The 101,543-nt window shown below is 39.9% G+C and overlaps 3 protein-coding genes across 7 annotated transcripts; all 3 read right to left on the reverse strand.

The window, feature by feature from the left end:
- Positions 1-1,525: 1,525 nt before the first annotated feature.
- On the reverse strand, positions 1,526-78,626 carry frmd3 (FERM domain containing 3). Of its 4 annotated transcripts, none has more exons than XR_013823937.1 (15): positions 78,266-78,626; positions 59,271-59,375; positions 58,188-58,230; positions 57,460-57,538; positions 52,053-52,150; positions 51,611-51,734; positions 51,200-51,287; positions 50,967-51,055; positions 47,654-47,717; positions 32,137-32,222; positions 29,986-30,060; positions 29,784-29,852; positions 28,560-28,684; positions 6,894-7,605; positions 1,526-2,118 (listed from the first exon to the last, which is right to left on the reverse strand). XR_013823937.1 is itself a non-coding variant. In XM_079897720.1 (14 exons), exons 1-14 carry the CDS (start codon positions 78,368-78,370, stop codon positions 6,953-6,955), a joined length of 1,803 nt encoding a protein of 600 aa, XP_079753846.1. In that variant the 5' UTR covers positions 78,371-78,626; the 3' UTR covers positions 4,741-6,952. The 4 variants fall into 4 exon arrangements, 2 of the variants coding, with proteins under 2 accessions (XP_079753846.1, XP_079753845.1); XR_013823938.1 differs by having other exon boundaries at positions 32,137-32,225; XM_079897720.1 differs by lacking the exon at positions 1,526-2,118 and having other exon boundaries at positions 4,741-7,605.
- Positions 78,627-80,659: 2,033 nt separating this feature from the next.
- On the reverse strand, positions 80,660-93,548 carry gkap1 (G kinase anchoring protein 1). The gene is made up of 12 exons (XM_079897907.1): positions 93,452-93,548; positions 92,492-92,726; positions 91,155-91,313; positions 90,981-91,058; positions 85,976-86,099; positions 85,844-85,872; positions 84,150-84,293; positions 83,943-84,029; positions 82,072-82,135; positions 81,918-81,988; positions 81,754-81,831; positions 80,660-81,365 (listed from the first exon to the last, which is right to left on the reverse strand). The coding sequence occupies exons 2-12, from the start codon at positions 92,717-92,719 to the stop codon at positions 81,324-81,326; spliced, it is 1,104 nt and encodes a 367-aa protein (XP_079754033.1). The 5' UTR covers positions 92,720-92,726; positions 93,452-93,548; the 3' UTR covers positions 80,660-81,323.
- A 399-nt stretch (positions 93,549-93,947) lies between these two features.
- qng1 (Q-nucleotide N-glycosylase 1) lies at positions 93,948-101,136 on the reverse strand. 2 transcript variants are annotated; one of them, XM_079898175.1, is made up of 6 exons: positions 100,945-101,136; positions 100,639-100,729; positions 98,880-99,222; positions 97,413-97,669; positions 95,180-95,375; positions 93,948-94,937 (listed from the first exon to the last, which is right to left on the reverse strand). In XM_079898175.1, exons 3-6 carry the CDS (start codon positions 99,214-99,216, stop codon positions 94,708-94,710), a joined length of 1,020 nt encoding a protein of 339 aa, XP_079754301.1. In that variant the 5' UTR covers positions 99,217-99,222; positions 100,639-100,729; positions 100,945-101,136; the 3' UTR covers positions 93,948-94,707. The 2 variants fall into 2 exon arrangements, with proteins under 2 accessions (XP_079754301.1, XP_079754302.1); XM_079898176.1 differs by having other exon boundaries at positions 100,639-100,726; positions 100,945-101,015.
- Positions 101,137-101,543: the final 407 nt, after the last annotated feature.

Below are 101,543 nucleotides of genomic sequence, written 5' to 3' on the forward strand. Positions count from 1 at the left end.
CAAAATAGAAGTCACAACAACAAGCGTGGCTTAAGTCACTTCAGAGTTCCTACTGGCGGTGCGAATGCAACCAGGAAAATTTTCCTAGGGGAACCATTAGTTCTCGGGGAACCACGCTGGTGGCTAATTCCTATAGCTAAGTTCCTAGGACTACCCGGTGCGAAAGCCCCTCTTGTGTTTGTACCAGCTGCGCCACGGCTCGTTTCTGCCTCGCTAAAGATAGGCGCCTTGTCTATTTTTGACGGATGCCGCGTTCAAGCCGTGTCCAAATGCCAGTCCTGCTCACAGGCACTGTGTGAAATATAGATACAAGATAATTAAGGATGTATTTTAAAGACTAAAACGCAGCTACAAATCTTTTATCCTTGTCGTTCGTAACTGGACTTTTAAGTGTATTAACTTTGTAGGCTACAGCACACAAAAGTAGGACATAGCAATAAACACCATTTAACGGGAAAAAGCCATTTAGCCAACTTAGCCAGGGAAGAACCCCCAAAAATCAAGATAAAAAAACACGAAAAATCAAGAAAAACAACATCATGGTAAATCTCATGGTCTCGCGAATACAGTCGCTTCGTTTCTGAATTACTCCTGGTGTGAGTTGGCACCACGTGGAGGGCAGAACAAAACCTTGTCGGAGCCGTAATGCGCCGCAGATGTGTGCTGTGTAAATAAGGGGTTATAATCAAACTATTATAACAGTGTCATTTTAATACCTCATGATGGTATTAATACCACAACATGATGCCAGTGAATTGCAGTGCTGGTGCAAACATATCCACATCGCTAGGATAAGATGCTTTCTTAACTGCTGCTTTCTCACCGCTGTCATTTTTGTTGTGTGTTTATTTTGTTCTTGAGAGTAAAGCGTGTAGCGCATATTAACATATTCATCTAAACATCGCTCTCAGCAGCGTGGACGGCGTATGGATGTTCACTAACAGTGTATCGCTGCAAAGGTATTTCCAACTTCTTTTTACTTCTAATCAAAAATAAAAAAAATTGTATATCGGGGCCTTGATTCACGTTCAGTCTCTTGTACGTTATGTGTGAATGAGTACGAGCAATAAGCTGCTGGCTGCAGTTCACTGAACGGCCACCGGTGTCGCTAATAACAAGGGTTTCTGAATTTTACATATAGCCCCTTTAAAATGAATAAAATACTAGGTCCCACTTTATATTAGGTGTCTTTAACTACTGTGTAAAAAATATTGTTACTTATTGTGTTCATGTTTTTTTTTAAAACACTTTTTCTGCTATTGAGGTGTAATTAGATGTAATTACAGAAGTAATCATGTGCAGGTATTTTTAAAAACAAAAAGTGCCTTGGACCAAATTATTTGTTTAAATATTAGTGCATAGTTGTCAAAGACACTTAATATAAAGTGGGTCCAAATATTTTATTTTATTTTAATATTAATATTTATGAAATATCAGAATTAATGTTAATAAATTATATTAATTCATATTAATTACGATTAACTAATGATATTAATATTATGAAAAATTCTGTCAAGTGTGTGTCCAAGATTTGACTTGTAGTGTATGCAGTATGTCATTTTTAAAAAAGAAATATTAATTTACATTGATGAATAATGACTAAATCACAACCTTATGCAATATGTAGGTGTTGCGTTATTCTGATTTTGATTTGATGATGCACATATTGTAATGGTTATATATTGATTAAATATGAGCCTGTAGGAATATCAACCACACAATGAGCCACAAATAACATACAATAGCAATCAAATATTTTCTCTGCGATAGCGTATCCATATAAATGCCTGTCTGCTAATATGCATATTTGTTTTCTTTACTTTTCTTTTCTTTTTTATCAGAAAATAAACCGCTTTTTAAAGATCCTTCAGTATTTGACATACGTTCCTGAGAGAGCCACCTGCTGTTAGACAGTAAATATCAGCGATCAGGGTTTTTATATAGAACTCAATATAGTTGACAGAAATGTGTCATTAGCCCTTTTGCTATCACCTCAGCAACAGATGTGACATCACATCAGATTTGCATCACAAGTAGCCGTGTTAATTTGATTTGGTTGATGTGGATGTGGTCAAAGCCCTGTGTCGGGAAGATCAACGTCAGTCTGATTCTGGACCGCTGAAGGAAACACAAACGTAATCATGCGACTGTATTATCATCTACTTAAAGGGATAGTTCACCCAAAAATGAAAATTCTCTCATCAATTATTACTCACCCTCATGCCATCTCTGATGTATATGACTTTCTGTCCTCAGATAAACACACTCATTTTTTAGGAAAATAATCCATCTCTGTGAGTGCATATGATGCAAGTGAATGGGTGCCACTCGTTTGTTTGTTTGATGGCGGTAATCCATATGACCTCATTGAATGAATCGATGTCTTCTGAAGCTAAGCGATAGGTGTAAGAAAAATACATATATTTTAAACTCTTTTAACTATCAATCATTGCTTCTGGTCTACTTTCATACGAGCGATCATGAGAGGGACGTTGACACACTTACAGTCATGGTTGGAATTATTAGCACCCTTGGTATATGAACAAAGAAGCCTGTGAAAATAAATCTTCATTGTTAATCCTTTTGATATTTAATTGAAAAAAGTATTCTCAAAAATATACCTTTCATTGAAGTAAAATAATTAAAAATGAAATGAAATAAACGTTCTTTTGGCAACCTCCTTTTTCCAAGATAACAGCTCTGAGTCTTCTCCTATAATGCCTGATGAGTTTGGAGATCAGAGACTATTCCTCCATCCAGAATCTCTCCATGCTCCACGTTGGTGCATCTCCTCTTCAGTTCAGCACACTCATTTTCTATAGGGTTCAGGTCAAGGGATTTGAATGGTCATGCTCAATGACCCATTTTTGTGTTGATTTTGATGTTTGTTCTGAATCATTGTCCTGATGGAAGATCTAAACACTGCCCGTTATAAGATTTCCACCAGAGGCCGTCAGGTTTTGATTTTTTATTTGTTGGTATTTGATAGAATCCTTAATGCCATGTCTCTTAACAAGAAGTCCAGGACCTTCAGCAAAAAAATAGGCCCACAACATTAAAGATCCAGCGGTATATTTAACCGTACACATTGGGGTACTTTTTATCCTTGATTGCATCAAACCCATCTCATGTGTTTGCTGCCAAAAAGCTCTTTTTCTTTCCATCTGACCACAGATCCCTGTGCCGTTCGGAGTTTTAGTGGTGTCTAACAACTGAATGTGCTGGAGTTTGTTTTAGATGAGAACAGAGAATTTTTCTTGAAACCCTTCCAAACAACATGTGGTGATGGTTGGATAATTTATTAGGCTTTCTGACCAAAGACTCAACTAATCTCTGCAATTCTCCATCTGTGATCATTGGAGAGTCTTTGGCCACTCAAACTTTCCTCCTCACTGTTCATCAAGACAATATAGACACACGTCCTCTTCCTGGCAGATTTGTAACATCTTTATTAATTGCCCTGATGGTTTAGCTTTAGTTATTTTCTTACAGCCACTTTCTATTTTGTGATGCTCAACAATCTTTGGATTTACTCATTGCAATGGATGATTAAGGGAATTTGGCCTTTGTGCTTCCTCATATTTATAAGAAGTCATGGCTGGATACTTTCATGCTTCTAGTCACCCTGGTGTGCTAATTTTTATTTTTTTTAAATATGAATGGGTTGAACTTCAGAGATATTTTCCTTATAATAATTTCTAGGGGTGCCAACGTGTTTTTGAGAAAAAAATAAAATAATTCCCCCCCACTTTTCAATTGTTTTACTTCAATGAAAGGTTCGATTTTTTGCAAATATTTTGATAAAATAAGGATAAACAATGCAGATTTATTTTTACAGCCATCTTTCATCATATTTACCAAGAATACCAATAATTCTGACCATGATTGTATGTCATGTGTCTCGACCTCATTTGAACGATTGACTGGAAGCAATAATTTATATTTTAAAAAGATCGTTTCACTTCAGAAAACATTTATTAATCCGTAAAAAACTTTATTTCCATGGTCTGCTTTAGACATTCTATTAGCTATAAGTAACATTGCAACTACATGTCAACTTATTCTAACCCAAACCTAAAAGTGAACTCTAATGAAAGTTATCTGACATGTAGTTGCAAAGTTACTTATAGTTAGTAGAATGTCTGAAGTGGAGCATCGATATAAAGTGTAACCGATTCATCCACTGGAGTCATATGGATTATCGTCACGATTGCTGTGTGTGTGGTTTTTCAAGCGTCAACTGAGTGGCACCCATTCACAGAGATGAATTATTTTTTTAAAAATCTTCTTTTAAGTTTATCTGAAGAAAGAAAGTCATGTACATTGGGGATGGCATGAGGGCAAGAAATTGGTGAGAGAATTTTCATTTTTGGGTGAACTTTAATTACATATAAAAAGTGTCAATGGAAAAAGCCATCACAGGGTTTTTTTCTGGTTTGGCATGCATGGGGATATAACAATAAATAAATAGAAAAACAAACTTCAAATCTATTTGCCAAACAAGTTATCCAAAGGGAACTTAATCAGGGACAAAAACACATTTCATGATTCGATCAATTCCCAAGGAATAAAATCAAGTTGTGTGCTGCATGAGTGACTGAAACCCTTCACTGATACAATTTACACAATCAATACGGAACTACATTAAAAAGAAATATATATATTAATATATATATAAAGATAACTATAAAGAAGAGCCAACTGTGCAAATGAAATGTAGATTTCACAACTTTTTTGGGCCAAATGGACCACTTGTAAAGTAAATTTTATTAGCTGCACTTTCATTGTTTCAATACGTTCAATCTTTGGAGTTCCCCATAATGATATTGACACAACACATGTTCTTTAATAGGTGAATTTATGGCATTTTATGCAATTTGGTTATGTATTTTGTGTGATTACAGTGATCCGTTTCATAAGAGCCTCTCAAATGTACTAGCAACCTGCTGTTACATCTGCTCATGACATCTGAAAATCTGAAAAAACAAAATCAAAATCTGTTTTATAGTTTGTGCTATTCTATATAAAAAACACAGCACAGCATTTTAAGGTAAACTATTGTGATAATAAAAAATATTTCACCTCTATACCACCTACTTTTTAGTGTAAATCAGTTTAAATAAGATAACTTAGGTTTTTTTTTTTTGCTGAAAAATATAACTAACTGTAAGCGTCACATAAAAATGTATAAAATTTTAAAAACAGATATTAAGTTTTAGCATGTATAGCTTGCCCTCGCTCTCATACCAGTGTGTGTTTTGCTCTGTGAGAGGCTGAGAACGTTTAATCCAATACAGTGTTATGAGGTCAAAATCTGCTTGTCTTAATAGCTGATTTGATTTTCAAGAAAAATAAGTCGATTTAGGGAAGCGGGTCCGAGCTCATTTCCTGCCTGTGCCTCTTCTACATTTTGACTTGCATTATTTGTGTTGTTATGGAGGTTGATTGAGTCAAAGACATCAAATCATTTGATATGGACTCTTCATATGAGTGTACAGGATTTCACTTGGAAACTGCTATAAGGGTCCAAAATTAACTTAAGCGTCAAATGTGAATTAGAAAAATTGTCTTTGATGAAGGAGTGTTTAACTGGCCAGTTTGGCTAGTTACATAACCTTATGCGTCGTTTAACAGTGACCTTATGAAAGCTTGTTTCCGCCACGGAATAAAAAAATTTAAAAGGTGATTTCGACTTTTTATCTCACAATTCTGACTTTTTTCTCGCAGTTGCGAGTTTATATCTCACAATTTAAACTTTAGAACACAATTGCAAGAAAAAAGCCAGAATTGTGACTTTATTCAAGACTTCAGACATTTTTATTCTCAGAATTGTGAGATATAAACTTAGAATTGCATGAAAAAAAGTGTAAGATAAAAATGAGGAATTACCTTTTTTATTTTTTTATTACGTGGCGGAAACAAGCTTCCATACTCTCCGACCCCCACTGATACAAGTGAATCAAAGATATACAAGCTGACTACAGAAAAGAAAAGATTTAGCCTCTTCTAACAAATTTACCATCAGAAATTAAACTAGGATGCCATGATGCGTCACATTTCTGCCGATAAGCCAGCAAAACAGAAATATGAGGGACAAAATCGTAATGGGTCTAGATTTTGTTTGTGAGAGCTGGTGTTTTACAAAGAGATTCACTAGTATGTGATGCTTGAGCTGATGGGGAGTCAACTCAAAATCGTTGATTCATATGGCTGAAGTCAGAGCTGACTTGTAAAAAAAATAATAAAAAAACATGTTTTCCGCAAATATATAAAAAATATATATAAATCTGATTTACTGTGCAAAACTTGGGGTCGGAAAGATTTCGAACGTTTTTGAAAGAAGTCTCTTATGCTCACCAAGCCTGCATTTATTTGATCCAAAATGCAGTAAAACAGCATTACTGTGAAATATTAAAATTTAAAATAACTGTTTTCTAATTTCATATTTTTTTTTTTTAAATGTAAATTCCTCCAGTCTTTAGTGTCAAGAAACATTTCTTGTTATTACCAATGTTGAAAACAGTTGTGCTGCTTATTCTTTTCCATTGAAGATTTCAGAATCCCACCATTGACAGCTAAGGCAAAAAGTTAATTTTGGACCCTGATTGATACGTTTTTTAATGACAACAGGCATGTGAAATGAATGGAAAATATTGAAAAGGCATACATATCCACTATCAATGTTGAAATGTAAGATGCATTTCTATCCGAGCTGTGCTTTTCATACACCCTTCATGAAGTTGACTGAACTATCTGAGAGTAGGCACATGCTGTTCTCTATGCTACTTATAAAACTACAGCCGGGACACTGCCTCAGTTACCGCTATGAAAACGTATTGGCATGATTTGCAAAAGATGTGAATGAATAAATCATGTAATGTAGGAGAGCAAACCTGCCCATTCCATTTCATTCCCGCCCCCGTTCCCTGTAGTTCCTGTAGGACGGTGAGCCTCAGTCGCCCCATAGCTGCTCCGTTATGAGTTCGAGTTTGCAGAGGAACCAGCGGCGCATGGGGCAGTAGTACTCGTAGTGGAACTGCTCGAACTCGGGCGTCTGGCGGATGTCATGCAAGAAGGAGATGTCCAGGTCCGACTCCAGCAGGACGAGGAGGAGGGGAAGTAGAATCACGAGGAGACCGATGGCCATCACCACCAAACGTGCGGCACTGCTCAGACAGGCCTGGATCTGGTGCCGCCCGCTCGACGGGTTACACAGCGACTGCCGAAACGCCTCTCTGGCGAGTTCCCTCTCCCTCTCCGCCTGGAGCTCCACCTGCATCTCTGGATCCGCGTGCAGCTCCTTCAGCAAGCGCGCGGGACTCTGGAACAGCAGGTCTAGGCCGCCCTGACCCTCCTCCACTGGCGTCGGGACCATGCTGGCACACGGGCTGTACGCCGTGTCGGATATGGTGAGGGTGCTGCACTCATCGTCTTCATTGTCTACACGGATCTCTCTCCTTTCCTCATCTGCTCTCGTCCTATTGGCTGCCTCGTCTTCTCGTCTGCCCTGACCGTGGTTTTCCCTCTCCTCTATCTCTGTTTCCTCAGGAGTGACCGACGGCTTCAGTGGGGACAGATGGACGGATTCCTTCAAAGCCGAGAGTCCTGCGGAGTGAACAATTGGTTGTGTTAGGTCACAAAAAATTCACAGGATTTCAACATTTCCTGAAGGACATACGGGTCATTGTCAGGATAGCTAATATTATAGATTACATTTATAGAGTGCTTTTCTCAGCACTCAAAGGGTTTTACATGGAAGGGGGGAATCTCCTTAACCACCACCAATGTGCAGCATCCACCTGGATGATGATGCGACGGCAGCCATATTGCGCCAGAAGGCCCACCACACAGCAGCTTATTGGTGGAGAGGAGACGGAGTAATGAGGACAATCAGTATATTAGGAGGCCATGAGGATGGACAGAGGCCAACGGGCAAATTTTTTCCAGGATGCCGGGGTTACAACCTTACTCTTTTTTCAAAGGGCATCCTGGGATTTTTAATGAACACAGAGAGTCAGGACCTTGGATTTAAGTTTATTTAACTGCACACCTCAGTTTATAAGTAAGTAACATGTCATTATGTTTCCATTCTGTTATAGGGAAAAAAAAACTCTACAATTTTTTAATACCGAAAGTATTGTACTTGGCAAAAAGCAGAAGAATATTTGTGTGGGGAAATGCGATGATATTCGATAAGGTAATTAACTATAAGACTTTTTTTTTTTTTTTTGCATTAGAATCCTATTAACATTCAAGACCAAAACATTTGACACAAAACATGTTTTCAAAGACAAATGTAGGTTATTAATGGGTTATAATTACAAGTCACAATGAAACTGGGTGATACGAGAATTCTATATCTATATGTAAATACATTCTATACTTATCTTAAGTTTTTTTTGTTTGTTTGTTTTGTTTTGTTTGCAAGGCATTTACCGCATAGTAATATGGATAATAGCTAGAATCTGACACTGGAAAACCTGTATATATATATATATATATCCAGTTTGTAAGGGAGGGGGAAAAGCCACCAACCACGGCAACAACAAGAACCAGTCTGCTACAAAAGGCCCAATCATGGGAAATGAAGGTCGATCTGAGAGGAAGGCTGCAATTCCCCCAGTTTGTCCAGACAACCCTGAGGCCGGATGTGGTACTGTGGTCTGAAGAGGGGAAAAAAGATCATCCTCATAGAACTTACAGTCCCATGGGAAGAGGGATGTGAACAGGCCTTTGAAAGAAAGAACGCCAAATACCAAGACCTGCTGCACGACTGCAGGGGGAAAGGATGGCAGGCTTGGCTGTTCCCGGTCGAGGTTGGCTGTAGAGGATTCCCTGCTCAGTCAGTGTGGAGAATGCTAACAGCCATTGGAATAACAGGGAAGGAGAGAAAGGCAGCAGCTCGCAGGATGGGGGAGGCAGCGGAAAGAGCCTCTTGCTGGTTATGGAGCAAGAGGGAGGAGTTGAGCTGGAAGCCAGGAGGGGAAGATGGGCAGTGACTTGGCCACCACTGCCGACCCACCATCGGGAGGGTGTTGCGGATAAGGGTCGAAACACCCAATGAACGATGGGTACCGTCTGATGACATCAACCCCTCCTGGCCAAGGCTACATTCACTTAAGGTGAATGAAGGGGAGAAGCATTTACGAATGTATTTGTAGCTTAGAAAATCTGGGCAACCAGTGACTTCCAGGAAAGTCTGGGTGGCAACCGAGGAAGTTCGGTGACGCTGGAAAGACAGCTGACCTCCAGGAAAGACTGGCGTGGGTGCGTGAGGTTAGCAACCTCATCCACAGCACTCGCAAGAGGGCACCAACTCAAGCTACAGAAAGTAATACAGAGCAATACCCCCAGAGTCACCCGAGAGGGGGGGAGGATGAGAGACTCGTCAGGACAGACACAACGGTAACGGCCAGGAATGAAATACGGACACAGAGACGGCTCACCCAAACAACTTTAACCGGGAGGGCATTGGAAGTTAAGTGTCATTGCGGAAAGACCTGCAAGAACAAAAGAGGGCTTAAGATACACCAAAGCCGAACCCACTGTGGAAAAGAGGGATCACAGGAGCAGCGCACAGCGGTAGCACCTGGTGAGACGCAGGAGAGCTCCAGGCAGGAAGCACCCCACAGTACTGGAGATCTCTTAGCACCTGTGTCACCTCAAGACCTCAGGAGGGACCCACCTGATGCCACCCCAGGGAGCCAACCCCACCCTGCGAGGGAACAGATCAATTGGCCCAAGATGAGCGATAACAAAGAGTGGTACCAACTAGACCAAGACCTTGACAAAGTGCTAGAAGCCACACTAGCAGGAACGGCTGAGCAGAAAGTCAATACTCTCACAACAATAACCTATAACCTGGCAAGGGAGCGTTTTGGAATTCAGGAGAAGAAAATCAACATCAAGTCTGCACATCAGCCAAACAGAAGAGAGAGGGAAATTCATCGACTAAGAGGAGAAATCAAGACTCTTACCAAGCAGTTCAAAAGAGCCCTTGCTGATGAAAGGGAAGGCATCAAGGACCTAACGAGTCAACTCCGGGAGCGCCTCTGCAGACTCCGAAAAGCAGAAAGCACTCAGAAGAAGAGGAAGGATAGGGAGAACAAAAGATCCCAGTTCACCAAAGACCCTTTCAGATTCACCAGAACACTGTTGGGTGAAGCAAAATCTGGAAGGCTGACCAGCCCCAAAGGAGATGTGGAGGCGTTCTTGAGGGAGACCCACAATGACACCTCCAGAAACCAGGCCCTGGACGCCAACCCAAGCATCAGCAGTATAAAGATCCCAGAAAAAGAGCTCAACGTCAGAGAACCATCCTGGAGGGAAGTCCAAGAGGTGGTGAAGAAGGCCAGAACAGGGTCTGCCCCCGGCCCAAGCTGTATACCCTACAAGGTATATAAGAAATGTCCAATGCTTCTCCGGAGGCTGTGGAAGCTGTTCCGGAGGATCTGGAGAAAAGGCACCATTCCATCAGGCTGGAAGAAGGCAGAGGGCTGTTTTGTGCCAAAGGAAGAGAACTCCTCAACCATTGACCAATTCAGAACAATCTCACTGCTAAGTGTAGAAGGCAAGATCTTCTTTTCTGTACTGGCCAAGAGGATGACCTCGTACATAACAGAGAATGGATATATCAACACTGCCATCCAGAAAGGTGGAATTCCAGGCTTCTCTGGATGCCTGGAACACACCGGAGTTCTCAGTCAGATGATCCGTGAGGCTAAAGCCTGCAAGGGCAACCTGACTGTTGTCTGGTTGGATTTGGCCAATGCCTATGGATCAATCCCGCACGCCCTCATCCATGCAGCATTAGACCACTACCATATCCCGCAGCACATCAAAAGAATGATCACCAGCTACTTTGGTGGAATCCAGCTACGATTCAAGGCGGCCAATTTTACAACTCAGTGGCAAAGCCTGGAAAAAGGTATCGTAACTGGCTGTACAATCTCCCCTATCCTCTTCATCATGGGAATGAACCTCCTAATAACAGCTGCGGAGAAGGAAGCACGGGGGCCAAAAATGGAGTCAGGAATCCGACAACTCCCAATAAGAGGTTACATGGACGACCTTACCGTGACAACCACAACCCATGTGGAGGCGAGGTGGGTGCTAACTGTTCTGGGCCACATGGCAACGTGGGCCAGAATGAAGTTTAAGCCAAAGAAATCCAGGAGTTTGGTGATCAGGAACGGGAAGTTGACCAACAGGTTCAAGATGCATGTGCAAGGGGAAGTGATTCCATCAATAGAGGAGAATCCAATCAAGTGCCTCGGAAAGTGGTTCGATGACTCACTTACTGACAGGAATAACATAGCCAGTACGGAAAAGCAGATGGAGGAATGGCTGAGGAGGATCGAAAAATCAGGGCTCCCTGGGAAGTTTAAAGCTTGGCTCTATCAACACGGACTGTTGCCAAGACTCATGTGGTTGCTGACTGTGTATGAGGTCCCGATGACATGCGTTGAAGGAGTGGAGAGGAAGATCAATAAGTACCTCCGAAAGTGGTTGGGAATCCCTCCAAGCTTCACTTCAGTAGGCCTCTACATAAGATCAGGGCAGCTCCAACTTCCTCTGTCATCTGTAGTTGAGGAATTTAAAGTCGCAAAGTGCAGAGTCGTAATGACATATAGAGACTCACAGGATGAACAAGTCAGACATGCAGGCGTCATCACAAGATCAGGTCGCAAGTGGGCAGCTGATTCGTCTGTTGCACAAGCTGAGAGTATGCTGAAGCTACGTGATGTCATTGGAGCACCATGCTCTGGAAGACAGGGTCTTGGAACCTCACATTTCCAACAGTGGAGGAAGGCAGGAACCAGTGAAAGAAGAGCCATGATTCAAGAGGAGGTAAGGAACCTGGAAGAGGAAGGACGAAGATCAAGGGCAGTGGACCTAGCTTCTCAAGGGGCCTGGACCAGATGGGATCTTCCCAAGAGGAAGATTACCTGGGCGGACCTATGGAGACTGGAACCGTTCCGAATCTCCTTCCTGCTGAGGTCAGTGTATGATACACTCCCAACCCCAACAAACTTGCACAAGTGGGGCATGAGAGAGGACCCATTGTGCAAGCTTTGTGGGGAGAGGGGCACCATGGCACACATCCTGGCCGGGTGTAAAAAAGCACTCACCCAGGGAAGGTACAGGTGGCGCCACGATAGGGTGCTCACGACACTCGCCCACACCTTAGAGCAGGAGAGGAAAAAGAAACGCCAGCCCCTTCGGAAAACAACTTCAATCCAGTTTGTAAGGGAGGGGGAAAAGCCACCAACCACAGCAACAACAAGAACCAGTCTGCTACAAAAGGCCCAATCATGGGAAATGAAGGTCGATCTGAGAGGAAGGCTGCAATTCCCCCAGTTTGTCCAGACAACCCTGAGGCCGGATGTGGTACTGTGGTCTGAAGAGGGAAAAAAGATCATCCTCATAGAACTTACAGTCCCATGGGAAGAGGGATGTGAACAGGCCTTTGAAAGAAAGAACGCCAAATACCAAGACCTGCTGCACGACTGCAGGGGGAAAGGATGGCAGGCTTGGCTGTTCCCGGTCGAGGTTGGCTGTAGAGGATTCCCTGCTCAGTCAGTGTGGAGAATGCTAACAGCCATTGGAATAACAGGGAAGGAGAGAAAGGCAGCAGCTCGCAGGATGGGGGAGGCAGCGGAAAGAGCCTCTTGCTGGTTATGGAGCAAGAGGGAGGAGTTGAGCTGGAAGCCAGGAGGGGAAGATGGGCAGTGACTTGGCCACCACTGCCGACCCACCATCGGGAGGGTGTTGCGGATAAGGGTCGAAACACCCAGTGAACGATGGGTACCGTCTGATGACATCAACCCCTCCTGGCCAAGGCTACATTCACTTAAGGTGAATGAAGGGGAGAAGCATTTACGAATGTATTTGTAGCTTATATATGTATATATATATATATACACACATATATATAAACAGAAATGACCCAAGAATGACCCACATTCATAATATTCACTGTACACAACATCCTTGAGCTAACTAAAATATTTTTTTATGTCATTGTGGCCTGCAAACTATTCCACAGTTTAAAGCTTTTGCTCATGTAGTGTGCATGTCGTATGTGTTTATACAGCAGTTTAAAGGCACGGCTGCAGCCTGTGTTCTTTAGACAAGTCCCGTCTAAATATAGACCCAGCTGCCTGGGTAGTGTGGATTAAGACAAGTCTCCCGGCTAAGTTGCCATTGACGTCGATGCTTCTCCATGCAACTGTTCTCTAACACACACAGACCTCTGTAATGTCATCTAACATAACCATCTTCTCATTTCCCAATGATATTTTAACATAGCTGCTATTGAAAAATAATGCATGTCTCTTCACATAGAAACTAGATTGATGGATTGAAAGCATTAATTCCAAAATTAGTAATTAAATGATCTATAACTGACAGGGCGTACTAGATTTCAGGGCATCAGCATTGACAGCCACTTAACAGTGCCTGAAATGTAATATTTGTCAAACTAATTGGATAATCATGAGTTATCTATTGAACACCTTATACAGAGGCACACTTAAACAAGTAGATGCAGGCATGGGCAAAAAGAAGATGTCACCATGGCGACATAGAGAGACATTTAGCCCAGGAGGATGTAACAGTCATCACTAGCAAGACCATCATGGCTACCATGGCAACAGTTAGATGCAACAATAACTTAATATGAGGGTGATTTTTGTAAAGAATGTGAAAGATGTTAAAAAAAGAAAAGAAAACAATGTCATTTTGCACAAAATTAAACATCCCCTGCCCTCCACTCAAATGACAAAGAACTAGATTTTTCCATTTTCTGAAGAAAATTGTTAATTGCCTGTGCAAAATGATTGCAACTTAAATGCTTTTATTTGAAAAAAACAACAACAACTGTTAATTCATTAATCACTTCTGTTTAGTAAGCCAGAGTTTAATTTTAATCACAACGCTTAATCATTTAATTTGGACCCAATCCCTCAGGTTTACATCAAAAATTTTCCCTAGCAGTGTCATAGATTTTGTCTTTAGATAAAATATCATTTAAATGCAGTCAGTTTATATTTTAGTCAATTATACACTAATATAAATCTAAAATAATATCCTAAAATAACATATTAGTTTATGAGAAATGAAAAATGAAACAAAATATTTGTATATACATTTAACCAAAATCCTGACATTTAACAAAAGCTCCTGAAATAACATTATAATGACCACACTATTGTACTACAATGTTGTGAGTTCCTTTGGTTTAGTTATTAATTTTCTATGTTTTAGTGTTGGCTTAATCAGGCTTAATACGTGCATTTTTGTCGGCCATTTGGTCATTATTTTATTATATTACATTATTGACAAGTTAAACCAAAGTAGGATCAAGACTTTTCAGCTGCCATTAAACAATAATTTTCAAAAATGTTTCACTTATCCATGTCGTTCCAAACCTGTATAAATGTCTTTCTTCTGCGGATTACAAAAGATATTTTGAAGAACTTTGGTCACCAAACAGTTCTTGTGCCCATTGATTTCCATTGAATGGACAATATATATATATATATATATATATATATATATATATATATATATATATATATATATATACACAGAAAATTCTCAAAATATCTTCTATGTTATGTTTATTTTGGGGTGACCGATCCCTTTAATTTTTCAGAATGATGCAATGTTGCTAGTCAATGAAGAAATCAAGTAGGAATCATCATTTTAACAGTATTTTGGAAGCTTCCGTACCAGTTCCTGAGATGCGGTTTCCATGGCCAAGCAACCGCACATATACGTCTCGTGCCGTGTAGTTGGCCATGCGGAGCTGCAGGTTGTGATGTGTGGTGATCTTCACCTGACAGCGAATGGCATCCGCCCGCTCTTCCAAACCTTCATCCAAGACCACATTCAAAACCTCATCTGCATCCTCTTGTAGACATTCCTCAGCAACAACTTCACAACCCACCACACTGTGAACACCGCTTCCACGCTCCCCCTGCTCTCCGAGAACCTCCATATCTGACCCCCTCCACACCTCCCTCTCAATCCCAACCTCACTGCACAATGACTTTCTCACAGCTTCTGTCTGGTTGAATGATGCCAAACACTCTCCCTAACTCTTCTGGCTGGGTTAATGCTGTAATAAATCACACACACCCATAGGATGGGGTCCTGCCGGCCCCTTTCCTTCACCGGATAGCGGGCATGTCGGCAGTGTTAACAAAGTCAGGGCATTAGGGGTTGGATCAGCCCAAATGCAGGATGAGCTATTTATACAGCATCAGTCATAGCACAAGGCTTTGCTAATCACAGGGGCTGATTATGGTGAAAAGATCCACTCCGGAGTACAGTACAGCTAGCAGACCTGATCATCCTGATCTGAGGTGTCATGCTGTTGTCAAGTCAAGTCACCTTCATTTATATAGCGATTTTAACAATATAGATTGTTTCAAAGCAGCTTTACAGTGATAATAGGAAATTAAAGTAACAGAGATTGTTTTGGCTTTACAGCAGCTCTAGAATAAAGTTATTGTCCAGCTAAAGTTATGATTGTTTTGATTGATTCACTTCCATCGCAACGATCATTAGTTATTAACTTAGGGGCCGCTAACACGACACCGTTCTAACAGAAAACCCTTAAGTTCTATCTGCGGAAACTTTAAAACCGCAAACCTGTGAGAACGCTGATTGCATGCACATGCGTATTACGTGTTTAGTCTATACTGTAGGTATGCGCGTTTGAATATATATGTGCGCAGGCGTGTAGTCCTTCTTTATAAACCAACCCTCAACAAACTACTTGTCCGGGCCTGAACAATCTCTTTTTATTACTTTATTAAAGAGTCAAGAACCCCCCTGTTTCAGCACCAGTTAAGGCTGATTTATACTTCTGCGTCGGACCTACGCCGGAGCCTCTATGCTGTAGGCAACATGTTGGTTTTCATTTATACTTCTGCGTCGCTGTCCGCGTTGACGCACAATTACACATGCAGAGGGAGCATGTAAAACCCAAGGGAGGGATTCTAGCAGACCAATCACAGCGCTTGCGTCCACGTAGAATTGACGCGATGTTACATTTTTGGAGAGGTGCACGTCAGGGTACGCCGAAGGGTACATGTGTTACACACAGCCTACGACGTAGCTACGGCGTAAATTCAACGCAGAAGTATAAATTGGGCTTTAGTTCTCACCACCGTTTTGAAAATGCTACAAAAGTGGGCGTGGCAAACTGCAGAGTCGAGAGGGAAGAGGGGAGACTGACAACACAACAATAACTTCTGATTCAGACATAGGACTGGATTATCACAATATTTTTTTCATATAATCCGATAGCGAGATTTATTACGATAATCATTTACCATTAAAGGGAAAGGAAATGCTTTCCACATATTTATTAGAGCTTGAAAATGAATGTAAACATGTAAACTTGTTTGTTCACAATTAAACTCCATGGAGTAGCAACCTGTCACGGGTGGCTGTAGTCACAACTTGCACAACGAAGGAGATTAAGGAATTAATAGTCTTTAATAATGAATGCAACTCAGGAGAACACAACCAAGGAACAAAGGATAACTCAGGGCTTATAAACACAAGAGGTAATCAGACTAGAAACAGAACAGCTGTGGGAAACTAATTAACAACCAATAAGACTAATTAGTGAACTAAGGAAAACAGAATCACAGAAACTGAGCAGACAGAACATACATGTTACAGTAGCTCTCCCTCCCGGAAGGCGCGTCCTCACTCCATAAAGAGCCCATCTGTGGAGGGAGGGAGGGGGCTCTGGAGGTGGGTGTGGAGCTGGTGATAGACAGGAGTCGGTGGAGACAGAGAAGTTGGTGGAGAGAGACAGCATGGTGGAGCCAACAATGGGAGGAGCTTTGCCTGAAGGGCTGGCTGGAACCCAGGGACTGACTGACTAAGATGGAACCAGGGTGCATGGAGTATGGAGAGGCCAAGGATCACGGTGACATCCACGGCCCAGAAGCCCAAGGTGGAGCTGCTGGCTCATGGGACCGAGGTGGAGACAGGGGCTCAGCAGAACGTGGCGACGACAGCGGGAGTGAGGATGACAGGGAAGCCGGAGAAGCGGCTACACCAGGCTACTCCAGGTCTCCTGCAGCTGGAGACCCGGAAGTCTGTGGTGGATGCAGAGTGACGACTGACTGAGCCAGAACCATGAGGGAGCCTGGATGAGACCACAGACCACGGTGGAGTCAAAGGAGCGCAGAGCCAATGGGCTGACAGACCGAGGCGGAGACAACGGCCAAGAGCCTTGAGGTGAAGCCGGGGAATCCTCATACTAATGCCGAGCTGTTGATCGGGAACCCCGAGGCAAATCCGATGGGCCGCACAGAGTTAGGGTGCAGGCAGAGCCGAGGAGAAGGGCGACACCAGTGGAGCCGACAGAACCAGCGAAGAAGATGGGACCAGGAATTCGGGTGGAAACATTGGTGGAGGAAGATTTCCAGACAGGACCAGAGCATGCGGCCAGGACCGGCTTGGAAGATGAAGACTTGAGGGTGGGGACTCGGGAGGAAACTGGATCTGGTCCTCTTCTGGCTCTGAGATGGACTTAACACAGCAAACTTTGACTCCAAGGAGACCCAGGTGGCAGGCTCTAGCACTTGTTCTGTGGTAGGCGTGGATTTTTCTGCCACACAGATGGTGAACGGGGAGTCGTCCAGCTGGAGCACCCAGCACCAATATTCCTCCAGCGCCCTCTGCTCACAGTTCATGAGGCGATGTAATACTAGTAAGTCCATATTTTTCTTATATTACTCACTTGGAGGGTTCCTGTATTCTGTCAAGGGTGGTTGCAGTGACAACTCGCATGATAGAGAAGATATATTATAGTATATAGATAGATACAGTATATAGATATATAAAGATATAAATAGATATATTATAAGGAAATTATAGTCTTTAATAATAAATGCAACTCAGGAGAACACAAGCACATCAAACATAGACGATAAAGGACAAGGAACTAAGGATAACTCAGGGCTTATAAACAGAGGTAAAAAGAGGCAATTAGAGTATAAACAGAACAGGTGTGGGGAACTATTTAACAACCAACTAGACTAATTAGTGAACTAAGGCAAATAATTTATTAGTGACATGCACTGACTGTGTCACGATACAGAAGGAGACAACACAAGTAACTCAAGTTCCCTTTCGTGGTCACTACGAGTTACGTTGTGACGACGAATGGGGTTTCGCTTAGAAAGCCTCTCATCTTCGAGAAATAAAATGAGCCAATGGCAAGCAAATGCCATGGGTCTGCGGAATTTGCATAACGTAACTCCGCCCCACCTCGTGGGTATATAAGGAAGTACGCTGGCAACATGCAGATATGTGTTCGCCAAGTGTTTCACTTCACTCCACAAGCCATCCTGAGATTGACAATTCATCTCTACTCTCTTCGAGACGAGATTCTCTCTAGGTGTTGGTGTGACGGCGAGTTTCAGCGAGTGCACATTCCCTGCTGATCTGTGCAGTGATCTGCCAGTGTTTGTGTGTTCATCTCCCTGGTCGCTTAAACACTCTGCGGACACTTTTCCTCTCACAAAAGAGCTTGCGCGTGGCACGTCTTTTTAAAGATGTCTCGTCCGTGCACTTGTGGTTGCGGTCGACTAATCTCTCATTCTGATGGGCACAATCATATGGGCGTATATCATGTTAAGGCAGCGTTTGTGGATGACTCATGTTCTCACTGCGGGAACATGACCATCGCAACGCTTCGGTCGAGACTCAATGACCTTGTCAGAGGGAGAGTCCCCTCATCCACACCCCGATCTACCGTGAGAGGTCATACTTCGGCTGGTGGCCAGGGTGACCTGAGGGTGACGATGTGGACTAATACGGCCCACATCCCCCTCTCCAGAGTTGCAACCCGCGAGTGTTCCGATTGAGAGCACAGGACAGTCTTTGGAGGGTTTCGACTCTTTTGGCCCTCCAGATGACGAGACGATGTCAATCGCTGCATCACAAGGTGGGCAGGAGTCCTCAGCACAGAAAAATGAAGATTCGGCTGTGCTGCCGCCTTCAAGTGTGCCAGTCTGATCCCGAGCTGACGGCCATGCTTTCCCGGGCAGCCGCGGCCATTGGGTTAGAGTGGAGTCCTCCACCCTGCCCTGTGCGTTCGCGGCTGGATGATTAGTTTTTGGGTGCGGTCGCTGATCCCCATGCCTTTCTTCCCGGACGTGCATGAGGAGGTCACTAGGTCCTGGAAGACACCCTTGACACCCGATGCAATTGTGTCCGCAGAGCGCTTCCTCCCGTGGCAACCCAAAGCACCCCTCCAAAGCCTGTAGGTTTTCGTCTACTCTGGTGGCGAAATCCTATAGAGCCGTGGGGTAGGCAGCAGCCTCTCTGCATGCCATGGCCACTCTGCAGGTCTACCAGGCCCAGATGCTCAGGGACATACAGGACTAACCAGGGCTCTTTGATGAGCTGCGTGCCGCCACTGACCTCGCTCTCCGGGCGACAAAAATGACCGCACGCTCCCTGGGTCAGGTGATGTCCACATGTGTGGTCCAGGAGAGACACCTGTGGCTGTAGACACAGGCTGACACCTGTAGCAGGGCCACTCCTTCCCCCGGTGGAGGGCCAGGGTAGAATCTTTTGTTCTACACTCCCCGCTGCTCACCAAGCAGGATAATTCGGCGAGTGTTCATAAAATAGATGAATAAGCAGACTTAGATTAACTGGTAATAGTCTCTGTCCTTTGCAGGTGCTGTGAGGGTTACGGCGGATCAAACCGGTGGATCAGAAGACAAGAAGACGAAGGACGATGACGGACAGGAATCTCAACAGGTAGTTCAGGTAAGCTGTACCGGTGGAGACAACACTGTCTTTCCATAAGGATTGACGAGACCAGACATCGGTACTGTGTGGAGTGCAGGCTTTTGTAGAGAGGTGCTAATGAGAGTAATAGATGGCAGGTGCAGGTGATTGTGGAGTGTGTGCAGTTGGAGAGCAGGAAGGATTCTGGGAAGTGTAGTGCTGAGAGTAACTGAGCTGGTGATTGTGACAGTACATTCCCCACCTGGAAAACATGAACTTGCACAAAATGGATTCCAGCTGGGGTGGGAGGGTGTTTGTCCTGGAGCTGTGTCAGGTGACAGCCAGGTAACTATGGATATCTCCAGGATGGCACTGGCAACCCAGGGAGGCGCTGGCAGCTCAAGGCATGGCGGTGGAGATACTGTAGCTCAGGGGCCCATGGCGGTGCAGGTAGTTTAGGAAGCCATGGCGGTGCAGATAGCTCAGGGGCCCATGAGTATGAAACAGGTGTCAAATAAATCAACTAAAGGTGTTTTCATCGGCCGCCGTGGCCATGACGAGGAGACTGGTGAAGGTCACCGTGACCGTGACGAAGGAGCAGGGAGAACAGAAGGTCAGATAATTTGTTTTATCAGTGCTATCCGGGCTGAGTTCTGGTGCGTGAGCGGGCTCCTAGGTGTGCTCTGGGATGAGTCCAAGCTCAGGGCTGAACTCTTGAGCGAGCACTGCGCTTGAGCTCTGGGACTGAGACAAACACTGGGCTGAGCTCTGAGGAAGGTGCGGGCTCTGAGGCGGAAGCAGGGATAGCGCTGAGTTCAGGGACTGGGCCGAACTCAGGGATTGGAGCCATCACTGGACGACAGTCAGGGGCTGGAGCCATCACTGGACAACAGTCAGAGGCTGGACGCTTTCACTGGACGACAGTGAGGGACTGGAGCCTTCACTGGACGACAGTCAGGGACTTGAGCCTTCACTGGATGACAGTCAGAGACTGGAGCATTTACTGAACGACAGTCAGGGACTCGAACCATCCCTGGTCTTTGGGCAGGGACTGGAGCTATCCCCGGAGTCTGGACAGCAACTGGAGCCATCACCGGACTCTGGACAGAGAATGGAACCATCACCGGACTCTGGACAATGACTGGAGCCACCACCGGACTCTGGACAGGGACTGCTTGCATGACAGGTGTGAGGTGGAGCTGGACGATGGTTATTGTGTCTTCCTCCACTCTGCCAACGAGGAACGAGGACCCATCTATCCATAGCACGAAGTTGATGTAATTCTCCAGCCTCCAGGATAGGTCTCCTTTGTGGCATCACAAAGCGAGTCTCTTCGTCCAGCCTACACCAAAATCCTCCATCAGGGTGAGGTCACTGCAGGTGGCTCGGTGGCTGATGTCAACAAACTCCTTTACATATTCCTCCAGGCGTCTGCCACTGGTGGATCAGAAGACAAGAAGACAAAGGACAATGATGGGCAGGAATCTCAACATGTGAGTAGTTCAGGTAATAGACAGGTGATTGTGGGGTGTATGCAGTTGGTGACCAGGAAGGATTCTGGGAAGTGTAGTGCTGAGAGTAACTGAGTTGGTGTTTGTGACAGACTAGTCTCGCGTAGCCAGACCTTCAGACTGACGGCAGACGGTCTGGACTCTATAGTAGTTTTTCTTGGCCAAGGACCGCCCAAGTGTAACGCAACCAATCACAGTTTGTTTTGTTCCGCGTCATGTTTAGGGGCGTGCCAATATAATCTCCATGTCCCTACAATAACAGACCGGCGTGCATCTAATAAATGACTCATTCAAGAACGTTGTACAAGTTTACTGCAACAATGGAGCCGCGAACTTCACATACTTTTGAAACTCCAGCATTTAGTTGATCCTGGTAAGCCCTTATTGTCACAGTTGTAAACACAATGGCTTTCTTCTTCCACGAGGGGTTTTGGCATCATGGCATTTGTTTCCAGGAGGACCGATAAAGAATGCGACACGCTCGTCTCCCGGACATCCTGTAAAATTCAACCAATCAGATCGCGACTTCGAAACTCCTGAAGTGTTTTTAGAAAAGTGTGCCATATGCAGGCCCGTCGCGACAAGGCAAGCAAACCAAGCAATTGCTTGGGGCCCCGAGCTGGCCTGGGGCCCCAAGACAACGACTGGTTAAGAATAAAATGCAACGACAAACTGTGTGAGCGCCCCTTTGATAGTCAATGCAGTAAAGTGCAATGACACTGTTATCGGAATCCCCCTCAAGGGGGCCCCTCTCAGTAGTCGCTGACAGTAGCCAGCCAACCACGTGATCTCTGCTGCCGGCAAAATACAAAAACTCCTCGGCAGTCATCATGAAGCGGAATTATGCTTCAGGAAGCCAGAAAAGAATGAAGAGAAAGGAAGAGGAGGATAAGAAAAAACAAGATAGTGGTAAGTAGGGGTGTAACGATACACGTATTCGTATTGAACCGTTCGGTACGAGGCTTTCGGTTCGGTTTTCGGTACGCATTTTCAAATCGAACGGTTCGTTGGACCATTTTTCCTGCCGACCAAAATTTCGTCATTTCAAATGTAGGCGCGTTGCGCGTGGCAAGCGCGCTCATAATGTAGAGACGCCGGCACGACCACAACATTGCCCAACATCATGGCAAACGTTATGCAAGCGGAACGAAACTGCTCGTTATTGTGTGGTTGACGGACCGTTTATCAGTTTGGACCAAAGCAGCGCGAGCCGATCTTGATCAAGCGACACTGTTACACAGAGCTAATAAGAGATCCAGTAAAGAAAGCATTTGAATTCGCCACAGAAGTAATAACATCGCTGCGAGATCTAGTGAGAAACATTCACATAGTTTGGCAGGAATAGTAGGCTATAATGCCTTCAAGTAACATTACGTCGGTTTTATTTTGACATTATGAATACAATGCCCTCAAATGTTAATCTGAACTAAAATAAACATTTGTTTATAACTAGGCTACTACAATATTACATTTCATTTTTTCCAAGGAGCTGTTTTGTTTTATATGCTCCTAAGAAGAGTCAATTATAGCTCCAGAATTGCTCAATATCATATTTTATGATGTTAGTTTTAATTAAAAAAAGAAGAAAAATAAATAAATCAAGGAAATTTCTCTGGCATTTCTTTCTTTTTGCTGTATCGAAAACGTACCAAACCGTAACACAAGTGTATCGTATTGAACCGAACCGTGAATTTTGTTACACCGCTAGTGGTAAGTGATAAATTACTCTGGATAAAATAGCTCCACTTGTCTTGTAGCCTACAAATAGTGTAATTTTGCAGCAGGTAGGCTAGAAAAAATATGTTTATGTTAGCTACCTGCCTGACGGCAAATGCTGCTTGTAACAAACAGTAACAAACAGTTAGTGCAACTTTTTTTTCGAACGGACGGAATATGGTTACATATATGTTTTTTATTGGGGGGGCCTCCATGTCCATTTTGCTTGGGGACCCCAAATTCCTTCAAACAGCCCTGGCCATATGCATCTGACGTTCACCCAACGGTCCATGGGCGTGACGTCTGAAGCTGAGACTAGTGACAGACTGGCTGTTGTCATGTTTATTTTTACGGAAATTTTATCGAGATTTCGATATGATATTGTTTATCACCCAGCCCTATTCAGACAATTTTATTTCACTCTCAAAATAATCAAAGATTCCCATAAATTCAAACTGCAGAACACACAACAAAACGAACATATATTATACATGGTTTTGTAAGCTCACCGTAAATTACACAAGTACTGTAGCCTACATTTCCTGTGACAGCTATAATTTAATGCACAGATAAATGCACAGCTGTTCACATTTGTACTCTGCATCGAAAATATATATCAACGCACTGTCGCAGCATTAATAACTTTTGGTTGCAAAATAAAATTTTGCTGCGTTTTTATAAGCCATTTGATCGGTAATATTGGTAAAACAATGTTGATGATTCTCGTTTGTGTCAAAGACTCAAAATGTATTTATGAGAGCTTACTGTATGTGATGCAGAAACTCTTATCAAGCAAAAACAAACACTCATTTCTAATCCATAAATGCATTTCTGTCAGGGTTCTGTCACCTCTGTTTGGTTTATATCTGGTTTGGTGACAGAGCTCTGACATTCCCGGTTTGTCATGTGTTTGTGTTTAGTCTGGTTTGTTGTGAGCACATGGCTTGTCTTGTATTCCTTGTGCCACGTGCTCTCTTGTCAATTGTCTGGCCCCTCCCATCTTGTTACCTGATTATTGATTCATTTGCCCCACCTGCCTTGTTCGTTACCTTCTTTTGTTTGCTTCCTATTTAGTCTCCCTGTGTTTGCAGTCCTGTGCTGCGTTCCAGTCCACTTTTAGACACGCACTTGCGAACTTCCCTAAGCACTTCCCCTCGGGGGAATCCCTGCCGCCATTTTGAAGTGCGTTCCACTTCGTTAAGTGGATGAGGGAAGTTTATATGGACAGACCCTCGTTCCCTCGATTTTGACCGAGGGAGCGAGTCTACTTCAAATGTACACTTCAGGCACCTATATGTCCCACAATGCAGTACGATTGTGACGTCACCACATATCTTGTCAAATCACCAGCACAACAAACAACTCTATGATATATTAATTATATCTTTTTTTAATTTAAAACAACCCAAACACACATATATACATTTGGATGCTGCATTAAACAAATTCTTAAAGGGAATTTTTTTAAAAATATTAAATCAACTCCATAGCTGATTCCAAGTGATCTAGGGCTTAGGACGTTCCAGTTCAGCCCATTGCAGTTTCCGGCAGTAGTGGGCACTCGTGCAACGTAAGCAATGACGTACATCCGAGTGAACGAGACGGAGGGAAGTTAGCGAGTGAAGGGCATGACAATTTTGGACTGGAACGCAGCACAGTGCTGGTTCGTTGTCTAAGTTCCCCTGTGTTTCCTGTTCCTGCCGATGCCTGTCCTGTTTTCCCCCATGGGGAGTTTTTGTTTGTAGTGTTGTTTTATTTCTTATGTTAATAAACACCCATTTGTTTCTGCACTTGAGTCCTCGCTCCTTTCACCAACCCAGTCCGTGACAATTTCTCACTTAATGTATGCGATCTTACAGTTTGAAGGACGTCATAGGAAATCATGCTGTCGTGAATAATTAAGTGAAGAATCTTCTCATAGGATAAGGACACAAAGTCTCATGAATAATTATGAGTCATCAATGTACTATGGTACAAGAAAACCAATGTAGACATGAAGACGAATTAAACTCGGATGATAAAAATAGTGCCCAAAAAAAAAAAAAGCTTAAAATAGACTAGTTTTCTCCTGCAATTAAAATTAATGAATGGTAACAGTGTCTTATATGATGCTCAACACGCATACAACTTAGTTTAATTTAGTTTAGGGTTTCATGACCCTTTGATATTTCATGAACAGATATTAAAAGAATAAAACATTTAGGTTAAGGAAGTTAAGATCAATTGTTAACATTTGTGGCATTATGTTGATTACCACAAAAACATTTTTAATCATCCTTCCTTTTCTACAAAAAATTTTTTGTCATTTAAATATGGTTATAGTGTATTTTAATTGTATGTTATTTATAGCATATTTGTAATTACACATTTGTAATAAAGTTGTAATTAAGTTGCAAATTTGGACATTTAAAATATAAAGTAAAACGTTTAATTTAACATTATTAAAAAGTGCACTGAAGTGCATTCATGTCATGAAAGTGGACTCTAAGTACATTTTTGGGTCCGATATTCCTTTAAGGCTTCTAGCAGTACTGTTGTGTGGTGCAAAGCAACAAAAAACACAAGTGTGTAAGACTCAAAGACAATTTAAATATTTCTCACCCAAAGCAGTTGACACTGTCTAATCTAACAAATCAACTCCTTGCAGTAATCACAGCATTCCTTGATTGCTGCATAATGAAAGATTAAAAAGCCTTTGAACGGGATGAAGCTGCTATATCTAATAGACAGTGCAATTTGGAAACCCACTGTAATATCTAAGATCCGAGTCAACAAATGGTCTACTTTAATCAAAAGCTATGTTGTTGTCTTGATTGAGTTGTAAATTTCCCCCTTAAATAGCTAAAAGCTACTTCAGCATTATGCTGACAGATTCATCGTACCAAAGAGAAGCCAGATTTTCATGTATGGGTCACTGTTCTCTAAGGTGGAAAACTGAAACAGTTTGACATTAGAACACAATCCCCAATGACACTGCACAAAAACACAAAAAAAAATGTTTTTCAAGGGGTCCTATTAAGCTTTTTTACATTTTCAACTTTCTATAGAGTGTAATGTTGTTATTCTCTATATCAGTGCGCACCGTTTCTGAACTCCCTGAAACGCCTCCATTGTAGTCTTGATTTTTCTTCACGTCATAATATTCCTCATTTAAATAATTTCCACCCAAGGCAAACGCAAAAAAGCGGCAAGGCCGCTTTATTTAAGTTAGTAGTGTGTTGAAACTCGCATTTGTAAGTGGTGTGACATTTTCCAAACACGCTCAAAGCAGATGACCAATCACAACACACTGGTCCAGCGGACCAATCAGAGCACATTGTGCTTTTCGGAAGGATGGGCTTCATAGAGACAGGAACTAAACAGAACTTTTCTGACAGACTGGGAAGAGAGCAGCTGCAACAATATGTGAAAAATAAGGTGTTTTTTTTTAACATTCAAGCATGAAAACCTGTTCTAGAAGAGCCCAAAAAGAAAATCAGTAAAAAAATAAAAGTAGGTAAATAGGTTTATAATGCATTTCGTTTTAGCATGTTAAAGTTTAGTAAAATAAACTAGTTTGTTCAAATCTCTATATCTGTCTTAGCAAGCACATTATTTTAATACAGGATGTACAGGGAACTTCTGAGAAGGGCCAGTGTGACATTCATTTGTTAAAACCTTGTCCTCTCCTCCGGTAACTTGATCTTTAAGGGGCTTTGTATTGAATTAACCAGCTTCAGGACTCCTCACATGGACTACACGGCTTTATCTCCCCAGACTCACGTGACTAAACCCTTACATGAAACACTCTGATCATGCTCCTCCTTCACTCTGTTCCGAATGATCTTGAGTTTAAACAGCTAAGTGATTCAATTCAAGGACATCATTAAACCAGCAGCTTCTAACTCCGTAAGCATGTGCACTTGAGTGTCATTGCTTTAATGCACACCTCTAACAGCACAAGCCCGAGCAGGCCTCTCATCTAATCACTGCTAACATGCTGTCTGCTGGGATATTCACAAGTATTTTTAAAGCTCTGATTGGAGTCTCCACAGATACCAGCACCTCATCGGCTCACTTTAAACATTTCCCTTGAGAATGGGGGGTGTCATACCTGGCAACAACGTCTATTATAAAGTTGCACTAGGTCAGTTTTTCATTCAAAATATACAATTGGCGATACAAAAGTGGTCTTGGACTTTATTATAATACTCATTGGTGTGAAAAAAGCATCACGTGAAATTACATGTATTTACTTAGGCCGTGAGTCTACCAAAGCATTTTTTCTTAAGGCCAGCATTTGTTTTCAATGGGAGTGCTGCGTATTTAAAAACACCAGTAGCGTGACAAGGCGCTGAAAGTCTATTTCACGCTTTGCGCTGCACGTTTGGTGTTTTTTTCTGGTCGCTGAGAGTTAAACGATGTTCAACTTTGGGTTAAACACAGCGCTCATCACTGTAACTTTTTACCCAGTCGTCCAATCACAGTGTTGGAGGGGTGGGATAAATATACATACTGCTTGTACAAAAACAACTGACAGCAAAAAGACAGAACAAAATCATTTAAAACAGAGGCCAGAGCTAGTATTTTACATTGTTTCCACATTTTTATATTCAGAAACAAACTATGAAATCAAATACTACAACTACTTGCATGAATATTTCATATCATAGCAACCAAATGCTATGAAATGGAATACTATACTAGTCATGTTAACTGGAGAAAAAAAGAAAAAAAACCCTGCTTGGCTGCCTGGCGTTTTCAGCTGGAAAAAAAATGCTTTGGTGGACACACAGCATTTCTAAAATAAGACTAAATTAAGTCATTTTTTTCAAAGGTCAGTGAAAAGCAGTGCTTAAACCTTCAGATGTTGTTCATCCACACCTGATTCAGCTATTTCTCACAAAAGTGATGATCTATCCATTCGGTCGTATCTGACTCTCAGGGACCTTATGGACAAGCATTCTCTATGCTGTTTTGATGGTTTAATTTCCATCTGATTTGATGGTGTCGAGCCAGCGTGTTTGTTGCCATCCCCTTCTTCTGATACTACTGACCATTCCCAACATTACTGGCTTTTCTAGCGAGTTTGCTCACATAATGTGGCCAAAGTCAGTCAGTTGCAGTGATTTCAGCTTCTAGTGACGTCCTTGGTTTTATTTGATCCAATACTTCAATATTTGTTTTCCTGGCTATCCATGGTATTTGTAACAATTTCCACCAGCTCCACATTTCGAATGCATCGATTTTCCTTCTATCTGCCTTTCTTAATGTCCAACTCTCACACCCAAAGACGAAGGTTCTGACTGATCTGCTTTTGGTACGTCATATCTTTGCTCTTCGCAATACCAGATCAATCAATCACCCTCTTGTAGAATAAAAACATCTGTATCTAGTATATTAATATGACCAGCTCATGTGGATGAACAACATTTTAATCATAAATCATAATCATAAATGATCATAATCATTTGTTAGTTTTTTTGTCATTTTCATTTCAGGGGTCAAAGTTTTTTACAGTTGGAAAAGGTTCACCTTTAAGGTGTGTATGGATGCAGGTGTGTTTGTGTGTGTTACCAATGTCTGCTGAGGAGTCTCTGTTTTCCCTGCTGGAGCTCAGTGCTGGTAGGAGGGGCTCCATGTTCATTATGAGCTGTTTATGACTGAGTGAAGTAAAGCTTCTGCTTTGCCCAAACTGAGATCTGAAACACCCACAGAAGCAGACACAGAAAGACAACATTTCATAAAACATAGTTTTCTAAATAAAAGAGTTTGATACTATACATGTCATATTCACAATACAAGGCATCATAACCAGACCAGGACTGCGTTTCCCAAGAGCATTGTAAGCCTAAGTAGATTGCCACCAATAGTCTCTACGATCAACTTAGCTCACGATGCTTTTGAGAAATGCAGGCAAGATCAATCAGAAATCAACATAGCCAACTAACAAATATTTTTTTTTTATTATTGCTCTTTTGCCATCACTTATTTCAAATATGACACTTTTGTGAGAAGTGTACTTAATTGTTTTAAATTTACACTTGTATGTATTTAAAATCTTAAAAGTATATTTTTAAAACTGTACTTGCAGATAGTATAATAGTATAATACTACTGAAATAAAAGACTACTTAAGTGTACTTAAAGAGAGAGTTCACTTTCACCACTGTTTTTAACACACTTGAGTACACTTTTAAAAGGTGCACTTTGTAATAATGTCAATTTAACAGTTTTAGTTTCAAATCATAAAAAATGTTTACATTTTAATTTACAATTAAAGTTAATATTTTAAATATACTAAATTGCAAGTTTATCATTACAAATGTATAATTACAAGTTTATTTAAAATTACTTATTAATTATTAAACACATGTTAATACAATTTCATTTAATTGCAAATAACATGCAATTAAATGTCCAAAAACATAACATTTAGTTTGAACACAAGTAATATTATTTCCATATTAAGTGCTAAATGTAAAAATAGGGGAAAAGAGTTCATTACATACATAAGTCTCAAAAACACAGTATCCAAAATATAATTTGTTTAATTGTGAGGGTCAGTGTGAGGATGGAAAATGGTCAAAGAATGCTTAAATGGATTATACAGTAAGTGAACCCCCCCCCCCCCCCCCCCCCAAAAAAAAAAAAAACCTAAGTGTATATTATGACCCTTTAAAACCATATAAAGAGCCCGATCCCCACAACCTTCTAACCCACAAGCAGTATGTCTGAGTGAAGTGCCATCTAGATACAGTAAGAAAAGTGGTGGTAAGATATATTGAAAATTGATGCTGACCTGTGTACAACAGGAGGTTCTCTCTGAATCTTCGAACTGGCTTCAATCACTTCTTTAGCCACCCGACCACTGGAATCAAACCAGAAACAATCATTTGATCCACTTAAATAATGTGAAATAAAATGACACATAAGTAAAATGAAAATAGTCATATTAGCATGCCTGACATATGATTTACTCTTATCAGGCCAAATCATCTCACCTGTAGCGAAATCGGCTTCCCTTGAAAAATATACTGCTGCTGGACACAGTCTTTATCTGACTTGACTTTGCACATCTAAATCACATAAATCAGAGAAATGCAATAACATTTAGTTATGACTGAAATTGCGTTGCTTATACTGTATAAACTCGAAATTGTGAGAAAAAAAAGTCAGAATTGTGAGATAAAAAGTCACAAAGTATGTGTTTATTATCTTCTACTTCACATCAGGTGTTCTCCTTAAGCTGAGACCTTTATACTGTCTTAAAACCTATTTTTGTAGTTTGGCCTTTGCGTTAGAGCAATGAAAATGGTGTTAATGCATCTTATTGAATGTATGAATGTGGTGTGAAAGTATGTATTATGTTTGGTAACACTTTATTTGATAGTCCACTTTAGACATTCTACTAGCTATAAATAACTTTGCAACATGTCAACTAACTCTCATTAGAGTATTAGTAGACTGTCTGCTTAATTTCTGCTAACACTTTATTTTGATGCTCCTCAACAGACGTTCTACTGACTATAAGTAACATTGCAACTACATGTTAACATATTGTTCTAACCAAAACCTAACAGTCTACTAATACTCTAATGAAAGTTAGTTGAAATGTTGTAGCAAATTAACGAGAGTTAGCGGACATGTTGTTGCAGTTACTATAGTTAGCAGAATGTCTAAAGTGGACTATTGATATAAAATGTAACCTTATTTTTAAATTGTAAAGCACTTTATTTTTAAATAAACACTGTTTTTAAATGTAGGCCTACTTTAGAAATAAATGTGTATTGCATTTTATTGTAATGTGTGTATCTTTGTAACCAGCTTTGTATCTTACATTGCATGTCCTGTAAGCAGGACCATATGGAGTCTGTGCCTGCTGTTTCTTCCAGCTAACAGACTGCAGTATTCTCATTTCCATTTAACAGTTTTTGCTATATATAAATCCATTCAGCATAATTCAGCAGATTTTCATATTTAATCAGTGTAGAAAGTGTACTGATACTGTGTGGCCTGCTCAGGAGAGCAGTTTGTCATTGATTGACTGATGTGTGTGTTGTTAATATGAAGACAGGGATAACTGCCAGTGTCCTGGTTTGATATGTGCAGGCCTGCTGTCATTAAAGCTCTTAATTAAAGGGCTTTCTACAGTAATGTGACACCACTCACACATAGTAACCAGAGACAGAGAAAGAGACAGAGGCACTTATATCAGGGTCATTCTCAGGAAGCGGCGCCATTCGTGTGCTGTGTTTGTCCTCATGACCTCATACTGATATAATCACCAGGATCTAGAACTTAGTCACATTATATGCAAAATCTATTTTCAAAAATGTATATTTATAGGTTTCATTGAATTGTAACTCATGATTTCACAATGTATTTTTTTTCTAAAATGCTTTATGCACTTTCTGTTCAACACTGTTATCTTGTGACATTCTTTAAAAAAGTGAAAAAGTGAAATAATGAAAAACAAACCAAGGTAAGTTTAAATTACATTCCACATTTCATTAAGTAACTTACATTGTCACAGTAGTCCATCAAAGTGAAAAGATTTTTTTCTAAAAATATCACTATAATAATAACTGTAAATTATGTGGTGTACTATATCAGACATTTCTTTCACTGATCAAAAAACTCCCAAAGATTTTGTATTTTAACAGGGTTGGCACAAAAAAAGAGAAAAGTCATGGGTTAATACACACATACATACATTTAATTATTTTAGCATTACATTAGTAATATTTTCTGAAATTGAACCATACACCACTGTTCCAAAGTTTGTACGATTTTTAAATGTTTTTAAAAGTCTCTTATGCTACAGTAAAACCAGTAATATTGTAAAAAAAAAAAAGAAAAAAAAATGCTATTTAAAATAACTGTTTTAATTATCAATTTTATATTATCAGTTTTGAAATTGAAAGTTATGCTGCTTAATATTTTAATCGAAACCATTTTTTTCCAGGATTGTTTATTGAACAGAAAGTAAAAAATAAAATAAAAAACCTTTGAATGGTGCTGTATAAAAACACCAAACCACAAGCAAATGCTAGAGAGACACACATACGAAGTGTGAAGAAGAGAGAGAGAGTGAGTAAGAGAGAGAGAGAGAGAAAGAGTGAGAGAGAGAGAGATAAAAGGATGGCTCTCACTTGTAAAATGCCTGATTTTCCACAGCACATTTCCACAGATGTTTACAGGCTGCTGGTGTGGAGGTGTGGAATGTCAGAACCAGTTTCTTCTGCAGAGAGATGAAAGGACAGAATGAATAACTGAAGCGTGGAATCTTAGCAAAGGTGACAACAATCAACTTAAGTGAACAGGGGGGTAAAAGGACATAAAAAGATCTATAAATTACAGGAGATGGAATCTGAGCACAATGTCATAAATAATGAGAGCTGAACAAAATGCTGACCCAAATCTGTGTGCATATTAGAGAGAGTGATGGCCGTTGAGTGCAGGACGGCTTTACCGGGAAGAGTGCAGGGAACATGAGAGTGTGGATCAATAGAACACGTCATAACGGCACAGTCGGTTAACTGGTTAGCAGTACATTGACTGGAACGAACACAATGTACATTACAATTATTAACCTTCATTTACATTGCAGATACTGCAATATGTTTTACAAGGACATATATTAGTGTAATAAAGGAGTAAATCACAAGGAGCTGTGCATCACCATGATTTTACAAAGATTGTGCGTTAGTCACAACAAATAATGAAAGTCTCCAATGACCAATAAATAATTATATTTATTATGATTAATAATCACAATAAACAATTCTCATAAGTAATATAGCTGCGAGCAGCAATTATCGGGGTTCAAGCACTTTAAGGCCTTAAACCATTGTTCTAACGAACATTCGCAAACAGCATCGCACAGTTGTGTAATTGGAACGACAGATCTCGACCTGTGGTTAGAAGCATAGTTTCTAATTTGCATGACATGTGGACTTAATAAATCCTTCTCTTGAGCAAAATAAGCAAGCTGACATTCAGTACAACCTGTGTCTTTTATTTAGAATACATACAAATGTCATTTACATCTTTTAGTTTGTCAAGAGATTTAAAGCACTGTTTTTGAAGAGTGCGCATGTGCGAACGTACTCTACTATGTAAGAACGAGCCTATGATTGAATCTGGAAATAAAACAAAATAACTGAGAAAAATGAGAAATAGCCCTCAAATGCCATGTCTGTAATTTATAGCAAAACATCTAGCGTTAATTCGATCTCAAACAGATTCATTAAAAGAAGTTATTACTCCATCACGTGCGTGACGTCATAAACCAACGTGGCTGAACGACCACTTTGCGACAATACGGTTTCGGGAAACAGTCGTGACTAGCTAGTTGATTTCTTCAACGATGCATCATTCTATGGTAGTTAAGCAGCGAGTTAGGTCGTTGTTCGGGAAACGCACCCCAGTTCCATTGACAGCGGTGGTCCTAGAGTCAAAGTTGCTCTGAATGAGTTCTACCATATGGTATGAATGTCAAGGGTATGTGTGAAAAACCGTATGATATGTAATCCTTTACGCATGTCAAAAAAGCGAAATGAATGTCCTTGAAGACAATGGTGGCACCTTAGACAAAGACACCGCATGCCGGTTTTCAAGTCAATTGGACTGACTGTTGCATATAGACGTTTTTGTGTTTTTTTCCCCACTTTATAGCGCCACCAAGTGGCCAATCGCCGTGATTTTTTTCACGTGACAAACTTTTTTGCCCATAAACATGAGTACAGAGTCTTAAGAAATGATCTCATTCTGTTCAAGAGGGATAGACGTTTTAGTAAAAGAGGCCAAGGCTACTTCAAAATTTTGGCGTCCCGTCGCTGACGTCAATTGAAATTTTCACTTTTTTTTTTTCATAATTATTGACAATCAGACTCCAGAGAATATTTCTGCACTGGTTTGGTTCTGATCTGGGGAAAAACCTATGACTAGTTCGCAAAAATATGTTTTTCTGTAAAATCCAAAATACCCAAACATTTTACCAAGGTGACAATCGAATCAGAGACATTGTTTGTTAAGGATTCCAACGATACAAGACACTTGAGTTTGCGACAAATGGTGTAGGAGTTATGAGCCATTACATACTTTTGATCGTACGTCTTTGTTCCCTCCTCAGGGAACGAGGGTTTCCATACGTAACCGAGACGTTCCCCTTCGTCAGTTCACTATGACATACGTCATAACTGATGAACCAGCGATATCTACCAACACGCCACTGCTGCTGGCCCTTCCAGTGCTCCGCTTGAGACTCCTGGCCTGACCGCAGTGTTGGGCAGAAAGTAGGAGCTCTAAGCAGAGAAGGTCAGTCACTGCTGTTCTGCAAGACCCACTCAGTGTGACTTATTGGATAACGCTGGGAAAGCGTGCCCTTGGGGAAGGGGACGATGCGGACGCCACATCCTACCCCGGAGGGAGGCACAGTGACGGTACACATATGGACTTGCCAAGCAGGGTCTTATAACATATGGCAGTCTCTGGGGTGGTTCCAGCCTAGTTCTAGCGGGGAAAGAACACTAGCAGAGACGACAGAGCATCCGCAGAGGAGCTGATTGTGGAGGAATATATATATGGGGTCGTCGCAGGGACCGCTACATATGGACACCGAGCCTAGCACAGGTTCCACAATGCATACGCAATGCTCTGCAACGTCTGACTGCCGCAGAGGTGACGAAAGAACTCAACAGGGTTAGCCATTTTTGGGGAACACTACTGGAGCAATAGACGCACGGATCCGGCCCAGCGGGGCGGGAGTGGCGTTGCAAGCCAACACTAAGAACGGGTCCTTCGCGCTACTGGCCACTGGGGCAAGACAATAGCATCCATTATTCAGTGGGCTAACCTCTGGTTGCCTTTCCCTTCTGCTGGTCTCTGTAACATACAAGAGCTGGTCTGAGGTCCTAAAGTTTAGCGTTCTGTCCACGTATAACCGCAAGGAGCAGATGGGTCAGAGAAAAGCCAGGGCTGGGTCTGTCTCCTCCGAAGGCAGCGCTTGCAGGTTCACTACCTGGTTCCTGAAGGAAGTGGTAGGAACATTGGGTACGTATCCAGGCCGGGGTCTCAGGACAACGTGAGAGTTGGCTGGCCCGAATTCTAGGCACGATTCGTCAACTGAAAATGTTTGCAGGTCCTCTACCCTCTTGATGGAAGCCAGAGCAGTCAGGAGCACTGTCTTCAGTGACAGGATCTTTAACTGAGCTGACAGCAGTGGTTCAAAGGGAGGTCTCTGCCACCAGAGACAGGTCCCAAGAGGGTATAGAAGGGGGGCGAGGCGGATTCAGTCTCTTCGCTCGCCTCAGGAACCTGACGATCAGGTCATGCTTTCCCCAATGACTTACCTTCAACTGCATCGTGATGTGCGATGATAGCGGCAACATACACTTTGAGGGTGGAGGGAGACAGCCTTCACTCCAACCCATCTTGCAGGAAAGAAAGCACGACTCTGATCGACTTCCCACGACCCGGTGGGAAGAACACCATCCAATGAACAGGTTCCACTTCAGTGCATAGAGGCGCCTCAATGAGGGGGCTCTAGTGGAAGTGATGGTGTCTACCACCACCTGAGGTAGGTCACCTAGAACCTGCGCATCCCATCCAGGGACCAGGCATGGAGTTTCCAGAGGTCTGGACACGGGTGCCATAGAGTGCCCCTTTCTCCCGAAAGCAGGTCCTTCCTCAGAGGAATGGGCCAAGGAGGGGCTGTCGCGAGGAGCATGAGTTCTGGGAACCAGGTCCGGTTGGGCCAATACGGCGCAACTAACAAGACCTGCTCCTCGTCCTCCCTGACTTTGCACAGTGTCTGTGTGAGAGCCAGTGCCGAGGGCCCCCTCAGACACGGAGTAAAACAACTGGAAATGGGTCGAGTCCGGAGAGGCAACAGATCTTTCTGTGCGGCTCCGAAGAAGTCCCATATAGTCCCTCGTCGGCTGCACGATTGAGCGCGCCAGGGATGTGAATGGCACGAAGCAACCTCAGATGGCGGGTGAGTTGTGACATGCGGTGGGAGCGTAGGCCATCTTGACGGTTGATGTACACAATGGTCGCAGTGCTGTCCGTATGGACCAGTATGTGCTTGCCATGTAGCGGCCCAGCACAAGGCGTACTGTGGCTGCGGATGCCCCAGGTGCCTCTGAAAAAGCTTCAGTGGGACCACTGTCTTGCTCTTGATCTCACTCAGCAGTTCAACACCGACTGGACGCACTCCTCTGTGAGTCACGCTGTCTGGTTGACCGAGTCCAACTTCATTCCGAGAAAATAGATCCTCTGCATGGTGGGAGAGTTTGCTCTTTTCCCAGTTGACCTGAGTCAACAGGGCTGGGCAACAGGCTGAGCACCATGTCCCTGTGTTCGCACAACTGATCTCGAGACTGAGCCAGGATCAGCCAATCGTAGAGATAGTTGAGAATACGAACGGCGCATTCTCTGAGTGGAACAATGGCTGCCTCCACGACCTTCATAAAGACGCGGGGCGACAGGGACAGCCTGAAGGGTAGGACTTTGTACTGATATGCCTGTCCCTCGAACGCAAAGCGTAGGAACGGTCTGTGTCGATCGCTGCAAACCAATCTTGGGGACGGATGCATTCGAAAATGCGTTTCTGCATTAGCATCTTGAACGGGAGCTTGTGCAGGGCCCGATTCAAGGTTTGCAGGTCCCAGATTGGCCGTAACCCACCGCCTTTCTTGGGTACAATGAAGTAGGGACTGTAGAACCCTGTCTTCATATCGGCTGGAGCGACTGGCTTGATCGCATCCTTCGCCAGTAGAACATCGATCTCTGCCCGCAAGACAAGGGCATTGCAACTCCCCACAGAGGTGAAGTGGATGTCCCTGAACTTGGGTGGGTGCCGGGCGAACTGAATCGCATAGCCGAGTCTGATGGTATGGACGAGCCAGTGAGACGGGCTGGGAAGTGCTAGCCAGACTCCCAGACACCCTGCAAGTGGGACCAACGGGACCACAGATGTACCCGGGGTGGGGCAGCGAGGTGGAACACAGGGACTCGGCTCGGGAAGCACTGAGGTGGCCCGAAGCGGAGTCTGAGTGTGTCATGCAACACTTACCAGGTTCCAGGGTGGGGCAGAGGCACCCTCCGGCCGGGTGGCATCCCCGAACCATACACTGCTGCCCGCCGGCGATAGAGGGGGACGGGAGTGGCAAGGCATGGAAGCGTCGCTCAGTGCCATCCGCGCCCTCTTGAGACCCAGAGATAGAGAAGCTGCTCTTACTGAGAATTTGGGTACCGCTGACTGAGATGCCAGCGGCGGAACACACTTTGGCGATGTCTCGCACCTCTGCAAGGTTTAGCCCTGGGGCGCTTCTGGACCACCAGCGCTGACCGAGGGCCAGCGCTGTGACTTAAACCACGGTAAGTCACTATGCGCAGCTAAACCCCGGCTCAGAACTACCCTTGTGCATTGAGTGTTTTGGCCTTCCACAGACTTGTAGGGTGGCCATCACATGCAGGGAAGAGTCAGTCTGCAATTAGCAAAGCCGCCCCACCACCAAGGGTAGTGAGAGAGGAAAAACTTTTTCTGCAGATTTTGGCATGTTTGGCTTGCCATATTGGCGCCAATATGCATCCATACTGCCAAAGTTTTTCACACACAAAATCCGGGCAGGCACGAGGGTGGGGCAAGGCGATTATGCGTCTCTCTTTTGTAATACAGTTACTTAATAATAAATAATCAAGCATATAAATTTACATCAAAGGGTTTATTTTAGTTTTTGGCAGTTTAATGTTCCAAGGCTGATTATTAAAAAAAAATTTTTTTCTTTTTGTTATTTAAGGATTTCATTAAAACTGTCTTGGAGTGAATCATAAGTCTTAAGAATTCATACTGATTTGCAGCCCATGAAACATTTTCTATTATTATTAATATTGAAAACAGTTGCTGTTTAATATTTTTGTGAGAACCATGATAAATGTTTTCAGGATTCTTTGAATAGAAACTATGAATAGAAACTTCAAAAAGCAGCATTTATTTGAAAGAGAATAGAATGCAAAAGTCTCTTCTGTGACTTTTGATCAATTTAATGCATCCTTGTGGAATAAAAGTATTTTCTTTCAAAAGAAAATCTTATTGACCTCAAACATTTGAATGGTAGTTTACGCAATAGCTAATGAAAATGTGTTTCACATCATAAATGTTTCTATATTGTGTTTTATCCCCACTAGACTTCTGCATTAACTGCTCAGGAGGACATGAACTGGTTTGTAATGATAATTCTATGTTAGATGAATCATCATGCATGAGAGGACGAAAGCTACATCAGTGCTGTAATGAAAATGTATAGCGGTATTGGTTTTCTTCTGGATCGATATGCATCAGATTCCCGGTTCTCTAGTTAACATGATGAGATTACAGTGAAGTGAATGTGCTAATCTGGCAACCGAACTATGTGACACCCTGAGCCCATCAAATATATGTGCTGGATTATACGACCAGGTCTGAAGCGGAGGTGAATATGTATGTGTTAGGCCAGTGTGACAGAGATATTTATGAGGTCTGAAAAAGTGCTGTGAAAAACAGAACTGTCAGGAGAATAAGTTCCATTAACCCTACGCGTGTGTAATCTGATCCGGGGATCAATAGATGGAGTACTAAGCAGAACAGTGAATCCAGGCAGAAATCAATACAAACCACTTCCAGGCCGTTTAGCATCAAACTGCCGCCCCCTGCAATTCACTGCTGTACGCTCAGACTGAGCTTAGAGTCACGTCATAAAAACAAAACTAAATGTCAGAGCGCTCCCCCATCCTAAGCTCAGAGAGATCTGAATTTGACAGTCAACTACTCATTTGAGCTTAGAGCGGGAATCCTGCAGTAAACTAACTGTGATTACAAATGGTGTTCTCAAACTGGGGTTCACAGAGTACCCTCAGGTGGTATAGCACAAACAACCTAAAATTAACACTAAAAGATTATAAAAATACAAAATAGATTTGATTTAAATTGTTATTTTTTCATGTTTAATTTCTAATGGCTGATTAATTTTAATACATCTTTATAGATATATAAGTGTTAGGGGGTTATGTTGATTTGTCATGGACTCTTAGTTTGCTTTTTTTTGTTTCCTGTGTTTTTGTTCCTGTTTCCTTTTTTTTTCATATGTTTCCCGCCACTCATTTGTTACAATGGTTACCGATTATATTCACCTCCCCCGCCTTGTTATTTCCTTTTTATTTATTAAGCCATCAGTTTGATTCTAGTTTTGGTAACACTTTATTTTGATGGCTTCCACGTTAGACATTCTACTAACTATAAGTAACTTTATTTTCTGTTCTGTTCTGTTCTGTTATTTTCTGTTATTTTCTATTTTGTTATATCTTGTTATATTTCTAGAAATAAACTTTGTTGCATTATTTTCCTGTTATCTCTGTAAAGCTGCTTTGAAACTATCTGTATAACTATCTATATAAATAAATGTGACTTCATTTTGATGCTCCCCAAACAGACATTCTACTGACTATAAGCAACTTCAATGTCAACTTATTCCACTAACCCTAACCTAACAGTCTATTAATACTCTAATGAGAGTTAGTTGGCATGTAGTTGCAAAGTTGAAATAAAGTGTAACTAAAGCGTAATTCTAGTTTTCGTCCAGCATTGTCTTTGCCACTGTTTGTAAAGCTGTTGTGTTTGTTCCTATTATCCTGGGTTATCGTCTTTGTTTTGGTTTTTGATCAATACATTTAATAAACCTGTGATTATATCCACCTAGCCTGCACGTAACAATAAGACATGTGGATAGCCCACATTTTTACATTGCAATGAAAAACCTGTGTGAAGACAAAAAAAAAAAAAAAAAAAAAAAAATCTAAAATTACGAGAATAAAGAATGGTAATGCCATGTTGGTAGATTAGCACTTGTAGAATTTCCTTTTGTTGAAAGCCCAGATAAAAGTAAAAAGATATTATTTTGTTTAGATCCATGTGCAAGGCTGCAGGCAGTTCGACTTCACAAGCGCATTTCTTACACACACTCACACACACACACACACATAAAAAAAAATCCTACGGCAGACTGTATTCTCGTAATTTTGACTTTGAATTTGACTTTGACTTTTCTCAAAATATTACAACTTTATTCTCGAAATATTTCGACTTTATTCTCGTAATTTTTTGTAAAAAAACATTTGGGCGGGATTTTTTATTTTTTTTACGTTGTGGTTCAGGGCTTCCTAGAAAAGACTGGAAAATTATAAAAATAAAAACTTGTTAATTGATTCAGAAGTTACTTTCAGGGTTATGTTAGATTTTATTGTGTTTTCATTTATGTGCCTGTGTTTCTTGTGTTTCCTTGCAGTTTAGTCTTGTTAATACACATACCCTTGTTAGTTTCCTTGGTTTCTGATTATTACACCTGTGTCTCATGTAGTCCCATTGTTTGCATCTGTGTATATATACTTCCTGTTTTGTCAAGTCAAGTCACCTTTTTTTATAAAGTGCTTTATACAATACAGGGCCCGGTTCCCCTAAACGTTCTTATCACTAAGTAGTTCTTAACCTATTCCTTAACCTCTCTCTTAACGTTATGGCACGATTCCCGACACGTTCGTACGCTAAGTATATCTTCTTAAAGTCACACTTTCGTAAGGTTGGTCTGGACCACTCTTAGCTTTACCTTATCACTGTTGCAGGTCTATATGAATATAATTCTAAAGTTTTAATACACCCAGACAGTATTCAATTAGGCTAATTCAAGTGTTTTCATGCAAAGAATGAAATTGTCATTACACTGATTGTTGTTAGATTTTTAATTATATTATTATATATATTATATTGTTAATTTAATTAAAGAGCGCTTTTAAAGGCCAGTGAAAGCATAGGCTACTGTCAGTTAAGTCCTATTCGGATGCTAATAGTTTCTCATGGGCTCGTACGGTATTTTAAACATTTACAGGGGTGAGTCGGTGATTTTAGTGCCGTCCGAATCCATAATATCAGTGTTTTTCTCACCCAACCCACGTAAAAATCCCTGGCCAAATTAGTACCTACTGTTTTTTGACAAACAGGTCGTGTGGTAATTTAATTGCGTCTGAATCCACATCTCTGAGTTTACAAGAAGAGATTCAAAATCCACTGTTTAAACCCTTTTTGATCACTGCCGAGCACCGTACGTAAGATGTACACTTTTATTACTGAAATGCTGGAAAGTATTTCCAAGAACAGTATTTCATCGCAGCTCCACCTCAGCGAACAAAAATGGGAAAGAGAAGAAAGCACGTACAAATTTGAAATGGTTATTATGGCAGCAATATATGATACAATTTAAAAATATGTAGGCTAGGCTATTATAGGCTATTATAGTTTGGATTATTTTTTATAATATCCCATGAGTCCTAATAAATGCAATTTGAACTATTTCTGAAGTACTTCTTTTATAAAGAACACCGCTTTTTCACATAAACAGCCCCTGCACGAGAGAATAATTGATTCTCGAGCCATCGATATCAACCAATTCAGCAGCATCGCCACGGACAGCACCGGGTAACGTCGCACATAAGAAGGTAAATCTTAAGCAGCTTCCTAATGTATGGTTCGGGGAACACACTTAGGAACATAAACAACTGTGGTAAGAGGTAAGTGAGCGTTATCGGGGAACCGGGCCCTGATTGTTTCAAAGCAGCTTTACGGTGATAACAGGAAAATGATTCAATGATGCAAACAATTCATTTGGGCTGTACAGTAGATCTAAAAGAAAATAGTGTCATTGTTCAGCTGAGGTCAATTCAGTGTTGATTCAGTTAAGTTGTAAAGAACATCAATTGTAAAATTAGTTAGCAGTTCTGCAGAAAAACAGTAATGTCGTAATCCAGTTCAGTTCAGTTCTCATCCAATAGTATCGGTGCAGTCAAGTCAATAATATTGTTGAATATTAAGTGTCCCCAACTAAGCAAGCCAGAGGCGACAGTTAGGCTACACACATTAATAATTGATTAAAATGAAAAGGACCTTCCCAGACAGCAACACAGTGTCTGCCCACATCCGGGCCACATCCGGTACATGTGGATTCCAGGAGGAATCCAGGGCTTTTCAGAGATTCCAAATGTTTGGAGGTATTTTTGTAATAATACTCAGTAATTAAATGTATAATTACAGTCTAACAAAAACACCTTAAAATACCATAGTGTATACCAAAGTGTAACCATAAAAACTTATAATTTTGTAATTATAAATGTTAAACAATGCTAGGATGCTCTAGGTGGTTGTATAATATATAGTTCCTTTTCGTTCAGTCACTTTAGAGTTACGTCAGTGAATGACGAATGGAGTTTCGCTTAGAAGCCTATCACCTTCGAGCTTTAGAAAACAAGCCAATGGCATGGAAAATACCTTGGGTCTGCGGAATTTGCATGCCACGACTCCGCCCCACCGCGTGGGTATAAAAGGAGGAGCGGTGACAATCTGTAATCTTCACTCCTACAAGCCATTCTGAGTTCTTCACTCTTCGAGACGAGCTACTCTCCAGGTGTGACGGCGAATTCCAGCGAGTTAACATTGCCTGCTGATCTGTGCAGTGATCTGCCAGTCGTGTGCTTCTCCCTGGTCGCTTCAGCACTCTGCAGAGTTTTCCCTCTCACAAAAGAGCTTGTGCGTGGCACGTCTTTACAAGACGCCTGTGCACTTCTGGTTGTGGTCGGACTGTTTCTCACTGCCTTGCGTGTTTGGGCTTAGATCACACTAAGGCAGCTTTTGTGGATGAATCATGTTCTCATTGCGGGGGTTCTTAATGACCTCACTAGAGCGAGAGTCCCCTCATCTACCCCCTCTTCGAGAGGTGATACTTTGGCTGGTGGACAGGGTGACATGAGGGTGAGGTGTCCTCAGAGCGCTTCTTCTCATGGTGACCCAAAGCACCCCTCCAAAGCCTGTAGGTTTCGTCAACTCTTGTCGTGAAATCCTATAGCGCTGCGGGGAAGGCTGCCGCCTCTTTGCATGCCATGGCCATCCTGCAGGTTTACCAGGCACGGATGCTCAGGGACATGCACGAGGGCAGGACTGACCAAGGGCTTTTTGATGATCTGCGTGCCACCACTGACCTCGCTCTCCGGGGCGACGAAGGTGACCGCACACTCCCTGGGCCAGGTGATGTCCAAGAATGTGGTCAAGGAGAGACACCTTTGGCTCAACCTGGCTGATATGAGAGACGCAGAGCGAACCCGTTATCCCAGGCGCTTCAACAGTTCTCAACCGCCCGGAAGCACACTATAAAGCATATTCTGCCCCGACGGCCCGCTGCTGCCTCCACCCAGCCGTCGGCACAGAATCCTCAGCCTGCTCGCCGCCCGCCCAGCCCCAGCAGCAGCCTTCATCTGGGCCGCGCCGTGGAGGTGGTGGCAGGAAGGTGCCCCAGCCTGCTCCAGCCCCGCTCCAACCCCGCTCCTGAGACGGGCTGCTCAGAGATGGCACTCATTTCTTTCCAGGAGATGGTAGCAGGACCACCCTCCTTCCCCCGCTGGAGGGCCGGGGCAGGCAGCACCTTAATGTGGTTAAAGAAAGAACTGACACATCCATCTCTGAGCCATCAGAGATCTCAGATGACAGTGCGCGCCGCTTACGAGCCTCGGCACTCTCGTCCCCCTTTGTTGCCAGACCCCTGGCAGAGCAGGCCCCCGTGGAATGCTCGTCCTTCCCTGGCCTCCTCTGTCAGGACGCGGCAAATGACCGTACCTCCACACCGGGACGCTACGCCTCCCACTTCCGGCCCGGTCATTCTGCCTCGCTGCCCCATCGAGGGTACATCTGTGGTTCGCATGACCCTGCTGGTACAGTTCTTGGGAGCTTGGTTAGAGCTTCCCAACCTGTCCCGCTGGGTCGCGAGAACCATCAGGCTCGGCTATGCAATTCAGTTAGCACGGTCTCCTCGCCGCTTCCAGGGAGTTCGCTACACCATGGTCGGTGGCAATGCCCCTGTCATGCGTACGGAGGTCGCCACCCTACTGGCGAAGGGTGCGATCGAGACTGTCCCTCCAGCCGAAATGAAGTCCGGCTTCTACAGCCCCTACTTCATTGTACTCAAGAAAACCGGTGGGTTACGGCCAATCCTGGACCTTCGCATTTAAACCGATCCCTTCACAGGCTTCCGTTCAGGATGTTGACAGGATGTTCGTCCGTTGGATTGGTTTGCAGCGATCGACCTGAAGGACGCCTACTTTCATGTCTCCATTCTTCATCGACACAGACCGTTTCTACGGTTTGCTTTCAAGTGGCGGGCATATCAGTACGCGGTCCTCCCATTCGGGATAGCCCTGTCTCCTCACATCTTCACAAAAGTCGTTGAGGCTGCCCTTGTGGCAACACGGAGTTCACATCCTGAACTATCTCGACGACTGGCTGATCCTAGCTCACTCTCGGGACCAGGTTTGCGAACACAGGGACCTGGTGCTCCGGCACCTCACCCGTCTGGGCCTTAGGGTCAACTGGGAAAAGAGCAAACTCTCCCCAGTGCAGAGGATCTCTTTTCTCGGATGGAAATCGACTCGGTAGCCATGTGCTCGCAGCTTACGAGCGAGCGCGTGCAGTCACTGCTGACTTGCCTAAGACAGTTCGAGGGCAAGAGTGCGGTTCCACTGAAGTTATTTCAGGGGCTCCTGGGGCATATGGCATCCGCAGCCGCAGCTACGCCGCTCGGGTTCCTTCATATGAGACCGCTTCAGCACTGGCTTCGCGATCGAGTCCTGAGGTGGCTCGCTCCGAGTACCAGTTACTCCGGCCTGCCGTCAGACCTTCACCCCGTGGACGAACCTCAGCTTCCTATGGGCAAGATCAGGGAGGACGAGGAGCAGGTCATATTGGTTGCGCCTCATTGGCCCAGCTGGACCTGGTTCTCCGAACTAGTACTCCTCGTGACAGCACCTCCCTGGCCAATTCCTCTGAGGAAGGACTTCCTTTCTCAGAGACGGGGCACCCTCTGGCACCCTCGTCCCGATCTTTGGAACCTACATGTGTGGCTTCTGGACAGGACGAGGCAGGTTTGAGTACTCTACCACCTCCGGTGGTGGTTACCATCACTTCCGCTAGAGCGAGACATGCATATGGGTTGAAGTGAAACCTCTTCGTCACCTGGTGCTCTTCTCGCCGAGAAGACCCCAGAAAATGCCCGATCAGTGTCGTACATGTTCCTCCTGGGATATGTTACCCAGTGTACCTTGGTATTCTTGCGTTAAGCCTAGCCCTTCGTCCGTGCTAGTCTCACGACAGGGAGTTCAGTCTTTCGCAGGGCACTGGAAGACAGCCAATGTGGCGTGATTGAATTGGGACCCCCATTTGTCATTCACTGATGTAACTCGTAGTGACTGAACGAAAGCGAATGTCTCGGTTACGTATGTAACCCTCGTTCCCTGAGGAGGGAACGGAGACGTTACGTCCTTCTGCCACAACCGCTGTACCACTGGAATTGCCTGAGTTCAGTCTCGGCTCCTCAGCGAGGAAACTTAATGCGAGATTGCCACTGCTCCTCCTTTTATACCCACGTGGTGGGGCGGAGTCGCGACATGCAAATTCAGCAGACCCAAGGCATTTTCCATGCCATTGGCTCGTTTTCTAAAATTCGAACGTGATAGGCTTCTAAGCGAAACCCCATTCGTCATTCACTGACGTAACGTCTCCGTTCCCTCCTCAGGGAACAAGGGTTACATACGTAACCGAGACGTTCACCCCTAGTCTTTATAATATTCAGTGTAATATTACATGTTATAATATTATGTTATAATATTACAATGTAAGTCTATGTGATTGTTTACTAACTTTATTGTCCACAAGCAAAAAAAAAAGTAATAGCACAAATCTACTCAATAAGCCACAGGTATCATTATTATTCATGTCAGTGCTGGACGACTTAAGGTCTGGTTAAATGCCTGTCTCTAAGTATGAGCAATAAAACAGAAGTCATTCTGTGAGATTTGAGTAGCAGAACAGGTCAGCCATTGCTCAACCTCTTAGGATAGTGAACAGTCTGCACTCCAACACTTCTGAGTGGAATAGTGCATATCACAGACAGACGTGTGCTTGTGTGAAACACAGTCACATGTCCAGTATAAGTAAACACACACTTACACACACATCTGTTCGAGTGTGTGTGAACATGCAGATAGGAGCAGACTTCCAGCATACAATGGTTCTTACTGTTCACACATACAGTATCAACCCAGAAACTTTCAGACTTGCATGTGTGAACCAGACAGGTGACATGGTGTACAGAATTAACACACAAAGGTTTAGACATCGAACAACACTTTAGTTTCATACCCATCATATAATATGCATAAGTTCAGAAGCAACCAAACAAATATGTAATACTTTTAAACAAATGGTTTTCAATGTTTTTGACTCAAGGGCCTAATAACTTTTGCAATTTAATGGATTACAAGGATTTTTAAAAACACGTACCAATGTAATATTCAGTTTATAATATCTATAAACATATGATACTTTTTTGATTTATCTAAAAAAAAAAGCTTTTAGGATTTATTTTTGATTTGCTAGCATTAACATAACTAATTCTATGAGATTATTCTGAATTGTGGACAGTATCATTGCTTAAATTTAATTAATTTATTTAAAAAAAAATCCATTATTCCACATTCCACAGCAATTTTAATTTGAAAATCCAGTGAAATACTTGATAATTATGTTTATCACAATTGTGTAGTTCTGATTGACAGTGTTGCTCATGAAATTCTTATGAATACTCTATGTTGGGCACTACAACTAAAGTCTGATTAAAATCAGGACAGATATGTGGGTGAGGAACTGTAAGGCTGTATAATAATAATTCATAAGTTAATCAATTGCCATGATGTATATGTTTACTCACCAGCAATGGAAAAGTTCACACAGAGAAAAGAAGACAGAAGCACATGTAAAACTAGATTTAAAGCGTGACACAAACAGAATGATAGGCACAGGAAGCTGAATAAAGGCCCGTTCCACCAAGGATGATAATAATAACTATATTAGCGGCCACACCAACGGCCACTTATATTCGGTTTATTATCAGTGCGTGCTGTAGTTACGTCGTCAGCCGCTTTAAATGCTCAAGTTTTTTAAAGTCTGATGAATTCTGATTGGCTTTTTATTATTCATCAGCTAGGGGGAAAAAATTGTTCTGAAAGTTATTTCAGTGATATTGTTCCTCTGTGCAGTTATCGTTATAGATGTGTTTTGGGTTCTATTATTATATAATTACAATGATTTTGTTTAAATGTTATACTTATAGTTAATTTATTATATTTAATATACTTATAATTATTGTCCTTGGTGTGACTGGGCCTTAAATCTGTTCTAATCGGAAATCTGTGTGAAAATGTTGAGGTGAAAGAGCCATTTAATATGTTTTTTTATGTATAAATCTTAAAAAGATATATTTTCAGCTATGTATAATGAAGAATAGGGACATGGGAATGTTAATACATATATAAAAGACAATGCGAGTGAGTTTACCTAAGGTCATAAATGAATGTAAGATAACATAAGATTGTGTTTATAACATCCTCATGATGTAATGCACAGCATTAAAAAAAAAAGCCAGAATGCTTTTAAGTCAAAGTAAATTGGCGTTGCATGGTGGGTGAATGCATTATGAACCATATGACTTCAATGAACGTGAGCTTTAAAAGAAAAACAGTTTACAAGATAATATATCTTACCTCTCTTTGCACACCAATCACATAGAATGTTTTCCCTTCGAACTTAAATTTGCTGACATCTGCCCTGCAAGAGTGAGACATTACAAATTAAATGTTACAAGTGAAATGTTTTTCAATGCAAAAACATGTCAACAGTCAGACATAAGAGAGAGAGAGAGAGAGAGAGATTAATAGACATATAAAACTCTTCAAACGTCTAGCCTTGAGTGCATTTATCTGCTTGTTGACTGTGGGCTGGTGTTAACAACACTACAAAACCTTATGTCATAGATCATGAGCACTCACAGAACACTCATTGATCAGCTGATGTATACTCCATCTGATCGACTGGCCTTACATAATGTCTGTGAGTCAGAGCGCAGAGGCTTTAAACTGTCTGTCGGGAAACAGTTTGGTTTACAAGCTCACAGGCTGATTTTGAGGACGAACAGCTCCTAGTTCGCATTTCAATGTACAAGGTTCATGGCAACAAATCTTTGAAAGATATTCAAGTTGCAAGATATCCTTAAGCACTATATACATTCACACCAACGATGATAACTACAGTAAAACTGCAGCGCATCCTTATAATAAACAGAACGTTATCAAGTATGGTTATACCATACTCAGATAGGCATAAAGTATGCATGTTACCGGTCATTGTTTTAATCTACTCGCATCAAATTCAAAATACATTTTTATGGACGTACTGGATATTATTCAGCGCCGTGCTGAACATCGCAATGCTGGGTTTGCTTATGTTCTTTGCTCCGTCTGGATGAAGATACGGAGCAAAGACTGTGCAGCAAGTTGTGTTGACAGAGTTTTAGTTTTTAAGAAGAAATAATTTTAAAGAATTCAAAGAATTCATTCATGACTTTGTGTGAACAACACATGGCATCCGTCTACGTCCGAGCACATGCGCACTTTGGTCAGAGCGGTAATAAGGTGATTAGGTGTTTACATGCCTGTTCATTGTGATTAAAATCAGCATACGCCAAATAGTTTAATGCGATTATGAGCTTAATCGCATTAGTTTGATCAAAGTATTGGGTTAATAATCGCATTATGAGGGTGCATGAAAACATACTCATTGACGATAATGACACCAAACCATGAACAGAAAGATCTTAGGGCTTAAATACACAGAGATGATCATTAAAGGGACAAGAAACAGGTGCGGAACTTTAATTAGAAACTATGGCAACAAACTAGAAATGAGAATTAGGCCAACAGAAACAGGGAAAACCATGAAAACTAAACTAAAGTGAACCTGACTATAACCTTACACCCCAACAGAGGAAGAAGGGAGGGGTTCTGGAGATGAGCGAGGAACCGAAAGATGAGACCTTGGATGGGCTGGCAGAAGGGAACACCAAGGTGGAGATGATAGAGGGAGGAGCTAGGGCAGAGATGGGAGGAGACAGAGGATGACCCAGAGCAGAGCCAGGACGAAGGCCCATGGCAAAACTGATGGAGGGAGGAGCCAAGATGGAGCCAGGAGCCCCGACTGAGGTGAAGTTGTGATAAGAGACCCAGGAGTAATCAAGGAGACGTGGACCCAGGGTAAAGCTGAAGACCTGGGAGGCCAAGGTGGAGCCTCAGGTGTGCATTACTGAGGTGGCGGCATGGGCTTGGCCAAAGGATAATGGTGGAACCGGAGGGAAGGAGGAGCCTAGCTAAGCCAGAAGGGTGAAGGGTCGAGGCACAGCAGGAAATCTGCAAGTCTGAACCAGAGTGACAAAAGATCAAGGAGAGCCAGGGGGACGAAAGACCCCGGTTGAACCTGAGGGATGACAGACCAAAGTGGAGCCGATGGGTCGGAGGGCTGAGATGAAGTCCAGGGCTCGGAGGCTTGAGATAAAGCTGAGGGCGGAACTGGACCAAGGTGGAGCTGGTGTCTGGGAAGCCCAAGGTGGATCCGAGCAGCTGGGCGGAACCACAGAAGGAGGAGCCGAGGGGCTGAACGGAGACAGTGGAGGCAAGGCCTAGGAACTGGAGGGAGAGGCAGAGGAGGAGGGAGAGGGAGGCTGGGCAGGACCATCTGTGTCGGAGGATACTTGGAGCTGGGTAGAGCCAATGGTGATGAAGGAGACCTGGAGCTAGGCAGAGCCAACGGTGATAAAGCAGACTTGGAGCTAGTCTGATTTAATGACAATGAATATGACTTGGGACTGGACTGAACCATCAGAGACAAAGATGACTTGGAACTGGGCTGAACCAGCAGAGATGAAAATGGCTTGGAACTGGGCTGAACCAGCAGATACAAAGACAATTTGGGACTAGACAGGACCAGCGGAGACTGGAGACCTTGAAACATTTCATTATCCAGCTCATCAAATAATAATTCCTTGGGAACCCACCTCATTGATTGCCTCTCAGCGACGGGAGTGTGGGTGGGGCTCCAATCCATCCCCTCAATGGAAACTAATATTTTCTCAATGATGGATGCTGTTTCCAGCTCACGCACCTGTTCAGACTCTTTAATAGGCTCGGGCTCCAGAACGAACGTGGCATCTGGCAATCGCTCTGGCTCTATCTTCGTAGCGCGATACGGCATGGCTGAAGGCTGGCTGGGCTCTGGGTCCAGAGTGGGGTCTTCATCAGCGAGGCAGACAGTGAATAGTGAATTAGTCGCATCTGACAAGTACCCACTCCACATATTTGACAAAACTCCCTTAAGGACCTTCCATGGGCAGGCATGTCTTGGACCACTTGCTGAGGCTGGTGTGATATAAAACTGCAGAGTGAGTGGTCCTGATATTGAGTCAGGCACGGCAGATCTAAGAAATCCCTTGTGTGGTCCTTGAAGGAACAATCCTCTTGTTCAAGGAGAAGCAGGCGTACAGCTGGAATATCCATTCCTTTTTTCCCTTTAAATCCTTTATTCTCCTTTATATTGTTATAGTTATGACGTGGATGCCTCTATTCTCAAAGGATCAGAACAAAATAAACTTTACAGCGATAGTTATCATTATGGTTATCGTCCTTGGTGTGAACAGTCTATAAGTGGGTGTTTCTTTCCAGAAAAAAACTGGAAAGTGGACACTAGACTTTTTGCAGAATTTTTGCAGGTGAAATCCAGTTAATTCAATAGGAATCCACGTGATTGGGAATTTCATAACAGGTGGATTCGCACGTTGACCAACAGAAAGCTTCTTGTTTTAAAAGTGGCTTCTGTGTGAGCTGTGCTTCATACATCACTACACAACTGACAATAGACAATGGACCTTTTTGACATTTTTCATGACCGCACCTACACTGAGTAGGATGAGGTGGAGATGGAGAGTGAATCTGAGAGTGCAGCTAATGATAAAATGTTTTTTAAAGTTACCATTTTAAAAGATGTATCCTCTTATTTCCCTGGAAAACTACAAACCCTCTTGCAGTGAATCCCAGGAAAGCTGTGGATCCTGTGAAATCCTGAAATGAATTTAATCAAAGATCACATTTATGATGTTTTAGCTATATATATTGTATTTTATATGTACTTAAAACTAGATATTTACTAGATACTAGATGCAGTATATAATAGATATGTTGTAAGTTTCTGAGGCGAGTCAGTACCTTGCACGGGTGTGGGTCCACTCCATATGTGTCTAGTGTGTAGGCCCTCTGAAGAAGGTTTAACTCGGCGAGTGCAGGACACTGTCCCCTACAGAAACAATGTAATTTTAGAATCTAAGATCTCCAACTACATAAACCCCTGGTTTCACAAACAAAGCTTAAGCCAAGTTCCAGACTAAAATGCATGTTTAAGTTGTTTTAACCAAAAGCATTTTAAAATGTAATAATATTTCACAATATTACTGTTTTTGCTGTATTTACCGGTATGATCAAATAAAGGCAGCATTGGTGAGCATAAGAGACACCTTTCAAACATTAAATAATCATACTGACCTCAAACTTTTCAACAGTTGTATCGCACAAATAAATGTAGAATTCCAATTGGCAGACAGCTTTTTTTCTTTCTCTCACCTCAGCTCATTTTGGTGGATCTCTATGATCTTGCGCTCTAGTTTGAGGGACTGTTTGGGGAAGAGCTTGAAGTCGCTGATGTAGTCAACAGGATGTTCCTCAGGATCATAGTCCCCAAGTTCAGCTAGAACAAGACAAACAGCCTTAAAAATCATCAAATAACCACATGAAAAAGCTAAAGAGCCCATTAAGATACCTGTGTATCTAGAACAAGAGACTATCCTCTGTTCCTGATCTAAATTAGGTTCATATCCATTAGAAGCAAGAAAAAAATGGAAAGAGGTTTGAAATATGACTGCTCATTAGTTAAAAAGCTTCCAGAAGAAAATTGCTCAGGAGCACCATGCTACTGGTGCTATCAATCAAATAATATTCAAGCTTTGGTTGCAAAACACAATGTAATGAAATGTGTGATTGGTTGTAGATGAAGTTGTATTCTTACCCTGCACTATACAGGCTCCAAGATACGCAGCATCGGCGAACGGACATAAAAGCCTACCGTGGTACACGTCTCTCTTCAACTGTAGGTACAGAAGGTACCTGACAGAGAAACAACAAGAGAAGTGTTATTTCAACATGAATCATTCACCATGGATTCTTTCTCTTTGGCTGCATTCCCACTAAAACCCTTGTGAAAAAGAAGTCCTTTACTTCACTTTAGCAAACTTTCAAAAAGAGCACTTATTACGTCAACAATACAGTTTAAAAGAATATACTTAAGTGCAAACTTTATGTATTTGCAACGTCATATAGTGCAATTCATAAATTATTTTATTATTAAGGGCAAATCATGTGCACAATAATGATTGTCAACTTAGAATGACGTGAAAAAAAAAAACTTGAATTTTAATCTGGATGTTCACACTGTATTTACAAAATGAAATTAGATAATAATCTGATTTAGAATTGAACATAGTTGAAAACGTCAGGTTCAGTGTGATTTTTGCTGTTCATTTGGATCTAAAAAAAACTATGTGAGGGACATAGAGATCTGTCCTATAGACTAATAAGCACAAACACACCAGTAACAATAACAGCACCCCAAAATCCTACTGAAATGTGTGGAACATCTAAAACAACAGGATGCTATGTCTCAAAGTTTGACAGCTGTAGAATGACCTTCTAGTTTCGCAATTGGCTGGTATTTAATAAAAATAAAATGTTGATACCCTGTTCTGATATCAGTTCTGGCATCCTGTTCTGATTTTCAGAGCAGAAATGTCTACCAGATGGTCTGTGCTCACTGGGAAACTAGCCCACATATATAACTACACTAACATTACTAGGAACTGAGCACTCAGCACTACTGTTTCCTTCAAGAAATGTTACTTTTGTAAGGCCTAAAAATAAGTGCACATGACACACCTCACAGAGGTAATTCTGAACTGACATTGACATTTAAGACGGAATACGGACATGCACTTATAACATGAGTACAACATGATATAAATATAACATACTCCCTATGAGAATATGTACTTCATTTTTAACAAAGTACCAAAAAAGTGCATTTGGCTGTGTTCTATGTATGTACAGTAGGAGCTGCTCAATATATATATATATATATAACTATGGTCAAACTTGAAAATGCACAATGGCTCTACATTATTTAAGAAAGGACAAGTACAAACGGAATTTACAATCTATTTCACTTCCCTTTGGAAAAAGAAGTGCACTTTAGCATACATTAAAAAAAGAGTACTTGTTATGGAAATAATATACATAAAACGAATATACAGTATTTAAATGCAAACTGAATACAAAGCTTTTGGACACTTAATTACATGTAAATTGCAATTAAATTCAATTGTATTATAATTTAGCTTTTTAATAAATGCAATTAGTTGAATTTTGTAGTAACCCAAATAGAACTTAAGTACATCTTCTTCATATGTAATTCTATAATAACTTCTATTGTTTTTAAAATATGGTTAAAGTGTGAATGTACTGACAAGCAAACTATAATAGCTATGCTTAAATGTCTACTGAAACTTGTAAGTCATGTATTTCAATATATTTGTAATTACACATTTATGTAATGTAATTATGACGTTGCAATTTAGTACATTTAAAATATGGTAACTTTAAATTTAATATTGAATAACAAACTAGAGATAAAATTATAATTAAGTACTTTACATGTCCTTTAGTATGTTAGTCAACACATCAAAATAAGAGTACTTTTTTAAAGCATGAAAAAAGTATTAAAACACAATGATTTAAAAAATACTTTAAAGTAAAAACTTTTCATTAAAGATGAAAGATGATTCTAAAAACTTTTTTTTAGTATTGGAATAATGTGCACTGACCATATATTAATCATTCACAATGAGAATAACAGGGTCCATTTTGATTTCATGGAAATTTCTAAGTTTGTATGACAGAACTGCAATGCATTGGCCAAACGTTTGCATCTGCTTTTGTGCACTTGCATGTTTCTTTTTTCTCCATTCTCGCTCTTTGTAACCTGCACTCAAATCCATTCTTTATATTAAATATTAAAGAGAGAGAGAGCGGTTGGAAAAATATATATAGTTGTTTTCTGTGTCAAACAGCTTTAACAGGAAAAACTCTAGTGTGGAGCAGAAAATAGCATGAACTGGCACATTAATGCATCTCTTGTCCATCTCAAACCCTTGCTTTCTCTTTCACAGGATGAAACCATTTAAACTCAGACAACCTGGGCTCCCTCTCACACACATGCGCCTCGTTCTCTCTAAAGCTTCTGTCTGGCTACAGGAACATTCTCGTTTTCCAGCGCACAGAGAAAGCGTGGAAGATCGAGAAAGACAAAAACATTTATCTTGACAGTTCAGATGGTGTGCATGCACTGAGCGCCATGTTGTGAGAGCAGCACTAATGATTTAGTCACACCAACAATCTGTGAGTGTGTGTTTGTGTATCTATGCAGATGCCTGTGCGCGTGTGTGTGTGTGTGTGTGTGTGTATGTGTGTGTGTGTGTGTGTGTGTGTGTGTGTGTGTGTGTGTGTGTGCGTGTGTGTGTGTGTGTGTGTGTGTGCGTGTGTGTGTGTGTGTGTGTGTGTGTGTGTGTGTGTGTGTGTGTGTGTGTGTGTGTGTGTGTGTGTGTGTGTGTGCGTGTGCGTGTGTGTGTTTGAGAGAATTAGCGAGATGGAATCAAAGCTCGTGCTTGGAACGTTGCTCTCTGATAATGTAAGAGGAATATGTGACACACATTGACACTGACAGTCTATTCAGAATATTTTTTGCTTCCTTTTGAGGAAAAAAAAATCCTATTAACATAAAAATTGAGGAGCAAACATGTTTCATATTAATTTATGGAAAAATAAGGAAGTCTGAAATGATGAAAAGAAAAATCTTTTAAAAATCTAGTTAAAAACAGAAAGGTTCTGCCTAATTAAAAAGTTATTGTAATCTTTGTAATCATTGTTGGAATGAGAGTATTCATAAGTTCCTCCTTTTCCTCTGTTTGTTATCCGGTCACGTCTACGTTTAGTGTCTGTTGCTCCTGCATGTTTGCTAGTTTTTTGGAACATTATTATTAAACTTGGTGTTGGAACTTTATTCATCGTCTTCATCTGTTTACCTGCAACCACCTGTGACAATATATACACACACATACAGTGGGGAGAACAAGTATTTGATACACTGCCGATTTTGCAGGTTTTCCTACTTACAAAGCATGTAGAGGTCTGTAATTTTTATCATAGGTACACTTCAACTGTGAGAGACGGAATCTAAAACAAAAATCCAGAAAATTACATTGTATGATTTTTAAATAATTAATTTGCATTTTATTGCATGACATAAGTATTTGATCACCTACCAACCAGTAAGAATTCCGGCTCTCACAGACTTATTAGTTTTTCTTTAAGAAGCCCTCCTGTCTCCACTCATTACCTGTATTAACTGCACCTGTTTGAACTTGTTACCTGTATAAAAGACACCTGTCCACACACTCAATCAAACAGACTCCAACCTCTCCACAATGGCCAAGGCCAGAGAGCTGTGTAAGGACATCAGGGACAAAATTGTAGACCTGCACACGGCAGGGTTGGGCTACAGGACAATAGGCAAGCAGCTTGGTGAGAAGGCAACAACTGTTGGCGCAATTATTAGAAAATGGAAGAAGTTCAAAATGACGGTCAATCTCCCTCGGTCTGGGGCACCATGCAAGATCTCACTTCGTGGGGCATCAATGATCATGAGGAAGGTGAGGGATCAGCCCAGAACTACACGGCAGGACCTGAAGCATGGAGGTGGAAACATCATTCTTTGGGGATGCTTTTCTGCAAAGGGGACAGGACGACTGCACCGTATTTAGGGGAGGATGGATGGGGCCATGTATCGCAAGATCTTGGCCAACAACCTCCTTCCCTCAGTAAGAGCATTGAAGATGGGTCGTGGCTGGGTCTTTAAGCATGACAACGACCCGAAACACACAGCCAGGGCAACTAAGGAGTGGCTCCGCAAGAAGCATCTCAAGGTCCTGGAGTGGCCTAGCCAGTCTCCAGACCTGAACCCAATAGAAAATCTTTGTAGGGAGCTGAAAGTCCGTTTCCGGTTTCTGTACCAAATATTAAGTTCTGCTTTTCTGATGTATCAAATACTTATGTCATGCAATAAAATGCAAATGAATTACTTAAAAATCATACAATGCGATTTTCTGGATTTTTGTTTTAGATTTCGTCTCTCACAGTTGAAGAGTACCTATGATAAAAATTACAGACTTCTACATGCTTTGTAAGTGGGAAAACCTGCAAAATCAGCAGTGTATCAAATACTTGTTCTCCCCACTGTATCTATTTATATATAAATGCATACATACACATATACAGTATATATATATATATATATATATATATATATATATATATATCACGAATAATCGATTTAACAGCACTAATTTAAATACACGATATACACTTTCTGTATACAGAATACAGTTTCATTTGAAATGACAATAGATTATATATTAGTTTATGTGCTTAAATGCTTGTCAGTACAAAACAGTAGAAGTAATTGTGAAATTACATATAGTCCTGGTTTCACAGACAGGGCTTAGATTAAGACAGGGTTAGGCCTTAGTTCAATTAGGTCATTTAAATAGCTTTTATATACATGCCTTAGAACAAAACATTACTGGTGTGCATCTTGAGACAAAACAATGGCACTGACATATTTTAAGATTGCATCAGTGCAAGTTGCTTTCAGTTCAGACAGCTCAAATATGCATTTTAGTCTGGCACTAGCTTAAGCCTTGTCTGTGAAACCAGTGGATAAAAACGTAATTAAGCCCTATTTGTGGTTCAGAAAAGCACTTGTAATTTGAACTGATAGCATTGAATATAAATCTATAACATTATTAGCTACAATAAATTTTAATTTAATTGCAATTAACAAAGTGTCCTAAAAAATACATTCACTTATTTTGCATATATATATTTTTTTTCTGGCCTCACCACTGATTATAGTAATGAGAATTTGGCGGCAAGTGTGTTTAATTCTAAAAAAATTTTTTTGGACAAAATATATTTTCGCATTTCTTCTGATTTTGGAGTGAAATATGAATGTACATGTTCTTGACAGGTTTCGTGAGATGCACTGTAATGAGATCACATTGGTTACTTTGACATGAAAGAAGCCACCGATCAGCCGTTCTGGCTTCAGCTACAAAGTAAACATGCTCTTTCAAATGAAACTGGAACAATCTGCTCAGGAGGCGTTTTAAAAATGCAAATCTCTTCCAGAAAATCCTCAATCTCATATACTTGACTTGAGCGATTCAGGCCTGTTTATGCTGTGACTGGCCGGGGTTGTTTTTATGTCATTCCAATGCAATTTGAACATTAGATCAGAGAACTGTTACCTTGTCAGCTCTTCCTTGATCTTGATTGGCTCCTGAGGGTAGAACTTCACCCTGAAGCACATAGTGTATGGCTGGTGACCTGAAAACAACACATCAACAATCAGATGAGGGGAGAGAGAGACAACTTGAGCATAAGCCAGCAAGTGTGAGACAGATTATGCAGAGAACTGTAACCGAGGGCATGAGGAGAGCTAAAATGATTATATTAATCCATGAGATGAGGGAAACCCCTCTGGTGAAGAATGAAATGAAGTCTTCAAAGATAAACGTAATGAGTCTGAGAAGTTTAGAGCTCAAAGGGAAAGATTGACTTCATTGACGTCACTTTGTCTACAATCTCTCTGTCACTTGTCCGCTACGTGTTCATTCACCCCCCCCCCCCCCCCCCCCTTTGTAATTCTACATAAAACATCTCTGAATGCGAGTGATGTTTTACTTATGTAAATACGGCAATATTGGCAAATGTCAGCAAGAAAAGTCCATTGTTTATTGTAAATAGCAATGAGAAATGCACAGTTTAAGTCACTTTCAAACCAAGCAGCTTAATATTGGTCAAAGCAACAAACCCATGTGACCAACTTGAACCCTTTGTGAAATATGCATTGGAAAATGTTTCCTCCTTATGCAAAATCCCTATTGAAACTGGTTTCGCTGACAAAAATTCACGAACAACAGTAAATGTGACTTGCTGCCACCTTGAGGGCAAGAAGGAAATAAACAAAACTTACATTTCATCTGTTTCACTACTGGTTTGCTCGGGTCCAACCAATGCTGTAAAAATGACAAGAGAAAGAAATGATTCACTGCTGTGCGCTGACAAGTAAAGATGGTGACAAATCAAAAATGTTTATGGTAAACACTTTGGATAAGCATCCTGCTCAGGAAATGATCGTAAACAACATTCCCACTGATGAACAATCCCTTTTTTCAATAGCGGGCATTAATATTACAACATAAATGACAGTAAATAATTCACTACAGTTCTGCTGGGAGGTTTTCTGCTCGACTGAAGAAACATTGTCGTACATACAGTAGGGTAATACCCCTTGGTCGGTTGTCATGGTAACTTTTATCCAAATTTAAAGCCAGTATGATAGGCTACATAAGGAGAAAATATCTAGTGAGAGTACAGAAATAAGTACATGTAAGATTTGTGAGTGTTTAGATTACTGTTCAAAAGTTTGGGGTGAGTAAGATTTTTAGATGCATTAAATTGATCAAAAGTGTCAGTAAAGACTTTTACATTGCTTCAATTTTTAAAAATGTTTTCAAATATAATACATTTAAAATTTTAATAATATTTCACAGTGTTACTGTTTTTTCTGTATTCTTGAAAAAATAAATGCAGCCTTGGTGAGCATAAGAGACTGGTAAAACTTTAGTTTAAGGTGTAATTAAAGGTTACATATACTTACTATAGTAATAACAACAGTAAATTCTGCATAATTATAAGTAACTAACCCTAAACCAAACCCTAAACCTAATCTTAACCCTAAAGTAAGTAGGCATACATGTAGTATGCACTTATTTGTGTAATTACACTGTGACAACGTCACCTTAAAATAAAGTGTAACCAAGACCTCTTTCAAAAACAAAATCTTACGGACCCCACATTTTTTTTCAGGATTTTAAGTTGTATGTATGTTTGAGGTTTAGCTATTGTAAAAGGTTGTGCAGAAATCTATTGCAGATTCCACTTGTTTTGATGCGTTTTATGTTGGAGCAACAGATTATCTGCTGAAGTTATAATAAACTTTTAGGTCAGAATATATTTAATGAATATTGGGCCCGAGTGGTGAATGTGTAGTTACCCTTTGTTTCTCTGGGTCCACATATCTGATGCCAAAGTAATCTTTCTCCAGCAGGCTGTAGTAGTTACACACATGATCCAAGAGAAACTGCCCTTTAGTGTCTCTCTGTGGAGGAAAGAAAAATCAAAGGAATAAAAACACATCATTACAGCAGAGATTTAAGATCAAATATAATAGTGAGCCAGCTAGTTATCGTGAATATATTGATAGTGTATCATAATATTGACCGTTGTGTGTATAATAAGTTCATCGATTTACAACAGGGAAAAGAATACTAATACAGAGGGGGGAAACAGAAAATGTTTTACTATGACAGGTCAATATTTTTTAATACACTAAATATGATTGTTATAAGCTTGAGTTCTGAATTAAATGTGAAAACCATTTAACTACAGCACAATAAAAAGCACAATGATTCAACCAATGTAGTCCGATTGATGAAGAAATGACTTACGAGCAGGTTATTTTACTGAACAGCACAAAAGACTCACTGATGAGTTATCGGTTTGAATCAGTCGGACAAATCCTTCACTGAATGAACTCAATGAATCCACCAGAGCTGCTACTGAATCAACATCTGACTCTCTCACTGACTATATATATACTAGATATATATTATCTATAAGCTAGTGTGCTCCAAAACAATGACAAAATTTGGATTAAGAAGGTAAAAGCAATCAAAACTTAGTCTCTCACTTGCCCCAATATGGATCAATGATTTTGATGACATCACTCAGCACTTCAGTTTCTCATCAGATTTTCTCTCCAATCAAATGTTCTCTAGAATCTGAAGCCCCGCCCCTACATTATAAATAGACGCTGAAGCTGTGGCGAAAATCATCACTTGTTCACACATTTACTATTGATGATGAATGGCACATAGTGCACTATATAGGGAACGATTCAAACCGCGTAAATCTGCTTTCCATTAGGGCGAATGAAGTCTGGTTTCACGTTAGTGTCGCGCGAACCGTCGCAGCTCCGGTCCAGAGACAGGATAGCACAGAGCAGATCATATGGGGTGAAGACCACAAAACGTATCTGACCCATTTGAATTCTGCACAGAATGCTGTTTTGTAAAGCGATGGAGGAGAAATGGCTCTACAGACTCTGCATTAAACAGCGCTGACGAGTAGAAGAGATAACACCAACATAAATTACACACTTTTCAAACTACACATCCTTGATTATGTTTACTGTTTTGCTTTACTAACAGTTTCATATTAAATATTAAAGGGGAATCTATTAGACTGTGGCTATCATAAGCAGTCAAATGCGGCTTTACTGAGCTCAACAGCTCTAGTCGAGCTGTGATATAAACAACACGCTATTGGCTATTTTAAAAAAGGGGAGGAGCTGCTCGATATGTCCCACCCTGTCTTCCTGTTTCAGTGGAAATTACGTGAAAACACTGAATAACACTGCGCGTTTCAAGACACTTCAGTGGGCCTTTAATGTTTGGGAATCTTAAATCAGTATCATTACTGGTTGTTCATATGAAAATGTGTAACTGAAAATACATTTACAATTTTTGCAATAAATGGTAGGGCTGCACAATATATCGAAATTATCAAAATATCGCAAATGTATATATCGCAATATGCATATCGCAACAGCTTGCAATAACAGGGGTCATGAACAAAAGACAAAGAAAATCACTCACTGATCTTGGCTGAATTACTTTTGTAGCTTTAATAAGAATCAGAATATATATTTAATTAATACAGTGAAAACTAAGCATTGTTTTATTTTTATTTGATTATTCAGTTTCTTTTGTTAAATAAACCTAATGTAGGCCTACCTGAAACCCTAAACCCCGTGGTGTACACTGATGTTAAAATAACTTATGCTACAGTAAAACACTGCTGTTCACTTTCAGAAGTTTTAGGGATGTTTTCTTGTCACAAAAAGAATGTGAAACACACACATGTAGGTTATATAATTTTAAATATGTTTTAAAGCTAATTTAAGTTCATTTTACACACTTTAAGCATTATCGTATCGCATATCGAAAATCGCATTATTTAATGAGTTATCGCATATCGTATTTTTCTTCAATATCGTGTAGCCCTAATTAATGGTATATAATTAGAATTTAAAATTAATGGTATATAATTATAATTTAAAATTACATGTTTACATTTTTTTATATATATAATATGGTTTAGATTTAGATTCAGTCAAGGGGTTGCAGGGTTGGACAGGCAGCTCCCCTGCTGCAAATACATCATTCTGCAGTGAATGGGCTTATGGCCCATACAGGACAGTGTCTCTGTGTGCTCGACTGAGCAGCTCTGGTTCAGCTCTGATGACCATCAGCTTTTGACCTTGCTGTTATTACCTGTGACGCAGGCTGTTATAGCACACTCCTGTGTGAAATACATCTCACTGTGGGGGCTCCAATTCCACTACAGAGGTTCTCTACAGGTACTGGACGTTCTGCTCTTCCAGTATGGAAAAAAAACACATTCCTTAAAGTTTTACTTTCTCAGTATTAATGAATAAAAATCAAATGTCTTTTCTGCACATTTTAAAATGTTAAATGTGGATCAAGCACTACACTGGATTGAATTAAGAAGAGAATTTATCATATTATTACATATCTCTTGTCTTACAATGACATGAACTACATTTGGTAACACTTTATGGTAACACTTTATTTTAAGTTGTCATTGTTACAATGTAATTATATATTTAAGTACTGAGTAATATTAATTAACTACATGTACTTACTGTAGGGTTAGGATAGGATTAGGATTTGGTTGAGGGTTAGTTGCATGCAATTATGCATAAGTTACTGTTATTACTATGGTAAGTACATGTCTTGAGTCTTTGTTACACATGTTACATGAAGTTACTACAGTAATAAAAGAAAATTATGCATTACAAGCAACTAACCCTAAAAACTCTACTCCTAACCCTAACCTTATAGTAAGTACATGTTGATAATTAATATTAATCAGTACTTGTATAATTGCACTGTTACAAGGACACCTTAAAATAAAGTGTAACCCTACATTTTTACATAGAAAGAACTAGTTTACATCTGCATCCTTAGAAATATAAATGGTGTTTGCCTGTGGAAAACTCACTGCCCACAAAGATATGGTGGCATTTGCAGTTTCTAGGGTGTTGCTATGTGCTTGTTATGGTTTTCTGAGTGACTGTAAGTGTCGCCACATTAAATGTGCTAGTTGTGGTTGCTAGTGTGTTTTGAGTGGTTGCTAGTGTGTTGCCATAATGCTAAGGTGTTATTTGAGGTTTCTATGGTGTAGCTATGTGGCTGCTAAGGTGTTCTGAGTAATTTTTGGTGTGTTTCCACAATGCTAGGACGTGATTTGGGGTTGCTAGAGCATTGTTATATAGTTGCTATGGTGTTCTGAGTGACTGTTATTTGTGGTTGCTATAGGGTTGCTATATGGTTACTAAGGTATTCAGAGTAATTGTTGGTGTGTTGCAACCAGGCAAAGCTGTTATTTCTGGTTGCTAGGGTGTTGCTATGTGGCTGCTAAGGGGTTCTGAGTGGTAGTGTGTGTTGCCACAATGCAAGGCTATTATTTGTGGCTGCTACAGTGTTGCTATGTGGTTGCTAAGGGGTTCTGAGTGATTTGTTAGTGTGTTTCCACAATGCAAGGGTGTTATCTGTGGTGGCTAGAGTGTTGCTATGTAGTTGCAAAGGGGTTCTGAGTGATTTGTTGGTGTGTTGTCACAATGCTAGGGAGTTATTTGTGGTTGCTAGTAGGGCTGTCACTTTTGTGAAAAAATCCTGTTCGATTTTTGAGACATAAGTGTTCATTGAATCGATTGTAAAATCGATTTTCCATGTCTAAAGACGTTTCCATTTTAAACGCCAAATATGGGCAAATCCACGGACAACTAACAGGTATTAGGGCGGAAAAAGGGCGCTTGAGACCCGCACAAGTCAGCAAATATTCCTGGTGATTTATTGGCGTGAAGTTTCGTGCACAATGACAAACAGAAGTAGCCTGGCAAGCCAGACCTACATCAAGATGTTAGGTCTGGCAACTCACCATAGGCACGGCTCAATCCGAGGGGCGGGATAAACGGCTGTCTTTCAAATTCCCTCTGCACGCAATAGGACAGCGCTTCAACCAACCAGAGCGTTTTCCCAACAGCGGAGCTAGTTGATAGATTAAACTTTTGCCATATCTGGCCGGCAAAACTACGAACACATCTTCCTTTTTTAAGAATGACTTAAGTGCCGTTCTTTGCTCTTTTCTCAAAGAAAAACTTAACTCCAAGTCCTCCAGAGTCGCGGCCAAAGCCGATTCGAAAGACTGCTCTCCAGCAGCAGCCGCCATTCTTTGTTTTCAAGTAGCAGCAACCGTCGCAACTCTGTCGTCATTATGTTAAGCCTGCCCCGCCTACTCTATACACGATGTGATTGGCCTGACCCAATTTTGGTTTTTGCAGCTCGAAAGTCAATGGAGAGTTGCTAGACCACCCTGGCTGCAAAATACATTTTGCTGCCGCTTGGGTGCGTCTAGATTTCTAGGCTAAAACAGGAGTGCAACATTCTCGAAAAACAATAAGCAGAGTGGACTGCCATAACATAAATGAAAAACATTACTGCAGTCTTCAACATGGCTGTGTTTACTATTAGAAATGTCAAACAAATTTTGCCTATGTAGGCGATTGTAGACCGTAGCCCGAATCTGTACTTGTATGCATGAGACTGTCTGCATACCGGCAGAATTCACAGTTCTGTTGTAAAAAGAGACACATTATGCAGAAGTATAATTTGCTTTTATGCGTGTTTGTCAGAGCCTGCAGTTGCTGTGTGACACACGTTCGCCTGGGGGCGTATCATGAATAGCTGGACGCGCTCCGAGAAAAGACCGTTAAAATCGATTCCCTATTTTCGTTTTCGAAACTTGCGTTGGTTGGTCCGATCGGTTGTGCAATCGATTTCCGAACATAAAGTGACAGCCGGTGTTGCTAAATAGTTGCTAAGGTGTTCTGAGTGATTGTTGGTGTTTTGTCACCATGCAAGGGTGTTATTTGTGGTTCCTAGAGCATTGTTATATGGTTGCTAAGGTGTTATGAGTGATTATTGGTGTGCTGTCACCATGCAAGGGTGTTATTTGTGGTTGCTAGGGTGTTGCTATGTCCGTATAATACTCTGAGGTGCGTTTCAAGTACTGCAATGTAACTCATGACATCACACGGGTGGTGGAGCAGAATACTTCTGATTATTTATCGGTTTGATTTTTTTGTCCGATTTTTATCTTATGCTAGATTATCGAAGTAAATAAACGAAAACTATTGGTGTTCTTACTCTTCCTCCGTAAGAGGGAACCAACCACAACTTTCAGAAGCCATCTTTATTTTCTAGCTCAACTGTCACAGAATAAAAGCAGAGGATTGTGGGATATCAAACGCAGTGACAGAAACATCTATGCTGGCTTCAAATCAAATCAATCAGGGGTGCGTTTCCCAAAAAGCATCGTTAGCCAACTATAGTCGCAAGTTCCGTCATTATTAGCATAGTTCAACAACTCAGTGTTTCCCGAAACCATAGTTCCAACGAACATTCACAAACAGCTTCTCAAAGTTGTGTGGTTGGAACGACAAGCTCTCGACCTGTGGTTAGAATCATAGTTTCTTGTTTGCATGACATGTGGACTTTATAAATCCTTATTTTGAGCCAAATAAGCAAGCTGACAATCAGCACAATCTATCTTTTATTTATAAATGTCATTTACGTCTTTTAGTTTGTCAAGAGTTTTAAAGAGTCGTTTTGAAGAGTGCGCATGTGCAAACGTGCGCTAGTACGTAAGAACGAGCCTATGATTGAATCTGGAAATAAAGCTAAATAACGAGAAAAATAAGAGATAATCCTCAGACGTCATGTCCGTAATTTATAGCAAAACTTCAAGCATTAATTCGATCTCAAACAGATTCATTAAGTTATTACTCCACCACCTGCGTGACATCATTAACCAACGTGGTTGAACTACCAATTTGCGACAGTACGGTTTCGGAAAAACAGTCGTGACTAGCTAGTCGGTTTCTTCAACGATGCATTGTACTATGGTAGTGAAGCAGCGAGTTACGGCGTTGTACGGGAAACACACCCCAGATCTCAGGAGACAGGAAGTGAAGCTAACATTGGATTCTGACATGCCTTAAAGCCTTCCTACCCTGGAATGCATCTTCCGAAGGCAGCATTTTTAAGCTTTCGGATGCAGCCCACGTCATACTAGCAAGAAACGTCTCAGTTACGTATGTAAGCATCGTTCCCTGAAGGAGGGAACAGAGACGTAGTCGGATGTACCGACTGATTGGGATCACGCATCTTCGAGTATTGATAAAACGAGCCAATGCACACATTGGCATGTGAGCTTTGCATCCACGCTCCACCCTGCAGTGCGGGTATAAATACGGAAGTGGATGCACACACCACTTATTTTTCGCTGAGGAGCTGAGCGGAGCCCAGATTCAGCGGTGGTCCAGCAATAGTGGCGACGGGACTACGTCTCCGTTCCTTCCTTCAGGGAACGAGGGTTACATACGTAACCCAGACGTTCCCTTTCAGTTCGGTCACGTTCGACGTAGTCGGACGTACCGACTGATTGGGATCCCCATTAAAACGCCACTAGTGCTGCCACCTTCCAGTGCCTAGACAAAAGACTCCTGACCCCCCGCATTATTGAGGCAGAGATAGGACAGGGCTTAGGCCAGGGAAGTCACTGCTGTTCCGCAAGACCCACTCAGTTAGACTTGTTAACACTGGGAAAGCCCTTCCGATGGAAGGAGGGACGCTACGGAAGCCACATCGAGCCCGTAGGGAGGTATACATGTGGAGGTTACACATATGGACTGGGCGTTACCAGGCAGTACAACATATGGAATGTCACTGAGGTGACTCCAGCCGAAAAAGGGGGGAGACGCAACCGTCAGTGACGGCAGAGCAGACTCTGCCAAGGGAAGACACAGGCTCGCCACAGGGAGCTGTACCGTGGAAGAGTACATATGGGATTGCCGTAGGGATCACAAGTTCCACCAGTGCATACGAGTGGTAGGCCTAGCATCGGACACTCCGCCACGTCCAACGCCGAAGGGGTGTGGAGGAACTCAACAGGGTTTGGCTAAAGGGGTCGCACACCGCTAGTCTGACCCTCTTGGGACCCAGGAACAGAGGAATCTGCTCTTTTGACAATTCGGGACGAAACGGTAACCATCTGAAGAGCTCGTCCCCCCACCCCTGGGTGGCCTGTCTCAGGGACGTTTTACTCAGGGGGGACGCCCTCAGCGACGAGCAGGCGGAGGAGCTGCCACTGGCGGCGGGTTGGAGGCAGCAGCGGACCGCCGGGACAGGATGTGCCGGATGGCCTCCGTCTGCACTTGGGCGGCAGAGAACTGTTGGGTGCAGTTCTCCACCGCGTCGCAGAACAGCCCAACCTGGGAAATTGGGGAGCCAGGAACCGAACCTTGTCCGCATCCACCATATCAACCAGGCTGAGCCAACGATGGAGCTCCTGGACCACCAGGGTGGACATCGCTAGACCGATCGTGCAAGCCGCAACGCTCGTGCCCCGGAGGGCCAAGTCGGTTGAGGTGCGGAGCTCACTCTTGAGCGCACGGTCTAGGCTGCCCTCATGCATGTCCATGAGTGCCTTGGCCTAACAGACCTGTAGCAACGCCATGGCATGCAAAGAAGAAGTGGCTTGTCCATAGGCTTTGTAAGCTCTGCCCGTCAGAATGGACGAGAACTCACAGGCCCTAGAGGGGAGACGAGGATCCCCCGTCCAAGAGGCAGCGGCCGCCGGACAGGGAACCAGCGCAGCCCTCCCCAAGAAACCAATCATCCAACCGAGACTGTTCGGGACACGATGGAGGATTCCACGCAAGCCCGACAGCCTCGTCGGCCCGTTTCAGCATAGCTGACATTTCTGAATCTGGCTCGGGCAACGGTATACTCCCGGAGGGAGATAATGCAGTCCAGTCATCATTTCCAGAGGCCAGCTCCCTCCGATGCTGCAATCGGAATCCTGTCCTCTGGAGGGGCCCCGAATGAAACAGCTGGGACCAGAGACGGCTGCGGTGTGATAGAGAAGTGAGGGGCCCACAGGGATTGGTTACCGGGCGGGGAAGCCATCACTATGATCCTCTGATCACCCATCCCAAACGGCACCCTAGGGTGGGGCGTGGTAATGGGGACTCCACCTTAGCAGACAAAGGCGAGTCTCGATCTCAACAATGAGAACATGAACTATTCACAAAAGCTGCTTCCGCATGCTGTAAACCCAAACACGTGATGCAACTAATGTGACCGTCAGAAAGGGACAGGGAATGACCGCATCCAGAAACGCACGGGTGGAATGACATCTCGAAAAAGACGCAAACGCACCCGTGTTGCTCTTTCAGGAAATAAAAAACTCTCACCAGTGCCGGAGCACACAGGGGAATGATCGCGGCAACACTGACAGGGATGGTGCAGCCTGTACCAGTGAAGCACTCACTCCTTCACCCTCAACCGGCCGTCAGAAACACAGAAATATGATGCTGTTAAAACAGCAGTTGAGAGCTCAGAAGGCTCGCGACCACCACTGCTCTCGCGCTGTAGAATCACCAGCACCGGGAGAGACTTCCTTGAGCACCGACACACTCGTTCGTTGTAATATAACAACACTCTTCAGAGACATCGACATGAAGACTGATCGGTTCCGAAGCGAAAGGCAAATGGTGCGTGCGTCCACTTCCGTATCTATACCCGCGCTGCGGGCGGAGCGTGGATGCAAAACTTGCACGCCGATGTGTGCACTGGCTCATTTTAACAGTACTCGAAGATGACAGGCTCCTTAAGCGTGATCCCAATCAGTCGGTACATCCGACTACGTCTAACGTGACCGAACTGAAAGGGAACTACACTTATAACCACAGGATGAGAGCTGTAGTTCCAACCACACAACTTCGTGATGCTGGAAACACAGTATTGTTAAACTATGTTGCTAACAAGAGAACTTGCAACCATAAATGACAAATAATGTTTTTAGGAAATGGAAATGCACCCCATGTCTCTATGGTTCAGGTCCCTTTCTTCAATGTAAATCTGTTTAAATTGTTGGCCCATTTAATCATCAAGGTGAAAATTGCACATCTTTGCTCTTTTTGAGCTTCCCTTCATGTCTGTAATACAACTGCTCTAAATAATACAAAGGCTTTGTTCAAATGTGCAATAGAAGGCAAATAGTGATGCTTGCTTTAGCAAACACTAATAATAAATAAGCATGCATGCATGATAGAGAGAGAGGGGGAAGTATGTGGGAGAGATTATCAATTATAAAGGAGTCTAACAAGATGACAAGTTTAAACAACACAACCACACTGCATTGCTGCTCTTTCTTTAACTCTCCACCTTCCAAAATCCGTCCAAGATTCACTTAGCAATGCCTCTGTCGGCCGCTCTAGTCGGAACAAGCAGAGTTTAGGACCGTGAAAGCTTTGCCCTAGATAAAATGTTCAGTAATTAATACCCATGCCATATCAATTATGACTGCGTCTTCCTTAGAACTAAACACAAAATGTTTGCTAATCCAGAGGTCACAAGGCAGATTCATATCATAAAAAGGGGAGAGTGAAAATTAATGAGATTTATGAGAGCAAGTAAATCAGAGCACACTTTCTTTATGCATAAAATCAAAGTTAAAGTAAAAAAATTAATAAGATGACACTGGAAAAGGCAGATGTTAGTATTCTACAGCATGCATATCTTGCCTTACTTAAGAAGCTGACCATGTGTGAAAGACGAACCCCTTGTCGATTCCCATTAACCCCTAATTTTCTCAAAATGGTTTAGTCTGTCCTTGGCCCAAATACATAGGGACTGGTCAATGTTAAAGGCTTGAGGGTATTTGGTGACATATATATACGTGTAAATAGCAAATCTTAAAGGACCCAAATCATTCAGGATTCACTAAACTTCTGCATTGCAACAAGAATCAAAGAAATCTAATCAGTGAGGATGCCGTTTAGAAGACTGAACATGGAATAAAGTCTCATATTGTCTCAAATATGTTATGTCTGTGTGTCAACTAAACGTTAAAATAGTGTGATTAATTTGCACACACACACAAAAAAAGAAATTAAATGGATAGATCAAATATGCAGAACACAAATAAAGGTATTTTGAAGAATGTTTCAGCTGTTTATCCATGCAATGTAAGTCAAAGGGTTCCAAAAGCTTCTAGTTCCAAAAAGGACACAAAAAAAAGTGTAAAAATAATCCACGCAATTCCGGCTGTTTAAAACAAGACTTCAGGTGCAGTCAAATTAGCGAAATTTTGTGAGCAAAACAAGTCTATTGTCAATAGTGTAGCGTGAAGCGCAGCTTTTAAACAAGCAGCTTTCTGTTGGTCAATGATGTAAATTCACTTGAACAACCCATTGTGAAATCTGCTTTGGATTTCACGAAATTCCCAATCACTTGGAATACTGTTGAAATAACTGGATTTCGCCATTGAAAACTAAAGGTAAATGTGACCACATTTTTCAGAATTTGTATGCCGATTGGTATGCCGAGCAAAGTTTAAGTGGTAGCCTAAATATCGAATCAAATCATTGATCAACAAACCTATACAAAGGCCAAATATAGTGAACTTCATTCATTTTTGCATTTCACATGACTTAAATTCATTATGTCATGACACAAAAACTAAGGTAAAATACTTGTATGTGTTGTTTTGGAGCTTGAAACTTTTGGACCTGACTGACTTTCATTGTATGGTCAAAAGTAGATAAGTTCTTCAAATATCTTCTTTTGGGAGAACTATTCATTTAATTAAGCTGATCTTCCTTAATAAGGGATTGTCCTACAATAAAAGATATTCAAGATTTAAGTGCCACCATGAACTATTTTTAAATGGACATATTGTCTACAAAAACACTGAAAAATAATTCGTTTTGCAATTTTGTTTAGTGACGCCAATGTTCATATTTCATACTGCAGGTGCAGAATCCATTTAACAGTCCTCCAATATTGGTGTTGACCTGACCCTTATGACCCGCACAACGTTTATGCCTATAATGAGAGCAATCTTGAAACCATAGAAGCATTTCTCTGTTCGCCCTTTAAGCCTGAGTAGAGGAAAGTGGATTATGCTGACGACAGGTCTAATGTGAAACTGATCTGGTGCGGTAAGAGTAAGACGATGCTTTTGTCCAAGTCTTTCTTCTGTTACTGTTTATATCTCATGCTCAATTTATAATTAAAGATCTAAACATATTCTAAATATGACAGCTTAATTTCATCATCAACTCCTACAGCTGTCTTACGTGTTGGAAGGAAAAGTGGACTTTGATGCATTCAATGAATTTGTCCTTTTTGCATGATTTACTGTGCAACATAAATCCATGTGCAATGATTAACATTACAGTTCAGTTGGCAATGCTGTTTTGAATTCTACCATGTGACTTGATTATGCATGTAAACCTGTAATCTTTATTTAGCATTGTGGCTGCATATGAATAATTTGTGAGAGCATAACGCAATTACATAAGAAAAGATCAAAATGATTAGTGTGCACAAATCTGGATGGGATGTGACTGGTTCTGATGTGACTGATGTGAAGATGGCTTGATGTCACAACTTCAATAATCACAGTGTTATTATGGATGTTAAAAAGGTTAAAAAGGTTGAGTTGAATACAGAAACAGAGGAACATTTAGGAGGACTTATTTAAGACAAAACAGAAGAATGTCAGAAAAATGTCCAAAAGATGTCTTATTTTAACTATTTATTGTGAATCTTCAAAGATTAATGATTACAGTTTGCATTTTAAGAGTAAATGATCTTCTTATTAAGCCAACAGTATGGTGAAGATTGCAAACGTGGTACTTTTCTTAATCTCGTTCTTAAAGTGAATGAAACTATACCGATCACAAATGTTTGTGGTTGGATCATAAAACATTTATTCATTTTACACTGACAGCTTAAGTGAATTTTCCTGTTGTTTTCTTTGTTCCCTTGTGAAAAAAAGAAGCACACTTTAGCATATGTTTATAGAGAGCACTTATTACAGAAATAGTATGCTTTAAAAATATACTAAGATGAATTAAAACACATAATTATGGAAGCTTGTTGCAGCCACAGAATAAAACATTTTAAAAGATAATTGAGACTTTTTATCTCACAATTACGAGTTTACATAAAGTCAGAATTGCGAGATATAAACATGCAATTGCGAGATATGACCGTTTTATATCACGCTATTCTGACTTTATAACTCACAATTGCGACTTTATCTCGCAATTCTGAGATATAAAAGTCACAATTACCTTTTTGAATTTTTATTCAGTGGCGGAAACAAGCTTCCAAACATAATTGCATGTTAAATGCAGTTAAATGGAAATGTATTTTTACTGACATTTATTTATGGCTAAAATATACTTTTGGCAACAAAAAAAAAAATCATATATAGGACCGTGTGATACCGTGTGCACCACTGAGCTCAAATTAATGAAAATGATGCAGCTGAAATGTAGTACATTTAAAATATTAAATTACACACTACATTTAAATCAGAGTCAAGTACTTTACATGTGCTTTAATATGTTAGTCAACAAAGAAAAACGTATAATTTTACATTACAAAGTGCGTTAAGAAAAATAGTCATGAAAGCTGATTTGTTTCACAAGAGCTATACTTGCATACGGAAGCATCTAGTAAATAATATTTACGATGTAGAGCATCAGAAAATAGCTGAATGAGTTCTGAGCTGCTGTGAGTGACAGATTTAAGTGTGTATCAGTGTGTGTTTTGTGTGTTTAACAGGTCATTTATCCCCAATGGCCAAACATGCTTTTGTCTCTTAAAATATCTATCACACACCACACACTGTCACTGCACTGCCTCAGGCTGGTGGTGTACAAACAGAACGGGAGGACACTTCATCACACACACACACACATGCACGCACAAACGCACACACACACATTTACTATCTAAATAAGGACATATCATAGACTTTTTTTTAAATAAATAATTATAATTGCTATAGAATATTGACTGTCCCTTTTTTAAATGAAAATGATTATTTATTTAAAGTATGAATACATTTTTCAGTATCCCAAAGATGTCACATTTCCACAAAGAAATGTTTCTGAGCAAAAGAACAGGACCAGTTTGTTGCAGTCTCGGCACAGACACACACACACTGTCTTTGAACCGCAGCGGTTAAACATATGCACTGCACATCACTGAGACATCATTCAACACGAGTCCAATGACGTCATTCATATACACAACCCCCCCCCCCCCCCCCCCTCTCTCTCCTCCTGTTTTATTATCTCTTTTTTCTTTCTTCAGTCATTCTTACAAAAAAAAAAAATCTCATCAAAAGGCATGGAGGACAAGGATAAGAATAGCATGAGCACTATTTATAGTGTCCATCACAACAGCATCTTCTCTCCTTCTTGCTCGCCGGACATTTATTGATGAAAAGAGGGAAGGAGAGAAGATGAGAGTTACATTTCTGCAGATGGGGCGATTTGCATTTGGTGTATTACAAAAATAGAAATGTTTAATCGATGATGACATTGCTGCATTTTTAAGAATAGCAAAGACAGTGAGAGGAGAATTTTCAATGTGACTAAAGCTACCTGAGCATCTTAATAACCCTTACAACAAAGTACTGTGGTGGTACCATACAGTGATGGCATCAGATGGTAAAACCATGGTATTTTAATATATTACTTTCATACTCCAAAAAAGCATTCAAATGACACCATGGTCTGTCCAAAAGAGATGGTAATATCATGGTGTTTCTTGTTAGTGACTATATCTGGTCTTTTTTCTTCTGTTTTAATTGGTAGATTTAAACCTTAATTTATATTTTAAATATTACTTTTTAATTGTTTTCTTTTAACTTTTCAGATAAAGGTCTGAGTTCCCAAAATACTTAAATAAAGTTCTTTAGTCAACAAGTGTTTCTGGTTTACCCTCTCTATAATGGTTTCCAATTTCTTTCCATCCATCCACCCTTGTTTGATAGTGTTATTTTAGTATTATTTATATACTATTATAGTTCTTTTGACATTTTTATTAGTTTTTTTTTTTGTTTTGTTTTTTTTATATTACTATTTAGGTTGAATATTTCTTTATTTCAGTTTTAGTTTTTATTTATTTCCTGCTAGTACTTTTAATGCTTCAACTAATACATTGACTTAAACACGAAACTTTGCCGTAGAAAGACTGAAATATTTTTATAAAATGTGCTCCAATAATCCAATAAACATACTCCAATAATCTTAAATTATATACAATTTATTACATCAATAATAATCAGTTTTATTTCATTAAACCCTTGGTAGTTTGACAGTGAAGTTGCACCTGAAAAACCTAGTGAAGACTAGTTAATATAAAATAAATAAAAGCCCATCTGAAATAATAAACTAAGTGCGAACTAATGTTGTCAAAAATATAGATTTTTCGATACATATCGATTCTGAATTATCTGAAATACGCAGAATAGATACACGATACCAGCTACGCGTTCTCTCTCTCTCCTCTCTCCAACAGGCCTGACCATATTCATATAACACATAAAAAAGGTATTTCAAAGAAAACCATGGTGTTGTCATGGTGCATGTTTAAAATCGTAATGCCACACTACTCCATTTACTGATTACTGAAAGCCATTAAAACAGTAATTATAACTGGCTATTGAAATGATGAAGTTCCAGCTTGGGAAAGACTCACATTAAGAGGCACCTCACATGTTCTACGTGACTTCATTCTGTCCAGATTTGCCTAGCAGAAGCTGAGCGCAGCATCAGTAGCACATGAGTGATGCAGCAGTCACACTGAAGAGCATGATCTGCCTTAATAATGCATGGCCTATCTGTCCTTCAGACACTGAGAAGACACTCGGTACGCCTGAGCCAACGCTGAGAAATGACCCAAAGAGAACACACACATACCATTTACTTTACACTGGTAACGTTATCACTGATCCAAACTGGGCGTTACTTGACATGGTTTCAGTCGGTCCAAAACAGGGAGACACAAACGACTCATTTCTCATGACTTATCACTAAAATACACTGCCCCGAAGATCAGTGACAATCTAAATCTTTAAAATGATTTATGAATGTTTCATGACAAAAACTATTTCTGAAAAACAAAACAAAAAACTAGATTTTTACTTTTTTATTGTAAAAATCTGTGGTGCTTGCCTTTGAAGATCTCATTGTGATGATTCTAGGGTGTTGTGAGTGGTTGCTAGGGTTTTCCTATGTTGATAAGGTATTTAATATACTTCTTTGCAGTTGCTAAGAGGATGTTAGGTGGTTGTGTCACAAGTGTTGCTATGATATGATTAAAAAATACCTAACATTTCAACCCAGTTCTGAATGTACTGATCATGTCAAAGGCTATGTTTACAAGTTCTTTATTTAATCTTTTTTTATTTCATTATTGGCATGCCTGTTTTCATGTTATATCATTTTTGGCATGATAAAATGACTACGGAGTCCCGCACATGACATGCAAGAGAAAAAAGTCAATCGCGTGCGTGAAGGTCAATTGAAGTTTTCAAAAGTCAAGGTACATGGTCATTCACCATGTATTCAATGTTTCATGACTCATTTAAGCAATATCACATGATATTTGTTGCTCAGCGCAGGTGATTACAGCCATGCTAATATTTAGACCAACGGCATGATTGTGATATGACATTGCTTTTATACAAAAATTTAATAAACCAGAAGTTAATATTGACAAAATTACATTTTACCTTGTCTATATTGCTGATAAAAACAGTTTTAAACTAAGTCAAAGCAGCAACACACAGTAGTTCCTAAATGAATCAGTGTTATGAAAGAATCAGTGAATAATTCAATGACTCACTCAAAAACTTCCATTTTTCTTAGTGATTATTATCGCCAGTTTCACTTCGACTGACTTTAGGAAACGGTGCTTTATTCGCAAATATTTTATCCGATATTCCAATTTTGCGCATGAGTTAAATTCGCAACTTTGCATGGAAACATAGCTAATCTGCTGAAAGAGTCCTTGAAACATCCCCAATAATTCACACATTGACAAACGCACTCTCATGGCAATTAGTAACTTTTACGTTTTGGCAAATTGGTGTTAATTCATATGAATTTGTACGATATAATTGTTGTACATTTTCAAATGATCCCACTGAGAGTCAGGTTTAGGGATGTGGTTAGGGGTGGACCTTCACGCTAACGTTTTCCTAAAAATCGTACGTTTCTGTCCAAATAACACCCGAAATCGACACCTCGTCAATCAGTTACGTTTTCTCATGAGACTGGGTTGGACTGACAGTGTGTCTGGAATGTGGAAACAGTGAAAAGTCAAAGGTCTGTACATCAGCACTCTGTTGGCCAATCAAATTCAAGGCCCAGAACTAACTGCTGACCTGCACTGTACACGACACAGCAAACTTAAGCTCAGCGTTTAACTCCTCGTGTAGCTGATAAAAAAGTAAGAGCTGAGTGCTTATAACATGTAAAAGTGCACCGATGGAGGTGCAGCCTCTGTCTATGAGGATAGTCATGAAATATGCAGGAGAAAGCCATCACAGAACAAGAAGCCATTAGAACCTCGTGGCTTTCTGAAATATTCATAAGACCAAACAGAACGCTCCTTCCTTAGCTCAAAAGTTTAGAGATCACTCTTTTTTTGTCATCTCTTTCTTACACTTGACCTCTTTCACTTTGTTCCATTAGTGCAGATGTACATAAACTGACCATCAGAAAATAACTCAACAGCTACTTTAAAAGTTGGTAGAAACTTTTTAGCCCTTTTCACTGATCTAGGATGAGCTTGAACCAGTTTCCTGACTTCAACATCATAGCGTGGTTTTCTCAAAAGTAAAGAGAGGAAATGGTTGATTCCATTAGACTGCATACATTAGTGTAAAGGTGCCTGGGTACTAATAGTGCTACTGTGAAGAGCTCGACTACACATCCACATCATCATCAGTTATCATCAAACACTTAAGCTGCAGCGGAGCTGAAGGACAATAACCGCATTAAGGCTGCCTCGTGACCTTTATAGATTCAATTATATTTATATTAGCAAAACTGCATGCAGATTTTTAGTTTCCAAGAATGTTTTGAAAGGAAATGCATTGTCAAGAGTATTTCCCAGAAATGGGTTTGCTCATTCATATTGACTGGAACATAGAGAGCATGATGGGAAGAAATCCATTGGCTGCGTCTCAAAGTTGTGCGAGCTGCCTACCCAGACAGGATTTCTGGGCATCATCGACACATTCAGACATTATGAGGTGCTTCCATTAGCTGTCCGGAGAGCTCAAAAAGTGGCATGGCGATGGTGATGAAGTGAGCAAGTCACTATAACCGAATATTCACGTCTTAAGTGCTATCTAACATCCGTTTTACATGATCATTTTAACTCGAGTGTGTTGTTTTATATTACATTTAAAGTTAATATATTTAAAACATTCTAAATTGCAACTTCATCTTTAAACATAATGATGAATTACAAATATTTTTTAAATACATGACACACACATTTCAAAAGAAATTGCATTAAAGTTAGTTTAACATAAATGCTTGTCAGTATAAGCAGTAGATTTTAACCATATTTTAAAGACAAGTAATTATGAAATCACATACAGTACCGGTCAAAAGTTTAGGAAACATTACTATTTTTAATGTTTTTGAAAGAAGTCTCTTATGCTCATCAAGCCTGCATTTATTTGATCAAAACTATACAGAAAAAAAACCCCCAGTAATATTGTGAAATTTTAATATACTTTAAAATGTAATTTATTCCTGTGATACAAAGCTGAATTTTCAGCATCATTACTGTCACATGATCCTTCAGAAAAAGATTTCTATTTTAAATAAATGCTGTTCTTTTTTCAACTTTTCATTCATCAAAGAATCCTGACAAGAGTATCACAGGTTATAAAATATATATATATTAAGAAGCACAACATTTCATACATTGATAATAAATCAGCATATTAGACTGATTTCTGAAGGATCATGTGACAATGATCAGCTTAGGACCATTTTATTTTAAAGTAGGCTATATTAAAATAGAAAACTATCATTTTAAATAGTAATAATATTTCACAATATTACAGTTTTTTTTTTCTGTATTTTGATCAAATAAATGCAGGCTTAATGAGCAGAAGAAACGTCTTCCAAAACCTTTATTTTATGTAATGTTTCCAAACTTTTGACCGGTATATAGAAGTACTTTTGTCAAAAAAGCACTCTTAAGTTCAACTATAATTGCATTTAATATAAATTTAAACTATAATAGATTTTCATGTAGCCTAATCATGAATAACACGCAATTGAGTGTCCGAAAAAATGACATTCACGCTTCTATATGAAGTAGCCTAGCCTACTGTTTTTGTAAGTATGCTGAAGTGTACTTCAATTTCACATGGGCTAAAGCTGCTGTCAAACCAAGTGTGTTGTGAAATGAGCTGCACAAATAAAAGTGACTTGACTTTACTGATGAAACATGCTTCCCATAGCGAATAGTTTTCCATCAAAGACTTTTCCAGCAATCCTCCATCACTTCGGAAAGAGAGATGAGACATCTGCCATTCATTCATCATGTTCATGTTCACAAACACTGCAAATTAAATCACACAGCAAAACAATATCCAACAGTTATAGGCTATGTTCAGTAATTATATTAGGCCTATTTATAAATGAAACACGTTTTGCATAGAAAACGAAGAAAGTCAAGGGCGTAACTGGGTTTAACAGACAATTGAATCCAGTGACGGCAATAACGAAACGAGCAAACCATAACCAAAGCGTCATCACTCCCTAGGCGTCTTCCACCTAAACAAACACCAGTATACAACTCAAAGAGGCCAGTAAACAAGAAATTGTCCAATTCAACACGTTTAATAAGCATTATGTCCCCTCGGCATGTTTATAATCGCAGTAAAGAAGAGCATCGCATCACAGAGCGCGCGCACACCGGAGCACACGCTCGCGCCTACCTGGATGCAGCACGAGATCTCGGAGTCGTCGAGCAGGCGAACCGTGCACTGGACCTCCTGCGCGAGGGAGGACACGCTCGGACTCCGAAATCGAAGCATTTTCATGGCTCTTGGTTCCGCATAGCAAAGCAAAAAAAAACGCCTTTGGTTTCAGTGAGGACGGCGTGTCGGTTACGCGTCGCTTATGTCGCCAGCGGAGAGGAGGAAAGAGAGATGTCGCGTTATATGACCGGGAGAACGATCCCCCTTTTCTTTCTCTCCCCCTCCCTCCCGAACGCGCGCGCCTCTCTCCATCAGTTCAATAACATCAGCGATATCAGCGGGCATCACCTGTAATGAACAACTACACACAATGTGTTGCCATAACAACGGGAGTTACAGGACAGTTTCTCCGCCTGAAAATTAATAGTAGCCTACCACTACTACTATTTGTGCTAGCCTACAGCAAAACCATATGGGAAAATAAATTCACATGTGATCGAGCTTTTATATATATTTCACTGTGGTTTCTAGGGAACAAGGGGGCTAAAGGCACACCTTAAGAAAAATGGTGTAGCCTAGCCAATGATTGCAGAAAAAAATATACAGTTTGTATTGAACATTGATGGAGCGACAGATTTTCTATGACAATAAATCATAAAAGGGGTTCATTTTGTTTAAAATATGTGGTGGCAAAAGGCACACGTTATTGATACAAATAATGTGTCTGTATAAATATGTCTAAGTTAATAGGATACTTGTTCAAAACAATCACTTTAGCAAATTTGTAATATTTTCCGTTTATTTTGATAAATAAAATAATTAATTTTTGCTCAATAAATACTGTAGCCCAATTAAAATGTTAATATAAAAATATATTTTAAAAATGCAGAAACGAAATTATTTTAAAAAGTAAGATTCTGAAAGCATTGAAGGAGATCCCATAATAATTTAATATAGCTTTACAGTATTAACAATAAATTATATTTTATTATATGATATGATTAATATCATATTTTTAAATATGATGGTTTCATTATAAATATGGTGATCATCTATTTATCTCTAAGGTGGACACTCAACTTAATATATGATATTTCCTATTTGAAGCTATCCATGTAATGTCAATAAATGGAAAAGTCAGTCAGCTGTTTATTATCATGTTAATTATTGTGCCTTTCCTCCCAACAGCAGGGGCTCATTTTCCACAAAATACCATAATTTTACAAACTGTTGCTTTAATTACCTTGAAAACTGAAAATCATTAGCAAGACCTTTGTCTCAAAATATAGTCAATAATTTTAGCGATTCTCATTTGCTACTTAAATCTACAACATTTTAAAATACATCAAATATTAGATCATTAGCACAGAATCTAATTTCTGCTGTTGCCTGCGCGCGATCGCATCAAGGATCAGACACATTTCCACGTGCATCTTGAAAAGCCGATGTTTTAGAAAGTCCTGAGGTAAGTTTTTGTGCCATCTAGTGGTTTAGAAGAAAAATAAAACCAAATGTGCTTTTTACCCCGGTGTGTCTTTAGCCCTGTTGTTCCCTACTATAAAGTCACAGGTTTTACTGTGGTAGCCTAATAAACTCTGTAGTATGCAATTCTGGTGGGAAATATTGTGTAGAAATAGTAGTAGTTATTAGTAAGGCTGTAAAATACGGTAAAAATATTTTAACTATTAAAATGTAAATTTCTGCATATTACAATATTTCCCAGCGAAACGTTCTCAGAACTATGAATAACGTTCTGGCAAGGTTCTCTCAAAGTTATGAACAAACGTTCTTCCAGTAACGTTAATGGAATGTTTGGTCAAACTTATACTTCAATAATGTTTTAGTTGAATTTTGTTTCAAAACATTCAAAAAGTAATCTTCCCATAATGTTTGTAAAATGATAAACTGGAATGTTCCCTTATTAATGTTTTTGCTAACCTCTGCATAAACAAGAAAAAAAAACTTTTTTAACATTCTGAAAACATCCATAAATAACATTTCCACAACTTAATGGGAACATTATCAAAGTGTTCTTACTTAGCACATATTTTTGTTAGCTTGGTTAATACTGAGTAACTTACATTTTAGACACAAATATTTAGTCCAAACATGCCTCCTTTTCTATATTGCTATGTGAAAAGCAGTACATGAAATATGACAAAACGGTTAAATGAATAATTCAATGACTCATTCATACAGACATATAAAGATTCATTAAGACTTGTCGCCACCTCCTGGCAGAAAGAGTCACTGAAAAATGCCCAACACTTGATGCACAGAATGAGTGTCTAGAACGCTGTATTTACACACTACATGAGTACATTTTAAGACTAATGAACATGTAATATGTAGCCTACTTATTACCTGTACTAATATATATATATATATATATATATACACACACACAATATTGGCCATTTAGAATACATTTATATAGGATCCCGTCAAACAGATGCTTTCAGAATCTTGCTTTTAAACAAATATTAATAAATAATTTTCAAAAAAGAATGTACCTTCAATGTACCTTAATAATCCCAAGCACACATTTAAACATAAATTATCTGAATATACTGTATATCAAATTAGATCACATGTACAGTGATTAAATGTGTCAATTTTTATGTCCTCTTCATTTTTGTGATGTGATTGTCCTAAAGTATATCCCACTGATCATTATGGATTTATTGAGAGAAGTAAATGGGCTGAAGACATTCATTACACAACAATGCTTAGTGAGAATGGAATAACAGATTGTTTCATGCATAAACAACTAACACACTATGAAAAATAAGATGAACATCTTTATTCAAAAGAATTCAAGCGTGTATGCCTTTCATTGTTAGAGCACAGAAGTAGATTTATTCAAAGGAGCGTCCATGCCAGAGAAAATCGTCTTCTGTTGTTATCATAAGCTGCTGTGACCAGGCTAACAGAACTATGCAGGAATACAACAAAATGCCTGTATGATGGTGGACGTATGGTTAAGAGTGTATGTGGTGTTTTGAACAGATTTTAAAAGAAATTAGCAGCTTGACAAAGGAGGTGGAACATTCAAGCTGTCCTTTAACATGCATCTTCATACATCCCCTTCTGATGCTTTTTTACCCTTCCGGTTCCCCTGTAAAAAAAGAAAATACAAACATTGTAAATTAAATTTTTTTTTTTTTTTACTGTATGCTGTCTCAAAACATAATGTTATGCTGATATTGACAACATTTTGACATGATCATTTTCAAGCGCAAGAAGATGCGAAACAGGAATCTGTGTGTGCAGCTGAGCACCAAATTGAGTTCTCTTTTGTCTCTTCTTGCACTTAAATGTATAAATAGGCAAGAACCAGTGCAAAAAACAAGTGCAAATGATAAACTTTCACTCTATTACGGTCAAACTTGAATGAATCCGCGAATCACATGCGTGCCAAAGCACGGGGCCTGGTCCGTACGGATCACGGATCAACAGCGGTCAGCTAGAATGTGACAGTCATTGCAGGTTTGGATGCTTCATACCTGATGTTTCGGTTGATCTGACTGTAAGCCCTTCACTTTTGACCTCTCTTGCTCCAGAGCTGTGTGTAACTGTGTCACCTTAAAAAGGGGGAAAACTCATTTTTGTACGCACAAATCATCACAACACTAAGATTAAGGCACAAACTGCAGGGTACAGCACGCACCTGCGAGGACAACTCCTCTTTAATGTTCATGAGCTCCTCCACCTGCAGCAGAATTTCAGCTTTGTCCTTCACTGAATATAAAGAAAGTTACATAAAGAACACGAATAAATGCTTGATTTCAGTGTGTCAGGTGTGTTTGCTGTTCTGCACTCACTCTCTCCCTGTTGAAGCATTTTAAGCAGCTGACCGTTTCTGGCCTTCACTTCCTTGTATCTTTCCTAAAAAAAAAAGACAGAATTAATCATTAAACAGACAGATGCTCTTAATCACACTGAAATCCTCAGTTGTTCATTTAGCATTAGTCAAAAAGACAAGCCACAAACACATTTCACAGACAGCAGAACATCAAGATCTTCAGAACAGTTATTTACTAACGTAATATTCCTAATTCATTCATGTCGATTATTAACCTTGATATTGTAATGGTAATTATAACTGCCAGCTAATATTATTCACAATAAAACAGTATAAAACTAATTTCTATTTTCTACTTTCTATTAAGGTGCAATATTTGATTTCCCAGATTATTTTTTTTTACTTTATGGCAATTTTTTCTAACCTATATATATACCTATATATAATATCAGTGATGTATTTTGTCAAATTCTTAAATTGAATCAAAATCAATTACAATTATGTCACTTTAGGCTGTTACCATTCAAGATGAAATCATTTAACAAAATCTAGCTTTGAGTCATTGAATCATTCATCCAACCATTCATTCAGAATCAAAGCAAGTCTCTTCATTGGGTCATTAGCCCTATTCAGACTGGACTAGTTTTCTAAATTATTTTTGAGTTACATATCTTATCACCCAACGTCTGTGATTTCATGTACCAATTTCGGACGGGATAAACTGTTTATTCCAGAGGAGGGAGTGTGTGTTTTCTAGATTACAGAAGGTCATCTGCTGTGCTTGCTTGCATCATGTATGACGTACATGTCTTTTAATGAAATACTTACTGATAAAACTTAAATTTTTCATTAAAACCGTATTTAAATAAACTTATCATGAGGTTATAGAACTGGCTGTTTATAATAAACCCACATAAGTGAGCAGAGAAATTTAGACAAGTACCTGACACGTCAGACACCATCCATATTGAAATGAAATGAAAGCATGTAAATGATTGGTGTGCAAACGGTAGCTCAGGTAGGTCCAAAAATAAAATAAAAACATAGAAAAAGTTAGTATAATCCTATCGGCACACACAGACATTCGCATTCAAACAAACAGGTCATTTGCACTGGAATATTTACTGAGGCTGTGTGAGAAAAGCACAGACATGGCAGATTCGGAAAGGATTAAAAACAATATTTGAAAAATACAAATTTCTGTTGCGTCCTGCATGAAACTAGTCCCGACTGAATAGGGCTCTCAAATGACTTCACTCAGGAAAGAAACAGCACTTGAGCTGATATTTGCAATTGTGCTGATATTCAGGAACAACAGCACCATTATCTTGAAGTTTGGGGCCTATTTCTCCTCAAGCACCTGTTAACTTCCGACAACCTTGGTCTACACCGCACACTGAATCTCTTATTTACATCATATCCTCACTCTGTTGGTTACAATGAAAATCATTTGTGAATGTAAAACTCAACGAAACTCTTGAGTTTTGAGTGGTATTGAACAGATTTCTTCTGCGCCTGTGACTAATTTAAACATCTCGGATTACCCAGAGCACTCCTGCTCTCAACAGACGTGTGTGTTTGGTTATAATGCTCAATGCTGGGGAAAAAACACACATTGCAGATGGAAACTGTAACTGACACTTTGCATGATTAATTACTGAAGTCGTAATCATGATTTTTTTTAATTGTGCTGCCCTATGACACAGCTAGAAGAAAAAGTAGATTTTCTAAAAAACATCATGATTTAAAAATAACAATAAATACCATTGGTCCCTATATAAATGTTATCACATTTTTATTGTTTTAAATGTTCTTTAAAACTCTAAGACCCGAATCTGCCAATGAGAATACAAATCGTGCCACACTTCATCTCTCATCACAGCTTCTTACCTCCCATTGTGAAATTGTCTTTTTCAACTTTCCAATTTCCAGGTCTTTCTTTTCCAGCTCATATTTTAACTGCTCAGTTCTCACATCCTGAGAGTTTTGAGAAAGAAAACGAGAACAACAGTTTTGGTGTTATACTGAGCTACATTCTACATGGCACATCTGCCTCCACATTCTGCAGCTGTTCCAGGTGTTTTTTCTTTATCTGACCTGCTCCTGCTCTGAGGAGGTGTTGACCTCATGGCCGGCACTGTTGCTGTACTGCTCTCTGCGTTTGTCACGCTGGACGATCTTGCTCACATCATCCTCTAGCTGGTTAAAAAACTTCTCATCGCGCAGTGCAGGATTCACAGGCTTAAAAGGAAGAAGGAAGAAGTCAATATCACTTCACTAATATCATATAACACACTGTATGATCATTTATCATAAGTGGAAATCATGAAGAGTTTACAAACCAAATAAGCCAATCCCCTTTATAAAATATAAAGAAAGCTGTCTATTTCCATATATAAATACATTTATACCAGTGTTGTTATTGTTATCTAATACCAAAACTATTAAAAACCCTTGTCATTGATTATAATTAAAAAAAAAAAAAAGAAAAAAAAAGCTAAAAGAAAATTAAACAAATATTACATGAAAATCTTAAAAAACTTAAATGATAATTAGAAATGCTGCCTTGGCAACAAACTGAAATTAACCATGTTTAAGTTGAAGTACAAAACATGCTAAAACTGAAATAAAAAATTAGAGCCAGTGTTATTTTTCTATTATTGAGATAATATTAGTTTTTATTTTATATATATTTTAATACAAACTATTAAAAATGACAAAATTACAAAAACATTGACAAAAATAAATAATATATATGATAAAAACGATCATTCTAGAAGAAAATTTCAGATGGCACTTAGAGGCTTTTGCATCTGAACTCTTCATATATATATATATATATATATATATATATATATATATATATATATATATATATATATATATATATATATACACATACACACACACATTTTTATATACACACACTTTAGTTTTTTTTTATTAATTTTCATCAAGTTAAAATAAATTAACATGAGAAATCTTGCTTTAGCAACCAACTGCAATTATAAAGTTTAAGGTTTTTTATTGTATTTCAGTTAATGTTTATTTTACTTGAATTAACAATTTTTTATGATTTTAGCTTCAGTTTTATTAGAACTAAATTTAAATATAAAAAAAAGACAAAAGCACATAAAATAAAACTACAATTTAAATAAACTGAAAATATTAATACATACTACAATTGCATTTAAATAATAAAAAAAAGATTTATACTGTATAAGAAAAACATTGCGAAGACAACATTTTTCCAAAACTAAGCTATTATAAATAATTCTAAAGTAATTAATGTCATCAGTGTACCAAAGTCAAAGAAAGTTCATTTATAATTAGAATATTATCTGGAGAACCTTTATTTTGTGTTAAATTGACACTATATTTTTCTACTCAGAGTAATATAAGATTTATAAACTTCTAAACGTTTTTTTTTTTTTTTTTTTTTTACTCATTTATGACCAGTTTTTGTTAATGCATTAAATATATTTAATTAACATCTTAAGTTGACACAATAACTTTGACAGCCCTAAAAATACATGCAGAAAAATTAGTTTTCTCTCATTTTTCTGTAGAGTCCCTTAGTGGCCCAGACCCTCGTTTAAAAAACTCCTGATCCAAATTACACCAAGTATTAAGTGTATATTTGTAAACGGTGTTTGCTTCAAATTTATAAAACTTTAGATTCAGGGTATATAATTACTCAGTTCCATCGTGCTTCAGATAAAGCTGTCAGAACCAGAGTAACTAACTCTCCCCTAAGCTTGTATGGGACGTCTCCAACTACAAACACTCACCTCTTTGTCAGGCTTCTTACTCGGCTGATCTGCAATAGAGACAGTGAGTTAGTCTGAGTTCACACAGCAGTGTAGTAACAGAGATGTGTCTCTCTCTCTCTCTCTCTCTCGATAAGAATATGGCGTTCTCACCCTCATGCTGGAAGTCTTTGAGAGATACAGTGACTCGTTTGTCCTTCCCCTGCTGATTCTTCTTCCTGTCCTTCTTTCCTCCCGCCTTTGTCTTCGGTGACGCAGTCTCTGTTTTTTCAGGATCCTTGAGAAATTGTAATATTAAACATTAAGAATCTTGCAAAAAAGATGAAAATGATCAAATAAGTAGTGCAATAGTTACCGTTAATAGTTTCATAATCAACTGCAATTATATTATATTACACAAGGTATTATTGACCATTTAACTTCTAATATAGCACTGTAGCCACAAGAGGGAGTAGTTACACTTGTCACTGAGCTAGAAATGAACATGGAGGAGACTGGTGTTTTGGCAGTGTGGGCTGGTGCTCAATACACTTGAATTAATAAATACAATATACATTTTACTCTGTTCCTTAAACTACTGTGTGACATTAACCCTGTAAAGCCTGGCAAATTAAATAATAGTCAGAAAAAAAAAGTATTTGTGTGGCTTTTATGGCTCATATAATATGATATAGGAGAATACAAAGCTCATACTCTGAATAAAACTTGTTTTACTCTGAGGCAGTTGCTGATATTTATATGGCCAAAAAGTAAAGTGAAATTCTGATGCCTTGTAATGTAAATCAATGAAATCTTTCATAAAATGTATATAATTATCAGCTGTCACTATATCTCCCAATAATATGTCTTAGTAAGATATTATTTGAATGCTTAGTTTTATGTTCTAAGATCTAGAAGTTCTGTAGTTGTTATTGTAGAGGGCAAAGCATTTATTGTAATGCAATATAACTATGATTGAGAGATGAACAAATATATTCCTCAAAAGCCTGTTGTATAAGATTTGATATTCACATTTTAAAAATTAAAATAAAAAAAATGACATGGATAATCAAGTAACCCTAAGTCCAGTAAATGTTCTTCTTGAAATATTACTAACAATAAGTTATTAATATAAAATTATATTTATATAAATAATATATTTATATAATATATTTTTATAGAAATATAAATAATATAAAAGTTAGTAATTAGTAATATTAGTAATAGTAATAATAGTAATAATTATACTAATAGCAATATTAATAGTAATAATTAGTATTTCATTATTAATTATTTTTTCATTTACTTACTAAAAATCAGTAAAGATTTCACATAAAAATATCACAAGCTGAAGGGGGACGCGTTTACAATTATATTAAAAAACTTTTACTTGCTAAAAACGTATAAACTATCAATCAGACAGCAGAAGAAATGTAGAAGATTGAGTGCAAAGGGTTTTTCCTCAAAGTTTTGACCATGATGATAAATTTGGAGGCCTTTGATTGTATAGAATATTTGATTGTATACTTCTTGTCAATTTTGCATGTTTTGCATCGCTATGTCCATCCCCACTCATTTTCATATCAAATGATATCATAGAGAGGACCCCCACAGATTCTGTGTCAAGTTCATTAAAGTTGCATCCCAATTCACATACTCACGCACTATTCTAAGCTTTTGTAGTATAAATAGTGCGAGTAGTGTGTTCACACTGACAAATTACAACAAGAAAAAGTGCACTTTAAATCCATGAAAGACGCACTTATTTAACAAAAAATAAAATAAGTGTGGAATGTTGGACACTTTATGCACTCGGAAGAGAAAGGGCTACCAGACTCTGATGTTGGATGAGTACATCATAGACTACACTAGAGAACCTTTGAACTAAACCGCTAAATTCATACGGATTAGTTTTACGATCTCTTTATGAACATTTTGAAGCGTCAAAGTGGTAGTTGTGTAGCTGTCAATGGAGGGACAGATTTCTCTCAGATTTCATCAAAAAGATCTTCATTTGTGTTCTGAAGATGAACGAAAGTATTATATGTTTGGAACGGCATAAGGGGGAGTAATTAATGACAGAATTACAATTTTTGGGTGAACTATCACTTTAATAATTATTTGAAACTTAGCAAACTGGCAGCTTCAATAATAAGATTTAAAGATTTATCTTGAACTATGTCATGTAAACCTTAATTAAACAATTTAATAATCAATTAAAAAGGAATTTATACCTGTATGATATCATGCCGTAAGGTGTCAGTGCCATATCGGGACATTGGCGACTTAACTTTTCTACAATGGAAGAGAGTGTATGTGCATCGTCCATCTTTTTTTACAGCCTATGGCACTGAGTGTACATCAGTTGTACAATCGTTACTGCGGTGCATTGTGGGAGTGAATGATTGGACTCGATAATGTCCACTATGGTTTCGGACACCACTACAAATGGCTCAAATGCCATTTCGGACACAGCCAAGCAAAATGCACTAGATGGCTGAGTACATAAGGCATAGTATAGGTGCATAGAAGAGTTGGGGTACTTTTCGCCAACTTGGATTCGTCACAAGACTCTGATGCATTTTTAATCGGACAAGCGTTTGGGACTCGAAAAATGTTCCTGACTGAGTCCAACCGAGTCCAGGGATTCTGTGAAATATGCAGATCGGGTCGATTCGCTTTGTGTTCGGGTCATTACTGCATTGTCACGGTAGTCAATAATTCACATGTGTTTTTGAAGTCTTACCCTGTTTATACAATCAATTCAATAGAATTTAATTATTTTTCGCGTCTTAAAGAAAAAGAGAGAATGATTCACTGCTCTTTACCGAGTAACTTTAATAATAATCATTAATATTTAATGCATAAAGTGAAGATTATAAATTTTTTTACATGTATTTCTGTAGTACTATATAGACCTGAATGAAAACGGTTTATTTCATTGCATTTTTGATTCATATATTTATTTGTCCTTTAGCTTGTAATAGACTTTTAGACATTTACCCGTGTTCAGTAAGCTTGAGAAATTTTTACTTTTACTAATTTTTGCTGTTGTAATAAAATTATTATTTTTTAAACATGGTGGCAGCTTCTAGTTTAAAAGAAAAAGAATGTTTCTAACATCTTTGAAGCAGTAGTTCATGTGGGTCAAAATTCAAAAACAATAAAACAAAAAAATTCCTTAGTGTTTTATATACTAATTACTATAGCATTTTACTATGGTAAATATGGAAATATACAGTAACTATATGCAGGTGTGGTTCATGTATATAGGCAGGCAGGGCAAAGCCCTGTTCTGTTCTCAACTTGAAAACAGAACTATACAATAAACTTCCAATAATGTAATTTGTCAACCATAAATGCATTAAAAAATTAAACAGATTTGAGTTGGCCCCGAGTTATGGAAGTTACATCTAGGACCTTTATACACAGTGCATGCCATTGTAAAGACTGTAGGTTTTTCCCCTCACAGCCTCATTTTCATCCACCTACCCTGACTAAGTTCTAACCACCTGTCAAATCAAACCCACACAAGACGCACAGCCTCAAACAGAGAGACAAGAGGTGCATTTTCAGCTCTTCAGGTCCCATTAAGCTGTTCCAATTCACCAAGTTCCCCCCCCCCCCAACTGCCTTGAATTCATACATATGGAAAAGTCAAGTCCCACCTGTGGCAAGCAGGACAGGGCTGAGAGCCGTGAGAACGGTGTGAGGCCGGTGGAGCGATCGCTAATGAGCGTCTCCTGCGCGTCACACCGGTCTCGAGTGTCTCACGGAGGAGCTCCCGACTGATAAAAGGAGGAGCGCGACAGTGAAGGACGTTGTGTTTTGTTTCTGTTTGTGCGACAGTCATCCGTGAGGGGCTGCCTCTTTACGTTCGTTTTGTGTTTGTTTATTTTATTATTAAAGTGTTTGAACGTTCCCCGGTTCCCGCTTCCTTCTTCCCTGAACACTTACCTCGTGTTACATCGCCCTATAGCTTTTTACATTCGAAAAGCGGTTTCACACAGAAATATGTCACAATATAGAAATCAAGTCGTCATAACTTCCATTACATGACTTAAAGTTTGCTGACCAGGATCCTAATTATGAGATGGCGTGAAATCAAAAATCAAAATGGCAATATGCAATAGAGGTTTGCTTTTGTTACATTTAAAATTGTTGTTAGGGTTTTATTATATATATATATATAGTGTTTTTTTTAGATATTGACTTAAAGGACAAGTTCGGTATTTTACACTTAAAGCCCTGTTTACAGATCGTTTCTGATGAAATAGAACGGTTGAGATAAAAATGTGGACACATGCTGCTGTCCCGAGAATTTTAGGTTTATTTCGCTTCTCCCCCCCACCTACACAATGGCAGCCTATGGGCACTGGAACAATCCTTCCTAAAACGCATTAAACTTTCGATTACAAAGACGTGAAACTCACCGAGTGGTCAGGGGTGTTCACTGATATGCTCACACAAAAATCGCTGCAAAAGATGCTTTCCAACAGGTTTTATCGTAGTTTTTGTCTCCTCCATTGACTTGAATTGGATGGGCTGTGTGCGGTACGGTATTACTCCGCCGCTTCTTCTTCTGCTTCTTCTGTGTATTCAATTAAATGCCAGTGGTTTGCTTGTAATTGGCAAAGGTGCATTATCGCCACCAACTGGGCTGGAGTGTTTATTATTCAAGCTCTCAACGGAAGAATCTACGGGTGTGAGGCGTTTGGAAAAATAGGTCCACAGTTTTACAACGAATGGTAAAACACCTGTTGGAAAGCATCTTTTGCAGCGATTTTTTTGTGAGCATATCATTGAACACCCCTGACCACTCGGTGAGTTTCACGTCTTTGTAAACGAAAGTTTAATGCGTTTTATGAAGGATTGTTCCAGTGCCCATAGGCTGCCATTGTGTAGGTGGGGGGGAAAGCGAAATAAACCTAAAATTCTCGGGACAGCAGCATGTGTCCACATTTTAATCTTAACCGTTCTATTTCATCAGAAACGATCTGTAAACAGGGCTTTAAGTGTAAAATACCGAACTTGTCCTTTAATGAAATACAATTGTTTAGTTGGACTCAGTCTCTGCCCCTTTTGGACTCGTATTCGACTGGCCATAAGGTGGACTTAGTTATTAGTTTTATCTTGATGGTTGCATGACATGACATTTTTAGAGTCAGTATAAATGTACCTTTTTATGTTCCTCAAATTCCAGTTTACTCAGCATCAAGGCCTTCTCCAGATCTGCCTCATACAGGTCACTGGTCAGCTGTGACGGACACAAACATGAACATGTTTGCATAAAGCAAGGAGAGAAATGGGCTGTAGAAAAGTCAAATTCAGCTTTTTTGTGAGAAATGCGTACCTGTTCATCTCTCTGTTTCCACTCCTGCCAGTTCTCCTGGGGCTTGGAGCCGCGCTGGACAGTCGCCGGGCTGATCAGATCATTCGCTAGATCCTGCAGCGTGAGGGAGGGAGGAGCCGTACACTTCTGAGGGATCTTCTTAAAAGCAAGACTCCTGAGCTACAGCGTGTGACGACAAAGACTCTTTGTAAGTAGGCATTTTGCTGAAGGTGACTTCAGCCCAAAACATACCCACTACACCACCCTCTTCACATATAATGATGTTATAAATGTCAACACTGACTCATCATCATTGTTTTCAGAAACAAACATGGGGCCCAACAGCCGCCTTAGAAAAACAGACAGACAGACAGACAGACAGACAACCAGACAGATAGATAGATAGATAGATAGATAGATAGATAGATAGATAGATACACTTAAGTACACAATTAGATTTAACCAATTTAGGTCAACCAATTACCAAGCCCTGCTTAATTTTGTTCAGTCTGTGGTGTAAAAAGGTCGCATTAGCAATTAAAGAAAAAACACTTAAACAAAACATGGTCAGGTCAGTGTCTGAATAATTTTTGGTCCCAAATTTTAATAAACTAGTGTAAAGTGCCCGTGCAAAATCAGTTTTTGTGTGCGTTTCTGTGTGTTTTTAGTAATTGTTGGTTCGGTGTGTTTGAGTGCTCATTGTTTCAATTACACAGCAAAAGTTCAGTGACATTTTTATTTGTGCATGACAGAAAGCATATACTGATACTGACATAATGACATACAATAAATATGGAAAATTTAACTACACGATTGAGGGAGCAGGCTACACAGTGAACTCCGAGAAAACGCTACGTTTGAGCAAACAGTTTGTGAACAGGCTACTACAAATGATGGCCGTGAATAAAAGATAATATTCAGAAGTAAACAGTGTAGCTGACTTAATGTTTAGCAGACAGACAGACGTTTCTGTAATTTATAGATAGATTGTACTGGTAGTCCACTGTATGAAGAATTTTGGGGTATAATATGTCACTGTTTACTTTATTTTGCTATCCTCACATAAATTAACTATAGTGTCCTGCACCCACTAATAAAAAAATATTTAAAATAATATCTGGTGTCTGAATAATTTTTGGTTTGACTGTAGATAGATAGATAGATAGATAGATAGATAGATAGATAGATAGATAGATAGATAGATAGAAAAACAGACAGACAGATAGATAGATAGATAGATAAATAGATAGATAGATAGATAGATAGATAGATAGATAGATAGATAGATAGAAAAGCAGACAGACAGATAGAAAAACAGACAGACAGATAGAAAGATAGTTATATATAGACAGATAGACCTCATTGGCTTCACTCTGCTGCTGTTCCTTCTTTCGTCTTCTCTTCTCTTTCTTTTTGTCTGCATTTTGGTTGGTCTTCCCGCTGGGAGATTTCCCCGAGCGAGCCTTCCCTGCTCCACGACCTGCCTTTGTCTTTCCTGCATCCGAATCAGTGTCCGAATCCGAGTCGACCTGCAGCAGAGCGAAGCGGGATGCTGTGGTGGGCACTGAGATCACTGTTGATGCCATCCTGAACCTGCCAACGGGACAACCAACACATGACACCAGTATATTAGTGTGAGACACTTCAGTGCAGTGCTGCTGCTCTCTGGGACCAGCAGAGAAACATGTACATATCAGTACATGTTCTTATTTGTAACACTGTTTATTTTAATTTTCTATTATTTTGATGTCTTTATTATTATAATGTCATATATTCCAAGCTTTTGCAATACTGTATTATCTACAATTATGTCAATAAAGCAATTTTGAATCTGAAATATCATTAATAGCATTCAAGAATCAGTGCAATGTACACACTGAGGATAACTCTTTACGCACAATATATGAACCTGTAAATATAATACACTCAAATACACAAAACAATCTTTAATCTGTATTGATCATTGAAAAACATAAATCTGATTGCTGCAGTTAATAAGCACGTATAGAAGGCGTAAGTCGATTGGTGCTGGATTCGTGAATATAGCGCTCGATATTTGTTCGTTGTTATATAACTTATATTAGTCTATTTAAAATGAATTGCCTAGATATACTGCCGATTTGGTTTTTACATCATTTAACACCTAAAATGTCGCTAGCTTAGACTTTTTTTTAGCTCGCCAGTGCTGAACACAAGTAACAAACGAGCCCCTCATTGTTCCTGAACATGTTTCCTCCAGTTTAACATGTCTTGTGTAACTTAAACCTGCCGGACTTTTGAGAGGAGGCGCCGTTAAAATGAACTAAACAAACTTTCACCTGGTTAAGAGGACTGTCGGTATCTTCGGCTTCGTGCTGTACACTGCAAACACAGACGTGTGTATGGCGGCCTGAACGGACACAAAAGCTTCAATGCTACCAACACCATTGAGTGGAAAATGTTAATAACCGTCGATATAGTAGTACTGACTCCAGGGGGCGCTCTGCGGCTCAGCGAGCACGTTTGTGACACTGAAGGCATTTGTATCCTAAAACTTATTTAATTATATGAATGTATATGCCTGACACATAGTAGTACTTGCCGCAGCAATCTATAAAATAATGTAATAAATGTTTTATCCAGTAATCACAAATTACGGTGAATCCTAATCAACGATGAGAAAAGCCATGCATATCACGTGACAACGCCAAATGGTAATTCAGCTGCGGTCTCGAAAATAAATTAAGCTTGAATAATGACACAGGGTAACTTTTAAACATCCAAATTAAATGACACATAAAGTCAATAACTCAAAACAGATTCCAGACCCAGAAACACCGTCCACAGCCAAGCCCCAAAATCTTTTATTTATTTTTTTAATGAAATACTACAGTATTTATTATAAATTAGGCCTATTCATCTGTGCAGATTTACCCCCTCTTTTTAAAAAAATTAATGTGTCCTCATAATCTTTGATAAACATAACTTCCCCTTTGCGGCAACATCTCTTTACTGACGCAAGGGCGGGACAGCCTGTCACTCACATGAGATCTATTTTAGTGTCACTCCTTCATTGCTGTAATAAATTTGCAACCTGGAGCATCAGCCAAGAAGGTGAAGGTGAAGGTGAAGTTGGTGGAGAAATGCCAACTATAGGACAGATATAGGCAGTGGCTTACGCTTATTCTGGCACAGATTGGTCGATTAAATGAACATGTTCCTCACAATCTTTTGTTAAGATATTACAAGATATAAGTAATGGAACATCTTTTGAGTGAGTTGTTGAATTATTCAATCAATAGATTCTTTCAAAACAATGATTCGTTCAGGAATGAAGGGGCGTCATTGCTCTGAGGTTGTCAACGTGGTTATTCTGATGACAGTAATGTTTAAAATCTACGTTACTCAACACTAACTTCTTGTTGGAAATGTAGTATTGACTGTTGTGTTGATATACAGGCTTAATGACTGATTCCCCTCTATTCTCTTGTTAACAAGATTTATACCAAATATAAATCACCTCCTTTTCATAACTTTATTTAAAGGTATAAACAGAATGATACAAAAAAGAACGTGGAAAAAAAAGATGATGCTGTCAATAGTAGATGCAGCGAGTGTGATGTATTGGAATATGAGCCATTTCTTTGTGGTGTTTTTTAGCATATGGCCACAGGTAAAAATCAATAAGAGCAGAGTTGATGTGACAGCTCTTCCCATCTCTCTCCTCCACAAGCTTCCACAGATGGTGCCGGATTCTCTCCACACACCAGATGGAGCAACCCCTGATCTCCACCTCTCGCCTCTCACCGGAGCTCAACAATTCACCTGTGAAACAACTAATCATCACTACAACAATACTGCCAAGAGTATCTGTCTATCATGTATCTCACAAAACCTGTCAAGAAATCCATATTTCAATCCAATGTAACCTAAAGATATTTTTGTGAAATTCACCCATAATCACATGCATGTTGGAGTCTTTCAAACTGAACAAAGGTTTGTTAAAGATTTAATAAAAAATCTCCAGACTAAATAAATAGGACAACTAGAATAAAGGCACAACAAACCGTTTTTCAGTGTCTTCATTAGGGCATCAGAGTAGCGTAAAGCCCCAAGGTACACGAGGCCTTGAGGTACCCTGTAGTCAGCGAACATGGTCAGGTAGTCAAGGTTCGGGATGTTCCCCTCCCCTCGGGCCTCCATGATGCCCCACACGTCCGCCACAAGGATTTGAGCCCTTTTGTAAAACGAGATCCTCTTACCCTACAATATCAACAAAATATTTCATATATGTCATGACGTGGCACACCTTGTGAAAAAGTACACTTTAGAATACTTTTAAAAAGAGTGCTTATTACAGAAATAATATACTTTATTATAGTTCCCCTATTATGCTTCTTTTCAGATATTAGCTTTCATAAAGCGTGTTATAGCTGTCTGTGAATGTAAAAGGTCTGCAAAGTTTTAAAAATCAAAGTGAACGACAAATAAAATTATTTTCTCCTAAAAGAAAGAATGGATTCTGAACTGCCGAAACGAGTCGTCAGTAATTCTATTCTTACTTCCCATAGGTTAATGCCAGCCTATGGTCTTTATTGGCTGCCCACAAAATATTAATCTACTTTGACCCGACATCAAACACTGTAGTTGTGTCTGAGGCCTTGAAACGTTTGCTTTGTGTTGTTGACATGTTGAGAAGATGCTGTTTGCTGCACTTCAAAAGGATGAAGACTCCCGCTGGAATTGATACGGTAAAGCCAACACCATCGTGACTGTTCGTATCAGCGTATCAAGCGCTGAGGAAGATCCAGAGCTGAAATTCAGATATGGTAATGAGCGTTTGGCTTCCGACATGTGCTGTAAGCGACGGACCAATCACAACAGACTGGGCCATCTGACCAATCAGAGTAGAGCAGCTCTCAGAAGGGAGGGGTTAGAGAGACTGAATCTTCAAACAAACCGTTTTCAGAAATGAGGCTATGTGCAATGTATATTATGAGAAAAATTCAGTTTTGTTTGATCTTGGGTGCATGTAATGTAAACCTATTTTAGGACACCTTAAAAATAAAATGAGAAGCCTTTAAAATAGCATGAGGGACACTTTAAAATAATATACTTAAGTACAAAGATTAAATGTAATATTTCCAGACTCTTAATTACATATTATTTGCAATTTATTGAAAATGTATTGTAGTTTACATTTATGTTAAATGCAATTAGTTGAACTTAAGAGTGCTTTTTTGAAGTAGGACTTAAGTACTTTATGTCATTTCATAACCACTTCTATTGTTTTTGAAATATGGATAATGTCAAATGTACTGACAATCATTTGAGTAAACTAAACGTAAAGTAATTTCTATTTAAACTGTATTTTCATGCATATTTGAAATTACACACTTATAATGATAAAGTTGTAATTTAGTACATTAAAAAAAATCAAGTACTTTACATTTTCTATAGTTTGTTAGTAAACACATAAGTGTACATATTTAAAGAGGACTTAAGCTTTTTAACTTTATATGTAATGTTGCTGTTTGAGCATGAAAAAGGTCTGCAAATTTAGAAAGCACGAAGTCACTTAGTTATTCTCTATATCAGTGTCACTGTTTCTGAACTCCTGGAAACGCCTCCATTGTAGCCTTGTAGTAGTTTTTTTCCGGGAACGAACACCTCACAATATTTCTCATTTAAATAATTCCCGTCCAAGGCATAAGCAAAAAAGGGGCGAGGCCTGATTGAGTTAGTTAGTAGTGTTGAAACTCACGCAAGGAGAAGCTTCATAGAGACAGGAAGTAAACAGGGGTGCGTTTCCCAAAGCCAACTATGGTCGCAAGTTCCGTCGTTACCAATAGAGTTCAATGGACATTGCGATCATAGTTGGATAACGATGCTTTCGGGAAACGCACTCCAGAGCGTTACTGACAGACTTGGAAGAGAGGAGCTGCAACAATGTCAAATATGTGAAAAATAAGTTGTTTTTTGAACATTCAAGCATGAAAACCTATTCTTAGTAGACCGGAAAAGCCAAATCAAGACTTTGAAAAGGGGTCTTCTTTTAAAAGTGTACTTTAAGAACACTTAAGTGGCCTTTTATTTCATTAAAATTATATTTGAAAGGACAGTTTTTCTTAAATACACTTTGATATGAAGTACACTACAAGTGCACATTCAATACACTTATTTTTCACAAGGCATCTAACATGCAAGTGAAAGCTAAGCAAGTTCTTCAAAAGCCATGCTTTAAATGGCTAAACTGAAATTGTACTATTGATTTCAAATGTTTGATGTGAATATTTTTACCTCATACGTGGCTTCATCTCTGTATGACGGTATATTCTGAACAATATACTTCACCATCCTCTCTACATCATTCTCACAATGACTCATGAACATCCGGAAGGATCCACCATTCTCCATGAGCACTCGTCCGGCCTCTGTTAGCGCCTGGTGACGCTCTTTCAGCATGGGCATGCTAGTAGCACTGTCTGAACGCAGGACTTTCGCCAGCTGGGCCTCACTGATCTGAGAGAAGTAGGCAGGGCTCGTAATGGGCACTCCTAAATAAAGACATCACATACACATATCATAGAGTTGAAATTTCACAGTCCATAAAAAGGATTCTTATAAAATGAAAAGGATGTAAATTCAGAGAGATACACTATATTGCCAAAAGTTTTGGGACGTCTGCCTTTACATGCACATGAACTTTAATGACATCCCATTCTTAATCCATAGGGTTTAATATGGAGTTGGCCCACCCTTTCCAGCTATAACAGCTTCAGCTCTTCTGGGAAGGCTTTCCACAAGGTTTAGGAGTGTGTTTATGGGAATTTTTGACCATTCTTCTAAAAGCGCATTTGAGAGGTCAGGCACTGATGTTGGACGAGAAGGCCTGGCTCACAGTCTCCGCTCTAATTCATCCTAAAGGTGTTCTGTCAGGTTGAGGTCGGGACTCTGTGCAGGCCAGTCAAGTTCCTCCACACCAAACTCGCTCATCCATGTCTTTATGGACCTTGCTTTGTGCACTGGTAAGGGGCCAAGCCCAATCCCTGAAAAACATCCCCACACCATAATCCCCCCTCCACCAAATTTTACACTTGGCACAATGCATTTAGGCAAGTACCGTTCTCCTGGCAACCGCCAAACCCAGACTCGTCCATCGGATTGCCAGACAGAGAAGCGTGATTCGTCACTCCAGAGAACACGTCTCCACTGCTCTAGAGTCCAGTGGCGGCTGCTTTACTCGCATCCCACGCTTTGCATTGCACTTGGTGATGTAAGGCTTGGATGCAGCTGCTCAGCCATGGAAACCCTTTCCATGAAGCTCTACACACTGTTCCTGAGCTAATCTGAAGGACACACACAGTCTGGAGGTCTGCAGATATTGACTCTGCAGAAAGTTGGCGACTTCTGCGCACTGTGAGCCTCAGCATGCGCTGACCCCGCTCTGTGATTTTACGTGGCCTAACACTTCATGGCTGAGTTTCTGTCATTCCCAATTGCTTCCACTTTGTTATAATACCACTAACAGTTGACCGTGGAATATTTAGTAGTGAGGACATTTCACGAATGGACTTATTGCACAGGTGGCAACCTATCATGATACCACGCTTGAATTCACTGAGCTCCTGTTTGTAGAAGCAGTCTGCATGCCTAGGTCCTTGAGTTTATACAACTGTGGTGATGGAAGTGATTGGAACACCTGAATTCAATGATTTGGAGGAGTGTCCCAATACTTTTGGCAATATAGTGTACATATTCAGTCACCTTCATCCATAGCCCTGGTCACAGCAGCACAGAGAGACATGTACCCTCGGTAGGTGTTTCCCCTACACGTGACCTCACACTGTTCCTCCTCCTTCTCAGGCCAGAAGGAGAAGTTCATGGTGTCTGTCACAAACACCCAGTTGATGGCATCATCTGAGTCTGGTGAAGGTGCGAGCGGATTCATCTTTTTCCAGCCGCTGGCTGTGAATTCTTCGCTGTCACGGAGCTCATAAATCATCTGCGCCACACGTTTAACACCATCTTCATCCACAAACACATCTCGACTCCGCTCGGCCACAAACTGACCAGACTCTCGAGGGGACAGTGGCTCCTCCATTGTTTTCTGTTTTGGGAAGAAACATTTTGAGACTCTGGCTATGTTCATAACTGAATACTTAAAGCTGAACTGAATTGTGCTGGATGATGACACCACTGTACTTCTGCAGAGCTGCTTTATAGCCGATTCAACATAATTGACGAATTTTGCAACCTCGACACTGTTATTGAACTTAATTGAATCAACATTGAACTGACTCAAACTGAATAACAACACTATTGTCTTCTGTACAGCTGCTTATAGCCAGTGCTGGATGGATTACTTCTAGATTCCAAATTACACGACAAAATATTTAGTTAGTAATCCATTACATTACCCATTTTAGGTAATATAATCTGACTACGTTTTAGATTACTTTTGACCTAACTCATTTATCACATTGAATTGAATAGGTTAATATTGTACCAAATTGATATACAAAGACAAGGAGAAAGAAAATACATTCCATTCTTTGTTATCAATAATATAAAGTGCACTAAACATTACTTTATGTCAGGGTTTCCAAGACTGGGGTTCGTGCTGGAACTGCAGGAGGTTTGTGAATTTAATAAAAAGCTATTTAGTAATTAAATTTTAAAATAAAAAAAGTAACTGTAGTCTGAATACCACTAACAGTTGAACGTGGAAATTTCACGAATTGACTTATTGAACAGGTGGCAACCTATCATCATACCACGCTTGAATTCACAGAGCTCCTGATCTGATTAAGTAATTCAGATTACATGTATTCAGTTACTACCTGCACGGCTTATAACTGAATCAAACTCATTTCATAATTAATGAACTTTACAGTTATTGAACTGAACTGAATCAACACTGAATAATGACACTATTGTCTTTTTTAGAGCTGCTTCACTGCAGAATCTGTTTGCAGCGAACATAATTTTCCTGTTTATCCCTGTAAAGCTGATTGAAACAATCTGTATTGTATAAAGCACTATATATAAATAAAGGTGACTTGACTTTTGTCAAGTAGGAAAAAAAAAAAAAATACTATGGATGTCAAAGGGTGCCGTCAACTGTCTGGTTACCAACATACTTCAAAATATCTTCTTTTGTGTTCAGCAGAAGAAAGAAACTCATACAGATTTGGAGCAACTTGAGGGTGAGTAAATGATGACAAAATGTTCATGTTTGGGTTAACTATCCCTTTAATGCACAGGTCATCTGAATATTCCATGCATACAGGAAAGTTATAGGCTACTACTGCAGAAATTGAGTAAAGTTAGTAGCCTGATGCTATTCCATCTTTGTGTTATTCAAAAATTAAATCATTAGCAATTGAATCATTCTTCTAAAATGTTGTAGATGTCTCAATCCTTATTGTATGACCATTTTCCAACAACTGTAATATTTATCATGATTAAAAAAATTTCAAGAAAGTTGCATTTTGTGTCATGAGCCTCTTTAAATTGTACTTACTGAAAAGCCCGTGTCCAAATATCGTCGCCACTCAAATTGAAGTCCTTTTAAATCGTGTAATCGAGCAATCTTACTTGAATTTACAGACCTGCTGGAATATAACGTTACAGTATTAGTGAGGTGTGAGGAGAGAGAGAAGGAGGGTCTGTGTGAGAATGTCTCTCGGTACAAAGTACATAATTGCTGTTTATTTACAGCAGATTTACTGACTTTTCTCCTCGCACCTATTGCACATAGTAACAATTTGAATTTGGAAATAAACCCGCTGTAGCTTTTAATGTCCGTGTTGGCCAAGCTACTTCTTACCTCTTGCTTTAATGCTAAAACTCGTGTCTTCACGTGCTATCAGTTTCTTTCCAGTTCCCACTTCTAAAGTCGTGACTTGAGAGGGCGTTTATGTCCTATTTTTTTTAAACTAGGAAACTAGTATTTACGATAGTTCCGATAGCACGTGAAGGCTGCAACATCATGCGGATTTTGTCTGGCCGTTCTGGCTTCAAGCTGATTATAGATGCGCGAAAATGCGCAAACATATTATTTCGGGTTGTTGAATGTTGCTATAAAACATTGGAAACCGGGACATTTAACATTATCAAATTTAGTTAGCCATGTATACAGAGTAGTTTTTGTACAATGTGTAAAATGACTGTTTGTTCCTTACTGTTATTGTGAAGCGGCCTTGAGCTTGGGAAATATGCTATGTACAAACAATAATAATAATTACTCAACTTTGTAAAACAATATCTTAACTTCTTTATCACAAACAAGGTGTGAAGCCATCAAGGTTACTGTCGACCAAAGTGCAAAGGTGTCTGAGGCAACCATTTAACGTCACATTTTGCAATGCTTGCAAAAATGTAAAGAGAAAATTGAATAACACAGGACAAAATTTTAAATGTACTGCA

This window comes from Squalius cephalus (genome assembly GCF_949319135.1).
Source record: "Squalius cephalus genome assembly, chromosome: 16".
NCBI classification, from domain to species: domain Eukaryota; kingdom Metazoa; phylum Chordata; class Actinopteri; order Cypriniformes; family Leuciscidae; genus Squalius; species Squalius cephalus.

What these genes read in the sequence shown, in the direction of transcription:
- frmd3 (XM_079897719.1), bottom strand. Translation starts at nt 78,370, where the DNA reads ATGAAAATGCTTCGATTTCGGAGTCCGAGCGTGTCCTCCCTCGCGCAG. An exon ending in TGGACCCACACCCGTGCAAG is followed by an intron (nt 51,056 to 51,199) that starts GTACTGACTCGC and finishes AATTCATTTCAG; the next exon opens with GATTTCACAGGATCCACAGC. An exon ending in GAACCTCCTGTTGTACACAG is followed by an intron (nt 28,685 to 29,783) that starts GTCAGCATCAAT and finishes TGGGTGTTTCAG; the next exon opens with ATCTCAGTTTGGGCAAAGCA.
- gkap1 (XM_079897907.1), bottom strand. Translation starts at nt 92,719, where the DNA reads ATGGCATCAACAGTGATCTCAGTGCCCACCACAGCATCCCGCTTCGCT. An exon ending in GGAAACAGAGAGATGAACAG is followed by an intron (nt 91,059 to 91,154) that starts GTACGCATTTCT and finishes TGTCCGTCACAG; the next exon opens with CTGACCAGTGACCTGTATGA. An exon ending in CCTCCTCAGAGCAGGAGCAG is followed by an intron (nt 84,030 to 84,149) that starts GTCAGATAAAGA and finishes CAAAACTCTCAG; the next exon opens with GATGTGAGAACTGAGCAGTT.
- qng1 (XM_079898175.1), bottom strand. Translation starts at nt 99,216, where the DNA reads ATGGAGGAGCCACTGTCCCCTCGAGAGTCTGGTCAGTTTGTGGCCGAG. An exon ending in GAGATGAAGCCACGTATGAG is followed by an intron (nt 95,376 to 97,412) that starts GTAAAAATATTC and finishes TTGATATTGTAG; the next exon opens with GGTAAGAGGATCTCGTTTTA. An exon ending in AATGAAGACACTGAAAAACG is followed by an intron (nt 94,938 to 95,179) that starts GTTTGTTGTGCC and finishes GTTGTTTCACAG; the next exon opens with GTGAATTGTTGAGCTCCGGT.